The sequence below is a fragment of the Nipponia nippon genome, unplaced genomic scaffold, assembly GCF_047370975.1.
Source record: "Nipponia nippon isolate SJK-2023a ecotype South Korea unplaced genomic scaffold, ASM4737097v1 scaffold_2, whole genome shotgun sequence".
Taxonomy (NCBI): Eukaryota; Metazoa; Chordata; class Aves; order Pelecaniformes; family Threskiornithidae; genus Nipponia; species Nipponia nippon.
The window spans coordinates 7,845,252-7,987,785 of NW_028262336.1; the positions used below are offsets into that span (position 1 = coordinate 7,845,252).

General features: G+C 43.2%; 5 protein-coding genes across 10 annotated transcripts in view; 2 read left to right on the forward strand and 3 right to left on the reverse strand.

Annotated features, from left to right (window-relative positions):
- Nucleotides 1-61,867: 61,867 nt before the first annotated feature.
- On the reverse strand, nt 61,868-81,039 carry TBX19 (T-box transcription factor 19). Of its 3 annotated transcripts, XM_087757224.1 has the most exons (12): nt 81,017-81,037; nt 80,785-80,932; nt 78,605-78,826; nt 78,185-78,411; nt 72,094-72,358; nt 71,152-71,298; nt 70,078-70,212; nt 69,217-69,278; nt 68,100-68,161; nt 67,218-67,406; nt 66,218-66,350; nt 61,868-65,412 (listed from the first exon to the last, which is right to left on the reverse strand). In XM_087757224.1, exons 4-12 carry the CDS (start codon nt 78,379-78,381, stop codon nt 65,178-65,180), a joined length of 1,425 nt encoding a protein of 474 aa, XP_087613350.1. In that variant the 5' UTR covers nt 78,382-78,411; nt 78,605-78,826; nt 80,785-80,932; nt 81,017-81,037; the 3' UTR covers nt 61,868-65,177. The 3 variants fall into 3 exon arrangements, with proteins under 3 accessions (XP_087613350.1, XP_087613351.1, XP_087613352.1); XM_087757225.1 differs by lacking the exon at nt 71,152-71,298 and having other exon boundaries at nt 80,785-81,039; XM_087757226.1 differs by lacking the exons at nt 70,078-70,212; nt 71,152-71,298 and having other exon boundaries at nt 80,785-81,039.
- Nucleotides 81,040-84,835: 3,796 nt separating this feature from the next.
- SFT2D2 (SFT2 domain containing 2) lies at nt 84,836-95,776 on the reverse strand. Its single transcript, XM_087756637.1, has 8 exons — nt 95,353-95,776; nt 94,578-94,664; nt 94,175-94,260; nt 92,979-93,060; nt 90,883-90,918; nt 90,726-90,784; nt 89,935-89,964; nt 84,836-89,290 (listed from the first exon to the last, which is right to left on the reverse strand). Exons 1-8 carry the CDS (start codon nt 95,413-95,415, stop codon nt 89,251-89,253), a joined length of 483 nt encoding a protein of 160 aa, XP_087612763.1. The 5' UTR covers nt 95,416-95,776; the 3' UTR covers nt 84,836-89,250.
- A 589-nt stretch (nt 95,777-96,365) lies between these two features.
- TIPRL (TOR signaling pathway regulator) lies at nt 96,366-107,982 on the reverse strand. Its single transcript, XM_009466690.2, has 7 exons — nt 107,744-107,982; nt 104,672-104,851; nt 103,735-103,834; nt 102,424-102,555; nt 101,917-102,012; nt 101,087-101,149; nt 96,366-99,400 (listed from the first exon to the last, which is right to left on the reverse strand). The coding sequence occupies exons 1-7, from the start codon at nt 107,842-107,844 to the stop codon at nt 99,251-99,253; spliced, it is 822 nt and encodes a 273-aa protein (XP_009464965.2). The 5' UTR covers nt 107,845-107,982; the 3' UTR covers nt 96,366-99,250.
- A 1,378-nt stretch (nt 107,983-109,360) lies between these two features.
- GPR161 (G protein-coupled receptor 161) lies at nt 109,361-121,101 on the forward strand. Of its 4 annotated transcripts, none has more exons than XM_087756632.1 (9): nt 109,361-109,480; nt 110,108-110,198; nt 110,925-110,959; nt 111,062-111,174; nt 111,272-111,683; nt 112,209-112,933; nt 114,474-114,578; nt 117,865-117,996; nt 120,031-121,101. In XM_087756632.1, the coding sequence occupies exons 5-9, from the start codon at nt 111,316-111,318 to the stop codon at nt 120,276-120,278; spliced, it is 1,578 nt and encodes a 525-aa protein (XP_087612758.1). In that variant the 5' UTR covers nt 109,361-109,480; nt 110,108-110,198; nt 110,925-110,959; nt 111,062-111,174; nt 111,272-111,315; the 3' UTR covers nt 120,279-121,101. The 4 variants fall into 4 exon arrangements, with proteins under 4 accessions (XP_087612758.1, XP_087612760.1, XP_087612759.1 ...); XM_087756634.1 differs by having other exon boundaries at nt 111,083-111,174; XM_087756633.1 differs by lacking the exon at nt 110,925-110,959.
- Nucleotides 121,102-123,261: 2,160 nt separating this feature from the next.
- The window catches only part of TTF2 (transcription termination factor 2), a 20,465-nt gene continuing 1,192 nt past the window's right edge, over nt 123,262-142,534 (forward strand). Inside the window, exons 1-22 of the mRNA XM_087757069.1 lie at nt 123,262-123,354; nt 123,440-123,551; nt 123,803-123,889; nt 124,626-124,692; nt 125,171-126,145; nt 127,034-127,160; nt 128,282-128,476; nt 128,721-128,878; nt 129,955-130,036; nt 130,342-130,455; nt 131,394-131,544; nt 132,247-132,352; nt 133,381-133,571; nt 134,451-134,604; nt 135,390-135,481; nt 136,194-136,276; nt 136,723-136,862; nt 137,645-137,815; nt 138,420-138,478; nt 139,582-139,735; nt 141,370-141,452; nt 142,514-142,534. The exon at nt 142,514-142,534 is cut by the window's right edge and continues 54 nt beyond it. Coding sequence (XP_087613195.1) covers nt 123,327-123,354; nt 123,440-123,551; nt 123,803-123,889; nt 124,626-124,692; nt 125,171-126,145; nt 127,034-127,160; nt 128,282-128,476; nt 128,721-128,878; nt 129,955-130,036; nt 130,342-130,455; nt 131,394-131,544; nt 132,247-132,352; nt 133,381-133,571; nt 134,451-134,604; nt 135,390-135,481; nt 136,194-136,276; nt 136,723-136,862; nt 137,645-137,815; nt 138,420-138,478; nt 139,582-139,735; nt 141,370-141,452; nt 142,514-142,534 — 3,350 coding nt within the window. The 5' untranslated portion in view covers nt 123,262-123,326. The remainder of the gene's footprint in view (nt 123,355-123,439; nt 123,552-123,802; nt 123,890-124,625; nt 124,693-125,170; nt 126,146-127,033; nt 127,161-128,281; nt 128,477-128,720; nt 128,879-129,954; nt 130,037-130,341; nt 130,456-131,393; nt 131,545-132,246; nt 132,353-133,380; nt 133,572-134,450; nt 134,605-135,389; nt 135,482-136,193; nt 136,277-136,722; nt 136,863-137,644; nt 137,816-138,419; nt 138,479-139,581; nt 139,736-141,369; nt 141,453-142,513) is intronic.

The window sequence follows — 142,534 nt, forward strand, 5'->3', positions numbered from 1 at the left end:
CCACCCATTTCCCAGTGTCCTATCGGTGATGTTTGTATGGTGGTCCTTCTGCACCTCATTCATGCCTTCAAATTCAGCAGCAGAGAGACCCTGCAAGCCACAATTACCGTGCAAGCCACAATTACCCGAGAAGTGACTCATAAGCACATAGCACTGCAGCCATTCATTCCCAACAAAACACTATCTTCTTAACTGTCAATAAACATTGTATGTGCGTAAACAGTACTGTGCAACTGAGCAATAGTTAAAAATGAGCTGGAAAACGAGATGTTTTTTCCACTGATTAAATTCAAGTGAAAAAACCCTTTATTCACAACTATTAAGCCAAGAAATTGTGAACAGAAAAGAAAAATCCCATTTCACGCTTACGCTTGTGGTTTGATGTAAAACAATGACTTTTGTTCCATTTCAATTTAAACCAGAATTGTTTTCTATTTTTTATTCAAAAACAAGGAAAAGAGAAAAGCATTTCAAGACAAAGCAAAATGGAAACCATCACTTCTCTTCAAAATACTTATTTAACCTGAAATTTTTCCTCAAAGGAAACCCCAGTTTCTTATTCAAAGACAGCATTTCCCTGTGGAAATTTTCAGTAAAATCACTGTTGCCAGTAGCAGAACAAGCTACAGGACTCTGCAGCTCTTCATTCACCCTGTATGGGACTATCATACTACACACACACACGCTTCCTCCAAATCCTTCTCCACCACATAAGACTCCTGCTTGTCCTATTTGCGTTCCCATGTTGCTCAACATCCTCCCCAGCACTAATATTTATGCTGCTTTATGCATCCCATTTCTTTACTCTCTCCACACCAACTCGCTGGCTCCTCTCTTCTCCCTCCTTGCTGGTTCACAAGTCAAGGGTCAGTCTTGGCAAGAAAAACAAGTAGTCCCTTGTCAGGAGGGCAGGGTTAGGTGAGAAGGAGCTTTCTCCTGGCAAGGAGGAGACTTTGGGGATGCCTCTTTCACCTTTGCAGTGGCTAGCTCCCATTTGGGAATTAGCTGGGCATCTTTAAAGATTAAGCGGAGGAACACAAAGAAATTCTTAACAAGGTCTCTCCAAAACAGAGGCAAGACAAAAATCTCATTTCCTGTTACTGTTTACGGCTTGCATCTGAAGCCACAACTGCGATCTGGGTCCCCAGTGTCCTTGGCACTGAGGAAAAGGCAATTCGTGCACCATATGCTCCACAACCTACAGAGGCGAGACAAACAGCAAGTGAACGCATCTCTCATCCCATTTTATGGGTGGCATAAAGCCAAGGAGTGACTTGCTGAAGTTAACAGTCCGAGGGACTGAACGCAGCTCTCCTGGCTCTCAGCTCAGCTCCTAAATCACGCCTCCTCTCCTCATTCAGAGCCTTCCTAGCAGAACAAAGAAATTTATGCCTCAAAGAGCAATCCTGTCCCGGCTGGGAGACTGACAATAGAAAGCTTAGAAGTATTATTATATCATAGCTCAGGTAGAAAAATAACCTTCCCACCACGCAACTGCAGCATATTTCTTTCACAGTCCCTGTTGAACTCTTATTTCCCAGTGAAAGCTGTTTGGTTTTGTGTTGTTGGGTTTTTTTGGTTTTGTTTTGTTTTGTTTTTTTTTTCCCCCCCAGCTTTAGTAGAATTGAAAAGTGATGGAAAACTAAACAGCTGAGGAAAACTACTCCTCCATGGTATCCAGCCAGAGTTCCTGTCTCAAGAGGATGGGAAGGACCCTACAAGCTTCTCGGTTGGACCACTAATCATAGAAAAAATGTCCAGCTTCTCAACTGCACCTTATTAAAAAAAAAAAATCAGTTATAATGGCAATAAAAAGTCAAGCTTATCAGCCTTGGCAACTGATATATTCCCTGCTTTGTCACCATGCTTTAGCTGTATCTGAAGCAAATACCCTACCTTTTGCAATGACACCTGTCCTGGGCTTGCCTAATGAGACTGTTCATTGCATTCTAAGAGCTGCTGGTGTCTTCCCCCCTCCCTTCTTCCTTCTTTTTCCCTTCTCTTCAGTACTTACTTTCCCCAGAATTACAGTCTTCAAGACAAGCAATAATATTTGTGAAATCACACAACACATTTAGATGAAAATGGATTTTTTTTCTTTTAGTTCTCAGAAAACAGAATTATTTTATTTTGAAATTTGCAAAATTAAAGATCCAGGTTTTCATTTTAAAATTACAATTTGAGAGAAATATCTTTTAAACAAAGGCAATTTATTCCTTTAATTTAAAGAATTAGGCATCCTTCCAAACGAGCTATACTTTGAAGTTCCATTCATCACAAACCAGACCACTTTGGCCAGAGCCACCCAAAATTTTGTATGTATTTTATGTGTGCGTATATACATACATAGATATGAAACTGACCTTCACTAACAGCCTGCAAGGACCATTAAAAGCACTCCCTGTCAATCACTTCTGATGAAACAAAAAGTACTGAATACAAAACAGCAATATCTAAATACAAAGGTGTATCTCTGACAATTTTCTCACTATGAACTGCTTGCAAGCAAAACCACATTTTTACATGTTAGAAAGGAAGCAGGAAGCCTCTGCAAAATTTAGAAGTTATTAGCAGGTATATTGTGTCCATTCTCATGTAAGACTCTCTGAAGGTAGGAAGAGAGATGAAGATAAACGATCAGCAACGCAGGTCACAATAACTTGTGCCCTTTTAACTTAGCGTGAATGAAGATATCAGGGAAGAATACAGTCGTGTGAGATGCAGATTGGGAGCATTTTTATGCTTTTTACAATGTAACAGCTTCCAACTAAACTGTAATTGCAACCACTTTTGCTGGAAAAATTGAATATGGGAGCCCATCTGGATTTGTTGATTGAATCCTGAGCCTCATCCATCGCCAATGAAACTCAGAACTTTGCTATTAGTTTTGTCTGTGAGCTGAATCAAGCCCTAAGTCTCTCAGAAATACCTGTTTAAAGGTGAAGAACTACCTGAGAGGACATCGTCAGCTTGGTTTAGGTATCATAACAGACCCAAGTCTTACAAAACTAAACACTGCCTCCAAAACCCCATCTTTAAGCCCCCCCAAACCTTTGTACATTTTCATGAGTTAAAGCGAAAGCTGTCTGGAGAAGGAAGTAGGTGTGGAAATTACTCTAAGTCTCCCTCAGCTATAACCACAGAGCTGGAGCGTATGTGACGCTGATGAGACAGAATAAGCAACCTGCAGCACGCAGGAGCCCTGGCCACGTGGGATCCATGTGCTGTAGGCAAAGCAACTGTATTCCTCTGTGATTGCCCTGTTTTAAAGGAGACAGATGGTGAAAGAGAAACAAACAGGCTTCTCACGCACTTTTCAGATTTCCGAGGCAGATGAAGGCCCTTCCCTAATCTTTCAGTCTGGTAGACAGCAGTGCTTCCCCAGAAAGGGAAATTGTGAAAGGCAGCACCTCCAAGTAGTGAAGAAAAAAAGTGCAGGGCTTGCTTCACCCACTTTTTGACATCTACAGTGAAGATGTCTCCATCTCAGATGGAGACAGAGACCACTTAGTATCCCCTTTTAGTTCAGGACAGGGGAAAACAAGCACTTTTACAACGTCATTCAGCTGCCTATATATTTAGAGATCTACTTTAGGAAAAGAGAAAATGAACTGCTGATGTGGCTGTTGTTCTCTCTCTAAAGAGAGTCCAAGCGACCCGCTCAGACTGCGGGCATCCGCACTGGGTCAGATGAACTGTGCTTAAAAATGGCATGTAGGGTAAAGCAGCAGCATGTACAGTAAAGCTTCCTTGGTCTTCCTTTTAATAAGGGGGACTGTAAAGTACTGTCAAGATAACTATTTCCCTCCATCTAGTGGTGGGATTGCATTTAAAAAATGTCCCACCCATCCTAGCTGACTGCATTTTGGAACTGGTGAAGGTTGAAAATAGTACCACCGCTCTGCAAGACCCCAAAAACCTACAGCTGTGATTACTTTAAGTCCCATAAACCAGGTCTCAGAGACTGGGAACAGCGCTCACTTCCCAGTTCTTTGCTCTAACCTCCAGATCATGCTACCTCTCTTTCAAAAGTGCTTAAAATACATGAAAGAGATAAACCTACCATACTAGTCATTAGCTTACTTATTTATAGATCGGGTACTAGGGATTGCCTCTTCACAACTATAGCTTATGACTATTTTTAGCAGTCCTAAAGAGCTTTGTTATTCATCTGCAGAAACTGTCATTGATATGTCACATCTGCTTCACAGTCGACTCGCCTTTTAACTGTTTCATCAAATGCAAATTAAAGTTTTATTTCTGGACTTGGAACAGCTTTTGAGGCGATAACCCAGCTCTGGGTCAGATCCTCAGCAATGTTCAGCTGAGCATCCTGGTTAGATGTTTCTAACCTAGACCTTGTCCTTACTATACATGTTAAAGTTATACCATGTTCCTAAAGGACAAGTCTGAATTGTGTTTTATTACAGACTACAGACTGTCAAGCTGTTCAATGTAAGAGAGTGTATCCTGTTTAATTTTGCAGATGTTCTTCGGGATTTTTCAAACTTGGGCTTTCAAAACGATAGCATTGTTACCAAAAGTAGAAAGAGTTCCCAGTGCGCATTTCCTAAAAGAATGTACCTACCTTGTATACCTATTTTTATACTGGATCTATGTTCCATACTTATTTTCCTCCTGGTTATTAATGTCAATTGATTAAAACACAGTAAACCTTCTGTGGGCCTACATAATGTTCTCCAAAGTCATTAGTTTGAAGTGAAATAGGCTTGAAAGACGAAGCACAGCTGAGAATTTGCAGAGCACAAACAGGTACACAAAACACATCTCATGCAGACCATAAGCAATGTGTCAAAAAGCCTACAACAAGGCTGAATGTGGAAAAGTCTGTTACAAGGCTGACTAACTTAAGCAAGCATAGAATTCAGACAATTCATTGTGGGCTTAAACAGGGCTTAATGAGCCCCAAAGATATTTTTTAATTACCTGCCTTGCGCCTTTACCTCCCCACAGTGCATGGTATACTACTGTAAACAGAAACGCTTGTAGATAACCACTTATCTTCCCCAGTGGGTATGCACCAACAGTAAAGTCCCAATACACCGCACAGTTAAGCATTTCCAAGATGCAGTCCGATGAATAGACAACTACTTTAATAATACTTTAGCTGGTCAAAATTCAACTTGGGCCTTCTCCAGCAAAGCTGTAAAAAGCTTGCTGCTAGTTCTACAACCATTGCATATTCACTCTACTTTTTTCCCCCATTCCTGTTCCTCACCTAAAAAAGATCTTTGCAAACAAGTGACAGCACAATTGGTCCTAAATTTATCCTCTTTCACCGACTCCAGATCCAACCTAGACATGGGTTTTCTAGCTCTTGTCTTCACTTACTCTTTTGCTGTTCTCTTGCTTCCTGAGCAGGACCTTGGGACTAAGAGGAGAAAGGTTTTTCTCTAAGAATTAAATCGCATTTTTCTATCCAGCCTTAGCCTTAAGTGAGAGAAGATAACAATGCTTTATACAACAGAGAAACACAATCCATTTCTATGGCAGGGCAGGAAATATACTGTCGCATCATAATTGATGGGGGGTTTATTAAATCTGGTATCTAATTCATTTCATTCTCTTTGGTTTTTCAACCAATGGTACGACTCTATTCCTTCAACTTCTGTACTGCCAGACTTTTATTTATCTGGTTTTATAACAAATAGATGGAAAAGAAATAACTGATCCTGGGTACAAAATTGCCTTTGCCAAAAGTTAAATTCAAAATCAGCGCAAACAAAGCCTGCAGCTGCTCCTTTGCCTCCCATGCCAACAATAATAACCAGTTACAATAAAACTAAGCCTACCTGAAACAGAGCCAGAAGGTACCAGATCCTCAGCATAAATAAATCAGTGGAACTGAAAGCACTATATTAGCTGGCAAGTTTTGTTTCACCTTCACCTTGAATCACTGTCATTTATCCCCCAAACCTGGGAATGTGCTATAGAAATAAGGACTCTGAAGTGCCTGTACCAGTACCTCTCTGAAGTCTTGCTTTCACACAATTTACAGTCAGCAACCAAGTCGTCACACATTCCCTCTGTATGCCTCTAAGCTAGTGGGATGCGGTAAAGACAAAACTCTCACATATTCCTCCATGCATTCATCCTTTGGAAAGTTTATTGCTGTTTTGAAGAGGTCTGCATGCATGAACAGGTAAAAAGCGGGGGGGCCTGCCACAGACCTACTTGGAATCAGAGGCTAAAAAGTTAGTGAAAAAGAAGGCCACAGGTACAGAGAGAGGGGGCACCATGGCAGTCACCACACTGAAACTAGCAGGATCATATAAACCTGTCCTTAATTAGTATACCTGAATTTGCCTCCCCCTCCATGGATTTTCAATGCTCCTTTCAGTGCAAAGCCATTTCTTTTAGCCGAGCTATCAGCCTGAAATTCGAAGAAATTCAGCTTACGAGCTGGGTTTCACAGGATGCATTTTGAGGACCATCAAAGTATCTGCAACGTGGTAAATATCACAGAGCACCAGGCATCACAGATCTGCCACAGATGCCTATGAATACGTTGCCAGTTAAACATGTATGCCTACAGCTTTGTAAGAACAAGGCATTCCTTGGCAAGTAACTGGATTTAACCTGAACAGGCAAGGATTATTTGCTTATTTTTCAATTAAAAATAAAACCTCACAGGCATCCTCACTTAAGCTTGGAACTTCCTTCACAAAGGAATGGAAAGAAACATTAGGTTTTGCAGTTACCAAGCAATTAAATTTGCCATTTGCTTTGTAGCCTGCAGTTTCACTGATAGGATGACCTCAGGTAGCACTTCAAAATTGTCAGCACCAGACTTGGTTTTTGAACTGTACCTAGATACTACACAATTAGAGACATCTGTTTTGTGGTTAAATGAGGCACACATTCCAGCGTACAGAAAGAACCTCTGCAAGATGGAAGAATCAGAAGGTTTTTAGCCAAAAAGACTGCAGCGAGCCCAAGAATTACCACAGGATCCAGAAACTGGGATTAGTTAGGCATTCAAATACTGTTAAAACTCACTGCTTGAATTACTTGCTCTCTAATGCGCAAAACCACCACACAAGACGTATACCAGCCTCTCAGAAGTTGAATTGTAACCTTTGGAAACCCCCACGCTTCAGAGAGCATCCTCTATAGCCCAAATGCTAAGGAAAGAGTGTGTATGGTTTGGGGTCAGTGTTTCCAGTCTCTCCATGATCCTTCACCAGAAAGGTCTTACCCCAAGCCACTGCTTAAAAACTACAGACAGTAGTGAAAGGAAAGGAAACTGAACCAGTGTGCATATTCTCCACTCCAACCATTCAGATGGCCACCCATGGTTATATATGTCTCCTCAAACCACAGGTTACTTATTACCTCAGAAGAGCCCTACGCTACCACTCTTTTCTCCACATTTCTCCTCCTCTGCAAGCCAAAGCATTACTAAGCACACAAATCAGTCCACAGCAAAGCCCACTCTTTCCTTCACTAACTCGCAGCACTCTCACAAACCTCCTTACACACAAACCCTTTCCTACCCATGCACTTCACCCAGACCCTTCCCCACACACCCCATCCCTCCACTCAGCTAACATTTCCCCTCCAAGTATGTGGCATCACATACATATTTTCCCCCACCTTACCACGTATTTCACACCAAGAAGAAAGACTATTTCCTGGCCACAAGACCGCCGTGCTCTTTAGCAAGCCATGCTTTCACTTATGAGACAGACCCTCCTCATACAGTCATTTCTGTTACAGGAACAAACTCCTGCAAGCATTAATGGCCAGTCCACATGCAGCACTCGCCTTTGGGTCCCAGCTCTGCAATTTCAGAGAGCTGGTCATACTGTGAGTGAACCATAGCAACAATGACAAATTTCAGAAACTAAAATCTTCTGCTGATCAGCAGAAAAGGTACAAGGCAGAAGTAGCAATATAAACCAAGCTGAAACAGGACTTGGAGGATTTATTTCCTGAATAAAAAATACTGGTCTCTATGGAAAGATGAAGCCCACAAAAAGGTAGGAGTAACCAAGGTTCTTCTACCATCGTTATTGGCGGTGCCCTATGCCTGGGCCAAGGGCCACTGTTTCTGACCCTGCCTCTAGGGCTCGCACAACCTACGGCTCCCCACACTCTGCGGATGGGAAAGGTAACCATGAAACAGACAGGAGCGGCTCTGGGCTGAGGGTCTGTAACAGAGGGGGATCTTTACATCGGTGACAGCAGCTCACCTTGAACACCGGTGGTGGATGCCTACATGCCAGTCCATTCAGACCTGACTGATGACACCAACTCTTTTCATGTTGGCCACCATAAAACAATCTGCAATTATTGGGTATTGTTACCACACGTAAAATTCAGAGCAAGGACTAGGCAATGAAGGGTCTTGTTTGCCAATTCTAAGACAAGCAGTCTCCTCTAACACACCCTCTTGGTCCAGGTATCCAAATGACTCCATAAAACAATGTGAAACATGTTACTGCCCACACCATCATTGTATGGGTGCATAAATCGCTGAGGTATTGGATGCAAATTGTATTCCATGGCAGATAAAATTTCAATAGAAATTAATAAATAAGTCATTGGAACCTCAAAAAATCTGAAATGTCACACTAACTTTCTGCCTGAATGGCTATTTTATCCCTGACTGGTTGGCTTAAAAAAAAAAAAAAAGGCAAAAAAAAAAAGCTGAGTTTTTTCCCCTCAGAATTTTCCCAGTAAGACCAGAGATAAAGTCTCTTCTCTTCAAGATGCTCTTTGACTAAAAGGGTGATGGAAACACCATACAGGTCTGTAAAATATATGGGTATTGGCTGAAAAATCAATGTTAACCTTTCACGTCCTTTGTAAAGGAAGAGTCTAAATAGCCCTTACAATCAAATTTCAGACACGGAGAGGACATGGACAGCAGCAAATTTCCACTTAACTGCCTCAGAATAAACAACTCTGAATAATCAGACTTCTCACCAGACTCTGTGACAGCCAGCCCCAGAGTTAGGACGATTGCAGTGCACACCACCCAGCCGGGCTACATTCAAAACCCCAAGATGGGTGGCAGAGACATCATGATGGCAACTCCTTCCATCAGCCCTCTTTCATGAGATCTTGCAAGTTTCAGATCGCTCCGACTTCCCATTTAAACGTAAAACTTTTTGAAAATGCAAGGGGTCACTAGAGGCTTTAAGGTAAATCACATGCTCCTTGGACTTACTATGTCTTCCCCAGCAAATGTAGCCAAAGCCATTTCTACATGTCCGAGTAGATACTGGCTCCTGACTAACGAAACAAGCATTTGGATGCTAAAAGATACCAAGCGTTATCTGGTACAGTTAAAAGATAGTCCACAACTCCAGAGTTCATTTCTGTGCATAGCTCAGAACTTCAGCAGGTTGATCTCTGTACACAGCTTAACTCCTTCCTCTCATTTGTGATACTCATCTGAAAAAAAGTTTAGGCTTAATATTTGCTTTTGCTTTCTGTCAGGGGATGAATATCACTCAACAGCACCTGGACCTCATCTTCAGGAGACACCATATATATACGCAGTAAGATATCAGTTCCTGTTCAAAATTGGCCCATTGCAACAAAGCAAGCCTCCTGAATGCTGCCCCACTGATAGCCATTACGTGAGTTTTATCCTCCCTGAAGGAGAGGGAGAAGCTTCTGTAGACTGTACGCTAAGAAAATTTGGACCTGTGGATCCAACCAGGCTATAGAAGTAATAGGGAATGCTCTTCCGCAGACACACTTAGGCAGTGCATGCGGTAGAAATTCCTGGGTTTGCCTCTGTATCACTAGAGTAACAGCACCAGTGAAACAAACCCACTTTGAATTCTTCCTATTGCAGGATCAGACAGTTCCTTTCCTGTTTGCGTACGGTTAGCAGGACTTTCATCTGCGCCTGCCAATGGGACAGTAATTACACAGTACAAGCTGCAGGAGTTCTGGTGGAAGCACATACAGTTTTCAGCCAAACAGGAATTAGGCTAGCTGTTTTAAAAACATGCCTTCCTTTCCCCAAAACATATACTTAACAGAAAAAATACAATTCTAGCTAAAAAGAAATGACTGGGTTTGTTTTTTATTTAAAGAGAGAAAGAAAGAAAGAAAAGTCATTCATTTAGTCATAGAACATGAGGACAGCTTGTGAAGTACCAGCCCTGTGCAATACAAGTTGCACAATGAGAAAGAGAAAAGGAAATCCAGAGAATTACATTAGTATCTTGAAAATTGCTAGATAAGCCAGTGACCCATGGCAGCGCTAGGAAGATACACAACACTTCACCGACCAGCCCAGTTACTACAGAATCTGATCGTTCTAGCGCTGAAGTACAGCACAGGGCTGGGCTGCATCAACGTGCACGAGCAAATGGAGTGCCACGGGTGGTCTTACTGGCTCAGGGGCAATGATGTACAATTGCAAGATACCACCTGACTGCAGCCCATTAATCTTTACTGTAACTTCCAAGATCCTCAGCAGAAAATGTACGGTTAACTCCTTTGTATGCTCAGAGGCACAATTGTGGCTCTTTACCTCCATTCGCGTGGGTTAACCACACGGCTGGCTGTAAACATCAGTTTGCTGCAAGTGCAGAGCACAGACTACAAATCAGTAAAGGTTGATACTATTATATTTTTAAACAATTAAATGTTCCTTTCAAAAAGAACAGAAGCCACTCAGAATTCAATTGCATTGAGAGTCACTAAGGACTAGGCACTGCTCGTAGCGCAGCTTTGAACGCAGTGATGAGTATCCTGTACTCAGTGGCAGTCCTATGAACGCCTGACAAAATACCCAGAGCCTCACTCTACAGCAACGAGACTATAGCTGTTCCTGGCTAGAGGAGCAAAACTCCTTTCTGGCAGTAGCAGATTTCAAAGTCCTTGCTCCATTATAAGACAATAGCAAACAGCCAGTTGACAAAGCTTTATTGCTTCCCCATCCAAACACCATTTACGCCTCCTTCTTCTCACCCTTCAATTGTGTTTCGGAAGAGTCATACACGAAAACAGTTGGATGTCTTTTCTCTTTTTACTTCATAATTGTCTCCCATCACAAGAAATGCTAAAAAAGAAAAAAGAAAGAAGCAGGCTCTTAAAGAGCAAGAGTCACATCCTTAACTAGCAAAAACTGACTGGCTTCAAATCCCATTTTTCATCTGCTGAGGATGTAGTCACAGAGTCTTTGATTTGCTTCCTCAACAAATGATGACCTAGACTCAAGGAACATACCACACAGCTGCTTTATAGAAGGCATGCAATTTGCAAACTAAAGTGATAAACGCACATAACAAGCCTTTGGGAAAACCAAGTTTATTCATATTTTTCCTTCTCAAAGAAAACAACTAAATACATCACGCTAGTGTCTCAGGAATCGGATGGATACTAGGTTAGTACCATGAAGCACAGTCATTAGTGGTGCCCCTCGCTGACAGTGCTCACTAGCCAACAGCTCCCATTATCCCCTCTGGGAACAGCCAAGCATGAGATTCTTTTGCAAAATCTGGCCCTAGCATGTTTTGCACAAGCTCTGAGGTAAAGCCATCTGAACACCCAGCCAGACCACTAAATGCAAGCAAAACTTTGAAGAAATGACACAAAGCATTTCAAATTCCCAACCAGCACCAACTTGCACAACACTAGTAGTTCCAGGCTGAAAGCTAAAAGACCTGACATGTTCATCTTGGTACTCTTCAGGAACAGACCTCGAATCTGTGATGGGAAACCCTTGAGCCTCCAAGGGCCCTTGTGAAATGATTTGCCTCAGTTTCATGCATGCGAGTCCATACCACAAAATGGTCCTGCCAGCAGGCCGCACAATGCGCTTACCAGGACAAGGACCGACCAGGCCCTGTTGACTGAACTCTTCTCCCATGCCTGGGTCTTACAGGTAAGGTGCCAGGCGTGCTGACTGGGAATTTACCTTGGCTTTTCCTGTGCTGCTATAGCCTGCAAGGAGGAGGATCTCACCTTTAGACTGTCAGAACAACACTTTTTCCCAGCACAATAATGCTTGCAAAACAGAACAAATCCAGACTGGAAAATTGAGGAAAAAATAAAAACCAAAGTTGTGCCATCTGGTGTGATAATGGCTCCCAAATGATTACAGCTCCAGGAAAAAGTGTTTAGGTTGTAACCTGGCATTGAAAAGGCAAATCAAGTAAGGTACTTAAAACCCAGTGTCATCTGATCACCTTATGAAAAGACAGTATTGTCTACCCTGTGCATTTGTAAGGGGAGAACTATGTTTTGAAAATGTTTGTACTTCCTACTTTTATGGGTCTAAAACACTCGCTATAAACATTAAGCACATTATGCAACCTGTAAATGTAGTGTTTGCCCTTGGTTCTCCTTGTATTTTCTGGTACATCCTTATGCTCCTCACCTTAAGTCAAAATGCTTTTCACATACTCTGCTGTGCCCTGCTCCTGGGGAGGCCAATCTGGTAGCCAAAAACTTACTCTTGTCAGGAGTGCAGAGTTTTCCAGACACTAAAACCTCACCTCTTGCATTTGAGTTTCAGACTTTCTGAAGCTATCTCCTGTTGAATGAAATATTGTCCAACATAGCACAAAATTTCAAAGATCTAGCATTTAACAAGATTGCCAGTGCATTTCTTTAAAGGAGCGATGACCAAAACTAAGTACTATCCGAGAGCTTACTGATATGACAGAGCACTGTACTATGTATCACTGTAGTTTTGCCATGGAAATATAGTTTATTTCCTGGCTGGATCAGACCGGAAGTCCATTCTGATGTTCTGTCCCACTGGCAGCAGCCAATACTAACGCTTCAAAGGAAACATGTAAAAAAAAAAAAAAAAAAAACACACAACAACCTCTAAGAAACAATAACCATGTCCATAACACTTTCTTCCGTGCCTCAAAGACAAGTTAGCTTATGCCTCTGAAGAATGCAGATGGAATAGCCTTCTAAGTATTTATCTCATATCATTTAATCTGAGGCACTTTTAATATCCATGCAAGTAGATAATTCTTTTTGACCTGCTGAGCTCTTGTTCTCCACAGGAGGCAACTGCAGTGTTAATTTTGTGATGTGTTCTTTATTAACTTTCTACCAGAACATCCATGTATCAGAGTTCGCTCTGTGTCACTGTATTTTTTTTTTCCAAACATGCAAGCAGCTCAGTTCCCTTTTTAAAACTGCAGCTATACACTTCATTAAGCTGTCTGTGATAACCTCTATCCTAATGTTCTACCTTCAGAGCAGATTGCAAATTCAGAGCCCAGGGAGGTGAAGAGAAACTTGGATTACTTTTGCCAATGGGTATTATTGTAGCCTTATCCATGTCAAATTTCACCTCTCACTGCACTGCCAAGATGTTTAATTCCTCCTGGAGTGTCTAACAAACCTCAACAGCTTTCAGCAACTGAAACAACTTACCATGATCAGCTGAATTCCCCAGATCACTCTGTCTTTCCTTCTCCACACTGCTAACGAGGATACAGAGTACCACTGACCAGACCCACATCAGTCTGCAGACAATTAACCAACCAGACCCTCCGGAGCCAGCACACAATGAACTCAGCTTCATGTTGAAGCCTATTCAAGCAGCTCGCTGCAAGCACGTAGCATGATGCAGAAAGGATGCAAAACTGAAAAAAGGGAAGATTAGAAGCATCTCTCCCTGTTTTGTATCCTGCTGGCTTTGCTGTGGAGAGTTGCAAGACCAATGGATGACTAAATAGATTAACTGGATGGAAAGAAGTTAAGAAGAATTGATATCCACGAAGACATTTGGGGTTGTAGGTATCCAAATGATCTGGCCCTGTATCAGCTGGTCATTTCTCTGCAATTCCTAGGATCACCTTCTTCATCCATTTTCAGAGAGATACAGACACTACGTTAGTGAAAAGCTGTCATAACGTGATGCTGGATGAGGCTTTTCTTGCCAGCTATCACGTATCCGAACGGAGGCATCTCAAGAGACAAGCACCACAGGAAGCCATGATCTTCACAGACATACAACTGAAGTGAGGAATCCTCAGTTCTTTTTGTGCATTATTCTACTTTTTTGCCACGATGGGAGCAGGCTCAACACCACAATGGTCTTTAGATAGCAATGCTCATATTTAGACACAGAAGAGAAAGACAAGCTGTGGGAGACTTGCTGGATTAAATGAGCCATGCAGCAGAAGTGACAGAAGTGGCTTGGAGTCACTTTTCTTCCCTTCTTCTTCCAAGCCCTTTGTTCTCCTCTTCTGGTTCTCTCTCTCTCAATTTGGTGTCTCAGAGCAGTGGTCCAACAAGTACTCTTCTGTGTCTCTGGCACAGCTGTGATTTTACAATCCACTGCGTACCCTACTACTCACAGTGCCTTGCAAATTTAGGGCTGAGACCTCAGTACTGAGGCAAAGCACACTGCAGTGAAAGAAAAAACAGCCGCTTCCCTGAGCTAGTGAAAGCCTTGCTCTTGACAGAGGAGAGAAGATGAGCACACTCCTCGGTTTCCACAAGCTGTTTCCATTAAGGATTACATTCATCTCCCCTGGGTGACCCCATATCCTTGTATAAAGATGATCCACTCTACATGGACCCCATACACACACCCAGGAACAGGAGTCAACTTTCTGTTGCTCAGCGTGCCTCAGCTTTCAAGTTTGTGTTTCCCAGGTGAATGGTGCCTGGATGCAGAGCCTGGGTTGTGGGTCACATTTGAAACAGGACTTTCTCAGGCTGTGAAAACAAGTATATTGCCACTCTTCTCACATGAAACTTATCTCTTACCAAGTCCCCAAGCTCAGGAAGCCCTAAGCAGTCAGTAGTTGTCACCAGGAATCAAAAGCCTTCAAATCAGCCCTTTGCTAGATCTGATTAGCAAGTTGCATTTGTCACAGCCCTGTCATCACATAGGATACAGCAGGTAGTGTTATTTTAGCACTGCCCCTTATCTGATCCAAGGCCTCTGCTGTTTTACTATGTTGAAGGATGCCTTGTTGTTTCTTCAGCTGATCCATTTATCATGAGCAGCTTAAGCAAGAAAAAGCTCCAGAGTCCCACAGAGTGCTTTTCATGAATAGTCAAGCCATAGAGTAGCTTGTTCGTGACTCTAGTGGCTACCTTACCCTACATTACCCCATGATACTTCATAAGTATTTTGGAAACCTACCCACATAGAAAAACTACCTAGCACTGAGGTCCTATCATATCATGCTTGCCAGAGATGTCATTGCTCTCAGCATCAGGATGGCAGCCGGTACCCATCTTTTCAGTAAGCGTCCTCATCTCACTCAATGCCCAAAGCCATAGAGAAGCTCTTCAAAATCTGTACAGGGCCTTCAGTTATCCTGTCAAACAGGATAAGGCCCAGCACAAACAGCTGAGGCCAGACTTACCTTGACCACCCTAAATGGGCAACAACACGATCACTGCCTACCACCGTGGGCTACAAGACAGACGACAGGTCTGCAGAGCAAGTGGGAAGCTGCAGGTCACACTCAGGCATGCTGTCCTTGTGATGGACGCACTCCTCCCTGCTCTGCAACAACAGGCCACTCGCCCAGGGCTACAGGACAGTGAAACAAGAACGAGAAGCAGGATATTTCCTAGCAGTGAAGGCCAGTTAAAGGAAGTTAATAAAACCCCACAACCTGATGTGGTGTGATTGCCCTAGGATTTCCCTACTTTGATGTTTTTCAAACTGTTTTCAATCTTGGGACATACACTTCCCTTCAAAACAGTCATCTCCTGTCCTTAGTCGTACAAGATTCCCATTACCACAACATTCCTCCGAAATCATCACCCTCCCACTCTTTTTTCTGTCATGACCACAGACACAATTTGTCTTCCTAAAACCAATTAACTTCAATACACACAGGGCTATGCTACTCACTATTCCCTTCCAGCCTTCAGCGACAAACCTCCTCCAAATTATCCTTCTTTTCCCTCCCATGCCCGAAGAACAGATCCACTCTTATTCTGCCAGAAATTATCATCCCTACCCTCACGTCCACAACTTTTTTCTCCACCTCATTTTAAGATGGGGATAATCAGTAGGGAAATTACTTGCTTGGGTGGTATTCAACATTAGTTCTTTGTTACCTCTTTCAAGTCTTTTGTTCTCCCAAATCATTGAAAATAATGTGGAGATTGCGGTCATACACAGTAAGAATCAAAAGCACAAAAAAAAAAAAAATCAATTGAAGGTACCTGTTAAACAGCACAGATGCAGTAATTCGGTCTGCTCCCAGACCATTTTGTTTCACAGAACATCCTACAGACACTGATACTCTGTCAGAACGACAGGTACAAAGCACAGCATCAACCCAGAAAGGCAAGACTGAATGGCTGGTGTGGGAGAGGGGAGATGGCACAGGTGTTTACTTCTGTCCTATCTTAAGTATGAAGGGGTGCAAGACAGAAATTATGATGCTTCTCATCACAAAGCAACAAGGCAAGGCACTGCCTGGCCCTGGCCAATGGAAGACAGATAAAGTCAAGTTGCACGGTAACCACAAGAGCAGGCATCACTGAAAGACAAGAGGAAAAACCCAATCCTGCGACTGCGTTTGCATTTTATCGACATGAGGTAAAGGCAGAACCTGGCGCTTGGGATTTCCTACACCCTTTTTTCAGTACTCCTAGCACTGACCCTGCCAGCCCGGCTCCGCTGAGTCAGAGAGCTGAAGTCAGGTGGGTTTGACGGCGCTGCCCTCCCGTCACTGCCAGGACGGGCACCCCGAGCACAGCCCGCGGCCAGGAGAGGGAGCTCCCAGTTAACTCCTCTGCCGCGCTGAGCCCCGGCCTGAAAAGCCTCCTTTGCGGAGTTTCCAAGGGGGACTTGCTCAACAAGGAAGGACGCTAAACCCTGCGCAAGTTACCTGCTGTGGGTGGCAAGGAGCCTGAATGCTGGGCGCTTGCTTCCCTCTGAAACGAGACAGGGGCCAAAGGCAGCTCCTCAGCAGGGGCACCTCCGAAGGCAGGGGAAGAGGCAGCTCTTTGCTGAACGCTCTGTACCTCTGGTGGGGGCCCACCAGCCCGTAACGTGCTTTGGCTGTCCTGCACCATGCTCCTGTGTATCAGCTGTACCTTACTGGCCCACTGATTCCCCACATCTCATCAAGTCACTCAAAAAAAAGCCACCACAAAAATTTACTTGTGCCATGGTATGCACCGTCCTCTCTTTCGTTAGATAAGGTAGTCTCCTTTGTTTTCACACTCTTCTCTCTCACTCCTCCCTTGTTTGCCTGCTGGGACACACTGCTGGCTGCACATCTGAGGACTACCTTGTTTTTATTTGCCTGTGGAAAAAGAGACTGACGGAAGAAGAGCGTAGTGGAAGAAGTGACTTTTGCACTGATCCCTGAAAACGGGCCTGTGGTCAGAGAGGGAGGTGAACAACCTGTCTCCTGACCTCCAAATACCCCAACCCTCGGCCATCGCTGCTGTCATAGAAAAGAGCCGTGAGGAGAGGCTGCGAACAAGGGTGGGTGCTGCCTTGGTGTGAACGGAGGGGCAAAGCCCTTCACAATTGCATGGGGTCCCACAGCCTTGCAACAGCAGCAGCCTTGCTACAAGCGATGAGTAGCAATAGCAGCACATAGCTAACAAACGTGGTTATTTAATGTCTGTGTTTTTAATGTGGCAAAGGCTGGAAAAGTCAGCATAGGGGGAAAAAAAGACCTAAAAAAAAAATATCACTCTGCAATCACAGGGAAGTCAATATGGGAGCAAAGCTCTGATGTGATATCCTCTAATTAACCCAAAGGAGACACAGAACAGCAAAGAGAAAGAAGCCACTTCTCTTCTGGTTTGTTCATCATTAGTTGAACTACAAATCAACCAATTTCCAGCAGCCAAATATTTATTATAGGCTGTGACATAAGAGGCAAAAAAAGCCCAGAACAAATTAAGCTTGTAGTGCAACAATTCAGAAGAAGTGTCAGCTATTCTTGACTCATGAGACTTTGATCTGACTTCACATTTGGTCCGACTTTCAGTTCTTACTAGTTGCTAAGGATGCTATAAGTGAGCACTAAGACACTTACAGCTAGAAGGTACAAGGTCAGCTTTAAGAGTCTGGAAAAGCAGCCAAACTTCAACACTTGAATAAACTTCCTTGATTTGGACATCTCATGAAAAGTAGCTGTCTCCCTGGACTGCCAGAAATGTCTTTTATCAGCAGTGCTCAAAATACTCCAGTAGATTTTTATCTGGTATTTCACTTTGGCTTGAGAGTGAGAGGGAACAGAGTTTCTTACAAATGCTCAGTTTCCCCAGACCTGCGTACAGGACTACAGGCATCAGACGTGCTCTAGGAACAGCACAAGGAAAAAAATTATTCACAACTCAATTTCTGGACAACCGACAAGTATTACTACAGGAATTGACTGTAGTGAGCTGGTAACAAACAGTAATCACTCTAAACAAGCATGATCACCCCATAACCCGTGTTTGAAGGCATGCAGCATGCAGAGAACAGTCCTGTATCTCAGCTGAAGAATAATGTTTTAACACTCCTACTTTATGATTCAGTACAAACCTACCTTCAAGTTCATAAAGACTCAACAACAGGCAAATTTTCAAGCAAATGTATATCCAAAAGTAGGAAGCAATATGTGATTTACTTCTGAACTAAGATCCCCAAGAGTTATTCTTTCAGAAAATTCATATGTCACAAGTTTCATACTTTCAGCATGGAAGACTCCCTCTGTCCTCATTACTTTTTAATTTCTGATTATAAATACTATCAAAGGCTATATCATGTAGCTTTGGGATTAAAATGAGTGATCACTCTCCAAATGAGTGACAACCCTCCAAATGAGTGACAGCTGAAACAAATATCTGAAATAGGAAGACAGACAGAAACCATCTCTTCTCTCCCTCAATGCAAGCTCAAGAAAGTGCTCAGAAGAGAAGACAGCAAAGCAGTAACATAGACTGAAATATTTAGAAGCCACTGGGGAAGAAGCCTCATAGTAAAGCTGCCAAAGAGAGATAACCTGCCCAAGTGTAATATCGAGGGAAGGCACGCATTACTACTTTATAGAAAAAAGGGATCACCAGGTCTGAAAAAGAGGCAAATTTCAAAACAGGGAGCTTGCGTGCCAGCTCCACCACTGCTTTACACTGACAAAGCGCAAAGCAGCAGGCGCGTCTTGCAAAAAATGCTAAGAAGTTCCTGTGAGATCTCTAAAAGCACATACCAAGAGAGAAATCTCTGGGAGATTATAGTATATTATGGGTTAGCATCAAAAATAATCAATCCCCAAAGGACTGCGCACCACAGAACGTGTAGTTGGGGATAGGGACAACATGAGCCGGCTGTCTTCAATGACAGCTGGAGTTTAGCAAGAGCGTGTAACAATTCTACTGTTCTCTGTATGGACTGGTTCACAGTCCACGGAGGATGAGATTGCTACAGGCAAGTAAGAAATACAATGGAATATTCTAAAACCTATCTAGATAATATGGGGTTTCTTGATATTGCCAAGATCTGTTCAATATATTGTATAATGTCTTCAGTACAACAGAAGGAGTGGCTCCTGCCAGCACATGAAACCAAATAAAAGAGCTCATTTATCAATAACAGAAAAACAAAATATATAGCTAGCATTATCCCAAAGGCACCCATCAAACGCAAGTTAAGATGTAAATAGTTTTACCTGCCATGTAATAAGAGGAAAGACCGTATTAGGTGCTAGGCAGCAGGACAAATATAAAAAGCACAACAAACAAGCAGCATGGTCAGTGCTGGTACAAAAATATGAACTTTCAATACTGTCATCATGGACTAAAGTCACAAAAATTGGCCACAGTGATTGATAGGAAAATTAAATCACCCTCAGAGTCCATTGGAAAAGTTTCTCTAAAAAATTCTAAACTAATTTATCATTAAGAAAATTCCCTTCCCTAACTATAACATCAAGCAGTCTTTATAGTATGACAGTGTATTAACTTTGTTAATATATATTAGTTCACATTATACACTGCAATGCAATGAGGTAGTGGAATTTTACTGGAGACTTTGGTATTGTTCATGGTTAAGTAAAACAAACTGAAGCACAACCTGGCCCTGGAAATAAGGGCTTTGCTTCTTGGAAGCTTAGAGATGTCCATGAAGGATAAAAGATACCCTGGATAACCAAGATAACGCCAGCATCCTAGCCTCTCTAACACATCTTTGAAACCCTCCCAGCGTTGTCTGGCATCACAGATAAGTAACTACAGCAAAACCGACTCCAGGGACATCTGGATCAATAGACAAGCAGCAGGACATCTGGATCAATAGACAAGCAGCAAGAATGCTACCAGAAATATAGTTGCTTTGCAAAGTTTTACTATGATTAGTAATCAGTAGCATGGGTATTAGTGATTAGTCAAATCGTGTTGTACCTGAACACTTGAAGGGCATAAGAACCCTGTATAAAACCACATTTGGTGTGCCTCAGTTTGGCTGGGACACCTCACACACATAATTAAATATTTACTCATGTAATTTGCATCCCAGCCTCTCCCTCTCCTCAGCTGGCAAAGGCCAGTTGCAAATTTTTGTAACACTATCATGAGTAGCAGGGTAGACAGTCCCAGGACTTGTTACCTGTATGACTCCCTTTTCAACTGTTAGCATGCTCTGGAAAAGAGAGTAAGTGACCTAGAGAAACATTTTACAGAACAATGGAGGAAAAAGCCCAATTCACCAATGTGACATTCAAAGTCCTCCACAAAATTGTCTGGCTCCAAGTCCAGATTTAATGGCAGAAACTGGAGGAAACCTTATGCGTTAGATTCTGGGAAGACGAAAAGAGAAAAACAGAAAACCAAGTGGTATGGGATGTAACTGCAGTACAGTAACTTTGTAAAAGCTAGAAAAAGATTAGAGATCACCGAGTGATGAAGCACAGTATGTGTTGTTACACCAGTAACGATAAAGTCCTAATTTGGTCTCAGTTCTCTTACTTCAGACAATAAAGCTGCTCCCCACACAGGGTATGAAAGAAATGTTATTCACTGATCCAACTCGAGTCATTAAATAGAGAAGGGATTTTTATACCCACGTCTGAAGAACATGCATTAGCCCCTGTAGGAGACAGCTGTTCTGCTCTTCACAATGGACCAGTGCAGCAGCTCCTGCGTTTGCACACAGGACACGTGCAGAACATATGGTCTGCCTCTGTACCTGCACAATCAGAATTCAGTAATACTCATGGGCTTTGCTGATCCCCATGAAAACATGTTCTAAAACAAGAAGAGATCAGAAAATGCACTATAGTACCTCTAACCATAGATTTCTGCATGGATGCTGAATGCGAATGGTGTACTTTCTATGCAGGAATCAATAAGGAACAAAAAGGACATCTGGAAATGCGTCTGGGTTGCTCGTCTAGTGCACTAATTTGTTTAATCAAAAGCAAAAAGCCAAACTATCAAGAAGGCAACGTTATGTGAACCAGGATATGGCTACAGTAGGGGAAGGGGAAAAAACAAACCTGGAAGAAGTGTTTGAATGAGACTTTGAGAGAGATTGCCCTGTGTTGAGGGGAATTACACATCACTCTCCAAAATTCTATCTTTTTATTTTTGGCATTTTGTTATTTTTTGATCTATCATGTATTGCTCTAGGATGCTTCCCAGGAAGGAAAAAATACTTCAAAAATCATAAATGCTTCATTGTTAAATGGTTGCATCTCTTTCCACTTTCCTACTGCTTTGAAACTCAATAACCTTTTGACTTAATTGGCATTGCTGCTGATTTCCACCTGGGTGGTAAATTATCTGATATTCAAAGCCTATTTCACTCAGTGAATCAATATGACTGCACCGATTACCTTGTGGGAAGGAACAGAGCTGAAAGCTCTTCCAAGGAAAGTGGGGACCAAGAGATTTCCTAGCAGCGGGTGACCTAAAGGAGTATGACCTTCACCATCTCAGAGATGCAGGCATATGCGCACAGCATAACCCGACTTTAGATCCCTAGAATTTGTTCCCAAAGTGTGTATCATATGCCTTCCCTTCCACATCTCCAAGCTAATCTGTCATGTGAAGAAAGCCCGAGCACCTAGCTCCAGTTTAACATTACTCCCCTCAGAAGTCTCCAGGGTGAGGAAGAACCTGCAGCCTATACCAGCCAGAACTGGCTCAGGCTGTAAGGAAAGAAAACGGAGATTCACAAAAGAGCCAGAGGAGCTACTGTAATTCCCCAATTTCATCAAAAGCAGCAGAAAGAGAGGAAGATGCTTTAGGACGAAGAATTGCAGTGTCTACCTGCTGCTCTTCACACACCTGCTCCAAGGCAGAGAAGTACTTGCCTTTGCACAGCCAGATCTGAGGGCTGAACAGCCCACATTTCCTCCCTTGCTACGCCCCTGCACAGCCATCAAGTTCTAACACACAGCGTAGCCCTGTTTTATTCACTACAAAACCAGTTTATCCAGAGTGCTGGGGCTCCCTCCCACTCCCCTTCAGAAGCAGAAGAAAGGTCTCACTGCCCAGAACATTTCTGCAATGTTCAGCCAGCATTGTGTACGCTCGTTCCCTTGAATTTGGCTGTGCCCTTGTGCCCCACTTTAAATAGCAGCTTGCCTTCCTCATGGCCTAGCAGTTGTCATCACTTAACTGAGCTCTGCAGAATTCCTTCTTCTCTTGTTCTTCACAAATCAGTCTCCACAATTTTGCTGTTTATGTTCCACGCTGGGAACCAGTTACTTCTGCAGTGTAGCAATTTTTTCTGCACTTTACTTTTCATCCCCACATTAATCTTTTCACCAGGAAGAACACCATAAATATTTGAGTGACTCAGTCTGCTGCTTCCACCAAGGATACACGTCCTCTGCAGCTCCTAACACTGGAGCACCAAGCCCACTCCATCTGCTGAGATCAGAGCAGGCTGCTGGGAGGACTGGAACAACAGAGACACAGCCATCTCTGTGAATTGGAGTCACTTACAAGGTTACTCGCACCTAGGATGGAAGGAAATAGCAGGCAGGCGTAGTAGGATAATACACTTTAAGGCATTCATTGGAAAAGTGCATTACCTCTGCCACTCTGGACAGAGACCAAGTTGGATAATAACGTTGCCAGCGTAAAATCAGCCTGAAGTTTAATTTAGCTAATGATCTAGGCACAAACTGCTGAAGGAAAAGATCCAGCTGTGTGTGAATTCTGGTTCTAACTCTTTCACTGACCACTGGACAACTTTAGGCAAGTAACTTTAAAAAACCCAAATTGAAAAGAAAACTCCATACTAGCAGGACAGCAGTAATGAATCATTAGCACTAGTGACAAGCTTGGCACCAGCAGCACTTTGAACTGGTGCCAAAGACAAACTTATTTGCCACTTAACACAGAAAAGTTCACTGTGCTCACTCGTATACAACAACCAATAGAACAGCACATTAGTCCTTGACTGCAGTTTTTAGATACTACTGCAAGTCAGATCATTTAGACTGTAAGCATCCCTCCTTCAGGTTAAAACAGACAGCCACACCTGCTTCTAGAAGCGACGGCACGCAAGGGAGCACTGTAGCTGTCACGATATCTGGTCAGCTTTGACTTTCCTATTCAGAAATGGGGAGAAGCGGCTATGATACAAGCCTGATACTGCAACTCACACTCTGGGTCTGCAGCAAGAGATTAAGTTTTCCATGACTGTACGTGCCTTTCTTATGCACAGAGGAGGGTATGTTGGATAGGACTGCTGCCCTGCCAGGTGTAAGAGGCAGCTCAGATAGATTTCCAAGCATTACTGTAAAACAAAACGGCAATAAGATCACGCAATGCCAGTTGACATTATCATAGAAAGGCAGAATTTGGAAACAGAAGATGACAATGCACGGCATAGGCCTGACCTTAGCTTGCCTTGCCGTGGCATGGTTACACGATCTGCCAGGATGCCCCATCTCCACTGTCAGGAAGACGCGGCCTAGCCTCCTCAGAAAGCTGAGGCTTTAACGCATACAGTCTTCACATCAGCATGTAAAGACAGCAGGTGGATCCAGCAGTAGTGGCAGTGAAGCCAAAGGGGCTGACTCAATGAATATACCTAGCAGAGATGAGCAACTGTAACAGAAAAAGCAGGGCCAGATTGGCAGCATCAAATTGGCAACCACGTTTCGGGGGTTCAGACCCTGGCTTTTTAGTGATCTAGGTTCCTTCTGGCATTCAGCTTCCTCACCTCTAAACTGGGAATACTAATACTGACCTCATCAGTAAAACATTGAGGTGTGCCATACCCAAACATATTTTTAGAAAGTATAAAGCCAAGAATGAAAGCAAATAGGCAAGTGTCATGCAAGGGACCATTATTAAGAAAAACAAGGTGATAGCAGGAAGAAGAAAAAAAAGACTGAGGAAAAAAACGTTGCTGACCACTGAAATAGCAAGAAGTCCACTGCTTTGAGAATGTCAAAACTAAATCAGACATCTCACTAGGAAACAATTTGTCAATACTGGAAAAAAGGGATTAGATGATCTGGTCATACATCTTACCTCAATATTTATAACACATTGACATCACGACAGCTTTCAACTTGGAAGAGTGAAAGAGGTAACATGAAAACCAAAGCAAAAGAGAGAATAAAACAAGGATACCAGTAAATTCTTCTTCCAGGAGTATAAATTCACAATCAAGAGACAATACTGAAAACAGAAGAGAAGGGAATGGAACAAATCAAAAGCCTGGTGAGGAAGTGAAATTGGTAACATTATTTTTAATACTTGAAGACAAGGATAGTAGTCTCAAAGACGCCCAGAAAAGGAATGGCTCCCACTAAACTAGTAGCACAGCTTCCTGTAAGAATTTCACAGACTTGGAGACCGGTCATCCGAGGCTCAAAAAAGTAGGTGACCCAACGAGTGCCAGATCTGGTAGCAGGAGCCTAAATTGTTGCATAAACCATCAGCAGCTTGTGATGTGAGCCTGGGCATGTCACTGCCCCTCTTGGTGTCTGTCTTTCCTTCCATTTTACCTACGCATTCACCTAGGGGAATTCTTACTGGGAGTTTATACAGTGTCCAGAACAAGCAGACCATGATGTAGCCCTACAACAAACATTAGCTTCAGCCAACCCAGCTTCTTGAGAGCTGCTGCAGAACAGCAGCCTGGGATTCACCAGCAATGGGGCCCATCGAAGACTACAGTTTCCAAAGTATGAGACTGCTATCAGGTATTCAAGTGAATATTGAGGTCTTCATTGGAATATGCAGCCCTATTTATAAGTCCTTCCTGGTATCCAATGTAACTTTCCTTTTCCTTGCTTCAGTACTTTACCTCCCTTTTTCTGCCCTCAAAAGGGGCCCTAAATAATTCTTCTTTCTCAGTAGATCTACAAAATTGGATGCTTTGTCCCTTCTCAGCTATCACTTATTCTAGTCTGACATACCGAGCACGTCAACCAACGCTCTATATCAAAACTTCCAGACTCCTCATCACTTTTCTTTCTTCCCTGCGAGTTCCTTCCAGCTTGCCAGTAGCTCTCTGCACACCCGGCAAGCAGCAGACTACTGATCATCAGCATTCCTGCTGCGGCCTCGCTCAGCAAACAGCTCTGCAATAGCTTCTTCTCTGCTTACAACATTGGTAACATTCACCTTTTAAAAATACCATGAGACTGAAATGTACCAAGGTTCCCCTCATCATGTCACAGCAGTCACACATGTTCCAGTTAATGCTGTTGTTGGAAAGAGTTAGGAGCCCAGAAAGTATCCAACAGCAGCTCAAGCCTGCACTGCCTATAGGCTCTGAAAAGACTGGGGCACATCCAGCATCTCACTAGTAGCAGCATGCCCTTAGGCACTTTGGTTGCAGCTAACTGTTGCCCTGCCATCTGTATGTGACTGTCTTCCACCTGCTCTACTCTCCTGCAACAACAGAAAGAGCTGCCCAGCTTTGAATAGCCACCACTTCTCTTCAGTGCTGCATGTCTCTCCTTGAGCTGACCAGGAGCCTGCAGGTGTCCCCTCCCTACTTTTCCTTAAGCAGTGATTACGTGAGACCATGGAGAACATCTGGCAAGCATTTAATTTTGCAAGCCATTTCTCTGGATGGAAAGAGGAAGGAAAATGTTTGAAAATACAGATCAATCAACTGGTAAGATCCTTGTATTATTGGGGTATGCAGCATCCCTTCTGCTGGACAGTGCTCAAGTCAGGCATAGCTGAAGAACACATAATGCCCCTCAACCTTAATGCTCCCCCCATAAGATCAGGTACAAGTCAGAAAGCATTTCCCACTGTGAAATCAGAGGAAACCAAAGCAGAGAGAAACGAAGGCTGAGATAAGACAGATCTCTGCTTTCGCTGTGACAGGCTACACTGCGCCACAGGTCACACACCCAAGCTGCAAGCAGAGGTGCAGACAGCTGGCACTCTGCTATGGACAGCATGGCCTTTACCCAGGGCTCACAGGGGCTGCAAGAAGGCAACAGAAGCAGGAAAAAAAAAACCCTGCAGCTGTGCCTTCGATGTGCAGGCTCTCCGCATATACCATTAGCTCTTCATTACCTCACAAGCAGAAGAGCTGTAGCTTAATTAAAAGGAAAGGAACCAAGCAAGGTACAAAGCCTAATTGAGCAATTGCCCCAGCCAGTTCGAAACTGGTAAGCACAATCATTCCCAGCACCAACAGTCCCAATTATTTCTTCAGGTAATGCAGATGCAGAATGACAGCCTGTTCTGCCTGACACAGACGTTCCTGCTCTTTTAAGGGTTGCTACAACTTCAGTTTGTGTCAGTGTGGAACTGCATCAGCAAAATGACAGTTCTGTTTTCTGTGCCTGCTCTCAGCATGGACCCAGCACGGAAGCAGGGTCCAGACCACCTTAACCCTCACCAAAGCCTCTATCTGAACAAGCTGCCATATAACATTAATTTAATACAGAGCCCAGGTCCTTCTCAGAATACAGCAGGCTGCAATAGTTCCTTGGGTCTGGATACAATCAGCCTCAAGCACGATTCAAAGCAGAAGCAATTTTATTCAATTATTGTACAACCGTGCTTGGAAAACAGAAAGGTAATTTCTAATGTCCTCCATCATGAATGTTAGATGCATTTATTCTGCATTTATTCTATTAAAGGACTAACTTGGGACTAGAACATCCTCACAAAGAACAGCGCAACATGTGCACATGCACAAGGATTTATTAGCAGCATCCATAGCTGATGCCATACATCAACTGTAATGGAGAAAACTCCTTTGGGGGGGGGGGGGGGGGGGGGAACACAAAGGAGGAGACAGACAGAATTAGAAGGGAAAACTCTCTCCAGTGGCTATCCAGGACAAGGAGTGAGTGATAGGGGTCCCCAAGCAAACGTTTTTGCCAGGCAACCCTCCAGTGCAGCAGGTCATTCCTCCCATCCTTTTCACATAGCAACTGTATAGTTTCCATCAAGATCCCCTCAAATCCCCTGCTGCTTGTCCCTGCGTGTGACACCGCTAGTGCTGATCAGAGCGTGTGCTGAGCAGCGGCATGTGCTGCACACCAATTCCGTAAATGCATATTACTGGGTTCCCTAATGTAAAGCAAGAGCTACAGCCCAGTGGGTGACACTCAGAGGTGAATATCGCCTCAGGGCATGCAAGTGCAAGGCCATGAAAATAACACCAACAACCAGGGGAAAGAAAATACTGCTCCAGAGGCTCTAGCAACGGCAGCCACGGCAGCCTGGGTGCCAGGGCGCAGAGCTGCCTGCGCAAGGCAGGCTGCAGAGCCACAAAGAGAAGGCCCTGAGCAATACAAGGGGCTGAGGCACCTAACACACTGTGCAACAACTGTGCTGCACAATCAACTGTAAAACAAGAAGCAACAGTACCATCCAGCTTGGATCACAGCCTGGGATATAAGCAGGGCTGTCTGGTAAATATCTACTTGTTAAAACAACCTTCAGTGCACACTGAAGTGAAGGGAGGAGATGCATTTACAGAGACTACAGCTACCTCTGGCTTGATATCACATACTCTATGCTTATCATCAAGATCCCAGCTTACACCACACTGCATTACCAGATCATGCCATTGCGCGTGGTCAGCCATAAAATGATCACTAAAATAAGCCAGAAAAACAATAGCTGTAATTTCCTCAGTTTTCATACTGGGAAACTATCAGGTAATCTTTGCTTATCTGCTGTAACCATGCAATAGTTTTGTCAGAGGGAGCTACCACACACACATCCTCATCTACACACTGCATTTGAGAAAAGCTACCAGCCGCACGGCCTTGTTGCCAGCGTGCTGTGGGAATTGCCGGTGCTCAGGAGGCTCCACACGGCCAGCAGCTTCCCTGGAGACTCTGCATCAATGGCTGCACTGCTGGAGTAACTGTGTGGCGCATCATGCTCCAGCAAACCCTGAACTGGTTTGTTTAGAAGAGGCAGAGCTGCACTGTCTGCAGCACAGCTCTGTGCTCCTGGCTGCTTTTTATGAGGGTATGCCTTAATGAGAGGTAATGAGTTTTACTTAGAAAACTGGCACCGTGTCAAGCAGTAGGCAGGATGGGGTGGCCACTGCAAAAACACCACTGAAACAAAGCTGAGTTTCTTACCACTTCCTTCTCCTGCACTTACCACACTGCCTGGGCTGGAAAATGAAAATGCAGGAAGATGATCAGGTGGCAAAAATTCAGCTCTGTATTTTACTGTAATCAGGTTCAGTTCCCAAACTCTCTGTGTGACCTTTGAAAAATCTGTTCCCAAGAGATTTTTCTGCAATGTATTCAGATACCTAAAATTACAAAAAGGTTTTCATCAGGATTTCCAAAACACCCAGGTCTTCAACTGCAGTGATTTTAATGGAGGAAAGGATTCAAAGAACAGAACAAAACACACATACAAAACCATAAACTATCTTTCTGAATAGCTTTGAAAGTCTGACAGTCTATGTGCTTCAGGTTCCCAGCCATAAGATAGGGGACACAGCACATTCATACTTCACAGAGCTGTCATGAGTATAAATAAAATGTACTGCTATACTACCCAGGTGCCTTGCGGTATCTTGAATAGATTCCCTCCCTACCCCCAACCTGGAAGCAAGGCAGGCATGGGATATCATTAAAGTGGTTGAATTCCCTAGGGAGCCTAATCACTTATCTAAACTAAGCATGGGAAGTACTCAGCTCATTCACTACACACCCCAGTTAGTTAAAACCACAAGCAACATAGCGAAAGTAAACAAGAGAAGTAGCTGTAGCCTGCAAAGAATAGTATTCCTTGATGCAGCGTTCCAAGGAAAAATAGATAAATAAATAGCTGACATTTGGTCAGCTTCTTTCCCACAAAGCAGAACCTAATTAAGTCCACATTTATCAGCAAAAGCAAAACATGTATTAACTGCTAGCCAGAAAGATGAAGGCTCCCACTGCTTTCACAAACATCTCAAAAGGGAAAAATACCAATGGAACAGCAAACATAATTCAGAAGTTACTGACCAGTGGGGACCTTCAGCTACTGGTCTGTCAAATAGTGAAGCCATAGGTACTCCTGGATATCTGGGTAGCATATTCCACATTACCTTAAGACTGACACTTGTACATAAACAAGACAATTATACTGAGAAGTCCTTTAATATCTTTGGATTTTTCCTTTACATGTTGTAAACTCCTTGATGTTTGGGGAAAATAAGTGCACGTGAGTCCACGTGGCTTTCCAGGAACTGATCCAAGCCTGACGCTGCTCAGAAACAGATGCCTTTCCCCGTACCAAGAGGACATGAAGCCCCATTCATGCTTTGTGCCCACTTCAGACTAGGCAGCAATGCCACAAGAACTCATAGCAAACTTGTGATGCATCTAAAAACATGCCTATTGTAGAGACTGAGCATTCAGGGGGCACTGATGCATCCCACCCAAGCAACAGTGCCAACCCACAGAAAGGAGACTGAAAGTAAGCCATGTTTCAAGAAGCAGTGTGCCAGGTCCCTCTGACAGAGCCCTCACTTCCACACATGGACAGAGCTATTCCTCATGCCGATTAAAGCACCATTACCATCTATTCACTCTAAATGGGCTAGCAAATGCCCGGCCAGAAAGGCAGAGTTAAAAATTCCCTATGAGACCATTTTGTTGGGCTTTCGATGGCCTGTCAATCTGCTCCATGTGAAAACATACCTTAATAAGCAAGACAGCATTACTCAGAACCATTTGTCCAGGTGTGACAAACTGCATAAAAAGCAGGAAATTACATCCATTAAGGTATGCACGCAAGCAGCATTTTCATTGCTTAGTACAATTAGAGTGATGTGTAATATCCAGCTCCTGCTGCCCACAGAGAAGCATAGCCACTCTTTCAGGAGCTCAGATAAGCCAAAATATCAAGTGACACTTGTGGTCATTACAAACCCAATCCTGCTGCAAGGCCTGGTTATCTTACTGCACAGGCACCCCCGTTAATTCATTACGGCTACTGAAGGAGGAAACGAAGCAGGCATTTGATCTCAACAGCAGCTCCAAAGATTATACTCTCACCCCTCCATTATGGCTCTCCACTACGAGATGTGCTCTGCACCAGGAAAGACAAGCCTTCCCCTTGCTCCATGTCTTGCATCCAGACCTCTCCTACTGTCAGGACCCGGCACACATCGTTGTTCATCCTCACACACATTGCCATCCTATTGTGCTTGCTGTCATTTAAATATAACAAGAAATCATGCCTTTCTACTAGAAAACTTCCAGTCTTGTAGCTGGAAAACCTCATCTCTGTGTGAACATAAAGAAATGAGAAAGTCAGGAATACTCATAGTCCAGCACTGCCTTTCTGGGGATATGAATGGCAAGGCACATATAGGCTGAAGGATAACCGCATGCCGTTCTCTTATTTTTATAAAGAAAGAGTCAGTATAGGGCCATGCAGGTAGCTAAGTCCATACCGATTTAGACAGGGACCTACAGCAAGCTTGGAGAGCATTTTATTGCAGATACATTTTGGCTCTGACCTATTGAGAGCAAACAGGGAGCTGCAACTCAACCCTAGCCCCAGCGTCAGCTGGAGAGACGGGATAACCTGTAAGTGGAGCAGGCCCTTTTGCCAGCTGAGGGCTGTTCCTATGGCACCCCACCAACTCCCCTTCTCCCAGACCCAGACTGCTGTCAGTCCGTCCCTCCTTGCCTCTTTGGTACCAAGCAAGCAGCAGTGCCAGCACGAACACCTCCCACTAGCCTGGAGATCGCCTGCACGACGAGATCAGCCAGGCCAGGAAATAGTTGCATGCCACAGTATGAACAGGGAAGAGAGCCTGTCCCGGAGAATCCAGCCCATCTATTTAAACATGAGCCTCACTCAGCTGCTCCTCCACTAACAGCAAAGGCATCTGGACTGCACATCCCATCACAAAGAATAATAAGCAAGGAAACAGACAGTTAAAGTCTACAAATGAGTGACACTCCTCTGCTCAGCTTCTCTTCCCAACCCAAGCCACCTACCAAACCCCTGTATTCTTCTACCCACTTCTGTCCCTTCAAAAATGAGACTATTTTAGTCAGAAAGGAGACTGTCAAGGACTAAACCACTTAAAGACATTTCTTCTGCCTGCCAGATCTTTCAGAAAGATCTCTACTACAGTACACGAGAGATTACGTCTGTGAGACCAACACTAATACCTCCCAACAAATACTTGTGATCAGACTAAAGTACACACACTAAAAGAGAACAATTTCTTTGATTTCTTAAACAAGTACTGGAAAGTTTGTTTCCCAGGGAAGAAAATTAAGGACTCTACACTAGGAAGTACTAAAAAAAAAAAAATTATTACATGGAAAAAGCACATGGAAAGAAATTACAAGTCAAGTCAGAGAACCATAGCTGTCCTGCTTTCACAACACCAGGATCCATTTTCCTTTCATAACCAGTCTGTAAATGACTATTGCTTCTGGAGAATGGGTTTCACTTGCTGTGTGAATGATTTGCAGCTAAATGCGCTTACTTACATGAGCACATTAGGGCTTCACTGACCAAATGATGAAACACAACTGTTCATTTTCTTGAAAAATTCATAGAAATCAAAAAAAAGCTGACTACCTCGGTTTCCTGACTGTGGCTCTTCAAATGTACGTGTAGGTTTTGACACCTTTGATCTGGGTGTGGGAAGGGAGACAAAGCAGGGGAAGGTTATTTTAAGACACCTAGCCTATCTTCTCAGCACATAGCACTGACATTTACACTCACGCGGCCAGATGTATTAGGAACTTAAAATACAGGGCCACAAAGACTTCATTTCTTTACACTTTTCATTTCAGGCACAAATATCTTCTTGCAGCAATGACTATTTATTTCTCTGCCTCAAGCTACTTTTTAATTTTTCGCCCCCACTTGCGTTCTCTATTGCACAGCTACGCTGCTGATCCCGTCTCTCTCTATTTATTCATGCCTGCAGCAATACCATGATTGGCTTGGTCTCACTGAGCAGCGTTGCCCATTTATACCATCAGGAGGTAGGATCAAGAATTCAGGAAATGGCATTTTTCTTCTACAGCAGTGCTAAAACACAAGTACAAATCCAAATACTGAAGTGCTGTAAACAGAAGGGAAAAGCTGAGAAGTAAAACAGACAGTTTGGTGTTAGAAGGAACACAACTATAAGAACATGTACTTTTGGTTAAGCTTACACCTGTTCATTAAGAGCAGAGGAGAAAGCCCAGCCTGACATTATCCTCTTACCATTGCAGAGTCAGGCACAGGTTTCTACAGGGAAGACCAGCATCATCCAGCCTGCCTGCAGTGTCCTCCCCTCTCCCTTTCATTCCTCAGAGAGGACCTGAAATCTGTCAGCACTGCACACAGGCCCAAGGTGAGGCATATCCCAAAGGCAGGAGGGAAGTTTGCGGAATCCCAGTTTTCTGGGGTTGGGGATTTCACAGCGAGCATCAGGTAAGAATGAGGACTCAAACACAGAATTCACACCCATGCTTAATGACCAATGTTAAAAGCACACTGTGGAGTGTCAGAGCTTCACTAGAAATGGCAATTAAAAAAAAAAAAAAAAAAACAACCAACCACAACACCACACCAACTAAACAACACAACCTTTTCTTATTTCTTCTCTCACAAAAAAAAAAAATTGCTACTTGCAAACATAAACTCAGGACAGCCAAACCAGCACTTGTTTTCTATTCCTATTGATTATACAGAGGCAACCCAGCTCTGAAAAAGCACACATGGATCTGCTCCACATCAGCGGATTTGTTTACCACATCCCAGTCTTGATTTTTTTGACTATAAATCCCTCTCAGATCGAAGCTCTAGTTCCGTTATTTCTCTGATGACAAAGCTGGTCCCTGGCCTTCATCATCATTCTTTCCTTCTCTTCTCTCCATTTCCCATCTCTACCTCATGAGGTCTTCTCAGCTGTGCCAGATCTCAAATCTGATGTTTGTTTAAAGGGCAAAAGCCAAACCTCAGGACTTCAAGTTGTTCAAGTTGCACCACCACTGAATGAAGTATACATGTAACTGTACCTTAGAAAAGGCTACCTGCTTGTGTACATCTTAGAGGAAGGGCTTTTCAAACCCACTGTGGTTCTGTGGCCCTCAACAAGGGGAGCTGTGCACCACTGGATAGCCAGCAGGATAAATATGATCAGCATTAGGCACAGCTGCTCAGCTGCAGATTTATGTGATGCAGAACACATGATACTGTCAGGCAGCTTTATTCTTTTATCCCACCTGCAGAAGAAGTGATGAAACAATATGGCATAAAAGCTACGAGATGAAACCACCCCTTTGACATTTTTTGACCAAACTTACTGGCAGAGTTTGTACCAGCATTTGCATTTTTTGTTGTGCAGACTGAGCACAAATAATCTTGTCCCTTTCTGTCATGGGGCTTATTATCACACATCATCACAGCCTGAGTTTGCAGAGGAGGTAATTACAAAAAAGCTCCCAGGTTTCTACTCCCAGAATGACCTCACTTGGTACAGAAGCATCAGGTTGCTATTTTTGGTTTGGGTTTTTTTGTTGTGTGGTGGGTTTTTTTGTGTTTGTTCTTTTGTTTTGGGTTTTTTGGGGGGTTTTGGGGTTTTGTTTTTTTTTTTTTTTTTTTAGTAGAAAGACTGCATTTTTAAAGGCATTTATTTATCAACAATAGTACTTTTTTTGAAAGCCTTTTTCATTGAAGTGGTTGGTAGCTTCCATCCTGGGTACCAACAGAGGAGTCATTCCCTCTGTCTTTCACAGTTTCCAAACTCTGCTGCAGGGTCACAGAGGGAAAGAACTAACACCCAATTACCCAATAACACTGGCAATAACACCTCATTTCTCCAGCCAAGATCTCCCTGACAGATGACATGTCCCAGGAACCGTTCCATTATTTTAGATAGTTATTGGAGTTGGTGGACAGATGGCAATTGCAGGATAATAATAGTTGGCAAACTTGTATGTGTCTTCACTTCTTCCAAGGTAGAGAAAGATAGTTTCCAGAAATACTCAGAGTGTTAAAAATAGCAGGAATGAATATGAAAAGCCATTTTCTAATGGCTGCCTGCCTTTGCTATATTTTTGTCATAAAAATCAATGTAGGAGTCTTTGTCATACCTAAGTTGGCTGGTCCCACTCTGGCTGTGCTCTTTTAGCAATCACACTGAACATTTAATTTTATTTTTAAGCCTATATATATTTAATGAGCAACCAGAAATAGCTTTGGTCATTCTTACTGTTGAATTTTCCTTTACAGACATCATCTTGTGGTCTGCCTCACATCTGAGGCTTTATTAATTACTAGCCTCATTACTGCTAAGAGCAAAAGCGTTATCAGCTAGGTACTGTTACTGATAAATTAAGGGATGTCATCAATTGCATATAATAGAGATCTGTCATAAATTGCGCAGTTATACTGTCATTTGACTGAGGTTTCCATGCACTTCCTTGACTTTAAAAGGCATCTTCTTGTCCCATCCCATTTCTCGATCACATTCTGTCATCCCAATGATGCTAAATGCTAAAGAAGCTGCAGTTAAAGGTGGCCTTACAAGAAAATGCCAACATTGAATCAAACCACAGGTATCTACACTGAATATTTTCATCATCCAAGCCAGGGGGGGCATTCAATATTACAAGAGATATTTAAGTGACCTTCAAAAAAAGATTCACTTGTAGATCTCCGAATATTTCATTGATGCACCTCAGTTCTCAGAGACTCCATAGCACAATGTGTTTTAAAAGAAAATACTCTCTCTAAAAAGGAACTGTGACATTCACACTAAGAATAAAGATCTCTTAACTTTAGAACCAAGAAAACCCAGTAAGATTCCAGTTCAGAAATATACCATGTTTTCAGGACAGCACTTCAGCAAAAGCATGTTAGTATATGCTTACATTTATTTAATTATGCCTGTTTAGGGTATTTGACTTTATATGCAATTAGATATAAAGTAAAAAGCCAGGCAGAATGTTTAAGCAGAGCAACAAACAGCATCTCCTCCTTCCCCTGGGAAACAGCTTTCTCTCCCTATGTACTGCTCATACCCCAGTGTGGCCATAAGCAGAGAGCTGGGAGACAAAGCCATACCAAACATCTATGAGGGAGGACAGGCAAATGCTGGAGTACTTTAAGCCCTCTCCCAGCCAGGCCTTCAGCTTGCACCCTGCAGAAACAATGATTCCCATTGCTGGCCTGTATTCAGCCACCTGGTGCCATAAAGCTGAACCTACCTCCTTGGGAAACAGTGCTAATTAATCCCAGTTGTTCCCCTATAGAGATGTGAGGTATTTTCCTCCAGCCTCTGCAGTGACAGGCAGAACCAGGGAAACCTTTTTGATTTACCCCCTCCTTTGTACAGCACTTGCATTTCAGGACTGAAGCAAGGCCTGTACCAATGCAGCAGTACACACCTGAGAAAGACAAAGAAAACTAACAAGGGATTTAATGTCAGGCATTATGGTGACAAAATCAAAATAGTCATTGAACTGCTTCCTGCTGGCATATATTATAAAGTAGGAACTGCTGCTGAAATAAAAAACAAAAAACACTGAAATGCTAATTTTGTGGTGTGATTTCACACCATGTTCATAGCACCTGGAACACACTGCATGTATGTGCGCTCAGAGAGGCAAAGACACAAGAAATGCAAAGAACAAATAGTGGGCCTGTTTCAAGGAAGAGGGCTACGCTGTTCACATCTCCCTCCATGCTACCCAACCTGCTCATTGTGAGGAGCAAATGAGGAACACCGGGCAAAAGCACAGGGAGGGTAGGAAGCTCTACATTACTACCTTCCTCGCTAAACAAGTGTTAAAAGCAAAATTCAAAGTGATTGTTTCCCCTCTTAACTGAAAACAAAAATCCAGATATAGTCAGTAGGCTAGAGGAAAGGCACAAAAGACAAAACAAGCACAACTCAGGACCCAAACCCGCAGGCTGAATGCCAGCTAGTAACTTTAGAAACTCAAGTGTTTGGCTCTAGATCCTGATTACCTACTAACCATTTGCCAGCACTACAACATCCATCAGCCCCCACACGTGATGAATCAACTGGCAAATATATCCACTTTACAAGACCAATATTTGCCCTTCTTGCTGGCTCCACCTCTTCATGCAGGTCTGCTCTCAGAAGCAGTTCCCAATGTTTTAAAACATCCCCTGTTAATAACAGTGACCCAGCTTAATAAGAAAGAACACTTCAAGTGTTCACACTTCTGTCTTTTACGCTTCCCTCATCTGTAAATGAAATTAGAAATCAACATTATCATCATTTTGCAGCCCCAAGGAGGACTGGAGCTGTGCTGTGCTCAGTGCTCTGCAAACACACACTGAGAATCAGCCCTGCACCAATGAATCTACAATGAGAGAGACGAGACAGGGATAAGGTGTGGATGGTTTGCTTGGATAGCAAAAGGATTTGTCCACAGCCGTTTAGCAGAGCAGGAATAGAACCTAGGTCTCCCAGCTTCCTTTCCCTGGCTATTTAAAGCCATTTCTGTGCTTATCAGTTACTAGTGGTAGCTAACACACCATCACAGTCCGATTGATGTCAAAGGGAGACTGTCTATTCCTGAAATGCAGCTGAAGGAGAGCTCTCCAAGTCATCTAGTCCACCTGTTTCCTCTGAAACAAGATCAAGTTTACCCTGATAGTCCCCGACATGTTACTATGATCAGTTCTAAAGCATCTCCAATATCAAGCAATCTATGACTTCCTTACATTGCTTGGCCTCATACCAGACCATTTTTCCTGAAGGTCTATACTAAATCTCCCGCACTATAGAGTAATCCAAACCCTGCATCTGTGATCAAAGTAATAATACACCAAATAAAATACATACAAAGAATACCCTTTTCACTGAAGTTCCTGAGCTGATACTGCTTCTGGCACAATTTTCTTTTTTGTGGGCTACAGGAAACTGCAGTGGAATTAACTACTATTTGCATTTCCAACTGCAGCCTGGGAATTTTTTATCAAGGATTGTCCTTGAACACTTTGCTCCCAACAGAGTGAATTCATTCAGTTTTCATTCGAGAGAGACACTAATTAGTTTTTAACCATCAAAAAAGATAGGAATTGATGGTTCCCTCTGCTTTGTTAGCAGTGAGAATGTGATTAGGTGGCCTGCGTTCAGAAATTGTCTGCCCTTGATGACATCTGGCAGATTTATGAGCTCTGGCAGCTCATAATTAAAGGCACCTTTCCGAAGGGGAGTGAAAACAGTATCAGGGCCTTGCTTACTCTTTTAGGATAGAGCAGGAAAGCCTGACAGGTGAAATCAGTGGGCTGAACCAACACACTGAATGGTTAAAATGCTTCAGCACTCATTAGGAAGCCTCTAAGCCTTTCACTTTGGCTTAGATCATTACCTTTTCACAAGCAAGAGGCAGCTGTAAGGGGAGGCTGGAGCAGGGAAAGCCCAAAGCAAAACCTAGGCTTGTGACCATCGTGGTACAAGGACACATCTTCACATGAAAAGCTAGAGCTTCAAAGATACCCTGGGGAAAGTTATTTTTCTTGCCCCATCAAAACCCTTACAGTAGTCTTGGGTGCAGTCCTCTCAAGGAGGTAACTGTATGGGCTTTCCTCCACTACCAAGTATGGAGAATGGATCTTTCTGCATCCGAGTGCTATTCCTTAAGGTATGACTTGCATTTGTCCTCACCTACCCCGCAGAGGGCTCATTGAGCTCAGACATGCCCATATCCTGGGTATGGTCACACAATTTTACTTGACAGTGAAGAAACATTGGCTAGTACACTCTCTGTACATGATTTGCCATAATTGCAACACGTGCAGGAAAAAGAGGTTATCATTTAAAAAACAACCAACATTTTGCCATCCCTTACCATGCAGAATTAGGTCTAAATCCCCCCAGGTTAGGCTCTGTGCTCAAGGAAGAAGCCACCATGTTAACTTCGTGGTAACAGACATTGGTTAAATCCTGGCCAGCTCTACTAGATGCATATAAAATTTCCATGCAAGAGCAGAAAGCTCTGGAAGCTATACGATGCTGACTCTTCAAGTAAGAGTGATTTGACTTTATTGTTTTAAACTTCAATTATTTTTTTTATTATACTTACAGGTAACACGTCAGATAAAGGCATAAATTCTTATTAAAAAGACACTGCCACCCCAAAGTCATTATAAAAAAAAAAAAGTTTCAAGTGCCATAGACAGCAATCTCAAGAATGTTTAATAAAGCTGAAGAACTGTATTAGTAAAGCTAAATGAAAAAGTGAGCTCACACTTCATTATACCACTGCCTGTGTAATAATCTCAAACACTCCCAGCGAGCTGAAGGGTAGCGGCCTTCAGATAATAGCAAAATGATTATGTGCACAGGGAAGTTTTAGACTGAGCCCAGCTACTGGGCAAGAGAAGCTCCTGTGTGTTCAGACTCTGTTCATTCCCAGTTTGCCAAGGGGGTTGGAGAACTTGGAAGAACACAAGGTAAATGGGAATGCAGCCTCAGGCTGGGCTCCTCTAAACTGAAAACAAAGACTTCAAGGGCTGGTTTAACACCCTACTTCAGGGCAGCAAAGGCTCTCTAGCCCTCAGTTGACTTCCAAGTAAAATGGAAGCACTGAAGTATTTTGCAGGACAGTGTGGTGTATTTCTACAACATAGTATTGTAGAAACAAATTAATCGAGTATCCTTAGAAATATACATCCCCTTCATTAGACGAGCGCTGCAAAGTGCAAACCTACTTTTCAGAGCTTATTTCTACCTTTTTTTTTTCCTGAAATAAAAGGATTCAGATCCAGTGTCTTCAGATGGCACATTATAGGGAAAAAAAAAAGTAAAAAAAAAAAAAAAATCAGAAATTGGATTCCATGGGGGAAGAAAATTCTTTGTCTCTACTGATGCTCCCAGGAATCCCAAGGCGGTGATTGTCAGTCTGGGAAATGTAAGTGCTGCTTAAAATAAAGAAGGTATTGTGGAGAATATAGTGCCAGCAAAAGGTGCCGAATACTCTCTTTGGCAACAAAAGCCTCAGGCCAATGAATGACAAGGATACGACATGATGTTGTGACACAATGCACAAAAGATGTTATTATATACATAGGTGACCTGTTTCAGGGGAATTTATAAGAAAGGGCCGTTATTAAAATACAATGGTCTTCGCGCAACTTCTTTGCGATGACAGGTCATTCAAGTCACCTCTTGTGCTGTGCAAGAGATGCATAGCAGAGGACTTAAGGGTTCTTACCTGCAAAGCTGAAGCAGTCCCTGACACAAATGCAATAATAATGAAGAGAGTGGAAAAAAGAAAAGGCACGGGGGGAAAAATCAAGCAACCTCCAAGGAGTTTCTTTGCTGACTTTAAACCTGTGCTTAACAGCAAACCACCTAGCCACACTGGTATTAATTAAGCTTTAGAGCTGACACACTGCTGCAGAGCAGAGGAAATTCTGCAGTGCTCATGGGGAAAAATGTGTGAGTAGCCAGCACAGGAAGAAAGCTAAAGATAACTTGATGTTAAAAAGACAACTGCATTAACCACTGATAGTTCTTATCTAAGCAGAGCAGACTTGGCCCAAACTTCAGAGACAGATCTGCAAAGAAATCTCACCACACCTTAGAAAAAGGCACAGAAGACAGAAGATGGCACTCAATTCTGAATCACTGCCCAGGAATGACATGGATACATACCATTGGGACATACCATGGAGAGTGAAATGGAATTAACTACCTAGCACAGCAGGGGGGAGGGGAAAAAAAAGGAAGCCAGAGCTCTCCTAGACTGAATTGCAACTGCTTCATGACGTAAAGAAAGGAGACTTCTATCCTGTGTAAAGTGCAGGCAGGCCAGAGGTTTAAGTATTATGCTCAGCTTCACTTCCACAAAAATAAGACTAATTTAGAGTGCAAATAACAAACGATCAGAAGCATTGGATTCTTCTTTCTTAATGACTTCAGGAACTTTAGTATCACAGGACCTTGACTACCAGCAGCTGCTTCTGTGTCTCCTAACAGACAGCTCCATGCATCCTTAGACATGGGAAATGCAGGTAAGCGTCTTTAGAAGAGCACAAAGGAGAAAAATCCCATGAACCTAGGAATACAACAGGACTTTGATTTTTCTCTGCCTTCATCCAGTAACACTAGATCCATCTTCTCACTCATCAGCCTGGCATTAGAAGATACTGTGCAATTACAGCATAAAACTTTGTAGCGCTGTAATGAGTATCAGCACTATTCAGGGGTAATGCAGCAGCCATATCCACTAGGACCTTGCCATGCCAGACACTGTACACCACTTGAGGAGATCTAGCACCTCTCCCAAAAACTCTCCCTAGCTATAGCTGTTAAGGTTTCGGAAAGTAGTGTTTCTACCGCTTCCCCTGCAAAACTATCAAAGCAATACAACCTACTACCAGGAAATATTATGGAGAAAAACAAAGGTGAACAAGTCAATTTATAAATCTCCTTAGTGGGATGACTGCGCTCTCTCTTCAACAGCCTATGATATTGTTTTTAAAGGACAAAACTAAATTACTAGCAATTGGCTTCTGATTGGGAATTTCCATACAGAGGTGACAAGCACTGACCGATATGAGAACTGAGATCCTCTCTCCCTTGTTGGTATAGGGCAGCATCAAATATGATATACCTGGATTTTAAGCTTCCCCAAGGCCTCACATCCCAAAGACATAAGATTCCTATTTTCAGTAAACAATAGTTTGGATCAGACAGTTTTAAAGAGCATGTTATAAGGAGAACAGGCAGTTTCAAAATCCAAATGAAAAGCTATACTCAGCATTTAGAACCTGGAATTTAGTTCAAGCTGTTCTTACAGCTTGAATATTTCTTTCCTGTAAAAGAGATTTTGCTTTATGTTAGTTTAAGATAAGCAAAAATAAAACCTATTTGTGCAGCATTTCCAAGGAGATAAATGAGCCTGGAGCTTTGTGAAGTCAAGGGCAGCTACTGGTTTTGCTCCTTTCCCACAAAGATGCAATGCCAGCCCCTTTTCTAGCTGCAGAATTGACCAGCTCAGTGGGATGTCACCTTAGCTAACAGCCATGATGGATGGTGCTCCTGCTCCGGCAGCCTCCAGGCTGCCAGCTGGCTCAGAAATCACATCCATGCTGAACTGCACCATTCAGTGCATTTCCACTGAACACACCTTCTTCACACTTCTCTTACTGTAGCCCCACAAAGAGACTTTGGCAATCTGTAAGCTTGTTTTGATTTCCAAATCTATTCGTATTTGTTTCTGTAATATGCTGAAAGCATAGCAACTGCACAGCTGGTGACTAATGAGGTGGGAGTTAGTGAAGGAGGGGCAGATCTTGACATGCAGGTGGGATGGCTTACCTCATACACAGCATGGGTTACAGAGGGGGGGATGAGAGGTCTTTGCAGGCTTCAGCAGTGATCCTCTCTGGCTGATGTCAGCACTGCACTGAACAGCTTTGAAAGGGAGATGGGAACTACTCTTTCTACACTATAAGGAAATATCCAGAAGGAGAAAAACTTGAAATATGCAATTTTACATATTTTGAGAAGCAGCAAGGCTAATAGTGTATGATTTGTGCATCAACTCCAAGTGTCCCAAGGCCGCCCTGATTATTAAAGGTTTTATCCAGTCACATTTATTAGTAATCGTCTTCCAAAAGCAAAAAGGCATCTAGAAATACAGCGTTACTTTGAAAAGGAGTCAGACTTTTATCACTCCTTAAATCATTCGACAGGCCAAAGAGACCTTGGAGACTGAATACAGTAGACAGCCTCAGCCAGCTTCTGTCCAGAACATGCCTTCTGCAAACAAACTAACCAAAACACTAGCATGCATCTAATTACAAATACTGTTATCTACAGTCACCATAGCAGGTGCATTTCCATGAGGTTTCAGGCAACCCACTTAACTCTAATTGATCACAAAATGCATCAGCAAGTCAATACATCTTTATTAATAGCGAATATTATAGCATTAAACAGGTGGGTTTAAACTTTCTTTTTTGCTTTTCCAGAAAGACAGAGAGATCAGCATCTTTTCTAGGATCCATGAAATATATATGAGCTTAATGTAATTGATGATATTTGATGATTTCACATAAGGAGTTCACTATGACTGCAGAACTTTTGGTGCGAATTAGCCATATATGTTACAATAAATCGAGTACAACTATGCAGGCCTGCAATAATTGCTGCTGAAATTGCAGATTATCTGACTAGCAGCATTTTTATTATCACATATGTCATGCTACACAAGTAGCAAATGATTCCTGTATTAGGAAGCAGGACGAATGGATCAAAATCTCATATTTGGCTTTCATTTTGTTAGATTTCCAAAACTCTGTGCTTCTGGAAAGGACAACTTTCTAGCAAATTCCCCACATACCTCAACCTGTTGCATAGTAACATTAGTTCTTACGCAAGGATATGAGGGGAAATAGGGTTAGCACCCTAAGCCATGATTGGTCACAGAACGCTTCTCCCTTTGAATATACAAAACCTGGCCACAGTAAGGAACAGCAGCACACGAAGGAAGAGCTCGGGATCTCACAGTAAAAAGATAAGCCTGTACTTTTGCCTTTTAAAACTCGTTCCCCTGAAGAGCTGCCACAGCACATTCATTAAATGCTTACACATAGAATCATTTAGGTTGGAAATGACCTGTAAGATCATCAAGTCCAACCATTAACCCAGCACTGCCAAGTCCACCACTAAACCACGTCCCTAAGCACTCCCACCTACTGACAGGAAACAAAGATTCAAGGCAATACATATTCATGTAATATGGTTCATGTATTTATTAGCAGATGACTTGACCCAAACAAGAAGTGCAAAAACAAACATCACATACAGCTTCCTCATGCCCACACACTTGGTGGCTTTAATGGCTTTGGCTGTCAGCCAGTAACACGCTGCAGAGCCTGCCAGCAATGCAGCGGCTCATTTCAGCTGCATACCCTGCCAAAACTTTAATGAGGACTTGCAAGCAAGAGACTGCATTGTGGGAGAAGGAGCTGATGGTCTCACTTGATTCACCAGCAGAAAGCCATCTGCCTTCCAGGGATTGCACAAGACAGCAGCTGGCAATCAGTACTTTTTTCCCCTCTCCCAAAACAAACACAGGGCTCTGTCACTGTTTTTCCTGTTTTCCCCCAAGTTCTTCCTTCTCCCCATGCCACAGAGCAGGTTTGCGTCCCCCACAGCTGGATGAACTCACTTGAACAGGGAAACCAAATTCCACTCTCACCCTGTGCTAATTGCTCCTCCCACCCAACAGGGAAATGTTTACCTTCCTCATGTAAACAAGCTGAAGCTACCTTTCATCTAGTTACACTTGGCTTTTTCAGCATCATACTGCAATCACGAAGAACCCCGCATCGCCACCAGAGCAAGTAAATAACTACTTGGACTTTTATAACAGTGCCCCAAATGGGGTGATGCCTGTATTACAATGCAGTCATTGCAGGAAAACTGCAAGGTAGGCATCTCCTGAGTGACATGGAAGGTATCGCTTCTTTTCCTGCCCTTTTCCTGGATAGGCCTCTTAACCTCCTCTATTTCATCACATGCAGACTTAAATTCATGCACAAAAACTAGTAGGTCATAGAAAAGAGAAGCTAATTCATGGAAATGCACATGCTGAATGCAGTTCACTTTTCTCCTTTTAGCACATTCTGTGTGCAGCACAGGCACAGCCTCGTTACTGAGAAGGAACAAGATGAACTGATTTAATATATCAGAGCTGGAGTTACAGTAAACGTGATGCTAGTTGGTAGATAGGAATTGAGTGCAGTCAGTGACACACTGGGGTATTTTTGCAGATGGGCAGTTTACAGTTCTATTTTTACTGCCTTTGGGGGCTACAGTTCAATCCGTAGAGTAGCTCATCTGCATTACTCAGACGTCTCTGTGACACCATTCTGGGTAAGCACCACAAAGGACTACTCTGCATCACGTACGGCTGCAGGCTGCATGGCTCTCTGAGCGAAGAAAGGCAGAGGAGGATTTCTGCCTGTCAGCGAGAGAAATAAAGAATCCAGAGCTGGATTAAGCATCTGGAAAATTACTGCAGCCTCACAGCTTTTTGCTGCTGCTACCCGGGATGAGTCATCACCGGTTGCCATGGCAACGGCTATTTTCCTCCTCCTGCTGCCGATCAACTCTGTCTGCGTGAAGGTCCCCTGAAACCAGGGGCTGCACAGATAATGCAACAAAGTCACAGAAACTCCTGTCAAAGAGCATTTGCATTTTTAATGCACTAGTCTTGGGACTTAAAGAAGAAGGAAGAAAGCAGTTGGGACCGAAGGGCAGAGACAGCAAACACTTGGTTTTATTCAACCTGCATACCGCTTCCAGACAGGTGTGGTTAACAAAAAACCCTGCTACCATTACCACTAAGCAATACCTATAAATAAAACATAACATCCCATCCTAGACATTGATGTTGAACGTTGTAGGCTAATGTCAGATGCTCCATAATTTAAACGCACACTCTAAAGCAGGGGCTCGCACAGCCCAGTGCACGGATCCAGAGCTAGCCAAAGAGTTACGGTTTCTAGGCCCTACCCTTACCTCCAACCTTGACAGAATGACCCCAAACAAGTAATTTCATCTCGGAAATACTCTATTCACCACTTTTCAAGTGCAAAGATAGGGTTGAAGAGAGCTGAAACTCTCTTGTTGCTAAGCAATACTAGAGTCCTGAAACAACACCCATCAGAGTTAAGGCTTCTCCACCATCCTTCTGGGGTAAATCCAGTGGATGTTAGATTACCTCTGATGAGACAAGGAAGTCTGAGTCTTTGTCTACTCTGTATGTGGCTATCACAGATCCCACTAAATACTTTCAATAAAGTTTGTCCGATATCCTTTGTTTTCACCTCTTCTCCTTTTTACATCATGAATTAATTAACTTAGCCCCTGAAGGCAGCTTAAAATGGCTGCTGGTAGGAGCCTGACCCGGTTGGGTCAATGAAATGAATGGCCTCGACATCCACTCCTCTGAGATTAGCTACAGGAATGTGAAAGCTACAGATAAGGCAACAGTTCCAGTGAGACAAAAAAAGAAAGTCAGCCGGGGCAGCATTTGTGCTGCAAGCAAAGAGACAAGGCTCATGTTTGCCATGCTAATTTATGATGTTGATCCCCATCAGCTGTGTGCTCAGATAGCAGATACATATGAACCAAGAGCATTAGACCTTAGACCTCTCACACAGCTCTCATTTCTGTTATCTATTTACATCAGCCGGAGCCTTTAACACACTTGAGGTGCTACTCAGGGGCCATTCAGGGACTGAACAGAGAACACTGGTGTAGCAGGCTCTCTGTCTTGAAGCTCCTCTTTTGACTCAGTTTCCCTAGACGGGAAGAAGAGAAGAAGTCACATGGGCATATAAAGGCCTGAATGGCTTACAAATCCCTTACCTACCAGGTTTTCCTCCAAATCTATCATCTGAAGCAAGGACAATTACCTTGCATCCAAGTGCAAGTCCTCTCCAACAGGAACTTCTGCACTGGCACAACAGGCTAACTTAAGAGCACAACAGCAACCTGATAGCAACTTGACGCTAAGACATAAAAGGCTTCCACACACACCCCTTTTTTTGAAGTCTTTGAAGCAATCCAGTAGGCGTGCCTGCCTTTTCAGCAGGAGGCAGTTTGCCTTACAGTTTACCTCCCAGACTGGCCTTGATCTTCAAGCATCAGCATAGGCACAACATTTAGGCATTTGTTTGTGAAAGGGTGGAGGGGAAAAAAAGCTGTTCTTTTTTCCTATGCGTTTGTTTTTGGGAATGGTAGGATGTTCTTTTCATTTCTCTTCTTTACCTATAGATATCATACCACCGTGTAAGAACAAGACCATGACTCATTATATTTAAAATTGGTTTTGTGCAGAGAAGCCATACCTTCAAAAACAATCTTTGCTATCATCTTTCAAAAAGTTTTTGGTTTTGACCATGTAGATTGTGGCTTGCTTGCTGACCATCTCCCAACTGTTGCAACTCTAATAGGAACAGTGTTCTCTTTCTTTCCTTCTCCAGCATCGTGCAGTAATCAAATTATGAAAACAAGCCACGCAGAGCAGCAAGGCAAGAAACAGCAACAGGAAGGATTAAAATTTCTGCGTTCCCACCATGAGAATGCTTTCAGCAAAGCATTCCACCCCATCTTGTACACAAGCTCAGTGACACTTTCAGAACAAAAACCAATCAACCTGCTCTGAGGTTGCATACCAGCAGAGCATAAGGAATACACTGCTGGAAGTCAAGGAATGCAGCTACTTTTGTAAAGGGCCACGGCCTAAGCCTCATTGTAGCTGCCTGTCCCACAGGCAGAGCAGAGAAGCCACAAAGGTGAAAAAGTGTCCCCTGAGGGTCCTGTAAGCAAAAGGCAGATAGTACCTGCAGGTCTGGAGGGGTGAACATGTGAAAAGATGGCTGTGATACAGGAAAGGCTGAGGATCCCTGAGCTAGAGCAGTCATCAGAGGGCAGGGATGGCAGCAGACCCTTCAGCCACCCAGCAAGGGGGTCAGAGCAAGAAGAAAGCAGAAGTGACTGGGAAAGACTTGCAAAACACAAAACATAATTTGGGCTTTCATGTCCAGCACATCAGCATGAATAGCTAAAGAGACAACATGAGCTTCTGAGCTTTTTGGATCTCATCTGAAGGTGCTGGACTATTTTGCTGACCATGGATAGCTTAAGCCTAATGGGCTCTTTCAGATCAAACTCAGGAGTACGATAGTCATCAGGCTCCCCTACAAAGGAGAGTTTTCCAGCAGAAGTACACTGGTATGGTTTTAATATTATTGCTGATCTTAGCTCCTTTTGCACACAAACTTAGTCATCAGTACATGCACCTTTTTGTAATGTCATTTATGTTGCTTTGAATATCACACAGGGAATTACAGTAAGACTGCTACAAATTCTAACACTCTAATTAGACTGCTACTGTTCTGCTAGGAAGTAGACAAAAACTGAAAGTCTGTCAGAGGCAAGAAGTTACCAGTGAGGATCAGGAAAACACACTGAGAATAGTTCATTCTAGACCAAGTGCATGCTGATGCACTCCAGCTATTCCCATGGGATTTAAAAAAAAAAAACACACAAAAAAAAAAACCCCACAACACCCTGCAATACCTTTATTACCTTACAATAGTAAGACTACATCCCAGGAGGAGATCATCTAAAACCTTCACTGAACCTGTATGGGTGGGCAACGCTAAGAATTTGGGACCTTGTTTGTCCATACAGGCTTGCACCAAACATGACTGCACTGCCTAGGGCTTAGGGGAGATTTGTGCTCATAGGATTATGCAGGTTGGAAGAGACCTTAGGAGGTTCCTAGTCCAATCTACTGCTCAAGGCACAATCTGCTTTGAGGCCCAACAAGGATGCTCAGGGCTTTATCCAGTCAGGTCATCAAAACTTCCAAGGATGAGAGCCACCACAACCCTGCTGGGAAACCTCTTCTTCTGCCTGACTGTTCTCCCAGGAAAAAGGTTCTTCCTTATATCCACTCTGAGTCCCCCTTGTTTCAGTCTACCTGGGCAGAAAAAAAACTCAAACAGCTAAATGAAATGGAAGTTATTTACCCAAGTCCCTGGGTGAAATCTTCCCTGCAAGGAACAGTAATTCACATGGCCCTGTAGGCTCCTTACCCCAGGCCTCCCAACAGGTGCCAAATGAGGAGTAGGGAACTAGTTAGCTATCTGCAAATTCAGTGTGTTCTGCAATATTCTCTTCCACAGCTGGGAGGGAGAGGAGGGTGGAGTATGGGACTTTATACTCACACTGGAGCAATCTCTAGCTGTCAACAGTACTTTCTTGTTTGTGATAAGAGATCAGGGAAGGACAAAGTGAATGCTGGCTCCCTTCCTGAATTCATCAGGCATTTTGCCATTCACTGAAATTTCATTTCATGGTTTAAATTCCTTTAACATGTTGCCAGATAACTCCAAGCCTGAGGGCAGAACTGAAGGAACACTGCAGAGCTTAAGTCTCAAAGGCTAAACCTTACACACCCTTGCCACAGGGACATGATTTCAGTGGTGAGAAGCCTTCCTTCTGTTAGCTGCCTTTCTGATTTCTAGAACGAAGCTGCATCCTTTTGCCTCAGATGAGGGACGGGGGAAGAAATACTTCAGCTTTCTGTAGCATTGGTAAAAATGGTTATTAGCACTTTTCTCCTCATCCTGTTGACGACCGGGTGAAGATCCGTTAGCTGATGCTAACATTTGAAGGTAGCCACAAGCAAATTATCACAACAACAGGTTTTCTGACCTGGTCAAAGTTCAGAAAGTTTTGCAGAACAGGCAGACTGCATCATAGACTTGCAGGAAAGGTAATCCCCACCTACTCCAATCTTTCCAGATCAGACTTTGGCTCAAATATGGAGCCAATAAACAATTCAAGAACTATATTGTGAGACCACAGCTTGACCTAAATACACCTTCAAAATTAATGTACTTTTCAGTAATGGTCATACGGGAGCTCTGCAGTGTTACACTGCCAGTGTTTGCAAACAACCACCAGTCGTCAGTTCTCAGACACCAAACCACTATGAAGCTACTGAGGTATTGCAGTTATTTTACACCTTTGGCAGACAAGCAGTTTCCTTCATCCCTGAAAACAGATAGGAACACTGCTTTACTATAGAAAATAAGAGGTTATATTAAGTTCAAGACATGTACCATAAGGAGATACAGGAAAAAGAGTAAAATTCTTCAAGTGAAAGCTGCTGGTGCCAGAAGTTCACAGATCAACAGCTCATAAAAACAGAATAGGATCCAATGTCATATAGCAATTGCCATATCTGGAACTTCTGAAAGCCCCGTACTGAGTCACCAGGAAAAATCTGGTCATTTGAGGTGCACTGATGTGATATTGCATGCACACTACAAGAGGAGTAAATATTTTAAGACATCATCAAGAAGTCCAGAAGAAATAATTGTATTTTATATTAACAAAAAATATTTTATGTGAGAAAGGATGGAGTAGCAGTGAGAAGAGAGATTATTTAAAAAAAGGTTTTTTTTCTTAAATCCAAGCTTATAACCCATGAAATCTACAGCTATCACCAAGAAAAAAAAGATACTTCATATAGTAACAGAAGGTTATATTACTTCATTCATTCTGAAAATAGGAAACCTTTTAGAAAAAGAAGGGACCTCTCAAGCTCCAGAGCTGCATTATGAATAGAAGTAACAAACATCTTTTCATATGGAGAGAGAAAAAAAAACCAAACAACAAAACAAACAAACAAGAAAAACAACCCACACAGGAAAAATTTGGTGGGGAAAAAAAAAACACCTTTCTTCATGCCGGGAAGATGACATAAGGGCAGGGAATTAGTGAATGTGCACCAGAATTAAAACTGAATGTAAATACAATGAAGTTAGTCTAACTCAGTTTTATTTGAGAATGAATACCAAAACACAAACAAACAGAGCATACAGGCCAGCTGAATAATGCATGCTGTTCTTCCAGTCCAGAGAGAATATTTATACATGAAATAATGTTTTTAATCTTCCTCGATAGCCTCTAAATATAGAGCAAATCGTTTTTAAGAAGCATAACTGGAAGAAGAAGATATTTAGATTCCTGAGCAACACTTCCATTCGCAGTCCTTAGCACAAGTTCAGTGTTACTGAAAACCACCCCAAAGATTTTGACGACTTTGCCTCAGAATGCATGGTACCAGCCTAGATTCCCAACACTGCCTGGTTAGTGGTCATTGGCAAGGAAAGGAGGATTTTAAACATATCTGAAGCATGCCAATTTCTTATATCAGTCCTTGGACTTTTTGCTAAGACTGTCAATAAGAAGGCGAAGGAGAGCCTGTGGGCTTTGTCCACTACTGCACTCACATACCCACACTTTCTGTGTGGGCCACTGAAGAGCCAAAACCCCCTAAATGCTGTATTATTCCTTCCAACAACCTTCAGAGCCATCTAGGGAAGTACTGGATATCTTTGCTTAACACACCTCAAGTGGTTAATCCCATTTTGCCATTCTCTGCCACCAACACAGCTCCCAGTCCAGGTTAATAATTTCAAATATTAGCACCTACCAGTGAAAACTCAGCCCAGGGACAGCACTGATATGTTACCACAGCAACAGTTATTTATGAACTTGCACCTTCTTGGCTGCCAAGGACCATTTTGAAAGCCTCTGCCCCCCTTCAGCCCACATAGGATGGGGACACATACAGCTGCCTCAGAAGCTGATAAGCTAAACTGACACTAGCAGAATAAAGAAAAAAAAAAACCACACAAAACAAAAAACAGTATCTTAAGAGAATTACAGTATTGCAAATGCAAGGATGAGTCCATTTCCACCAGGGACTGCATCTATGGACATGAACCAGAAGGGATGAAAGCAATGAAGAGATTTTTAAAAAGTAACTGAGAGCTAAGCAAGCCTAAGGACGCAGCTTTAATGCCCAAGCACAGTATATTACATACTCAGCCAGCTCATCTACATCAGATCTGCAATGCAGAATTGCATGTATATCAGACTTCAAAGCAGTATTACTAGCCACAACATCCCCCTTCAAACCAGCAAGGGCTTTGAGATGCACTAGCCAGAAGCCTTTCCTTACATGCTCTTTTTCTTTACTGTTTCTTGAGCAAACCAACAAAAGAAAAGATATGGCCTTTCTTAGGGAAAGCCATCCCCCCTGAAAACTCAGGGCATGAGGCAAGATCACAGCCCTCCCTCTTATAAAGGATACTACAAGCTGGCCAGGAATACCAGGAAATAGGGCTTCTGGGGGGGCAGGGAGGGGGTGAAGGCATTTGTTTTGGAGGTTGTGGGTTTGTTTTTTTCCCCCCGCTCCACAGGCCAGAACAGACACATGATTTCCAGTTAGCATCCTACGGAAGGGCTAGTCACACTTAAGGATGACTCAGCTTCCCAGATCAGATATTGATAAGGCTCCCTTTGTGGTTAGTCATCTGTAAACTGCTTTGGGATGCTCTAAGATTAAATATCATAGTATATATTATTCTCATTACTGGGTGTGGATTTATGCACTATTTCTCATGGACTACAGGACAGAAACCAGCTCCCATCCTGTCAGAGGGATAACTCTTAAAAAAAAAAACCCACACCAGAAAAAAACCTTCCCAAAAAACTTCAGTCCTGCAGTCTATTAACAGAAAAGTCATACTGCTCTACCTTTCACTCATTTTCTGTGCCTCTACCCAGGACATTTGTATACCCTAGTGCTTGCTATTTTTAGTGACTGCTCAGGAACAAGTCTACCAAGTAGAATACATTATCCCATCACTAAAAGCTGTCACTTTATAAAACAAATTTCCTGGGACTGTATAAATTATGCCCTTGACTGGCATGTCAAGGCTGTTCTGCTCATGATTTCCCATGTCAGTCTGTTAACTGTTTGATGTTAAGGTCAATCTTACCAGCATACTTGAACCCAGCCCTGGGATCCAGAATGAAAGCTGCTTAAAAGGCAGAAGCAGATTTAGACCGAGTTTTAGAAGCAGCTCTCTGAACGACAGGGTACCTTAGCCTACCTGTAGGCCTACAGTAGCATACCTATAGACCTCCACCACTGAAATCCATCACTTGAATATGCATCATCTCCTCACAGGAAAGGAAGACTTTTACAAGTCTGTAATCCCGTTTCCAGTAGCCACCTGGAGTAACTACTGGACAGATCTATTGGTGACCTACCAGGAACTGCCAGCAAAGAACTAAGCTTGGCAAAAGACTGAAAAGGTAATGTTTAGGCTGACCTTTCTCATGGTATATTGCCAGAGCCTGCATTCATACGGTCATGTGTTACAGCCAACAACAGGTCTTCTAAATTTGTCCAACCTATTCTGGATTAATTTATTTCTCCAACTTCCACAAAAAAAGTAAAAAAAAAAAAAAGAAAGTCAGGTAAGAACAAGCTCCACAGTTTTATTATGCACTACAGGAACCAGCAGGTTTAAAAAAAAACAAAACAAAACAAAAACAAACTTTTAGGGCATTGCTCCAATTGCTTTCAATAAACAGCAATAGTCTTTCCCCGCTGATCTTTACCATATAATTTATAGCGCTCTCCCATATCCTGCCCCAGCCACTTCTCTTCCAGGGTAGAGTCAAACTACTTATGTCCTCTCCATGTAGTAGTGAGTCCATGCCTTTGACTATTCTTGTTGCCTATTTCCATATTTTTTTCTAGCTCTTCTATAAACTCTTTGAGATAGAGTTATTAGAACAGGCTACAGTAGCGAAGAGGTGGGTTATTCCATTGACTTACACGGTAATAGAATGGATCTTTGAGTATTTATCTTTCCCTACAATTCCTACCTTTCTATCTGCCGTGCACTAACCAGACACTCTATGAAATATCCACAATGACCCCACGATCTTTCCTAAACAGTAATAAGTTATAGCCAGAGAGACAGACACACCCCCCCCCAAGACACCCACACCCCACACACACCCACTGCAAGCTGATTTTCCCCACCCACTTGATTTTCCCCACTAGTATTAACCACTTCACACCCAGCTAACAGAAAGCAGTCAGAGATAGATGTCATATTTTAGCCTGACTGGACAGCATACAGCCTGCTGAGCTCACATTTTATTCATTCCATCTCACTTGTTTCCTTTGTGTGGACAGTGTGATTTAGGAGACACTTTTGTCACAGCAGTGCACAGCAGAGAATTGTACTGCTTCACTCTCCCTTTCAGGTGCACGCAAAGAGGAAATGCAATTAAAAACAAGTAGCAAAAAATAAGTTATACGCCTCCCAACCCCAAAGTGTTCAGTGCGGGTCGGTGGTTATATTCATTCTTCTCCATTGGACTCAAACACACCTAAACCCTTGGAGGAAGAAGTATGTAGATGTCACAGAAGTCTCAATTTAAATCGAGTACTACAGCTGTGAAGCTCCCCACCCCCTACTAGTAGTAAGCTGAAAGCATACGCACAGATGCTTAAAACAGGAGCCTATCGCAACTTTCAGATTCACTGAACATCCCTGCAAAACTGTTCTTTCTTGCATCCTTTTAGCTTTATCACCAACAAGATCTTTTAGTCCCATGCGAGTCATTAAATAGCCATCTAACACCATCTGCTGGATTGTGAAGAAAAAAAATTATACCAGCAACTTACTGCGAGGCAGAAAGGACGAAAAACATTAAGGTGTCTGTGGCTTGGCTTTGGCGGGGTCCTCCCCCCTCATACACACCTTACTTCTGTTCTCTATCCTCTTTTTGAAAGGCAAATTTGGGCTGCTGGCACTAACAGGCAATCACAAAGGCAAAAAGTCTTCTGCTCTGGATTGTGCAAATTGTACAAGGGGCTGTAACATACAATTATGCTTCAAGATCACCACTGATCTGTAGACCAGCTTTACTGCTTCCCGATTAAATAAAAAGAAAATAACATCACAAAAAGAAGCTACCCTGAAAACAAGCCTTCTGCAAAGTCAGGATATAATTCTGAAGAAGTGCAGAAAGGAGCTGGCTTTCTGTTGAAAATCCAGGACCTCGGCATGAGTCAGAAGCTGGGGATGCGGAGCCTGTGCAGCAAGAGGAAGCAGCCATTATACATTCAGACATTAGCTCAGACAGTAGTCCCTGGTTTCTTGTATCCTGTACAAAGGCCAAAGTACCAGTTATCTCACCACCATGAAAACATGTACTTTTCAAAGGCTGTCAGGGATATTTTTAACATCCGATTAGGCAGCTGTCACTCCTGTCAGATGCAAGATTATAGCCTTTAATTAGTTATTTATGGCAGGAGCCTGCATCCCCTTTCTTGTTTCTTCAGGTCAGATTTATTTCACACATCACCTAGCTCCTTACAACACGGGATGCAGTGGTTAAGCTTTTTCTTTCACCAAGGTGAAACACAGGCCTGACTGAAATTAAATCATGTATAAGATGCACTGTGGAGGTTGTGCGTTTCCTACTTCCCACTCCTTTTCTCTCCCCACTGTTTTCCTATTTTCATACTGAAATTAGGGATGAATCACATGTTCAACAGTTATTAGACATCAGATTTTATGTAAGGTCCCGATTTAGTCAGCCAGACATTGTGTGAAAGGACAAATTATCTTTATTGACTCCTTACCCTATTAAGTCAGTGAAAGTACTGCCAGGATTTTACCCTCTGTAGATTAACAATTCATCTGCTCCCTTACTCAAGGTTTTCCTCTGCTCTAGCTTTTCTGGAAGCACCAATATTTTAGCAAAGCAAATCTTGCAGCAGTAAGCAGGCTGGTTCACGTAATGCTGTAAAAGCTCCAAGGAGCCCTGAATCATAGGATCCCCTGAGCAGTAAGGGGAAATAAAGGTCATGCCTCATGCATCGGTGCTGCCCAAAGCGGAAGGTTACCTTCTGTGACAGAGGCAAGTATGATCATAGGATGAATTTGTTGAAGCATTCCCAGGAGAAAGAGGGTAGTTTTTGTGGCACTGTACAAGACACTGGTAAGACTGCCTCTGAAACACTGCAGACAGCTCTGCTCACCAAGTTCAGGATGGATGAATTTCAACTGAGTCAGCACAAAGAAGGGCTCTGGGATGAACACAACAACAAAAAAACCAAATACCTGAAAGGCAGGTGAAATAAAACCAAGCCTTTGCTTGGTTAGCCAGCAAAATTACAGCCGAGACTGCAGTTTCAAAATATGATCTAAGAACAGCTTGCTATCATAAGGGCAGTCCCACTTGCCCCAGTCCCACTGTCTCCCTTGTGTTGCATGAGCAAGGTCACGAGCTGATACAGCTCACTCTGCTGCTGCAGTGTGGCTAGACTGGACAAAGGAAGCAGCAGGAATGTGCATCCGAGGTAAAAGCAAGCATCTCCTCTTTCAGCAGAAGCAAGATCAAGTAAGGCATAATGTAAAACTGTTTTACAAGGGCAATTTATGAAGTGCTGCTAAGTACAGCAGTTCAAAGAAAAAAAACACAAAAAAAACCCAAAATCACACAACCAAACACACACAAAAAAAGAGAGAAAGAAGAAATTAATAATTTCAGCTAAGGGACAATGCCAGCCCAAGAACTAATGTTTATAAATTAATCATAAACACATTTAGGCTGGAAATAAGCTTTCTAAATGTCAGCCTTCCATTGGGCTACTGGGCCCTAAGCCTCAATTTTCCAAGAAACCTTGATCAGTTTATAAAATGGATGATGTTTTCCTTCCAATGGCAGGGGAATAGAACATGCCCCTGGAGCTTCCTGCCAATCCTACACTCCTAGGTTGATTGTCTATTTATATCAACCCTTCTAACAGAGGAATTATTGAAAACATTTTAAAGGCTCCAGAAACTAGATTTCTTGCTATAAGCAATGTTAAAAAAAAAAAAAAAATCTGCTCTAGGCAACTCAAAATATTCAAATAAATCTGGACAAAGCATTTTATTGCATGCTGACAGAATAGATCAAAAACAATGTGTCCCTTTCGGACATTTGACTTTTCAGGGCAAAATTAGTTCAATTGACCAGCATATGTTACAAAAATTGGTTTTTTTTGTCTGCGTATTTACTTGTGCAGAGAGGAACTTTCACAGCAGGCGACAGCAAGGAGCTGAGGATATTGAAACACATCAGACAGAACACAGCAAGCTTCCTGTCTGCCAGCTACTGTTATTGGAAGGGTTACAAATACAGATTATCCAGGGGCACACGCAAACCCACGCACACAGCTTGTCCTGAGTCTAAAATTGATTAGTCTAGAGACTTTAGGGTTTGAAAGGAAGATGCTCAGCTAGTGAAACCCATTCCACTGGCACAGTGGAATTTCACAGTTGCTGAAAGCCTACCCCAGGACAATGTGGTTCCCAGTAGAGTCAGCTCAGCCCTTCGGTCCGCCAAGTTACACAGTTACGTCATATAAAAAGACACGTAGAGATAAAGCATCTAAAAAGCAAAGTCATAACTGTCGCGCACATAGAAACAGGAGGAGAAAGGCAGAGCTTTTGAAAGAAGGTTTTTTGGTGTTTGTTGTTGTTGTTTGGTTTTTGTTGTTGTTTTTTTTTTTTTTTTAAACCAAGCATAAGTATGTGCTTTGGGTTTATAGGAAGTGACTTGCTGAAGAATTTATACAATAAGTTTTATTCTGTTCTTACTGACTTTGCTGGAAGAAAGAGTAAGCTTCATGCATAAGTACTTTCAAACATGCATACACACCCAAGTCTTTCAAATTTGCCCACCTTGGGTTTCTAGAACCTAATTCTTCTAAAACCTCTTAAAATTCACAAAATTTTGTCCTTCATAATTATAGCGTATCATTAGTTGGAAAAATAACACACTCTTTAGAAGTACAGTCCTACTTTATTCTTACCAGATCATACAGTTCCAGCAGATCCAGCATTTATGTCTTTCCTGCCCAAAAAAGAATTATCTAGAAGTTTCCATATTCCAAATTGAGAGAGAGCACAAAACATGAAACTGGAGAGAAATCAGAGTCAACAACTCAAGAGTTCAGTATCCTCAAAATAAGTTTCTATTAATGTTTTAAGCCATAACGATTCTGAATTTCAAAGTGAAAGTCAGTTTAAGCTGAAATACTGCCATTCAACCACCCTTCTGAACGTTTTAAGCAGCACTTTGACCTCTCCAAAACAATTTTAAAATATCAACGAAGATAGGTGTTCCCTGAAAAGAAAAATCTGGTTTTTACAAAACTAGCATATTATAGTAGTAGCAGCAATAAATATGGGTCCTGAAAACTCTCACACTTTGCATACATACACACCTAATTTGTCATACTATCAGTAAACGCAATTTTTAGGCCACTGCAGTCACTTATCATTACATTTGTGACTAAGAGCCCTAACTGTTTTCCCCAAAAAGCAGCCAGGAGCAACAGAAAAAACCCAGGGAGAGACTGGTCCCGATTCAGAAAAGTTCACAGCCTGAACAGACAGGCCAAACAAGCAGAGGTAAGACACAGGTGTCAAATAGGTTTGTCCCCATTTCTCCTGTGCTGGCCTGGAGACCTGCCTCCCAGAGAACACCAACATTCAACAGATGCCACTGTGCAAATGAGGGACAACCCCTCTTCACCAAGCAGAATACAGATTTGGACAGTAAAACAGCTCTTGTTTAGGGATAACCCTCTCTCTTCAAAGTTTCAGCTGCATATATTGCATGAACCTGACCTCTAACCAACACCCCACAATCAGGGACACTTTAAGCGTCACCCCTCTGAAGGTTCAAGTATCACACCCATAACAAAGACAAAGCCACACACGTTTGAAGCTGGTCAGGACAGCATCAAGACTGCCCTGTTGAGCTCCTCATTCACCAAAAGGGATCACATAAAGGCAGACAGAAGTTAGATAGCTACAAACCTGCCAGGGACAGCAAAAGCAGAGCTGTTCCCCAAGGGATGGGAAGCGAGGGCTGCCACAAAGCAGACAGGGCTCTCATCTGCAGGGCACAAACCCACCACGTCCAAGCCCCGCAAGCAGAGCAGGGCTGTGATGGAAACACGTCCCAGCAACTGCCCCGCGAGCATCAGGCAAGCCAAGAAGCCAGGTCCAGGAAAGCCAAACATCACCTTCGGAAGGGAGTCAGAGCATGCACTCCCCAATGCAGCCCAGACAGAGACTGAGGCCCTCAGGCTGCGCTTAAATGAGGCACCTGGGCCCAAGGGCAGATGTGTGGGTGGAGCCCCCAGGTGAGGCTGGTCAGGGCAATTAAGGCTCATTAGTGCATCCAGGGCTCTGACAAAACCAAGGGTTACAGTATATTTTTGTGGTTTAAATGAGGTACCTTGTTAATGTCTCACCACCAGGAAGTTACGTTTTTATATTTTGTTTTTACTACATCCTCTCTGAAAAGCAATCTAGCTCTTGGAATATAAGATACAGGAGGAATAGGCTATAGCAGCCAGCAAGCACCCTGTGCCTGGGTAATTTGCTTCTTTGTTCCTTTGCTAGGAGTGATGTGCCAGCTACAGCTGCAGAGATCGCAGTGACGTGGGGACACAGGCCTCAGTCCTGCCCATCCTCCCAGTGTTTGGGGCTCCTGGATGAGATCTTGTGCAATCCGCAAAGCCCACAAGTCTGGCCTCGTCCTGCCAGTAGGTCTGAACCTGTCCTGAGTTTCAAGTTTGTCACAAAAGTAAAAGTGAGGTGAATTACATAGGAGTTTTGCCAATTTCTCACAGAGCAACCTAGAAAGACAGAATACAGCTTTACCTCAATTTCACTGCAAATGTACAGCCTGGCAAGCAGATTTCTAAAACATTTAAAAATATTTTTCTCTAGCAGCATCCAGCACTGCAGATTACTTAAACGGACTGCTTCCTTCTAGGAGTCAGGTTGTGTTTCGGGAACACCAACAGTGTCTTATTCAGAGCTTGGCTCACAGATTTTAGAGTGCTAGGACCACAGTGCTACTGACTGCTGCCTCCACTGGTGATACACTTACAAACACTCAAGGCTCTGTAATTTTTATGCATAAGAGTCCGCTAAAAGGCCCCAGCGAGACAAGGCCTCATTTTGCTGGTGCGGTACATACATGCAGTAAGAGGAACTCCTGCCCCACAGAACTCCTGCTACAGAGGTTGAGAGAAAGACAAAATGCCCAGTTTTCAGATGAGAAACTGAGATGTCTGATGCAACACTGTCCCAGAGACAAAAAAGATGCTCAGGCATTTGACCTACCAGGCTGTAAGTCATTTATGCGAAGTCCTACAGAAAGCCTGTAAAAACCGTAGGCATTCCGTCCGGATAATTCACATCCTCTCCTAGTTCACTCTTTCCCCATCAATTCTTCATTTAAAAACTGAGCGTATCCTTCAACCCAACATAAAAATCACTCATACTTTATGTTTCAATAACATCTTACATGAGAGACTTTCAACCCATATAGTAAGCATTAGCATCTCCATGGTAAGGACTGTTATTTATTGTTGCTGTAGGCCTAGCTATGACACACAATATCTACAGCCATTAGGTGGAAACAGTGGTTTTATACCAGTGTAAGTGTTCTATTTAGAAGGATTATTTTTAACCTCCGTACTTGTATAACCAGTATATACGGCTAAAATATAAAAAAGGTTAAATATTGTCAGTTGTTACCGTGCTCATTTTAAGAGCAAAGAGAAAAACAGAACCCAGATGAGCTGCGCAGAGGATCTGTCCGAGGACGAGAACCCAGAACCAGGTTCAGGACAAAACTACACCCGAGCGCTGAACCGAGCACCCAGTGTCGCACCTCAGTGTAGACAAACTGTAGCAGTTAAGTTTAAACTGACAGAAATATTTTCTAATAGCACAAAATTCCAGCTTCTTCTAAGTTTTAAAGTGTCGTTAACTTTACTACCAGCCGTTCTTTCCCTGTTTCTGCATTTGCTAAATTCCAGCCAACAAAGGGTCAGAGAATTGACATTTCATGGCAGAAGAGGTCAAAAAAACAGGAGAAAATGGAAATATTGGCAGCTAGGCCTAGTTTTCTGGATACCACCAAGTCTTTGTTACAGATTCAGAAGATGTGACACAACTTTCTTAAACAGCTAAGACTGTGGAAACTGACTTAGCACTCAGAAAATTGCTGTCTCCTAAGAAAATTTGTGATTGCTCCAGTGGTTGATTGAATCTAAATACAGAAGCCACTTTCTTCTGCTTACCCTGCAAACTGCATGGCATTTCAGACTCAAACAATGATCCATAGTTTACGAAAATAGTTCACATCTGTATTGAACACAAAGTGGTAGATAATCCAAAAATGTGGGATGCAAAAAAATCAAATCTCAGTCCCGGGTGCCTTAACGGGACTGTTACACTCCTGAGGAGAGCCCACACTGGGAAAGCAGGAGGAGCATAAGGAGGAGCACAAGGAGGAACAAACAGAGATTATAGCAAAGTATCTCTCAACTGCAATATACAACTGTCCTCCTAGAGGACAGAATGTACTAACACGAGCGGATTTTTAAAAAGACGCCTTGAAAAACAAAAGATCAAGGCCAGAACCAGAACTTACAAAGAGTATGGCATAGAGCGCGCCCTTCATGAGCTGTCCCTCTGACAGGAAGAGCAGACCGATGGATGGTTCAGCAGCAGTACTGCTGACCTCCTGAGCTTCCTCAGCGTTATGGCTGAGGTAATAGGTGTGAATGTAACAGACTGAGGCAAGCAAAACAGTTCAGAGTGAGTCACAGAGAGGAGGAGAAAGTAAGACCCTCCCAGCGGTCATGGTAGAGATTCACTACGGAGCACCCTTCTGCCTCAGTCAGTGCTGAGCTGATGCCCAGGCACTGCAGAGGTTTGTTGGGAAAAGTGGCCTTTACAAACAGATGCACCCTTGCCTAGGAAGTGTTTTGGGAACCAGGCCGTGGCATTTTGATTTGTTCTGTTCACTACAAACCTGCTGAACTGTGCCACACAGCAGGGGGTTTATCCTGTGCCTAGTCAAATGCCCAGCCTTCTCACAACGCCTGTGTTTCTTCCATCAGTACATACTAGGAAAAAACAGGTGGTCATCCTAAAGCATTTCCACAGCTGGCAGGACATCCTCACTCAACAGTCCCCAAAACACCTGAAAATATGTAAGCCTGAGAGCTCTCGATGACCTGAGAACTCAGAAATACCTCAGTCAAATCTGCTCTGAGAGGTGAAGCGGGCAGACGTGCAGGGGCGGTGACCGGCAACATGGGGTCCAGTCCAAGCAGAGAGGCAGGATTTCTTGGGGAGGGCAGGTTACAGCCCGCTCGAGGGGGAACAGGGCAGGACACGGGTGCTAAGGGGGAAAGTTCGCTTCTGAAGAGGTTACCTGCTGCTTGTTCTCCATCAGCGACACGGCGCACCTGCCATGCCACGCGGAGGTCGACAGGCTTAAAATGGGAGCTACCCAGGGAGCTGTGGGCCACCCTCTGAGGGGAAAGCTTCTCCACAAGCACCTCCTTGCCTCCCTGGGAGGACACCTGCCTCAGTGACAGGAAAATAAACCCCAAGGGAAAAGCCTGAGACAAAAGATACTTGCCTCAGACTGGGCCTAGGGCTCGTAGCGACTGCTGGGGCTTTGTGTGTTCCCGCTGGAGCCTGCTGCCGCCCCAGGGAAGGGCTGCTGCCTGCTCCACAGAGGCAACCCGGCCGCCGGCCCCGAATGCCGGGCAGCGCGCACGGTACCACAGGAGGGGGCTGCTGCCGCCCGGCCCCAGCGGGCCGACACACCGCCTGCTCAAAATGGCGCCTCCCGGGCGGGAGAGGCGCCACGCCCGTGCGGTGTCGGGAGGGAGCGGGAAAGCTGAGGAGAAGCCCCGATTCAACAGCGCTGAAGCCCGCAGATGGCATTAAAGGGCAGCTGCCGCCAAGGACAGCGTCCCTCCCTCCCCGCCCGGCCCTGCGAGGCTGCCCGGGGCCGATCCCTGGAGCAGGGACGACGAGATGGCCCTGTTACAGCTGCAGACCACGGAGCAGAAACTGCGGCATCGGAGGCAAAGCAGCTTGTCTTGAAGTTTTATTTTTTACCCTTTAGATCTTCTGCTTTTACTAACCCCTTCCCCCTCCTTTTTTTTTTTTTTTAATACAGTTAAATGAGGCGTTGCACAAACCACCTTGCAACCTCACATTTAGGAGCTGCGTACAGTGCTAAAGCCCTGCAGAAACTGAAAATAAAAGCTTCCTCCCTCTAATTAGATGAAGATCTGTATGGAGATGTGCCCCCGAGTCCCTGCCCTCCGGCTGTCCAGGTGAGGGGCCTGACAGGTACGGGTACAGCACAGCCGCCTTGCAGCCTGTGCACCCAGCGTTGCTTCTCGGGCAGGACAAAACCTGCTCTGTTTCATGGCCCAAGAGACTCCACCATCTAGTTAAGTTAAAAAATATGAACTGTCATTAATACCAGGGAGTATATTTACCCTGGAGACATCAAAAGAGCTCTTCCAGTCTCTTGATGTATTGCTCTTCCACAAAATCAAGCGGTGACTTTGTAAAAATATATAAAAAGTGAGGGTGGGTGCTTTCTCTTTCTGCAATTTCAGTTACTGCTTATAGCAACCAGTGAAATAGTCAGTCAGAAGTTATTATTGTATGGTTTTTAATGGCACACAGAAATCTCCTGGGGAACAAGGGCACTATAGGTGCAAAACCAGATCCGCAATAATGGTTTATCGGGAGGGGAATGGTTTATATACAGTTTAAGGGAATCTGCCTCCCACGGGAGAACGGTGCAGCCAGCATCCCGGCCTGTTACTGCGCTGTGGGGAACTCCACTGTGCTGGAAAGATCTGCAAAGTTAAAACAGCAGCTTTTCTTGTGAACAAGTGGCAGAAGCTTTCTCCAGTGCTCCCACTGCTCCTTAGAAGTGATCTGTCCAAGTCAGATACCAATTCTCAAAGCCTTTACCAAAGTAGCAAAATGTCAAGGTAGTGAGCAAGCCTGGGGTATTTTTATCCCTCCATGTCATTTCTCAGGCTTTGGCTAAATCAGATTAGAATGACAAAAACTTAGCTTGTTTCTGAGATCTGAGAACTTTTTGCCTCCTGTGACATGAGTCATGGCAGCTCTTACAGTGGTAAGACAGAAAAATGACTCTGCCTGTTCATTTTGATCCTTTTTTTATCATTTCAATCCTATGGGACTATCAGGAAGGCTAATTGGATTTTCTCCTAGATTGTTGATTTGTGAAATAAAAACGCAGTTTGTGTAACACCTTATAATCACTCTCCTGTTACTGTAATGCAGTATGTGGGGAAAACTAAGAAATTATCCAACTCATTAACTGCAAAGGAGCGTAGCAAGTCCCGGAACATAGAGAAGTCACCACTTGCCTTTTTTCAGCATCTATAGCCATCTTATATAGACTTGGCGTGTGGTGTGTGTGTGGGGAGCTGAACAGCCAGAAGAGGGTAGCATAAGTTAGTTAATAAACCTCATCTGTAAAGCAGAGCTATTTTTCAGAGAAACGCCTCATTGTATTTCTGGCTGCAAGGCAGAGAAACATAACGTTGAGAAACTCATCAGTAAGCTTTTGACAGAATGTGGAAAGGCAGATTTACAGTCAGAATTGACAAGGATTAGACTGATAGCAGGCCACAGAGCTTTTTGCACTCTATTAGCTCCTGTTTGACCAACACCTCTATTAATAAAAATGCACGTCCAAAGCAATTTCATAACTTTGCTTTTAGGGGATAGCAGCACAAGTCAGTAAAACTAACAATGTTACTGAGTGCATCCTGGCACATTGTCTTGCCTGCAGCAAATCTGAAAGGCCAGATGGGGAAGTCATGAAAATGCATAACACGGAAAGGACCTTAAGGGGGTGGTTCAGGGATGAGGTAATAGAATACGAAACAGGAGCTTGCTGAGTTCACCAGAGAGATGCACATTTGATGGCCTGAATGAAAATGTTCTCCTTGTGGCTGCCCCTAATATCTACCCAAAATAAAATGCTGCTCCCAGAGCCTGTGTGCAATAAATGAATATTCACAAAGTGAATGTTGCCATATCTGGCAGAAGCAGAAACACCTCTGTAGAGACACCAGCTCGCAGGAGTTTTGGAGAATCCTCTTCTATACCTATGCTGAGGATTTCCTCTTCGAGGGCTACCTATCCAGCCCCTATCAATGCTCATGACTGTAAACAGAACTGAATTGCTGCTGGGCATTTCATTATAGAGAGACATATCTACATGAGTAGCTTGCAATTTTTTTTTACCCCTACAAGAGATCAAATGGCAGCACTCTTCTCTGAGAAGCTGATATGGCTTGCCTGAGGAGGTAGATGAGAGGACAAGGAAGATTGGGGGATGACTGTTATTATCTGCATCAACTAGTGGTTAGAAATCCCAGACAGGATCAGGCCTCCACTATGCTAGATTTTGTACACTCACACAGAATAGGAAAAGCTGTAGCCTGAAAAGGATGCTGAAACAGAAAAAAGGTGAGAGGGGAAATGAAAAAAAAGACATGAAATACCATGCCCAAGAGCATACAGCCAGTCACTGGCCAAGGAATAGAAAATTTCTGTCCTGGCAGAGCTGCTTTAAATTGCTCAGAGGCTTAGGTGAAAAAAGACACTGTGTGTTTACGCCTTGGAAAGGCACTGAGGAGCTAATACACCATTTATTCATATTTTATTTGTACTCTATACCTGAAGCGAAGTGGAAATGCAAGCTCAATCTTTTTTCTATAATTCTTTTCCCTCCACCCTTTCAAAAATAGCACATATAGAAAACATTGGAACTTTTCATTTCAAAGACTGTCACATTAGACTATAAATGCTAAACTAGATGCCCTTCACCCTGCTGCTACAATGCAGCCACTTTCTCAGCGTGTGTGTGTCCATTATCCCTATAACACACCAACAGCGAACAGGAGCTGGGGAAGGGAAGGGGACAGAGAATGCTGTATGCAGGTGGCATTAGGCTGTCAGACTAATTTCATGCCCTGAAGGGTTTAGTTTCAGGTATTGTGAAAACCTTCATGTGACAGATTCAGAAAGACTTTAAAGCAGCACTGTACCTTCAAATTACCAGTTGTGAACTTGCTCACTATTTCCCCTGGACTCGGCCGTTAGTTACAGAAAGGAGTTTTAAAATGACATGTGAATATCCAGCTGCCATGTCTGTTTCACTCAGTCTCATGTCTGACCATTTTTTATGTGATACAGAAGGAAAACTAACTATAAAGATTCTTTCTGGACATCATCCTGAACGACACATAAAGGTTACAGGAATAAGCCGGTTCCCATAACATTTCCTGCCTTTGCATTACGCATTTTGGCTTCTCTGGCACACAAGAGGTACGTTATGGAAGGTGATGTTTGATGAAGTCGGTTTTTTGCATACACATCCCTGCTCTGAGCTGCAATTCTAGGGGATTGTTTGCCATTTGTGTCAGTCCTGTTTGGCTGAGCTTCCCTCATGAACTGCCTGTCCATTAAAAGGAGTGCGAGGATGTCCACGCGGAGTCGGCTAGTCTGGCTAGAGCCGCTTCCCCTTGCGTTTCCATGCTGCCAGATGCCGTTCCTTGCAGAGGGATTTGGACTGGTGATGCGGTGGGTAAGGGGACATTACCCCTTAGAAACATGCTTGAAGAGCTGCTGTTCACCTCGCTTCCTGGGTTGGCAACATTTACAGCACTGTTGCTCACTGTCCATAGGCAAGGGTAGTGGCTGGAAAAAAAAAAAAAGCAGTACAGATTGAATGACTTATTTCAAAGCATATTCCCCTGCACAAGACTTACTACAGTAAAGTCACGTGCGTTATCTGCTAAAAGGCAGCTCTCCGAATCGAGTTACTAAACTAGATCAGCCTTGCAGATCTTAAGTGAAAAACCACCAGCAACCATCAGACCCGGTGACCTTGGAGAGAGGCACAGACAGAAATGTACAAATACATGTCAGGTTTCAATATTTAAAGATCTTTTTTGTGAATGCTTAGGAATTATAAAGAATTGCAGCTGATTTTCCCGGCACCTAAATTAGAGAAGAAATGTATGCATTTATTTGGGGAAAAAAAGGGGAAATACTTGGTAATTAATTGTCTCTCTAGGTCTGAATTCCAGCCATTCCTTGTTTACTACCCTATTAACAATATTTTTAGAATAGAACATGAATTGGATTGTTACATTCCTGCATGGGAGTAGGATTCTCATTTCATGCGGGAGAGTAGTAGAGGAATATATAGAGAAAAATAATTTGGCTTTAAAATGCTCACAGATTGTAGATACCAGAGTTCTCTGTGGCTGTTCCAAGATCCTGATTTTCAGCAGTGCTGAGGAAAAACGAAGCTCCCATTGATTTCAGAGCAGGGGATAATTAGCTTGTCGGAAAGATCTGTCCATGAAGCTCAAGTTGGGCATTTAGGACATGTTTCAAATCCTGGACGCCGATTAGAGCTTGGAACAAAGGGTGAATCACCATGGCAGTCCTACAAGCCTTACTGCTCCTAATACCAGCAGTCTTCCTGTAACCTTACCTGGGTCCAGAGCTGGCAGCTCCCTTCGTGTGTGGCACTGAGAGCAAATTAGCATGTGGAGAGGATGGCAAAGTCCAGCCGTCATGTCCTGAGAATACCTGAAGATTATTGCTGGAGCTCTCCAACAAATTAACTTTGTGGGGGGGGAAAAAAAAGCAACAAACAAATCCTCAGTGACTATTGCAGAGACATTGTCTTAAGGCAGCAGAACATGGGTGGGCCTGAGGAAGCAATCTGATCATGAGGTTGCTAACCAAAGAACAAAATTCACGCGTTCATTAAGAGAGTAGCAAGGTGCCATTGTAATTCCAGGTGTGATATGTGAGAAGGTACAGCCTGATAGACATAGGATATGCATTTTTGTAAGTCTGACTAATAGTCTTTTCATTAATGATAATTGCTATATGACTGGCAATGTTTTGATGCAGATTTCCTTATAACTTGAGCTTAAATATTTCCGTTAAACAGGATGCCTTGCTAAATTATGATTAGCAAGCAGATTACTTTATCCTTACTCTTGTCTCTGGCCAATTTCCTCTGATGGAAGTATAATCAATTTCTGGAACTCTGCACTGAGATTTAGAGAGTGAAGGGGACTCAAAAGACATTCTGGCAATACCAAAATGCCCTCATCGCAAGTCAGCTCCTACCATGTTCCTGAGGGCTGCTTCGACTTGAGAGCACAGCTACTTCATGGCATGACATTGAAAGAAGGCTTGCAATGCTCTTTTTGTATAATTGGGAGCTGTACTTTAAGCAAGATCATTCACTCTTATTTATAATAAACAGTTACAGTGCTCCCAGCTCTTCGTACCTCTTGTTTTGCTGTCTTAAACGTACTCTCTGCATGCAGGGCTCAGCGCAGATTGTTACAGAGACTCGTCATGCTCTTTCCTAGCCTCAGCTCCTGCTCGTTTTAATGTTTATGCTAACCTAAAGCAAGGGGCAGGCAGGCAGAGAGCGTCTGTTCCCTGGAAGCAAAGCAGCATTACAGTTGTACCTGTAGGCGAATGATTTCTCTGCATGTAGGAAGGTGGGTACGGAGCAGCCCGATGCCCTCGCAGTGCTGAGTATCGCTCACAGCTGTGGGGAGTGTGTGGAGCTGGCAGAGGCAAAGGTCCGGTGTACTGATAATTCGAGCTTCCTGATGCACACATCGTATCTGGGTTGGAAATCAACCAGCCACCCACTTTGAGGGGAAAGAGAGAAGAAAACTATTATTGCACTAAAACACTGCAATACAATTAAGGAAGTAACCAGCCTTCTTGCAGAATCAGCTGTGCCTCAGAAATACCAAGCTGATTCCAAGATACTGGTTTATGGAACAACTGACAATAAAAAAAAAAAACCCAAATAAAAAAAAAAAAACGAAACAAAAAAAACCCAAACAACCAATCCCCCCCCCCCAAAACCACCAACCCTAAAAACAAGATCTAAAAACAACTACCAGAAAATGTCACAAACATCAAAGAACAAATTAAAGAAAAACTGGCCATCGTTAAAACAAACACAACTTCTGCTCCCCCCATTTTTCACCTGTTCACCAATGAAAGGTAATTTTAGAGGTGACAAAAATATTGTTACAAATATAGAAAAAAGGGGGAGAAAGCCCTAAAAATGTCATTAAAATGTCATCTTGATTCTAGATTCTTTTTAATACTGAAACACTGGATCATAAGGAAAATGGTCCCTCTGCAGAAACTGTTGTATTTTTTCCTACTGTGAGGTTTCTTCAATTTTCTTTTTTTTTTAAAGGGTCCCTTTCTATGAACACAATTCAGGACTCGGGGCATGACTGGTACGATCCAGTTAAGCAAGTCCCAGGTTCCCAGCACCTATGATACCACACAAAACTTCCAGCTGACATGAATAAAAACCTTACAGTGAGAATATGTCATATGTTGACCTTCAGAGACTGTTTCTGGAGCATCCTTGGGATGGTTTCTGCAAAGCAAAATACTTAGTGGTAAAACTTCTCGTTGAGAAATTACAAAAGAAAGTTAAAACCAGACGCATTCACTAAAAAAATTGAAAAGTTAAAAAGGAGGGAAATCCATCTTCTTTAATTACTTGCTAGACAGCAGTAGACTTTTCTGCTGGCTGCCATAAAGGAAGCAGAACTTCTGTTTCATGGCATGCATGAAAATGTTCCTAAATTTGTGCCAAATTTGAGGGCTGAGCCTGGAATTCCAAATCTACCTGTGGGCACCATTCCTGCTTGTGCCAACAGCTTCAGCCTGGCTTCCCACCCAGACCAAGGCAGGGCTCTGAGACACAGAGCTGAGACACAGCAGCTTCTCAAGTGGCGAGAGGAATGGAAAGAAATACAGATTTCCCTGCAGGCATGCGGGACACTTCGCATGTCAGAAGACATAGCAGGTCCAAACAAAATTTATTAGCAATTATGGACTGGAACGCATCACTTGGATGCCCCACTGCATTAGCATGGATGATGCAAGTAAAACTTTGAAAGATAAACCACAATTTGTTTCTGATGGAAGCATCTCTAATATCTTACATAGTGAGCCCCTACAGGTTACTTTAAATAAACACATCATATATTATCACACAGGGTTAATGATAGCAGCGTAGTTATATTACAGTTAAGTGCAATTTCACTTTAGTTACACTTTTTACATCTGCAGTTAACTTTTATTTTCCCCAACCTATCAAATTATGGGATTCATTGGAGTGTAAGTACAACGCAGTGAACATATGCGGTGTATAACATTACTGGGGAAATTCACACCATCTCATTTCAGGCTTCTTCTGTAGACAGTGCTAAGTCCTAGGATCCCCAAGAGGATACTCTGGCACTTCAGACCCTATTGTGGTAAGAATTATATTGAGAGTCTCCCCACTAATTTCAGTGGAGTGACTCTGGATTTCAGACAGCAGAAACAAGATTAAGTTATATAATTTATCTTTCACATTGTGATGCCACAGTTTTAACCATATCAGCAGCAAAATGCTACTGGAGCAAAAAAAGATGAACTCACCTTTCTTTTGCATCCAGGAAGGCTTTGGCAAAGGGATTATACTTGATTTTGAGAGCTGTTATCTTGAGTTTACAGAAAACAAGGCATGTTAGTGAAGGCAATTTGGAAAAGAGACTTGACAAAACATCTTCCAGAGTAATCTAAGTGGAACTGCCTTGGTTACCCCAATAAAATATATCCCCACGCATGGTGTTTTCCAGGGCTCGCTATGAGAGAGCCTTGCTCATTGCAGCATGCTGTGTACTGATCAGTGCCATCAGTCAGGGCAGCCTAATGGTGTGGTCTAGTCTGGGAAATCCTATGGGATGGTGAGCCCTTTCAAGGGAGTTTAAACATGGAATTCCTACCAAGTAGGAATCAAATCTGCACACTAGCTAAGGGACATGGCACATGAGTTAGCCATTGTCACAATCCAAAGCATCCCTCAATTACAATTTTAGGGTTGGGAAGAAATTTTCCCATGGAATGTTGTGCTGTTCTGGAATTGTGTGTATTATAAGGAGGGGGAAGAAGATAGGGTTATCATTATAACTATCTGTCATTGCTGGAGAAAGATATTGGACTTGAATGTAGGTTTTTTTTCCAGTAAGGGATTGGGGTGCCAGGACAGATGGACTGGCCTGGAATAGCCATGGCGGTATATTAAGCTAAACCTGGCTTAGTACTGCAGCCAGACGCTGGATTAGACAATGTTCTGCTGCAGAGAGAAGGCAAAGCATTAGACTGGATGGAGCATTACACTGCATGGGAGCGGTGGGGAAACAAGAAAAGGACCTGTCTGTCCATGCTGATCTTGTAGTCAGTAAGCTTTTAATATATCTCATCAGTGATGACCAAGAGCACAGCGTGGCATCCGCCTACCTCTTCATTTTGATAGGCAGTCACGGCTATGAACTGCGTCTCAGGGAAGGAACAGTTCATCACCATCCGGTGGGGGCCTCCTACGCGTACTATGTGTACCTGGGGCTCATATTTATGCAGGGAGTTCAACATTATCTGCAGAAAACAAAACGAGACAGACAGACCCCAGTGCCACTCTGGTATCCCACAGCTGCTCTTTCGCTCTGGCTCTATAATAGACCAGATGTCACTGCTAAACCTCCCCAGTCAGTGGTTTGAGAACAGAAAGGCAGGTGCCTTCCTCCCTTCTATGAACCACAGGGCTGAACAGAGCGGGACTTCACTGGACTTGGATTTAAAGCTTTTGATACAGCAGCATTAGTGAATATTTGCGTTAGCAGCTATGGCCTTCAAACCATTGGGCTTCCACTGCACTGGAGGCTGTTGAAACAGTTAAGGGGCAATCCCTGTCCTGCTTCTACTACCTGAAAGACTCAGAATCACCATCACAGAAATCAGGGCCGGGGGGAGCTGAGGCAGTCACCTGGTCATCTTTCTGGGCAAGATGAAGCGTATCTAAATGAGCCCTGGTAGATGTCTCTAACCTGGCATGAAAAGGGGTGAACAGCGTTGATTCCACAATACACCTTCCTCAGGAAGTCTATTTTATTGCTTAATTCTCTCTACTGCAAGAAAAAGATATTTTTTTTAAAAATCTGTACTTTGGAAAGTTCTGTGTGCATCCATATATATATGTATATATATGGAAGAACACATCCATTAGCATAAAGCACTGCTAGTCAGCTATTACTTTCTAATAACACCACAAGAGGAGAAGCTGAAGCACAGAGTGGGGATGTGATTTACCTTAACGCTGTTGTCAAGATTTCGAAAGAAAACAAGGGGAGCTTCAGTTGTTTGTTATTTAGTGACTTTTGTTTGGGCTCTGTTTCTCATATGGCTTTTCCTCTCCTGCTTTCTACTTTTTTGCTCTCCACATCACCACATATAAATATCGTGTTCCCATGTTTTTTCCCCAGGGTCTCTTTGACCCTCCAGGTTGGTTTCCTGAACCTTTTTTGCCCCCATGCATACTTTTCTGAGGCCTTTGACTTTTCTGAGGTCCTGGATGCAGGACGAGAATTTGCGAATTCCAATCCCATTCTGTGCTCCACAATAAATCTTGTGTGCTGATTCCATGTGTGACTTAGGAAAAGTCAGGTCATCTTTCTGTTCTCCAGTCTGTAAAAATTGAGATAATTTCCTACCTAATTAGGGTACTAGGCTTATGGAGCTACCTCACAAACCTAATGGAAATAGCAGATAGAGAACGTATAATATTTACATGAAAGAAATTGATTCTGGGCTGACAAGTATCATCCAATGTAGGAGTTTTGTACAAAACAAACAAGCAAACAAAAGGTCTTGTGCAACATTTTACCTTTAGATGCATCATCAAAAATAAAATACGAAACAAAACTAATTTTCCTGTTTGCATTTTTAAGGGGTTCAAAGAGAAAGTCACTTATTTCTGGTACATGTGGTTTCTTTCCAAAGGCCAAAGCTGATTCAATAGAATATTGATAATTATCATGATGCAGAAGCAGACATAGTAATTATTTCATTTAGGAGCAGCCTTTTATTCTGCTATCTGACTCCTGCCAACATTCCACTTACACCAAACAACATGGGGGAACACAACAAAAACCTAATACCCATGACCATTTTTTCCCCCTTCTCTGAAGTCCTGTGTAAAAATCCCCAGCACACAAGACCAACTCTGAAAAGCCCCCTGATGATTAAGTAAACCACAGCACTCTGTCTCTCTTAACATCAAGAAGTCCATTAAAATCTGAAAGCGCCAATTAAGGCCTGTTTATTCCTGTTTACATTTGGCCTCCAGAGAATAATTGGCATCTGTGGGTGAAGAGGCCTGTAAGGGCCTCTATAATTACATAAATGCACCCTTGATATTTCTTGATTAGTAGGTGCTTGCAATTGAAGCCAAGAGGTGTATGGGGAAACATCAGGCCATACCTGCCCACTCCCATTGAGCTTGTTGGTAAGTTTGACTTTGCTGAAGGAAATGGCAGCTTTCATCCAATGGGCCCCAAAGTTGGGAGAGTCTGGGTGGATGTAGACGCAGCTGTGGTTTGATGGCTCAGGTTTCCCAGCCGGCACCCATTCTCCATTGACGTACTTCCAGCGGTGGCCATCAGTCGGGGCGAAGTCCAAGAGGAAGGAATACATGGCGTTCGGGTCCAAGCCTGACACGCTGATCTTCAAAACAGGGAACATCCGCCTGGCCAGGAAACAAAAGAAGGAGACACTGCTGGAAACTGGTTTTGAAAGACTCTCCTCAGTATGTTTGTGACCAGATGCTCACAAATTAAGTCAATGTCAAAAACATCCTCCCTCCCTCCATCTAGCTGAAGAAGTCTCTTGGAGGTTAATCCTTCATTTTATTTTTAATTTATTTCAATCATTTGATCGTGTTATCTCTAAAGTAGGGCACTAAGGTCTTGATCATGCCAAGAATTACGAACATAATGAACCCTGTATAGCATCAGCAGAGTCCATGGGATCTGGACACGCTAAATACATCCTTAGGCGTGGGACAAGAAGGCATGAACAGGATTGAACAGAGTTGAAAACGGCTGAGAAGGTGGAGCTGAACCACAGATTCACTGCATTAACTGCAGGATACTGTTATAAAGTGCACTTCTTTGGTGCTTGGATTCCCCTGACACATGCTCCCTTACTCTGTCCAGTGGCCGAGTCCCACCTTGTCTGACTCTGGATATATCTTCTGAAATCATCCTGCCATCTCCAGCACTCAGGACAGAATCCTAGCCAGGTACTCATCAGATTCCAGCTTAGATTTATTGACCACTACTCTATACTAAAGGTTTTTCTCTCTTCCTTTGAGGGGACCGTCATATTCTGTAATCTCTGTGAGCAAAGTCAATCACTTCTCTCTGTTGTTTCCCACAGTTCTTGTGTTAATGCTCAACATCTCTCGCTTGAGTAATGGTTTCCAGGTAGCGCTATTCTAAATGCCCTAATAATCTTCTACATTTTCCTCGTCTAAAAATACTTCTTTACTTTATCAGGGTTGTGTCAGGTTAGTTTGGCATGACTTAAATTTAATAAAATGCCTTTTCATCTCATTTTCTGTTGTCTTCCACGTATTTCATTACCCTTTTCTTCAAAATATATCCTGAATTCTTATTACAGGGATATATTACAGGTTTATAGTTTGCTGAAATACGTTTTCTCCCTTTCTTAAGTGCAAGTATTCACGTATGGTCTCACTACCATTACATAAATCTCTGGTTTGAGAAGTCTGGTTAAAATCCTTGCTGTTAGACCTTGTACTTGGCAGTTCTTCTAGTAATTTGGTCCTGCTCTTCCATATTCCCTGACCTCATCAGCTTGATCAAGACAGGTTCTGCTGCTTTTAGCTGCACCTTAGATGCAGTGTTGTCTAGTACTAAGCTCTAAACATCTATCATCCAGCCTTCCCATCATCTTGTGCACTTAAAACTGAAATCCTGCCTTTGTGTAGTTTTGGGAAAATATTGAAAACATCCTTTTCCTTGAGCGGCTCCTTCTGGGCTTAAAGGTCCAATGCCACCTTTTCTCAATACCTTTTTAATTATTATTTTTTCTTTTACAAAGGAGATATGCAGCAGCTCACAGCTAGGCGTTCAGAAGTTTTCTGTCTGTCCCAGTACTTGTGATTCATACCATACAGCTTTGAATTGGCATCTCCGCGCCTGAAAGTCTGCAGCAATCGAGTTAGCAGGGCTCCAGCCGTTTCAGGAACTGGGAAGAATTTGTGGTCAGCAGAACAGAGGAGTCTCCCAACAAAAGTGTCCTACTCATTACGTTTCTTAGCTTGTCAAGGAATACGCATCATTACTGTGGAGGATTATTATAGCTGCTATGTATCACCTCCTACATTCTTCTTATATGAGTAAGAGGCCTCCCTGCCCCAGACGCCTCCGTACTGACCTCTTCTGGCCACTGCCATTTTGCCATGCCACATTTTTATGCACAGGCCAATGAATCTTCAAGCTCCTTTTCTCTACGGGTACAAAGAGACTGGTTACAGCAAGCAACCGCAGCAATTGCCCAAGGTCCGTGGCCATGGGGCTAGGGTAGGGTAGCTCTCTAGGCTTAGTTAGCAGTGCAAGACGTCCAAAATACAGAAGAAGGGAACTGAAACTCCAGGCTGTCTCAAGGGACACACAAAGTCTCTGCCCCCGCAGCCGTACTCTCTCCAGTGGCCCCCAACTGCTGGCAATCTCCTATGTTCCTGTAACATCCCGCTCGCCACCTACCTTTCTGGACACCTTTATATAGTTCTTGCTGTATACAGTCAGCACCTTCTGCTCACAGGAAAAGACAGGATTTGAGAAATGTGAGTTTCTTCATCTAATATAAATACTTGGCGATGTAGGGCCAGGGCAACATTGAGAAAGATATATCAAGCTGTGATCTTTCTAACTAAATAGAAGCTTAGCCAAGAATTTATACGCTACATTTAATGTGTCTTTCTGACCAGGATGCACCAGCTCTCAAACTGGGATGTGATAAAAAGTATGGATGCATTGCTCCCTGCACCCCCCAGGCCCCCTACAGTCAGTCTTCAAAGTATCACTCTTACCTGAAATTGAAGTGGAGGGGAAAATTCATCCACCTGAAAATTTAATTTCACTGGATTTCTCAGAACTATTTGTGTTACACACAGATTGTTAATTCCTCTGCCTTTGCAGTCTTCTCTGCCTTTCTACTTGAGAGGCTTGGGTTTATCCCCAAAAGACCTATAGCCTAATGCCAGAAGAGAATACAGCCATCATCAACTCTAACCCCTGTATCACAGAGATTATAGCGCTTCCCTGCGTTAACCTCTGCCTCACACCCGGTTAATCCTCACCTCACTTGAACCAGCGTGTCTCGTCTGTACAGATTCTAACGATGGAAAACCTACCACCTCACTTGTTCTGCTGATTAAGTGACTTTACTGTAACAGTCACATTTGTCTTTCTTTTAGCATGGCAAACGATGATTTCTCAAAATTTGTTTCAGTCAGCGTGTTTGTTACTGCAATAGCTGAGCACTTCAGCCTCTTCAGTTTTTTTAGAGCAGATCTGCTACAATTACTCCACCGTGAACTTGAGTGGGAAGATGTTTGATATCAAACTTGAACGTGTAGTAACCAGTAGAGTTGCTTTAGTATTTAAGCCTGGAAAGGGCTTCTCCCCTGCCACATCTGCCTGCATTGATCCGCTGTAGATTCTCCCCATACAGAGAGGGGAACAGTGGCACCTTTCTGCCACCAGGCAATAACGTGGATTGCAAAGTCTCAGGGTACTGCATAGCTAATACGGTATAAGCACAGAGAGAAGGCCTTCTCAATCAGAAAACAGAGCATTTGATATTGAAATACCAATTGAATACAATATATCTGAGTGAAATCGGAGACTGGTTCCCACCATATCAGCCGCACCCATTGGGATGTATTTTGTGGTATAGCACGTGGTTTAATTTCACCGGTGCCTGTCCTGTTCAGAATATATCCATCTTCCATCTGTACCTAGGCACGTTGCTACGGCAGGTGGTTATTACAATAAAGTACAATACAGCAACGCTGACATATCTATGTATTAACACTGAAGTTGCTTGATCTACTTATAACATTATAGTTAGTTAACATTATAGTTAGTTGATCTAATTATAACATTTTGGGACCCTCTGTACCAAGTAGAGATGACTCAATCACAGCGGGTAGAATTGTGCATGGTAGAATTTTACCTTTGAGGTAATTACGCATGCTAGAATTGTACCCTATTGATCAGTAATCAATCAGCCTTTCATTGTCTGGGATGCTCCTGTATCAGGTTTCAGTTTAATTTTTGAATTTTGCTAGCAATGTGTCCACACAAGCTGCCTTAGTTTTCACACGCAGCAGTTCAGACTGGCTTTTCTCGTTAATCGTAGAACACAGTTTTCAAAAGCGGTCATATATATCCTTCGGCAAGAAGGACTGAGTTAGTTCTACTGATTTAAGCAGCAGCAGAATTAGATCAATATTTTTTCTATTGAGAATCCCTCTGGAGACAATCACTGAAGAATCTTGAACCTGAAAAAAACTCAGCACTCAGAGGAAACCATCTCAAGTTTGTCTCCTTTTGAATTGCATGGAGTTGTTCAGAGACCGGTGCTGCAGGCCACCGTCTGTATTTCCTTTTTTCGGTGCGCTGATGCGTTTGTTATGGGAGATACTTTCAGAAATGCAAGAGATCCTTTTTCAGAGTCCCTAATGCTACACTAACTTTGTTAAAAGGATTTACGCAGATGACAGGGTAACATACTTTTATAATTTTTTATTTTGAAATTGCTGTAGTTTGATCATAAAGAACCTGTTCCTGCCCTCAGTGACATTACTAGAGCTGTCACTGGCTTTAGGAAAAATAGGATCAAGCTGATAAGGAGTGTATAAGTTAGAGTAAAGAAAAATAAGGCAGCTTACGCAATGAAATAAAAAGTAACCAGGCATATTCAAATAACGACAGATTCCCTTATCATCATCGTTAAAAGATTTTATCTATGCACTCACCTAGACATTTTAGAGAGAGCTAGTATCACCATGCAATCATGATTTACATTAGCTGAGAGGAAAGAAACGGAGAAATCCCTGTTGGTAAGGTGCGATTCTTTGTACCAATTTAATTAATTTGCAGCAAACCTGTCTTACCTCATTTTTGGTCACATATGCTGCTAAGGAGTCAGTTTAAGCTACCGTACACTAAGGGAAAGTCCACTCAGAAGTCTGCTGTAGTTTAACAGCAGTTTTAAAAGTAATTTAAATGAAGGAAAAGCAGCTTCTGGGTGTAAAGCAAACCTCGGCAGAAGATTTCTATCCCTATAGGTTATTAGGGGGAATCAGGATGGCAATAGGTGGTGTTATACCAGGAGCTGATATTTTGGGAAGGTAGCTGTTTTCTCAACAGAATAACCTTGCTGCCAACAGGCTAGTTTTTCCCTTTTAACTGCTTTCACCTATGTCCCTTGTCAAGCTACAGTCAACAGCAATATCGTCCACAAATTCTGCTAAATCAAAGTCTGCAACACTAGTAAAAGTCACACCACATGAGTAAATCTTTCTCTCCATCTCTTAATTCCTCTCTCCTATGCAGATCTCCTGAGAGGTCTTGCAAAAGAAACGTGTACATGTTGAGGGGGGGGGACAGGGGACAGCAGAGGGGTGACGAGGGTAGATTAAATAACACCCTTAGTACCACTGTACCAGCGAAGCTCATTCGAGTAGCTGCCTGTCTGTTATGGGCTGGACTCTGTTGTCAGTCCAGTTCAGAGCAGAACCTCTCTGGAGAGCCTCCTTCAAGCCAGCGTCTGATTCAGAATTCGTATCCTTCCCGCCAGGTTTTGCACTCTTTTCCTGTGCCTTTCTGCGCTCCCCAAATAGTAAGATATGCGATCCATTTACAGCACATGTGTTAACCAATATTCCGCACTTGTTTCTAAGAGTACCAGCAACAACTACGGAGCAATACCGTTGTGGGACTGCACAATCCGGACTGCACGTACATGCCACAGAGGGCACAGTTTTATTGCACCCCATTTTAGTACAGACTGCTTGTACAAGCTGTTAATACCCAAGGCCAGAGAGACAGGAACTGCAGCTGGGGACAACACCACCAACCTGCTTCTGTACAATAATTTGAGGTCTACAGGTAAAGACTTGCTAATAAAGGCTGATGATTATTAGTGCAAGAAGTCATTCAAAAGGTTTCGAGAGGCACCATCTATTCCCTTGCAAAAGTTTGCTTTTTGTGCAACCTCAAGTCAGTCAATATATTTCTCCAGCACCTTTCACAAGCAGGAATAAAGGGTGAGGAATGGTTTAGCAGTGACCAAAAAGGAGCAGGGACACCCCATTCTGTTCCTATGCTGGTTTTAGGGGACTGCGAGGCTGCAGGGATAAAACTGTTATGTGCTCATTGCAGTTCTTTAGTGTCTGCACACACAGTTTATTATTATAGCACTGAACCCCCCTGGCTGTCATCTACACTTAGCCCACAGTGCTGAGCAGATCACTCACCTGCCGTTCTTGGTCACGATCATCTCATTAGTGACTTCCCTGAATCTCTGCCAGAGCGTCGCATCCTCTAAGACAACCTGGAGCTGTTTCTCAGTGGGGTCGCCTTTGTCTCTCCCAGCCCGGAGTTCGCTCTCCACCACGCTGAGTAGCCTGGAGACGGTGCAGTCACTGGGTTTTTTGCAGCCCAGGTCTGCCATGACGACTTCACTGCTAGAAACTTCAGGTAGCTGTTAAAAGACAAAAATAATTTGCTAAATCAAAAAAGAAGTCAGTTCATTGGGCACCGTCTGACAAACGTGCTCTCCTCACTCTTTTGCCACTGACTAGCTCTTTCCCCTGGAAGTCCCAATGGGCAGTGACACCAGCGTGCGGAGGTTTACGCACACACTCCACACAAAAAGAGGACTATCTCCTAATTACCTGTCAGACGGTCAGGTGGGTGGCAGGCTGATGACTCAATTGGCTGCCTTGAAAGAAGAGTCCTCCATCCAAATTAGCATGCTTTTATCTTTTTTCAATCTGAAGTGGGTCTAATTGTTCTGCTTGAGAACCAGGTTTCCATTAATGAAAATTGTTTCATTTCCAGACTGAAACAATGCATGGAAATTGCGTTCACGCTGATGCGGACTCTAACTGAAGGAGCTGGTAACAGTCAAGATAGTTACACAGAGAAGGTAAGTCTTAAAATATTTTCACCAGGCATGTTGAATAAACGCATTAACCTTGTTCCTCTGTGTTCCTAAATCAAAACGTAATAGTAAGAGACCCTTCTGCACTGAAGTTTCAACACACAAGGAGAAGGTAGCATCCCTACGCTCCACCGCTGATGCCTACTGTGTCCATCCCTTGGTCTCGCTGTCCTTCACAAAACCCCTGCTGCATCTTACAAGCAGCTGAACTCCCCTCTGGCTGCATTTCCAGGGATAGACCCCGCGCTTCTGGGGCTGGGTATGAGCCTACCTGCCTGAGGCCTGGCATTGCTGAGCCGCTCAAGGTCCATCTCATACAAAAGCTCCGTCAGCATCCCTAAAATAGGCATTCCCTCTCGCCTCAGGCTGAGACCTTGTCTGACAAGCCTAATCCAACCGCACGTACCCTCCACAAAGAAGCTACCGTTTTACTGAGAAGTCCAACAATTTCGGCACTCAGCCAAGGATATGAGAGACCTGGGTTCAGTTCCATGCTAAAGGGTTAAGTCGAGCCCATGTGAATACCGGTGACCCGTAAATGCTGGACTTTGGCACATAACAAGGCATTTGAGTGCCTAATTTCTCCTGATGCATCTAGCTCTGATAATGTCTCTGAAATTTCTGATCTGTTGGACATGACCTAGTCAGGGACTTGATTATGAAAACATACTGTTGGAAGTCATTTTTAGAGAAATATATTTTCTGGCTTCTTATTGAGAACTTTACATTCATATAATTCAATAGCCCCTGTTGAATTCCTGCACTTCCAGTTCTTTCTAAAAGATGAAATGACTTGGTGGATCACTGATGGGATTTATAAAGACAAGAAAGAGTCTGGCAAACTTTGTAAAACAAGTTAAAGCCATCATTTGACAAGGCTCAACAGATCTTGTAGTTAAAAAACCCGAGAGATCCCATCTACCTAAGCAGCAAGGGCCAGAGCTCGTTGATCTCAGTTCAACAACTTCAGTTTTTCAGACAGCTCTAAGCCAAATACGTCTGTGTTATTTTGGGATTATTATTTTTCTAGTCAAAGCCCTATTTCCACACAGCTTTTTTTAGAATTAGTTGCTCAGAAATCAGGAGATTCAAAGTTGAGGCAAGTAAACGGCCAATAGCTCATAAAAGAAGTAATATTTCAGTAGTTACACACAGTTCTTTCTATAGACAAATAATAAGGGAAGCAGCTTGGTTTTCAGAAGTACTGACTGCCCATCTCTCCCACAGGGCTTCAAGTGGAGTGATACCAGATTAGAGCCTCCGAAAAATCAGATCCAATCTGCCTTCCTCAAGATGCTTGGAGCTTAAAGGAAATCAAAAGCGACAACAGTTCACGTTGGTGGAAGGGTTTCAGAATGAGGAGGTGAAACACTCTCGCCAGCAGACGCTGGTAAATTGCTAAAGGTAAAGCATACGCTCAGCAAAGATGGATTGGAAATGGAGGCATCCACAAAGCAAAAGATAGGGGGGTCCTGCCCTGAGTGCATTGCTTGCCCAAAGCACTCCTGGGACAGAGCTGTGGAGAAGGAAGGAATGGATAATGGACCCATTCCAGTAATGGTCTGGGAAGCAAATTTTTCATCAATAAGACTGGATTTTTTACAGCAAGCATCCCTAAGGGAGAAGCACACAGGCATTTGCTTTGGAGTATCATACCAGAATTTGCATCCTGCACAATAATAAAATGCACTTTGAGATACTAAAAGTAAGTTACATTTGGGCACTTACGGTTACCACTCCCACAAGGTGCCTGATGCTTGAAAGTCTTGTCTCCCAGAGGAAAAAAAAAACCACGAATCTAACCTCTTAAAATACCTGACTTTCATACAGTTTGAATTTTAATTTTGTAACTGTGTTACCGTAGCTCAGGATGCCTGCAACCACACCATTTTCCAAAATGAGAGTAGTTACCTGTGGTTGGCTAGTGGGAGTACTCCAATTGCCATTTTCAGCATGGGGAAGGGTGTTTCAGCTGTAAGAGGTCAGACTAAGAGCAATTTGTGATGTATGTAGCAATATATCCAGAAGGTGCAGCTCACCACTGACACGTCTTTCCAACCTAGAAGAATTAGCCAAAGAAATAACGAGTTTGCATGCATGCAAGCAAATGATCAGCTGAATGCGCTTGGGCCTGAGATTTTACTTTAAAATACACATCCAGACCCAGATGAATCCCATCGCAGACATCAGGCTTCCTCACATCGTACATTGTCTCTGCCTCACACAGCTGCCATGGGAGAAGGCTGCAGAAGAGAAACGGAACAGATAGATGCATAATCAAAGTTATTTCCTTATTGTTGGCTTTTCATTTAAAAAAAAAACAAACAATTAAGGGTGGAAATCTTTACTTTGAATATTTAGCCTGGATTAGGAGAAGTAAGAGATGTCTGCTAATCTTATGTCCCTCTGTTCACCTAAATAATGACTTTGCTTTCCAAACATCCCTTCTCTCCTACTTTCTTGCAAGATTAATTTTTCCAAGTGTACAGATGCTGAAACTGAGGCACAAACAGATTAATGTCACTGGATGGAGGTATTGCCGGGGCACAGAGAATAACCCGGCCTCAGATGTCAGGTGGGTTATTTCTTGGGCTGGAAGTTAAATCTCCCCAAACCCAACATTTGAAGGAAAAGTAGCTGCACTAACACAGTAACACAGCAGGGCCCACGGACAGAAGACCCCTCTTGCACTTGTCTCCTGTTTAATTGAGCAAGCAAATCAGTGGGGGTGTGGGAGGGAGCAGAAAACGCTCATACAAAACTTGCAATGTTGTAAACTTTGCCTGAAACCCAGCTAGGAGAGCTGGGTGCTTGCTTCCAGGCAGGGATCAGGCACCTCGTGGCTCACGCTCAGTCAGAACTAAGCCCTGCTACGTTAAAAACACAAGTACAACACTCAAAATCATCTCCAGCCATGTCCAGGATTTACTAATAAGAATTCAGTGACTCATATTTTTAAATGAAGCAACGAGGACTGGGGAGAGCAGTGAAAGAACAATCCTGCAACGCTTACTGGAGTTTATTCACCAAGTTACAGCAGGAAAAAGCAAGGTGTTATTTCTGACTTTCTAATTAAACTCGTTCTAAAACCCTCCTGGCCACCAGCTGGTGAGATACAGCAGAAAGAAAAAAACAACAAAAAAGAAAAAAATAAAAAAGGAAAAAGGTAATTACAGAGGCCTTCCTTGCCTTGACATTGGATAGCTGTTTTTTGGCCTCTGGGTGCATGTTTCCAAATAAAAGGCCGCCCTTCGCACTCAGATGAAATCACAGAGAGCAAGACTCACTCTTTCCATCTCCAAAGCTCCCGCTGAACCATTCGAGCAGCTAACCCCCCTCTGAACATCTAGTCCCAGCAACACAGGGAAACGTAACCTCCATCCCCGTGTCACTCCCAGGAAATCAACACCTATCAACTACCAAGGCGTAATTAAGAGAGGATAAAAAGACAGCTGCTTTCCCTCTGTTTTTTAATCACGGATCCAGCCCCTTAAGAGATTGCTAGGTTAGTAGAGACTTAGAGAAGATTAGCCTTTTCATTCACGGCAGGGGGTGAGGGGACAGTTTCAATTGCTTCCACCAGGTCTGTTTTTAGCAGAGAGGCAGGCAGCTTGTTCAAGCGGTACCTCCCTGGCTGGTGTTATAATTGAGATTATAACCGAGATTAATTCTGAGCCCAGAAAGCAAGGGAGGCTTTCCAGAGCAACCTTTCTTCTTCTTAAAAAAGAAGAAAGTAGAAAAAAAAAAAAAGAGAAAAAAAATCTTGATGTAGTCAGGCTAGTGATAAATGTAAGTTAGTTTGTTTTAAACAATAATTACACTTTTTCCTAATTTGTTTTTCCTGCTTGAAGATCTTCAGTGCTGTCTCCAGACATGGATTAGCACCTAGAGCAAGAAACTATTACTGTCCCCGTTTTTAAGATGAGAAAATAATAAAGAATTTAAGAGATTCTAAACGAACTTTTAAATTCTATTTACAGCATCTCAGAACAAAAGTAGTAGGCTCAGTGTTTATATTAGGGAAATCAAACACGCACTTTTGACTTGGATGGGTAAGTTAAAGCCTTTTGTTAACTATGAGAGTTAAGAAGTTGCAAGTATAACTCGGTTGAAGCATTTGATTCTCTCCGAAGCGGTGAGCCTGACACATCTTGTTACACACAACTAGAAAACGCAGGAGTACATGCCCATGATAAAATCATTTGTTTTCACACTTTTTGGAAGTGACACCCCTTCAGAGCTGCAATGAAATCACGTTGGCCAGCCGGTACTGTCAATGCACCATTTTTCTACTATGCCAGTGGTACTCCACGCTTGCTTCTGCAGAGATTTTAAAGCACAAACTCTCAGGAATAACCTTTCTTAGAGATGCCAGAAGGGAACCCAAGAAAAAACTTACAAGGGTTTCAAATAGGCTGACTTAAAATATCAATCCCAAAGACTGGCAGCTTAGATACACTATTCCATCTCTAATTCATCAGAAGCTTGCTTCAGAAAAGTGAGAAAACAGAAGATTTTGTTCCTTTCAGGCACCTCCAGCTCTTCATGGCCGGGCTGTTACAAGGCCGTACCCCCACTGACACCGCAACCAAGACTGAACTCAACAGGAAAGGTACAAATAAACATCAACCCCCAGCTTTGAACATCCTCAATCCACAAAATACCCTCTCTTGCAAATCAGACCTTGTGGAAGGAGAAGCGAAAGGGGCAGACCCGAGTACGGCAGCCTTCCAAGAGTCTTGTCTCTCAGTTTGAATGTGGTGCTGACCACTCTGCCCCAGGATTTATAAATGGGATTCAGGGGACTAGATGCTGTAGCACAACTGATGAACCCTTTCAGAGTATTTCTAAGGAGCAAAGTCATCTACAGAATACACTTTCCCCAGAGGGCAGCTGATCATTCATTGTTTAGAGTTCAAATGAAGACTTAATTTTATTTATTTATTTTTTTAATTATCCAAGTATTAAGACCTCAGCATGAGAACGATGTGGCAAAGTTCAACAACGTTGTCGTTATGTAGGAGGTTGAGCCAGGCAAACAAAACGGCTCTAAGCTATTAAATAGGGAAAAGATTTATTGCCCTTTAGGGCTCAGATTCATAGCTGTCTTGATATGAAATAGATATAGCAAGCTCTCCTGACAGTCCTTGGAAGCTCTAACCTTTTCAAAAAGATAAAATACAACTGTTTAGGTTTCTATATTACAGGAAGACAGGCTGCTGCTTCCATTTCAAACAAAACCTTGGAGTTTCCTGTAGGACAGAAATTTCAGTTTAGTCAGCTTAGAACAACACTCAAAAAACAACAAAAAAAAAGAGAAAAGAAAAAAACCTGCAAACTTAACACAGTCTCCCAGAGCACACAAGTCTCACCACCACCCTTGCAAAAAAAATGCAACTGCTTTGGGTTGCCCTGTCAATCAGAAGAAAGTTTAATATGCTCTGAACAGCCCAACGCAGAGCTGTACACTGCCAAGGAACAGTAAACCACAGCAAGTGTCTGGATGGGTATTAGGCACAGACTTAAATGGACATGCTTTCTGAAACTTTAAAAAAATAAAACCACAAAAAAATGAAAATCATTCCTCTAACTCTACTTTTAACACACATTCATAAATCGTTGGCTTTTTACTTCCAGTGTACGTCGGTATTCAGAGTGTATTTATTCCACAAAGAAGAGCCAGAGGCATGCCGTTTCACAACTCCAGTCTTTGCTGACAAGAATAGCATCTTGCTCTGTAGCATGGACGAAGCCAATGGTTTGTTGGGCACATCTAGGTTGACTCTTGAGGTAAATAAATAAGTAAGAAGTAATAAAAATATCATCCCCACCTTCACAACTCTAGTTGTACCAACCGGTTGTCTAGGTGCATGCAGAAAACAAAACAAAAAAACCTCACACCAACTCCAGTATCATCTGGAGAACAGCATCATTAAAAATTCCATATTAACCATAAGAGCAATTCATTTAATGCAATGACAACTTTATTGAAGGAAAAAACCAGCACTTGTAAGTAAAGATTTCACTTTATTACAGAGAAAGTTGTAAGTTAGGAAAAAAGACGTTTATCAAAGTAGAAATAAAACAGTGTAAATACACAGAAAAAGCACAACAGCAAACAGAATCAGTAACAGTATAAAACATTGTGGAGAATTTCTGAGAGTTTGGTTTTTACTTTACAAAACAATTCCACAGCTGTTAGAAAAATTTAGTGTCGTCACATTACAGTGAGGCACGTGGTTTTAAGAAAACATACCATTTCTGTGCTTTCTGTCCTAGGTGGCCAGTATTTGCTATGGTTGTAAACATCAGTATTTAAGACAAATGTGTGCTTAAACGTCATCCTCCTCCTCAGTTTTGAGAGTCTACAACAGCAAGAGTGATCTTACTTTCATTAATGTGATTAAATACCAAAACTAAGCGAGAACCGTCCTCCTGCACCAAGCTGGAAGCTGTCCCATAGCAGAGTCTCTGCCCTCCCCCAGATTTGCACAGTAAATATTCACACTAAAGCCACACACTTTCTTTTTTAAAACATGATTTCTTAAAAGCATCTCACCTCGGTGCAGAAATTTCTTCCTTGGTTTTTGTAACAGCTCATGAACAATCTTATTACTGTAAATACTAAACAAGATTAAATCGTTCACATCACTGTACAACCATCTCAGATAGTACCAGTATTCACAATGGACTTCAAACCTTTAAAATGTGAGATTTTTTTCGTTACTTCAATGTGTAGAATCTCAATACTTTGGGAACAGATGACGACCACCCTCCCCATTTCCATTTCTACTCTCTCTGGGAAGGCAGCTGGTCCCAGATATGCACATTTCGTACTAAAACCGTATGCTAAGGCTGCTTGGTTAAAGTTATGTTACCTGTGCTGCAAAAAATAAAAGAAAGCGGATAGGCAAGTTGACCAACAGTGAGGCTGGGCAAAAAGCACTTTCTGGTAGAACACCAAATCCTACCGAGATGGGCATCCAACATCATAAAAAGTTTCTTTAGGAAAGTCAGCCTTGAGTTAAGCGCTGTAGGCAACTGAGCAAGGACTTTGGGAAGGACAGAGCTTTGCGATTTAAAACACAAACATCTCTATTTGCAGGAGTGCGCACACGACACACATTCCTGCCTTGAAGGAAATTAAGATAGAAAGCTTCAGAAATGCCCACCATGCTTCCTGCCAAGCGGATAACCAGAGCTGATGATATCAAAACTTAACACAAAATAGTTTTAATGACAAAAAACGGTATAATGGTATAATCTAATTCAGATTGAAACTGGTCAAGAGGAAACATTCATATACTAGTTTACTCCCTGATGATGTAAAATCATATAAAATAAAGTATTCTAAGAAAGTGGCAAAATCTTGTGCTGTTAAACTTGGCAATAGCCGGAACACAGCTACTTGTAAGTGAGTAAGAATCTGAAGAGTTTTGTTCTGATAGAGAAGAGTTATTTGAAATCAAAACTGCTTGTAGATGAAGTGACAAACCCCGAGTATGTTTCACATATTGGCAAGAATACGGTGAGTCTCTCCTACTGCCTGACCTTTACAGGAACAGGCTACAACAGCAAAGGGCAACAGAAACCCTAGTGGCACCCTGGCGATCCTTGTGTCTTTGCCATCTCCCTCTGGGTTCCCTTCCTTTAAGGGCACGACGGTTTAGCCTCGTGTGCTATGCAGTCAAATGAACATTTGTTCGTCTCTCTTACCGAATAAAAGGCTGTGGAGCTGGAATTACAGCTTTAATAAGGATAGGAGGGAGGGAAAGAAAAAAAATCCTTTCAAGTTTACCTGCTATCTGTTGGTAGTTCCCTAAATTTCCTACTTCTAAGTGGTTGTGTGCACAACAGTCAGCTAAGAGGTTCCAGTTAGCTGGTACGCAAGTTGAAAAACTAATATTCAGCATGCCCAATTCTAGTGTTCTACAGGAACTGCTAGAGAGTCAGGGTACCACAATCCTGCACACGCTAGTCAAGGAATAAGCAAAAGGCTTTTACTCCTTCTAATCTGAAGTCTTCAAAAAAAGAACCCCAGAAGTCAAATTCCATTATGTTGACTGCTGATGAGCCTGGAATGATGATCCGAGTTAACATAACTTCCCCGGAGAGGGGAAGGAGAAATAATGCATGCTATACTTGTAGCGTTTTCCAGGAGCACCCAGAGATGTTAAATCTAAAGAAATATTGGAATGTAAAAGGCATTAAGGTTGCATTTCAATTGCCCTTATACAAAGGAATGCTGTAAACATTATCAAAGTCCTAGTAAAAGACTAACACAGGTCCTTTGACAGATCTAAATTGGGTTTTGATCCTACTCCCTGATAAAAAAAAAAAAAAAAAAGAGATATACATCAGTTTAGATACTTGTCTTCGATCAGTCAGGGAAAAGAAGTATCAGTATTCTTTAATTCCCAGTCTCCCTTGGGCATTTAACTAATTCTTCCTTTTAAGAAAAGTAATACTCAACCTAGTTATTTCACCACTAACTTCCAAATCCTAGGGGGAAAAAAAAAGCACCAGGACATAGCACTTCAACACCATCCTGTATAATTGATTCATCCCAACATCAGTGCCATGTTTTCAAGGTGGTAATTTCCATTCAAATGCTTTTGTAACAGTAACTCTAGCCAGCTGGGATCCACAGAAAGCCTGTTAAAATGTCCCTTTCATACCATCCTCAAAAGGGAATTTTATTTTTTTTCTTTTAGAGGATCCTAACAGCAGGATGGTACTGTGCTTCATAAATTACCAGAAGGACACTTAATTTTAATATTTTGAATTAACTCTGTTTCTAGTAACTTTCTGGAAGCCATAGAATTATTTGGCTTCACTGTGAGCTTCTACTTTATTGCCAAGTAGATCTATTTTTTTCCTACATTAAAATCTTTGTGGTACAAGTCAGGGATAGCCTTGCCATGCAAACACAACGCTGTTAAATGACTAAACTCTTGGTAGATGGAGGAAGGGAGGGTTCAGTTCATACTAAAGTCCACTGAATATCTTCTAGACACTGACTCCAGCAAGACAGCTGGGTAAGAGGAAAGGTGAAAGCAGTTAAACAGTATCTCACACAGCAGAAGTGGGAATCTGTGCTCAGATATTAAACAACTGACCACTGCAATGGTTTGGGAGTAAATGATTATACATAGCTCGGAAGATAAAGAGAGTGTAGGCTGGCCTTGGAATTTGGATACCGACTGTTGAGCATTGGTTTGGAGCTGGCAGCAAGATTGTTACACGCTTTCTTTGCTAAGACGGGCAGTAGAAAATTGTACATTCTCCTCAAAGCAGAAGTTCACTAGGGTATGCAAGAGCCTGAGGAGAAACGGAACTGATCCCACTTACAAAAAAAATAAAGTTAGAATTTTAACCTATTTACAAGTTCAGAAGAAAATGTCTTCTCCCTGGCCCAGACTGCTTAAACAATAGCCTGCTTCCACCTTATCAGAGTTTGTCCTTTGAGAAAGGACATACACAAATTCTCTCTTTGCTTACCTATCATGCCCTCAGCTTCACACTGCTCCTATGCTACAGCTGGGGGAGAAGAGAAGCACCTTGCTTCATGTGAAAAATTCCAGTTTCCTACCTTGTCTGTATTCCCATTAGCTGTAGGCAAGGCAAAGAACTCAGGTTCCTGGCAGCTGAAAAATTCTATTAACCTTATTTTGCAAGTGCTTTTTCTACAGGAACGTGTTTTTACAGATGAAAATGTCCCTTTCATGTATTTTAAGGAAATGCCATCAGTCTAAACTGAAAATTAAACACTTCATTGAAGATGCAAACATTTCATACTTACTCCAAAACAGTCTTTTCATTTAGAATTAAATCTTTTAGAAGCCTCATAAACCTAAGATTTTGTAAGAGAGGCAGGAAAAGAAAGAATAGCAATATTCCATCATCCAAGGCAAACAGTGCAAAGATTAAGTGACATAAGGCTATTAAAAAAACCCCAAGTTGTCAGTAAGAAATCAGTTGCCAACTGATTTCTTTTTTCTTGAAAAAGAAATCCTGTAGACTGGCATAGTCCCATCAGAGTAGAGGTCTCCATTTGACAGACTTCACGTATTAACTTTGTTACTCTTGCAAAACCAAACAAATACATGATTTTACATAAGAATTATCATAACAAATTCTGGACCTCTGCCCAGTTCTTCTGCCAGACTGAACTTCATTTGATCACGAGCACCCTGTCCTACAGACACCATTGCTTACAAAACCCAGCAATTGCATACACTGGATTTAACACAAGGAGCTTCTAACAACAAGCTGAAAGGCACATGTTTAAGACAGAAGTAGGAAAATACATACACAGTGATCTCAACATAGCTCTGCTATACTTCCTAGAACTTAGTGAAGCATCCAGTATTCCTGTTAAGTCAGACAGACCGAAACACATTTCTTCACAGCATCCCTACAGGCGGGAGAGAAAAAAAAAAACAACAAACCACAAACAAAGTCACCTCAGTTATGCTGCTCGATGAGACTCATTCCATGCTGCTATCACGACTTTAAAGATCAGCTGACCGTGTATTAATTGCACTTACACAATTTGCACGACTACACGAATGCATTTGAGACAAGGGGGCCTGCTCACCGTCCACCTGCCCGCTGCAATGGCGGTGACACCGGTGAGCCTGAATCGAGGCGGCGCACCGAAGCAGCGTGGGGCTGACGGAGCAGGATAGGGAACTGTGTGCTCCAACACAGAACAGTGCTCGTGAGGGAGAACGGGGAAAAAAGGTACACAGAAGAATACACTGGTCTAGTGGCATTTTGCACCAACATTTAGGCATTCCAAAGGCAAGCCTTAAGCTTAGCATGTAGTCAGCACACTTAAGTATTTTTACAGGAAGCCACCTCATTTTGTTACATTTGTGTTCTCCCATTAGAGAAGATGCTTAGCTTCATTTTCAGGTTTAACTACACGTATTTCCTCCCCCTAAAACACCACCATGGGAAAACTTCCAAAGCCATACATTACAATGCTTCTATAAACTAATCTTCTCTATCATTAAACCTCAAGATGACAAACAGGGAGGGAGTAGGGAAGCTTACCTTGCAAATGGTATGAAGGAAATGCTGTACCTAAGAAGAAAGATTTTTAAAGTTACTCTTTATGTCAGAGTTTATTAGAGTCACAAACAAGAACAACCCCTCTGACGCTATAAATAGGGAACCACAAGACACACAACCAAAATGAAGCTTTGAGTTTGTGAGCAACAGGAATGAGTATCCTTGCAAGTCATCTTAGCCCAGCCAGGTTGTAAAACACTATAGCAAAATCAGGGGGCATACTGTAGAAGCATTTTAAACGCAGTTCTCCTGCACCAGTATTCTTCATGCTCCAATGCCTACAGGCAGGTAAGATTTGTCTCGAGGGCTGGCTAGATGTTCATAGCAGTTTCTGTACTACTTCTGTGACATTACACAGAGCATATGTTAACTTAAAGGACACTGACAATTTGATAAGCGTATTTGGGTCTTTTAACAAGACAAATTCAGGAGAGCGTAAAAGAGGAGCACCAGACAATAAGCAACAAATTGATTTAAAAGGGAAAGAAAAAAAGCAGTTTTACTTCAAGCTCACAGAAATTAAACACATTCAAAAGAACTTCCCCGAGAAACGGAGCCCTGAGCTCCACCTCCAAAGCTTCTGAAAGTGGTGCAAGAGACCAAGAAGCGGGAACAAGTCAGCTCCCCACTGATGCCTTGTTTTGCATCTAGGGGAACGATGAGGTAAAAATTCTCCTTCCCTCTAACTCATGCGAGCTCAAAATCCATTCACAACTCAGCTACTGACGTTAGGTGCAATAGAAAATGGAGCGCGTGGGGAGGAAATCACTTACCATGCCAAGGCAAAAAACTGTAAGATGCAGAACAGGAGCGCAAGCCCTTCCTTACGCCACTGGAGGAAGAGAGAAGGGGACAATGAGACAACAACGTAAGCATCTTATTTTTAAAATATACTCCGGTTATATATACATATAGGACTCCAGTACTCACCCAGAAAGCAGAACACAGTGTTAGTATGAGACACAACTAGAAGAAAACAAACAAATTCTATTAAACATAGAAACAACTCTTTATAGATATTGTAATACTGTAATGGGTTCCTTCACAGAGACAGAAACAGATCACATCATTTCATAGTTTTAGCCAACCCTGCATAAGAGTTCCCCTTATTAAAATGCTCTCGCTGTTACATTTCTGAAGTGAATTAAAGCAATGAGGAAATATCAGCCCGATATCTCCAGAAAATAATTTAATGGCTGCAAAGGAACAAGAGGAAGAGGTTCCTACAGCTCTTTTGCAACATCAGCGGGTTCCTACTTCATCCCACACTTCTTGGTGTTACAGGTATATACCACACTTCTTCACTTTGCATAAGTAAGGCTTTTCAGTTACAACTCTAGTCTTTCTGCTGCTGTACATACCACATTTCCTGTTGATTCTCAAGGTTACCATAGGGTTGAAGTTATGTCGTTACTTAATTCTTACCAATTAAAACTACAATACACTTTCAAGAACTCTCAACTATTGCTTAGTAGCTCTCCCGTTTAATATAAAGTCCAGCACAGCCATTCAAACCAGCACTTTTTCTTTTTTCAGTTGCACTGTGTCTTTACTACAGTTAAAATCTTGGGGGGGTGGTAGGCCATTTTGGATTATTTTCTGTCTTAACCCTCAGTTTTAACAGGAGCCTCCTTTTAGTTCAAGTTTTCCTTTTCAATTTAAGACACGACAGCTCATTTAGCTATGACAGATGTGATATTTGATTTTCCTTCATCAACACCTAAGAGCCTTTTGATACACGTACCACTGTGCTACTAGAGATTATAACGTGCATTTTTCTGCTTGAGTTAAAAAAAAATATATATATATTTAGTACTGCATATTCAAGACAGCAACACCTGCATTGCTAAAGAAACCATACACTTCACCTCAACAATGATTATGGACATTAAATGTAGTTTTTCCATTAGTTTTAAGGTGGCGATTTGTATATTGGTCTAAGTACTACATCATACATCGAACAACTGGCTTTATTCCAGCGAACGACATTCCAGGCATTCTCCTGAGGCCAGGCATCCTAAATGCATACAGGACAAACACACCAGGCAGTGGGCTTCTGGCGGGCTGCCGATCTACGAGCATACACCATCAGTTTCTCAAGCTCTATCAGTCGCCTGCGGCCTCTCTGGATGTTTAAAGAGAAAATAGGAAGCGCTGATGCCAAGCGAACGCTCCGAAGACATTCACACCGAAAACGGGAGGACGGTTTCATGCAAGTTAAACCACCTTCCAGATTTTAGACTCTCCAAGAAAAAGCGGGAAAGTTGAAGAGAAAAAAAACCACGTGCACTTTAAACAAGAGAGAGTCTGAAACTTAGCAGCAATTTTCACACGCCCCCCAGTAGAAGGTTGGCCACAATTCCCACCTTCTGAAGATAAAAATAATTCCAAAGGCTGACTTCAGTTGAATGTTGAATCTGCAATATAGTTGTGTCATATGAGTTTCAAAACCTGAAGCTATCAGCCAGCTGGGATGATTTCTGTATTTTTAAGGCGAGATGACCAAGGTACAGAGATTCCCCAATTGCTTTGTCAGGAAATTATGTTTTTATCAAGGCAGAAATACCTACGCGGCTCTTTAAAGCAAATCACATAGCATATAAAAAGACAAAATTATGCAAAATAGAATATGTAACAACTTCCATAGCACAATTTTTTAGAAACTAGTTTCCCATCTTTCATCTTTTAAGCAACACGAAAATACAAAGTTGTGACCTCAAGCACGCTAAAAAAGCATGTGCGTGGTTCAGACACGCCAGCCACAGACCCTTAGTGCTCATTTAGCACAACAACCTGGCTCCAGCTCAGTCTTTCATAATAGGAAGGTGGTTTGCTGGTGCTACACATGCCTTTCCACTACAGCAGATGTGCAGGATGTCTGATGCTTTAAGGAAAAAGAAACCAAACCAAACACACACCCACAAACACATCTTGAGGCGTAGTTAGATCAACATATATGAAAGGACTTTACACTGGAAATTGTTTACAAGTTAGCATCAGTTAAAACCGATCCCTTTGATACTTACTAGCATAACAACAGTAGCAATCAAACGCGTAGGCTCAAACATCCTTTTCAGCTGTTTCATTGGTCCCATAAGAAAAAGAGTGCTGTGAAAAACAAAACAAGATGAACACAGGGGTAGAAAGGCAAAAGTGAAACTCGGTAAGATTCCTCACTAAGGGGGGTTATTTTGTTAAATCGTCTGCCGTCATATGGGGCATCAGTACACTATGTTGTTATGGTAATCGGTGCTACGTAACAAAAGAAACAGGATATACAATGAGATAAAAATCCATTCCTGCTTTTCTTTGTGCAAGGTATTTATTCTGTAATTTTCTTCACACTTGTTCAGTTACAATTAACATAAACAGAGTAGAACTATCAAGCTAGAAGCACAGGCCAGCTTCAATTAGACCATTCTTGACACATGCTTTTTTAACCCGCTCTTCAAAAACACAAAAACACCAGCCGCAGAGGCTCTGCGTGGATTGCCAGGTAATCCAGCTCAATTCCTCTACATAAAGGGCTGTTTACAGGCCTGGACCCATACTCTGATCCCTTACCAGATCTGCAGCCCTCATTTAGAGCCCCAGTAATTGATACTGCCTGAATTATACAAGGTGAAACTTTTATTTAAGGTGATATTTCTGCCTCATATACCATAATTATTCCGCCTCATTACTATATTATTTCCAATACCATTCCTTGTGCTTTCTAACATCTTGTTAAGTTTCCTCAATTCCAGAAGGTTGCATCTGTCGCAAAGTCAGCGGGGCTATGCTTCAGGAACCTCAATGGCCATGAAGGCTTACCAAACAGGCCTACCCCGACAGATGGACTGCCCCAAATATGTTCACCAAAACACACAGAACATTACCAAATACAAAATGGCAAAGAATTATTTTTATCTTGAGGAGGGAAAAAACCAACAAAATCAAAAAACCACAATGCTCAAAGCACGAGTTTGATTCTTCTTTACTGATGAGAAACTTTTACCTTGAATGCATTGCTAATAACAATAAACAAAATAAAAATTTTCTTTACCATTTCAGGGCGCTACTGGGGAAACACTGTTCTTTAAAATTCAGCAACAAGAGAATGGTCTCCTTAAGCACATCTTCTCACACAAATGCCACAGTTTCTGCCACTTATGGACCTTCACCTATCATTCTGCTTTAGTTTCTCATCTTTATTAGGGAACTAATATATAAAGATTGTTACCTCCCAATAGATGCAATATTCCCCAGTGTATAAAAGACTGCAAAGAGCATCAGCCCTTTCTTTGGTACCCATAGCAGACAACTACCCTAAAAAGGAACATTTAGAGAGAAAGGGGGAAAAAATTAATATTGTTGTTAAATCGCAAAAGAAATATATCCAAGAAATGTCACAACACAAAAGAAGTCTTCGGAAAACTTAAAGCCAAACTGCAGAATCGCACACAGACAAAAATAAATTGCATTTATTGGCCTTCTTGTTAAGAGTTCGTGCATTGCACCTAACTGGAACTGAGTCAGACGCCTTCCCAGAGACTCAAACAAACCAAGCAACAGCATACAGCAAGGCTGTAATTACTGGGCTGCTGAAACTCAAATATCAGGGAGGTCTGGCAAAAAGTCCTTACCAAGAGCGAGCACAGACATCCTATTGCAAAGCAAGCAACGAAGCCTTTCACTCTGGTGCCCCAACCTAAGGAAGTCGCATCGATAACCTAGAAACGAGGAGAAAAAGAAGGGTGCGAGTTACTATTTGCTAATAGACCTTGCCACGTACCAAAGCGCGCCAGTTCCCTCCGAGCCGCTGCGCCGTGCCCCGGCGCAAACGCAGCCCGGGCGCTGAAGCCCCCCGGCCCCGCGGCGGGGGCAGCTCCCGCGGGCGGCCGCGCTGCCTCGCCCCGCCGCCGCTGCAGGCGAACGGGCGGGGGCTCGGCGGGGCGAGCGGGGCTTTACCCCCCTGCCCGCACCGAGCGCGTTCCCGTTCCCCCCGCTTTACTTTCGGGCTCGCTGCAGCCGTGCCCGGCCGGCGCGGGTTCCCTCGGGACCCGAGCCGTCCTCTCTCGCAAGCAGCAGAAGCCGGGGCCCCGCTCCCAGGCAGCGGCACCCCGGTAGCGCCCGCTCGCGGGGGGTCTCGGTGCAGAAGCCCAGAGGCCGGCTCCAGGCGAGCCGCCGGCCCCGGCAGCCCCCGGCCGGCTCCGTCCGGGGCAGCCGGAGGCCCAGCGGCGGGCTGAGGCGGCGCAGGCTGGTCCCGGCGACGGCCGGCCCGCGCCGAGGGGCGGCTCTGAGGGGCGGCCCAGGGTCGCGCCCCGCCGCTGCGCTCCCACCAGCCGCCGCTCGCCGCCCGGGCCGCGGCAGGCAGCCCGCCCCGGAGGGGAGGCGGGTGCGGGGGGAGCGGAGCGTTACCTCGGCCAGGCCGCTCGGCTCCTCCGCGTCGCGGCCGCTCAGCACCCGCTTCAGCTTGTCCATGCCGCCCGCCTCGGCCCGCGCCCGAGCGGCTCTGCCCCACGCACGGCCCGGCTGCCCCTGCCCTTCCCCTCCTCAGGGACTACCAGCTCCGGCGTGCACCGCGCCGCCGCCGGCTACCTGCGCTCGGCAGGTAAGTGAAGGCCGGCGGCGACGGCGCGGAGGCTGCCGGGGGATGTAGTCCGCCGGCGGTGAGGGGGGGAGAAAGCAGCCGCCTCCAGGGCCTGAGGAGCGGCGAGGCGCCGGTGAGCGCCCCCCCCCCCAGCAGCGCCGGGCCGGAGGGGGTGCTCCGCCTGCGGAGGGGGCGCCCGCCGCCACGGGGGCCGGGCGGGAGGCGCTGAAGGGAAGAACCGTCCTGGAAATGGCGTCCGGGCCCCGCGCTCCCGCCGCCCGGGGAACCGCTCCTCCGGAGCAGGCGCACCGACCGCAGGGCTGCGACCCTCCCGCATCGGCGAGGGGGAGGAAGCCCAGCCGAGCGCCGAGTCCCGGCTCCACATGGCAGAGGTACTGTCTTCCCAGGAAGCTACAGGTTTGGTGGGGTTTTGTGTTGGTTTTTTCTTTTTTTAAGAGACTCCCACCTTCCCTAAGAGTCAGGCACTTCTTACTCTTCCAGGCGTACGACACCTAAACCACCCTGCTGTTTTCCGGACTTCAGAAACTGATTCCGCACCCTCCGCCAGTTTTCCTTCTCCAGCTGTATCCGACCTCCTCACACCACTGTTAAATCTGGTACTTGGTAACAGTGAAACTTCCAGAAATAGCAATACAGATTTCATTTCACTCCCATAACTGGGGCTCTTCCCCTGTTCTGAAAAAGTCTCACCTCATTTTCGTAACTAGCCAGAGTGGTCCGATGACAGGCAAAGGCACACGGATGCGACGTCTTACTAGCATGCAAAATTCAGCAGCACGAGCAGTTATTTCAGTTTATTTCGCTCAGATGAAAACAGAACTGTAAAACGTTTGGTACATTTTATTTAGCAACATACAAGAAAGAATATAAACTGCCACATGTTAAACTTGCCACAAAACAGCTGGAGAATCACCCCGCTCCCTCCCCCTAAAATTGCGTATCCAAACTGGTACTTTTCTGTGGAAAATGTGTACTGGAGATCTTGCAGTGCACCAGTTTATACTGCTGCTTCTCGATAATCTGTGGGGTAGGAGAGAGTCACAAAGTGCTCCAAGTTTTACTCTGTAGTAATGGTTAACTTCCCAAACGTGTTCCTGTGATTTCCCCAACACGTGTGTTCCACCGAAACGCACAGCACCCGAAGGAGATGGATATCACGCATCTATATAGTCAGGATTCAAGCCCAATCAAGACAACTGTATCAACAGGTCACAACTTAGTATGTGCGATGGACGAGATAAAATACACAGCATAAGCGAAACATGCAGAGCACCCGTTTCAACTCTAGGTGTCGATCCTGGGGGTTCCCCCCCATTATACTTCAGCGCAATGGAGCTTAACGTTAGCATCACTGACCAAACCCAAACCACAATTTTAATTAACGAACGCAGATAGAGCTTCCTTCATGCTAGCACTACATTAGCTCTCCTCTCAGTCACTACCAGCTTTAAAGTGGGTTTTTATAAGCCTTTACGGCAGGTAAAGTAATATATGCTTAGAGTAAAAGAAGTGCCATGATTTACTTCTACCAGCAAAATCTCTCTTCACCCCCATTTGATGTTCCCTTCCTTTTCACTCTTTCCCCATATCCCTCCGCCACTGGAGTGGACCTAAATAATCTTCTATTACCAAATGAATTTTGATCGCTTCCATGCTGCATTCATTTGCATCCCCTTCTTCATCCTGACACTAAAATTGTTAGGAAACAACTGCAGGAAGATGAAAAAAGCCAACAGAATTTAGGACTCTAATGGGGAATATAGAGGACCTCACCTCTATTTCACAGTGGCCATAAATTCACTCACCCAGATCATGTCCGGCTGATGATAATTTCTTTCAGAGACTGTTTAATTTCAGTTCTCTTCACTCATTTTATCCTACGGACCATAACATTTTTTGCAGTAATCCTTTCCAAAGGATTCCAAAGATAAGGCTGAAGGTGTACTCAAGAAAAAAAAAATACTCTGATCAATAACTCTTTACAAAATAATCCTCACACACCCTCAGTGAGGTAGGCATGTGTTATCTCTCATTTTTACGTACAGGGAACTGAGGCACAGAGAAGTGACTTCCCCGTGGTTACAGTAAATCAGGGACACAGGAAAAACTGCAGTTAGTTCCTGCCTTTTGACCTTCTGATCAATTATTTGAGGCAGCCTGGCCTAATGAAAAGTGAAACAAAGTGTGGTGTTTGTTTTTATTAAGAAAACAGTCACTTAGATGGCAGTAGACTTTTTTCTAAAAATCTCAGGGTCTTCTCTAAGTGAAAACCATTTCTCAAAGGACCTGATTAAATGCCAGGCTTTGAGGTGGGTTGTTTCTATTAAGCCATGCAGTGCAGAATATGAAGATTTTTAAACAAAAACTCCCAGACATCAGAACGTGTTCACATTCTTATCTGCCATCACCTTAAACCACAAGGCCTGCTTTTCGCTACAGTCACTTGCTTCTTGCACTTCATTCCATGTGAGCAGTCAACCTAGACAAGTCTGTTCAGCTCCCCCATTCTTAGGCCAAACCATTAACATAATTTAGGATTTCCAAAATCAATACAAATATTTAAAGTTTAACCTACAAAGTGTTGAGTTAAAACCATGACTATACATGTGATCACACTTCTATTAATATCAGAACTTAAACAGTTTTAAAAATAAACCAAAATGACGTATCTGGAATACATGTTAGCATCCTTTTAAGGCTATATAGGATCTTGGTTTCTCAACCTGCAAATACCAGCATCCTTCAGGGATCGGAGGGTAAACACCCCTCTCTTCCCCAGCCTTAAGCCACTCTGCAATTTAGCAATTTGACTGTCAGGGCAGTATAACCATCGTACGTGGGCACCATCCGATATGTCCGACAGAAGGTCAATACAGTACAATGCGTTTCCGATATAGTGCATGACCGTAGCAGCGTACAGACCCCACGTAACAGTCTCCAGAACTGCCCAGAGAAATCCGGCTAACATCAGATTAAACTGGTATTTGTGAAAAGACTTACCAGTGTGTGTCTCTGCTAACCTCCAGCTTTTCTCCAGCTCTGGAGTTAATGCCTCACAAATAAGGTAATTTTACCTTTATATAGTGTCAAACAAATGCAATTGTTTTTTCTCCCTAAACCTATCCTCAGATGAAATGAATATTCTTTAATTTGAGCCTGGGTCAGAGACTCCAAAATGTAACTTAGCTGGTTATCAGCTCACAGTAGGGGAAGCCAAGCAAAATGTGTAGTTTAGGACTGACAGCTCAAAATAAATGCAGAGGAATTTTTTTTTTTTACTGTGGATGATTTCTCAATAAAAATAAAATCATGCCAATTTTACAACTCCAGTAATCTCTTAGTATCTGAAGCAGCAATAACAAAATCTTCATAGAAGCATTTGTGGTGGAGGGTCCAGACAACACTCCTGCCTAACCGGTGAACTAAACAGAACCCAGACTCTTAATCGCGACAGTCTTTCTCCAATGTTGTTGAAGACTAACTCACCACCAGTCTATCATTAACTCCAGATACAGGTTAAAAAAAAAATAAAACAAAAAACAACCAAAAAACACCATTAGGAAAACCTGCTTGAAATGTTTTTTCTCAGGGCTACAGAAAAATTAGCCAAATTCTTTATTCCACTAGTAGTGAAACTGCCCCCCATGGCAATGGTTACATGATCACATTATCTCCAGTCTACTTCAAGTCCGTATAAAGTCATATTTATTTAGACTTAACACACATGGTTTCCAGTGATGCTTCTGGTTTAGGCTCCAGCTTCTCTGGGAATTCTAGTTTTTCACAGATTGTCTCCTTTACGGGTAGATACTGGGAGATCTCGTTAGGTTCCGTGAACAGGGAAGGTGGAACGTGCTAAGAAGCAAAAATTTTACATGAAACAAGTGAATGAACGGGGTGGGGGGGAGGTATTCCAAACCCAAACTTTTACAGACAATTAGTGTATAATTTACCTGATTTAAACACCTGAAGTCAGGTATGATTATTAAAATTTACCTTACAACTTCAAATGTACATACAGTCTTTCACTCCTTGTGTGGATCAATAGGCTAAAGAAGGGTATTTAATGTTTCTAAGCAGCACGTTTGAAGAGCGCAAGAAAGTCAGAGACATTCATGAACAGCTACAACGTTTTGAAAAAACATATTTATCATTTGAATGTAACAAACAGTCCTTTTGAGGTTCTAGTCCTAGATAAGACTAGGATGGCCAGAAGGGATCCTGTGCTTAATGTCTTTAGCCATTGCAATACATTCACTGGAGTTGCTCAGATTTAGCTATTGATAACTGATATACCTCAACATGTATCTTAGTTTTATGAAGTCCACCACAGACATTTATATGAAATACTAAAACTCCATGGATTTTAATTTCGTATTTGAAGAAATTAGGTGGTTTCATTAAGTTAATCAATATCTTTCCCTGGAGATTCCTGTGGACAACTTAACTTCACCACATACAAGACATTGGATGGAAAACAAACAAACAAACGAACAAACTATACTGAGCAACCCACCTTCAAACTTTCTAACAACATTCTTTAAGAAGGGTATCCAGAGCTATTCAAATGCAACCTGTATTTTGGCTACCCCTAACACGCAAGGAGTCACACTGCTGTTTCAATTATCTCAAACCTAAGTGAAGCAAGAATCTTTTTCGCTTCACCCGTGCGAGATGATCTAGGGAACTGAAAAGCCGTATGCATTTCCTCTCTATAACAACAGGCGGCAAATTATTTATTATGTTAAATTTATTATTATGTTATTTAACAGATGATAATTTTTAAACGCGAGGTGAAATAAAACCTAGATCACTGATTTATATTTCAAAACCCATGAAACTATCAAAAAGGTCGTGTCTGGATTTAGTCCTGTTTATAGGGATCACATATCGTTAAGAAATGATACAGTGCCCCTTTCCTCAAAAAGAAAAGCATTTCGCAAAAATATTCCCTCAGAAGATGAGTAATATATTAGTCACTTTGTACAGGTGAAGGAAAAACAAGGGAGAAGGAAAATAACAAGAATACCCAAGATCAGGTGTTAGGTCAAGAATAAAAATCAACAGCTCCAAACGTGCCACAAATTATCCTGAGCCATTACTAGAGTTTTAAGGTGGGCTATTAAACTGATTTGAGAAAAACTGAATGAGCCTATTACCTAACATATCTTAACCCCTAATATACTACTTGCAAGCATGCAACCAGCCTTGAAATTTAGCATCACGGGAGATGGACTACCTGATTTTGTGGCTGAACAGTTCTATGAAAAAATAAAATAATAAAAAAATCTTGTTAACTCAAAAGTAGAAAAAGTAACCCAATCCCATATCTTGTCATGTGATCTGAGCATTTACAAATGCAAATCTGCCCTGAAATCACCGAAACAAATGTTGCGTAAGCAGAAAGGTTCTTCTTCTGCACCAATTCCAAACCTAACAAAGAATGACTTACAGACACAGTATTTTCTATGCTGACCATAAAACAATTTTAAAAAGCAGACGGGGGGGGAAAAAAAAAACAACATTAAAAAAATGTAATACCTTTAAACTTGATATTTTGCTTTCTCGGGATGTATATTCTCGCAACATGTAGGCCTTGTCAGCCTAATGAGAAAAAAAAATGGCAAAAATTAATTACAGAATTATCATCTAGTATCAGTGCAAAATGAGCATTTGACATATATTGACTTTAGCAAGCATTTGAATTTGGTTGACCACAAATTTCTACCTGGGAGCAGAAATGTACGTTCAAATTCATGAAGACAGAGAAAGGTGTTTAGCAATGTTCTCTTTCCCAAAAATCACCCTTCTGCGTGCATGTATGAAAAAAAAAATTATATGACTGAATATGCTTGTCAATCTTTACTCAGCTAGAACTCCTACATCAATACGAATAAAACTAGACAGAATAAGCAAAGCACAACTGTTATGCTCTGTATTATTTATGAGATACTAGAACTCAATGTAGTACGGACAGTTATTTGCAAGTTAAAACTTGCAGTCGTATATTAGACAAGCCAAGAAACATTTACTTGGAGACGCAGATAAGAACAATATCACACCATTTACTGTTGCCTGTTTTTCCTCTTGTACTTCCTCTCTAATCTGCATCTGCCAAATATATTTAAATGATTACTTCACATGAGAGGTAGCCTACTCTGCTCATACAACACCTGGCCCCATGGCATCCAGCACTTGGTTGCTACTTCAGCACCACCGCAATAACAAAATGCACTTGAAAGTTCAGTTCAGGTAACCTCTGTGCCCCCAAGCATCGGTATTAAATCACAGGAGTATCAGTAAGTCTTCTCTGAAAGTAACATGGCAAGGGAGCATCTGTAAAGTATTCATGATGGCGAATAAGGGTTTACCTCATGATGAAGCCTTGTATCATTCATCCTGATAAGTACCCCATCAACTCTCAAGAAAAACCTCAACAGCACAAAAAAGCTGGAAGGCATAACTCTCTGCAAAATAAAGATGTTCCGTTCAGCATATTACGGAGTTTTACTCTAAGCACGCACTTATTTACATCAGATATTCACAACAAAAGATAGTGTAGGAGCTTTCAGCAGTAAAGTCAAAATTCGGGCTGTTGATATGCTACAGCTACCATTGGACAGCAGGGCAGACAGTGCCTCAAAAGATTCTTAGGCAGGATGAAGAATGAGGGAGAAGATCGTTCCCTGAAGCAACTGACAGAAAGATTTCGAGACAACATAGTTTCCAGTAAGATTATATTTCTAAGAGCGAGGATAAAGAACTTTGCATTTTAAACTTGAAATCCCAGAAGGAACAACATGCAAAAAGTGACTGCATTTTGCATACATTAGCCAACTGAGTCACCAAGCGTCTTGTATATGCCTCTTAGTACTCACTATTTTTACACTCAAACTTGATACTCCATGATCGTGAAGTTCGTCTTCAAACAGAAGTACTTCTTCAAAAAACATAATTTGTTCCCTGGCTTTCAATTTCTCTGTATTTATGTGTTCTGTTGTAGGAACAACCTAAAGAAAAACATTAAGAACAGTTAGCATATTAATTTGTTGCCAAGCTATATAAAGTTTGCCCTGATCATTTAAATCCCGCAATTACTAGTTTTAAAAAGGAAAAAGCTTTTAGGGCACTGAGCTTAAAACATCCCAAATTTCTAAGAGAAAAAGTTAAAATTAAAACCAAAAATTTGCAAGAGGAAACATCACTCAAAGCAAAAACCAAGAGCGGAAAATTCTGAATAAACTTCCCTCTGGTTACAGGCTCAGTGGGGTTTCAGCGGCAAACAATTCTGCTCACTTTCTGTATTTCAAAACATTTGAAGATGCCTCAACAAACATACAAATGAGACATTCTGGGCTATAAACAAGATTCCATGCATTTAGTATCTCTAGCCCACTACAAACCCTGAACAGGATTCTAATAAAGCCTTTCCATGGAAATCAAGTACCTGTACGTTTTCCATCTGACGGTCTCCATACACTCATACACCTCCGCTACCTAAAGACTACGGGCCAACAAGACATCGTTTATTTCTACGCTGCACTTTTAATTCCAGAGTAACTCAAGTGATCTATAGCTAACGCAATCCTAGTGAATGAATGTAGATTATCTGCTTAGTAGCAAACAATCTGTATACAGTAAAGAGAAGCTGGGAACTTCAGTCTTAGTTTAAAGTAAATAAAGAGGAGGGAGGGCCTGTGAGTTTAAATATGAGGAGTTACTGTTGCAGAAAAACATAAAGCCACTGAGAGCAGCTAGATCTACATATCTGCTTAGACAAATGGGCAAGCAACAGAGAGTAAAGGTACTAGAGAATTACACAGTTGATAGTTCTGTTGTGTGTGAGGAGCTCAGGGCTTCAGAGGAGCACCCAGCAAGCGCTGAAGATTCCTACGTGCTTTACTCTCTGAGTAAGTCCTCACTAAGGGAGACAATGGCACCCTTTTATATAATCCTAAAATGCCTTAAAAACCAAAAAGTAGTTATTAAAATAAGCCATGATTTGATTTGGATAACATGCTGAGAGACATGAAAAGCCCAAACTATACTTTGAAGTCAGAAACTATGAGGCATGAAAGATTTTACAGAAGCCTACTGGAAGGTAAATGACAGCTTTAAAAAAAAAAAAAAGTGTTTGTGTCTGACTGAAACAATATGCAATCAGCATTTAGCAAGGAGAAAATGGTTACCTTTAATGTCGCAGTATCTCCCAGCAACGTTCCTTTGTAGTCTGTTGTGTAAGTCCAATCATATGGCTTGACAACTTCCTTAGTGTGCTCAGTCTCACTCCTCAAGAAGGGAAAGAGAAAACAGCATGCTTTGTAAAAAAGTTACCACCTCACATAAGATTATGTATTATGATTCCCACACTCTTGAAGAAGAAAAACAGCAGCATTGTCTGTGCTGCAACAACGATGTCAAGATTTAACCATACAGTATTGCTTCTTTCACAACATCTGTTTCCATAATAAATTAGAAAACCGTTACCAGAATTCCTGTGCTAACACTACCTCGGTCCTGTGAGGCAAAATAAAGATTTTAGTTCAATGTTGTTGAAATACATTTGCATTTCAAGATCACTTTTTCTTTAAGTAGGCAGAAAGCAATCTGCTGATAACACACAGCAATCATTAACACTGCTATTTGCCTCGCTTTTCATAACAGCTTTGACTTCTCTCTGTGCTTTATTTCTAGGTGCTCTGCAACTCATTTGGTAAATACTAAGCAGCACAATTAGTTCTCATGCATGGTAATTGTTCTGCTATATTCCTAAGGCTAAGATTTTTAACACGTACAGCATTTTGCACTCTGAAATGCCACACAATACACTCTTGTAATGCTCGAGGCCCTACGAGTTTGAATAAACAGAAACAGCATTAAGCTGTGCTAAACTTGTAGTTTATTTTAAGAAAGCCAAGACACAACTGAAAAATGTAGTTGACCCAATTTAACAGAGAGGATGATCACAGCAAAGAAAAGCCAAGTGACTTCTGTGATCACACGCTGTATCTACGGTAGAACCAAATGCAACACGGTCTTCAAGAGTTCCGTCTGTTTTTTAACTACTTTACAACAGTTTCACATACAACACCCCAGTACTTGCCCACTGGTGATAAAATACTGTACCTGCTCTCCTGCCACTCCTCTGCACAAGCCACTTTGATCATACCTTGACAATTATTGACACATTTTAAAGCATCTGTTGCATTGAACTCAATTCCGAAACCATGATCATGCTGTATTCTTAGGATATTGTCGCCAAACATCATCTCTGGCAGGGAAGGCATGTGTAATTCATCAGCCAATCTGCACAGAAAAATAAAAGTCCCATGAAGAGAGATCAGTCGGCTACAGTTCAGTGAAAGCAGTCCTTGGTTTGGAATAAGTATTCTTTAGACCATGGTAATTGAGAAGACACATCATCAATATGTTCTGCCAAACTGTGTTGTTTTCCCAGTTTAATCATTTGACATGAATTGCAGAGTCATTGATCCGAAGTGACTTTTCCACCACAAAAGTATTCCTAAAACATTCCTTCTCCAGTCTCCTACAAAAGTCTCATAAGTGAGGAATCGAAAAAATATCTGATAAGCATGAAGTAGCAACTTTCAACCTGTTGTAGCAAATCCCTGGATGGTCCATGAACCACTTCGGCAGGTGCCCAAAAAGAAGTTTTAGGAACAAGCACTTGTTGTCAGCAAGTTTAAATTCACGACACAGTGGTCCATAGCGCCAAACTTAGAAGCCTACAAAAAGGGGCTGAAAATAACCCTGGCAGAGAATGTGAAAAGTGCAGAAGAGACTACTGTGCTCTACCGCTTTCCCGAGCTGGTAGAGGATACATACCGGTATTTCTAACCTGAAACATGAAAGCCACAGCCATAGCCACAGACCCAACCGAACAAAGTACTGCATGAACCAAATAAGCACGGTCCCTGCAGAAAATCTAAAACCAAACTATTTCACATTTTGTTTTACATCAATCTTTATACTTATTTATAAAGATGTACATATATACATACACTATATATAAATACACACACACACAATACCACTTTACATACATACTGACCTTATTTACCAAAAGGCTTCATATACTTCTTTTCCTCCCTACCACTACCTACTTATCAAGATCAAAAAGAAATACATGACATCTGGAGAAAAGAAAACTTTAGGAAATACACTACTTATAAGGACGGGAAAAACAAAAATGTCCCCATTGCAACTTTCACATTGATAATAAGGCATTCCAGAACAAAAGTGGTTATTTCTGTAACCCTGCATACAGAAGAACATTATGCTAACCAAACTGAAACAAAAATAGTGAATTCATAGACCTGGAGAATAAGATCCTATATCTTTTCCAGAGAAGCAGAATAACGTTATGAACTTTTCCGTTTCATCAAGTGTAGGCCCCTTGACCGGCAAAGACCAACTCCAGCACAGCAAGGAGTTCTTGGCTATGGCACATTGAATCCTTCACCTATCAACAGAGGCTGCCGAGGGATTTTTGTGATACGTTTGCCAGAAATAAAACTCCGTCAGAGACTAATCATGTTCCCCATGCAATAAAAAAAGGCAAAATGCCAAGAGAAATACATTATAAAAGGAAGCCAACTAAAAGCATTGCAACTTGGCTCTTCAAATTTTAAGTGGAGGAATTGTTTTGGGGATCTCATGCTAGGTACCAAGACCTCCAGGTACACGGCCCATTTTGGACTTCTCTTCTCTACCCTGCAAAATCCTCTGTGTTCTTTCAAGCTTGCATTGCGGCTCTTGCAACTTCACTGTTCAGCATTTTTCAGCATGTTCTGAAAAACTGTGCCTCCCTCAAAAACATCTAAACAGACAAAGGTAACTTCTGAAAGTTACAGAGGTGACTTTTAAAATAGCTACAGTTAAAGAAACTGAGTAAATCAGAAAATGAGTACAGCATGCAATTTGGCTTCTAGACTGGCAGTTCCAAGTCTCTCTCTTGTTTACAGATAATGAAGAGAGTTGACAGCCTCCTGATCTTAAGAAGAAACATCTCCATTTTTAAGAGGCAGCATCCTACAAAATAAGTCCTCACAAACACGCCATAAAAATGGGATACTCTGACAACAGCCCTCCCTCCCCTGCAGGACACAGACACAGCTTAGCTGGATCTTGAATCCCCATCACAGAAAAACGACTAAATCACAGGATTCTAATTTTTCTACCCGCAACTGCAAAAACTAATGGACTGTTAGTCAGAAGCAGTTGATGAAGATTATTTTAGGCATTGAACATAGGATAAAGATGGAGGAAGGAAAATAGTTTTTACCTGTTTTAAGGCACAGATCCAGTTTTAAAAAAAATCAGTATAACACTGTTATGTTAAAAAATTTAGTATTTACATAGTTTACTATAATAAGAAAAAAAAAGCATAACTTTTCAAGACATGGGACTTTATCAAGCAAATTACCCTCAGAAAAGTTAAAGGCAACATGAATGAAGATACATTTAGCAAGGCTAACAAGATTTCCATGTATGTATTCCAGAAACTGAAACCAAGACGTATCTGTCAAATTCAGCGGCCACTAAGGCCAGCTATGGCACTACGCAGCCGAACTGCTCAGTTGTTCCACGTTAGCAAATCTGACGTAAGTACTTGATGCTGACACAGGAGCATTTTCTCCAACAGTCTGACAGCAGTGGAAATTACTACTACAAGGAGAGAGCAAGTAATAAATTTTTAATGAAATCCACTATCTTAAAACAACCATTATCATGAAATAGCTTATGACAGTCTGTGGACCACATTTAAAAGAGCCTTAATCACCATTAAAAAGCGATTAAGAAAAAGAGGCTTCTAATTAGCAGGCTTCACTTCACAGAGGTCCAGATCTCCCAAACCGTTAGCAATCATGAAAAACAAAATCCCGGAAACCATCTGTAACCCAAATCACCTCAGTTTCTCAAGCCAAAGAATCGAGCTTACCCTCGCAAAAACAGAGGGAACGAAAATCCCCTGAGCAGTACTGGATATACTGGAATAATATACTGGAATAAGCAGCGTCTCCGCCGCCCAGGGGACGTTATTTCCTTCTTGCGCAAGGCGCCCCAAGCCCCTCGCTGTCAGGGAGCGAGGTCCCAGCCCCGCCGAGGTTCCTCCCCGCGCCCTGGTACCGCTGAGGTACCGTCGGCCCGGCCAAGCCGCCCCCCGGCCCGCCTCACCTCTCAGCCTGCGCCGACTTCATGATGTGCGTCCGGGCGGCGCTCAGCTTCCACGGCCCGAAGGTGAAGTCGCGCCGGCTGCTCTGGAAAACGGGGTGCATGGCGGAGGCGAGGGGGAAGGCCTGAGGGGCCGGAAGGGGCGGCGGCGGAGCCGAGCCGAGCCGAGCCGAGCCGAGCCTGCCCTGCCCTGCCCTGCCTCGCCGCTCCGCCGCAGCCCGCGCACCCCTCACGGAGCAGCGCCGCCGCCGGAAGCACGGCTTCAAGGCACTTCCGCTTCCTTTCCACGCCCGGAAGCCGAGCGGCGGTAGGAAGTGAGGTCCGGCGCGGCGGGCGGGAGCGATGGCGGCAGCCCCCGGAGCCTTCGTGCTGCGGGGTGAGAGGGCGGGCAGCTGGGCGCGAAGAGCTCACCGGAGCCCCTCTTCCCGGGGAACCGGGCTGCAGCCGATGCCTCCAGCCGCATCCCCGGTGGTACCGAGCCCAGCCCGGCCCGAGAGCGGTAGGGCGGCTCTGGCCTGATCCATCGGATGGATGGGCGAGAGCGGCCGTGGGGAGCTCAAAAGCCCCGAGGGTCCCGGGCCGTTCTCCCTGGCCATGCTCAAAGGTTCAGCAAGCACAGCCTAGCTCAGACAGACAGACAGATGCGTGGTGCTGTTTTAGATGTTACGTACAGAGATGCACACATACAGGTGGAATCTCCTGTGGTGGCTGGATGTCTTGGATGCTGTCCAAAGATGGTCTTTTAAAAATGTCAAAATGCGATGGCGTCGTAAGCTTAAAATCCTGTAGAAAAGCATCAGTAGAACCGGTTGAGAATGACACATAATTCACTATTCCAGCACCGACGGCGGGGCGCTCCTGTTGCCTTTTTACATCATCGAGAGGACAGACCGGCTCCCCGGGAGCTTCCCTTAGCGGGGGGCACGGCGCGTGGTCCGGCTCCTTCTGCTGGACCCGGGCGAGCGGAGACGGTGGCCACGGGAGCGCGATGGCCCCATCACGGAAACACCGCGTCTCTTCCACGTCCCAGAGCAACCCAAGGCCGCAAAGCTCGAGCCAGAGCAGTTGTCCTCTGGGCTCGGGGGCCCTGCCAGGAGACGGGGAAGCCAGGAACTGGCGATGCACAGGCGTGGTGGTGAATTATCCTTCACCCTTTATGCTCTGCCCACCTGTGCTTTGCTTCAGGTGTGTGGGGGGGAAGGACCCCTCCCCAAATCCGCTCTGTATTACTTTTAACTGCGTTTCTGGGGCTCGGAAGTTGAGCGATGGGGATCTGCCCCTCTCCGTGCCTGACTCGCACTGTGTGCTGTGGCTAAGGCACCTCACCTCACCTGTGTAAAATGGATGCCCCCCCCCCCCCCGCTTTTGACTGGATTTTCAGCGAAGGAGGGCTGCGAGGAGCCCTGCGGTGCCGGGGAGCAGCGGCTGTGCCTCGGGGCGGGCCCGCCGTGCCCCGCTTCGGCCGGGTGACGGCGGGGCTCTCCCGGCGGAGCGGAGCGGCCCGGCCCGGCCCGGCCGCGGAGCCCTCTGCCCGGGGCGGCGGCCGCAGAGAAAATGGCGGGCGGCGGGGCCGGGGAGGGGGCGCGGTGGGATGAGGCGGCGGGGCGGGGGCGGGGGCATGGCCGTGGCCATGGCGCGGGAGGGTCGGGCCGCGGCTCGGGGCCTCTCTGCCGGCGGCGGCCGCGGGGGGTCCGGGGCGTTGTAACCCGAAACCTCCCGCCCTGGCGGCGGCGGCGGGCGGTGAGTACGGTGCCGGCAGCGGCGGCCGTGGCGGGGCGGGGGGTGGCGGCGGCGGGAGCGGGGAGGGTGAGGGATGCCTGGGGCGGAGGACCCCGCTCCCGCCCTTTGTTCGCTGCCGGAGGGAGCGCGGGGGTAAAATGGCGACCCCCTCCCTCCTCAGCCTGTCTCCAGCTCGACACCGCTGGCTTTGTGCCGGCACGCCTGGCCGGGCTGCCCGCGGCCGGGACGGGACGGGACGGGACGGGACGGGACGGGATGGGACGGGACGGGATGGGATGGGATGGGATGCTCCCCCTGCCCTGCCCTGCCCTGCCCTGCCCTGCCCTGCCACCTCTCCCGGCGGCCGCCTTCTCCGCACCCCCCGGGTGGAGCGGGGCCGTGAGGGGACGGGGAGCGCCAGCCGCCCCGGGCGCCGGCAGTGCGGGGAGCGGCCGCGGCCCTCGGGGGCAGCCGCCTCCCCAAAACCTGAACCGGTCAAAAAGTACTGGGAAGGCTCGCAGAGGCGTGTTTAGAGGGAAGCTTGAGGAGAAGCACTTTTGTAAACAGTCGGCAGACGGCTTCGCTAGAGAAGAGCTAAGTTATGTTTTACAAGGCACAGCCCAGTAACGTCTTTAATTATGCTCTTAGGAAAGCGCAGATAAAAATGGAAAAATCGCGGCTCTCCAGCCTGACGTTGCTGCCCAAGGCCGCGGCAGCCTTGGAAGACGGAAGCGTTTCTGTGAGTACTGCTGGCTGTTTGGGAGCGATGGGTGGGCACAGCCACAGCGTTAGCCGAGGTCACTTTCCCCAAGTCCCTAATTTCCAAGAAATGCTAATAGCAACTTTATATTAATTGGTGGACTCTACTTTTCTGGTTTGCATTTTTGGTGGTGTTATTCCTTCAGCATGCTGGCCTGCAGATGAGTGAAGGATTGAATGAAGTAGCTAAGAGTGCCTGTTGGAGACAGTAGGGAAAAGGCTGCTAGGGAATTGGGAGAAATACTGAGGTTTCACACAGCCAGGTTGTGAGTCAGTGGGATGATGCTAATTCTGAGAAGTGGGGGGTTAAAGGTTCTCAAACGTTTCTGTAGGGTGAACCATGGCTTAATGCAAGGAAAGGTCTTTCAAACCTCATGTACAGAAAGCCAGTTCCCCCAGTCCTTTGGTATTGGCAGTAAAAGGAAATCACCGCTGTAGCTAAGGTGATTATGAACATGGAGAAGTGATGTTCAGAGAGTACGTGCAATGATCCCTGAGTCTTTGAACGTTACTTAGCAACTGTTAAAAAAGAGTCAGCGGGGGTATGACTAGCCAGGCATCCACAGACCACCTGCAGATGCTGCATAGGCAGAATATAAGGTAACAATCAGGATAAACAGGCAGAATTAAAAAAAAAAACAAACAAACCAAACTTAAAGTGAGAGAAACAAAGACTGATAGTGACATTCTTGTTGCTTCTTCACAGCCTAGATGAAGGGACTGAGTGAGATGGCACAGCTGGTAAGTATGGGTTAGAAACAAGTAAGATCCTTGGAAAATTTTAAAGTAAAATGTGCTAATTTTCTTCCTTGTTTCCCCCCTCCACCTCTTTTTGTCTTTTAGACAGTTTTTTCCCTGTTCTAGGCTTGGCTCTGTCATTGACCTCTTTGGTGTACCCATGGGCAATTTCCTGCCCCTTCATTCTCCCATCTAAAATGGTTTCCTGCATCCTACAGGTAAATTTTAATTAACGCAGGCAAAAGGACCTCCAGTCTTTGGAGAGAGTTTGAAGAAGTCTTGCCTGAATGTTTCTGAGCATTGTTCTGCTTCTAGCTGCTCAGCATGTCTTGGCTGCTCCAGTTCTGCCCGCTCTGACCATGAGCAGCAATTCCTCCCTCAGCAATGTGAAGGCCCTGAGGAACCTCACCGCGCAGGAAGACGGGGCAGTCAGAGTAACAGAGTCCATTGCTATAATCGTCATTGCTATTTTCATCTGTTTGGGCAACCTGGTGATTGTCGTCACCCTCTATCGGAAGTCTTACCTTCTCACGTTGAGCAACAAGTTTGTGTTCAGCCTGACCCTCTCCAACTTCCTACTCTCTGTACTGGTGCTACCTTTTGTTGTCACCAGCTCCATCAGGCGGGAATGGATCTTCGGAGTCGTTTGGTGCAATTTCTCAGCCCTGCTCTACATGCTGATCAGCTCGGCCAGCATGCTTACTCTTGGACTCATAGCTATAGACAGGTAAGCAGCTCTTTTCTAATGAATCATAACGAATTGCGTAGTCATTCCATCGAGCGACTCGTTGGCTGCTCACAGAGTTGAGAAGCATTGCAGTGGATAACGTTGTGTGCTGTTGTAGTGTCGTTTTGCCTTCAGCCCCTTGTGAAATTTTGATACGGAACAGAAGAAAGTGATGTCATCAATAATGCAAAATGTGGATGTGCATCGAGAGTTTTTTAAAGCTATTGATGGTATAATAGCATACTACTTGAGAAACAAGAAATAATGACGAAAAATTCCGGATTATGCCCTAAGCGTGCACTCGCACGTAGGGACAGATTTAATAGCTGCATGTGAGCCTTCAGCCAAGTTTTAGAATATTGCCTGCAATGATATGTATTTTAATGTCATTATTTTTATAAACAGGGACCCCGAGCCCGCTTTGAGGTTAGGAGAAAAGAGAACTAGATATCAACATCGTTCAAATATGTTCTTTTTTAATTTTCTTTTGTGCTCCTGTTAACTCTTTCTTTTCTTGTCCACCAGGTACTATGCTGTCCTGTACCCAATGGTTTACCCAATGAAGATAACAGGCAACAGAGCAGTGGTAGCTCTTGTGTATGTGTGGCTACATTCCCTTATCGGCTGCCTCCCTCCCCTTTTCGGCTGGTCATCTTTGGAGTTTGACCAATTCAAGTGGATGTGTGTGGCGGCCTGGCACAAAGAGGCTGGCTACACTGCCTTCTGGCAGATCTGGTGCGCATTGCTGCCTTTCGTGGTCATGATGATCTGCTATGGATTCATATTCCGCGTGGCAAGGATTAAGGCCCGCAAAATCCACTGTGGTAGCGTCGTCATTGTGGAGGAGGACTCGCAGAGGAACGGGAGGAAGAACTCCAGCACCTCCACATCCTCTTCTGGCAGCCGAAGGAACGCTTTCCAAGGGGTTGTCTACTCAGCTAACCAGTGCAAAGCTTTCATAACCATCTTGGTTGTCATCGGTGCTTTCGTGATTACATGGGGGCCTTACATGGTAGTAATTACATCAGAGGCACTTTGGGGAAAAAATAGCATTTCCCCTGCCTTGGAGACATTAGCTACATGGTTGTCCTTTTCCAGTGCCATTTGCCATCCACTAATTTATGGACTGTGGAACAAGACGGTGCGCAAGGAACTACTAGGAATGTGCTTTGGGGATCGGTATTATCGCGAGTCCTTTGTTCAGCGGCATAGGACATCGAGGTTATTCAGCATTTCCAATAGGATCACAGGTAAGACGCGTGGCCGCAAAAGATGCTCTTCCTTAATACCAGTAAGAGCAAGGCTTAATGTCTGCGTGTGCTTGGCATGTTTCAGGGCTCTGTAAACAAAGTAGGATGTTTCCAGAGGTTTCAGCAGTCTTTTGTTCAGGTTATCACAGACACTTGAAAGGAGAATTTTTTTTTGTGGGACTTAACCCTTTCTCCCACTCTAGTAAAATTTTTTTCTGCCAGAGAAGACACAGTGATGAGGTTAGTAAAAAATAATTTGTTTTCTTCTCTCCCTTTCACGTGTCTACTCTTTTGTGTTAGATTTGAGCACTACCAGTAGTACATTTTGCAGCACTCGTACTTTGATTCCTGGCTTTATGCTACAACTCTTTGAGATTCACTAAAGTTACAGTGGTGTTACTATTTCTGTAAATTCAGTTTTTAGGCTTAATGGTTGTGAAGAAAAGATCATAAACAAAGTAAAACTATGTAAAGGAGTAAAACTATTTGATGTCTCCCCAAGTTGCAGGCTGAGAGCTTCAGTTGCTCAAAGTGTGTTGTTTTTTCTTTTTTTAAAGTAACAATGTAATGAAATTCTGATTTCTTTTTTTTTTTTTTTTTTAAATCATTTCCCTGGTCCTGTTCAGAAGCTTACAAAAATAGGACATCTTCATGGGGTCCCTTGGAATATTTCATGCAGAGGCAGGAACTGAAGTTATTTAATTGGGAGGGAAGATCTAAAATGCAGAAGGAAGGAGAGAACAGCAAGGCATCCTTTATTTTTTTCTGCAACCTGGGATTGCTGGGAGAGACTCCCATCTAAATGAAAGAGTTCTGCAGCCGCAGCCACGTTACAAGCTGCGGGAGCTTTGGCAAACCTGTATCCAGGAGATGCTATGGATGAATACATTTGGAACTGAGGTGGGAGGGAGAAGGCAGGAAATCTCTTTCTCTTTCCAAGCGGTAAGAAGCTGACAGCTTCAAATTTATTAGGTGTATTAGCCGGAGGCTGATAGGGAGGGGAAAAAAAAACCCAACCAAACCCACAACAAAATCTTGAAGTGGGATCCAAAGACAGCACCTTTGTAAGAATCCTAGAATCTCCTCCTGGTTTTGGGCATTTGAAAGAAGCCAGGCATCTCTGTGCCCCAGCCTTGCTCATCAGCTTCCTGCCACGCTAATGGCCTGTCACAGCTGCTGGTGGCTACCAGGTTATTCTCTATGTAGAGGGTGGCTGGCAAATATCCCCATCTCTCTGAGTGCGTATGCTCCATGCTCAGCCTCTCTGGCTGATAAAACACATGCAATTGCAAAAAGAGCGGTAGGGAGACGGTGCAGGTGGAAAGGAGACTTGCCATATGGAAAGACTCCAAGGACACCTGAAAGGTGCTGACTGGATTTTTAAGATGGGAAGCCCAGATGCTGTGCACTCTGGATCAGCAAGGTAAGTTTTACACATAGAATAATAAATAAGGCAGTAGAGTGGGTATTACTGGAAGAGATTTTTACTATTGCAAACCCCTTAAACATTCATTGTGTAACAAGAACAAAACTCTTGCAGATTTGGGACTATCTCCTCATCTCACTGCCCTCATGGCAGGTGGGCGGCCATTAGGAAACAGCAGCAGCACAGGAGACACCGGGTTCAGCTGTTCACAGGATTCAGGTAACTAAAAGTCTCTTGCCCTCTTTTCTTGGGCAGAAGATTGCATGTGTAACTTGGCAGAACTCTCGAGTGTCGTGGTTTAACCCCAGCCAACAACTAAGCAGCACTCCACCCGGTGGGATGGGGGAGAGAATTGAAAGAGTAAAAGTGAGAAAACTCATGGGTTGAGATAAAGACAGCTCAATAGGTAAAGCAAAAGCCGCGCACGCAAGCAAAGCAAACCAAGGAATTCATTCACTGCTTCCCATGGCAGGCAGGTGTTCAGCCATCCCCAGGAAAGCAGGGCTCCATCACGCGTAACGGTGACTTGGGAAGACAAAACGCCATCGCTCCGAATGTCCCCCCTTCCTTCTTCTTCCCCCAGCTTTCTGTGCTGAGCACGATGTCATATGGTGTGGGATATCCCTGCGGTCAGCTGGGGTCAGCTGTCCTGGCTGTGCCCCCTCCCAACTCCTTGTGCACCCCCAGCCTCCTCGCTGGTGGGGTGGGGTGAGAGGCAGAAAAGGCCTTGACTCTGTGTAAGCCCTGCTCAGCAGTAATGAAACCGTCCCTGTGTTATCAACACTGCTTCCAGCACAAATCCAAAACATAGCCCCATACCAGCTGCCATGAAGAAAATTAACTCTATCGCAGCCCAAACCAGCCCACAGGGATAGCCTGTATTTACTCACACAGATGTCTCTTGGTGGGTGGATGACAGGAAGCATCTGTTCCAGCTGTTACAACAAAACTGCTGCAGTTGCTTTTTTCTGTTCTTTCTCTCAATATACTTACTTGCAAAATACTGTTTACTCCAAGGAGCGATGACCCTCCCTTGATAATGTGTCCTGGGAACAGGACTTGCTGCTTTTGTGCCCTTCTCCTTTAGTTTCTGTCATTCTTCAGGGACTTTCCCTGTATCCACAAGGAACAGAGCAACAATGTGCTTCTCTGTTTCCTAGTTTGTAAGAGACCTTGTCTTGTTCATCCTGCAGTGTAAACATAAACACTTAGGACAGTTTCAGCTTATGATTGTGTCACTACTTAAGATCTCTCAATTGAAGATGGTTTGGAAAAGGGAAAAAGAGTTCTGCCGGTAATATTCTATCCAGAACTGTAGCAAGATTTTTCTGGCAGTTAATTCAGCTACCACTCCTTAACCACACTACAGTTATTTTAAGGAGTATTTCTGCTCTAGAGACACCAGAGTGATCTTCTAACGTTTGCTTGGTGTTAGAGGTTTGTTTCTTACTTTTGTAAAGGAAGTCCGTGGAGCTAGGATTGATTTTGGTAGTTGTTTTACGCTGGTAGTTTTATGCCTGTTGTGGGTATTCGGCAGATGTATGTGATAAAGAACAGCATCCCACTAAACCTGGCTCGGTTAAGAGGATATTGTGTTACCATCTTTTGAGGAATGGTACTGAGCGGTTTAAAACAAATGAACAAACTAAGTACATACCGAATGCTATTACAAGTGCCACTGTTATGGAGAGGGTACAGTCCATAGCCCGGGAATAGATATACAGTGATCTACTGTGAAGTACATTTTCACTGAAAGCCTTTACTGTGAGGAACTAAAGAGCAGAAAGAAGTCTTAGTCCCTCTTCAATGCTGCCTGCTGCAGTACATCCCATGGCCTGCGATGCAGTTATGCCTTTATCTGCCCTGGTAAACAGAAGCTGGGCTTTTCATGTTGTGAAAAACAGATGAAGTAGTAGGAGAGGAAAAAAAATCCAAGTGGTGCCAGCTGCACACAAAATATGAAGTGAGACCTGAGTCCCAGTTGCTAGAGATGCTGCCTTAAGATCAGTTATTCCAAGGACAAAGATCCGCCCTGTAAGAATAAGAGGCTAGTCTCTTCACTAGCTTCATTTGAAAAAAATGCATTGAACTAGTGCATTTGAAAAAACGTGCTAAAATTCTGCTCCATGGAATAAAGTATTTCTTTCTTCCTAGTGCCACCCTTCCACTGCACACTACCTTTCTGAGGAAGATCCGGTACCCTTGGAGGTCAGTCAGAGTCTGCTGTTTTCAGTAGACAGCCTCGAACCCAGCTGATCCACAGAACAGCACAGAGAGTCGTTAGCTTATTTGGGACTGTGTATTAGGGCAGCAGCTCGTTCTCTTTCTTGTGTGCTGGAGGGAGATGTATGACATAACACACAAGTTTCACCTTAAAAAGTTTTATCACTTTGCTGTAACACAATGAATTGTCAGCAGAGACTAGACCTACGGAGCAGTATGTTGTCTAGAGGTACACCCCCAGTGATGTCTTTTACTTTCTGAAAAATGGGTGCTGGAACACCTCCTTATTGCAAAAAGGATAAATCTGGGGATCAAAAGCAGTCAAGTGGGTGAAGAGGGATGTGAAGCCACCATCTAGAGGAGTTATGGAACCTGCAAAGGCTCTTTGTCCTAAGCCTGTTGTCACATCGCAGAAGTAAATGGACTGATAAAGTGTCACGCATCGAGTGTGTGCAAGCTGGGTCTTCCAACAGCACCTTCCCTGAGGACTGCTCGCTCAGCACTGTCCTAGCGTCTCCTCAGAATGCTTGCTCTGCTTCTCCCTTACGTAGCAGAGACCAGTGTTGCAAGGGAGGTCTAGGCTGCAGTCTTGCCTGTTGTGTGAAAGCATTGCAGAGATGCCAAGATAAATTTCCTTGTGCTTGTAAACTCTATTTTACATTGGAAAGGTGCAAAGCAAATGCAGGGAGGTGAAATAAAAAAATTGCTGCCAAACTGAAAAAATGATTCATCGGACGAAAATCATTCCTAACCAGCAAGGGATTTTTCCCCATTAAAATACACTTCAAGAAAGTCAAAACAGGTTATTAGAGACAAACTAAATTGAACAGAAAAATTCTCCAGTTCAAATTTCCAGCCAGGTTTGATTACAGGCATGATATTTGGCAGCTATGGTTGTCTGCCTCTCGGGTAGCCATTGTTAGCGTCTTGTCTTCATCAGGAGATGGGGGAAGTTGCTCTCAACTTCACTGTTTATTTATCAAAGGTAAGGTTTCACCTTTGTCTGCTGTCCTATTGACATTATAAGCTCTGCAGCTGAGCTTTTCGGAGCTGCTTGAGGTTTTAGATGGCTAATGAGAAAAGATTTCCAAATCCTTTCAATGAAAACTCTGACCTCGTTCTTTTTACGTGCAGTGTTTAATGCAAGCTGAAATTTACTCGCAAAAGCTGAGTTTAGACATCTTTTGAAGGAACTGCTATAGAATGAAAAGTTTTTACCATCACTTAAATATCGTACCCCAGCGTTAGTCTGTTTTGCTTGAGAACTCTTGCTCTGTTTCAGGAACAGATGCAATGCTTCTTGAAGATTATAGCTCAGATGGCCCTCATGCCCCACACTGCATCTGTCCCCCTCGAAGGAGGAGTTCGGTGACGTTTGAAGATGAAGTAGAGCAAATTAAAGGTGGGCTTAGGGGTAAGTATGGAAGTGCTCAGAACCAACTACGTTGCCTGCTCAGGAAGCCTCCCAGAACCTTCAGAATTGCCTTAAAACATATCTGACCACTGTTCACCTTGACATGCCTGACTCTTCAGGCAGGTACAACAGAAAGTAAGATCAGGTCTTTCTGCCAGTTCTCAAGTAGCAGCAGACAAGGACAAGAGTCAGAAGCTGGGATTCCCTGCATACGCATCATTTATGTTGCACAGCAGCATCTTCTCTGCAACTCCACTCATCTGGTGGCTGTTGCAGTCCGTTTTCTGTTTCGCAAGGAATACATTTTCCTGCCCTCATACTTTGATTCCATTATCCCAGTGTTTCTCATTTGCTGCCTCCTCTCAACTTTGTCATTCACAGACTTGAAATTCTTCCATTTACAGACTTTAATGGTTTGAATAGAATTTCATTCTGTTTCACTTCCTTTTTTTTACTTAACTTTTACTTCATTTACTTTACTGAGTATGTTTCTGAGCAGATCTGGGTGATAATAGATGAACCACGTGCACTTTTTTCCAGTCAACTCACTTGCTGATTCTGTGCTAGCAAAGCATTGCTGTGATCATCTGTAAAATATGGCACAGTTAGTTTAATTTAAGCTGATATTTACAATAATATGGACTAGAAGACTTGACAACAATTGAATTTTCTAAACAATACATGATTGTGGACAGTACAAAAATGAGCAGAATCCCTTTAAGAGTCAAGTAATAATAAAACCTGACTGGTTTTTATGATTCTGAAATAATGAGAAGATTCTCTCTGTGGAATTTTCTCTTCAAACATCTTGGCAAAATTCACTCTTGCCCTCTTCCGAGCATGAGCTGATTATTTCCTTGGACAAATACATTACCATACGTTTCCCATTATCTTTCTGACTGATTATGTAGGAGCAGGCATCTTTCTTTTTTCTCTCTCTTTTTTTTTTTTTTTTTTTTGTGCAGTTCAGTGAAAGAGGGAGGTTTTAGTGCGAAAGTTCTCTACAGGTTTAGCAGTTCTCCCTGGTATGTCTCAAGGTTTTCAGGATCTCCCAGATTTTAACTTATTTTAGCAGCCTCACTGAAGGATTACATTTAGGATGAACACGTTTGTTGCCCAACACATTGGTGGGTAGAGAGGTATATAGATGCTACAAAAGCAACTACATCAACACTGAAGAGCAGGTGTAGCTACGGTAATAAAGTTAGGAAGAAGTATACTACTGTCTGCAACTGCAGTCTTCAGCCTCTCCTGGCACGGAGAGCTCTACAACTTCCCCACTGGAAGTGGAAGTGGGTCCCACAGTGTGGCTGGAACCAATTTAAGCCTAAGGACAGCAGACTGCTGATTTTAATCACTACATGGAAGAAGCCCTTGGAATTTAGGGACTGTTAATCCATAAACACAAAGTCTGGTGTTTGCTGGGCTTAAAACATGTTATAAAATAGCTCTTGAACTCCACTGTTCATGTCAGTGAAGTGCGAGATCTTAGTCCAAATGCGCTGAGAATCCCTGTAAAGCTGTAAGTTGTGCTTGCAGCGGAGGAAGTACAAATTGAGGGTTCTGTTCCTGTCTTCTGCATGAATTCTTGCCTGATGCCAGACAATTCCCATTGCCCCTAATCCTGGACTCTAGGTAGTAAGCAGAAACCAGGCTGTTGACTTCAGTTGGGTACAAACTCAGACCAATAAAATCCTGTGTGGATAGGTTCAGATTCAGAAAATCATTCAACATACACTTAATTCAAAGTCAAACGTGTATAAGCACTTTGCTTCATTAGATCTTATTTTTTTCACTTGAATTGGAGGTAATCTTTCTCTGCTTGACCTATCGAGGTCACTGAAGTTTTGTGTTCATAGAATGGTTTAGGAACCCTGGGTATCGTTGGTAAATGCACTCTGTGAGGTACTTATTTTGCAGAGGGCATGATTGTACCTTTACAAAAGGATCAATAGTAGTCTTCAAGCATTTGTGCAGCCATGCTGATCAACTGTTAATTTTCTGATACGTTGCCTTTTTTTTTTCCTGCCCCAGAAGCTGCAAAGAATTCTGTTCTTCATGTAAAAGCTGAAGTCCATAAATCTCTGGACAGTTACGCATCCAGTTTAGCAAGAGCTATTGAAGCTGATGTGAAAATCAGTTTGTTTGGGGAAGATGCTTTACCAGGAGCTCTGTTCCCTGTGCGGACTGTTCCAGGAAGCAGTATGAACACACGGCGTGGTATCAGGCCCCATGCTAGCCAAAGACTTCAGTTGCAGAGCATCGATGAAGGGAGTATTTGACAGGAGCACTGGAGTAAGAAAACAGAATGAAACCACTAAGCGGGACCTACTACAGCTGTTACTGTTTTCACAGAATCGGGATACCTTGCCAGGATGTTTTCAGTGTTTTTTCAACGCTTGAAAACCAGCTGAATTCTGGTGCTTACATCAAGCATTTTACAGCAGTATTTGTTTACTGGTTAGGGTGCTATTGACTCTTTTGTGCCATGTCTTAAATCTGTCGCACAGTGCATAGGAATGCAGGGTTTGGTTTCATCAACCAGATCATTAGTCTGTTGAATCTTGGGTTCAGTATTGGCCAAAGCCAGTACAGGAATGAAAAAGGAAAAGTATGTGCAGTGTTTAATTCATGATTGCATTCATCCTTTTCTGACCACCAGAATAATCAGTTTATACTTGATAGCTGGAGTGCTCTGATAGGAGCTTGTGCATTGGGTACCACATACAGCCTTACTATCACAGACTGCCAAATGACGGAGCATGGACTTCACTAAGGGACAAAACCTGAACTTTTCAGAGAGCTCATGCAGATTGTGGTCCTGCTTACCCTTGCTAGTGGATACTTCTGACTGTTCAGCCATCGGAATGCTAGATCTGAAACTGGATTGTGCGTTGCTTCTGCGTTATGGCACACCAGCTTCTCTAGGTGTAATGGGTGGAAGCAGACCTGTGCTGGAAGTATCACAGAGATGGTATTTGAGGAAATCATCGATGCAGAGTTCTTAGTTTCTCCAAGAACTTCAGTTTACTTCCCCGGTTTTGCTTTTACTGAAAGGGCACTCTATGGCTGTGGTAATTTTGACAGAATATAAATAACATATTACCACTTTATATTCAGGATTCATCTTTTCTAGAGAGAAAGGTTCTGAGTTTTGGGTTTGTTGTTTGGTTTTTTTTTTTTTTTTTATTGTGAGGGAATGTATTTAAGCAATAGTTACCTCAGTGCGTCTATTTCTTGGGAGTATTAATTCATTAATCTCTAAAATAAGAACATTTGGCACTTACATTGCACTTTGCATGTTCTTAAGCACTGTACAGTCATTACCTTGTTAGGCCTTTGTGAAAGGGTTGATCAGCCCTGCTTGCCAAAGAAGGGGAACTCAGTAACAGTCAAGCTGCTGGCAATGAAACAAGCTGCGAAGGTGGAAAGGTTTGTTACAAAAACGAGGGATGAAGCGGATCATAGGAGAATGCCCGGCTTGAGGAACCTTTCTGTGTGTTCCCGGGCTCGCCCCTTCCTTACTTTGTGGTGGTTACAGCCCTGCCTTACTGCTTATTTCAAAGAGAGGGAGATGCGAGTACATAATTTCTTGGGGTGTCAGTAGCAAATTGACTTAAGGACCAAGGATTTGCATTTGTTTACTCTGTGTCTGCTCCCCGCCCCATGCCTCCACCTTTCCCCAGAAGTGGTTTGTGTGAGGTTTTGCTGCAAATTATTTGGAAATCAGGGGCAGGATGTTTCCACCTGGGCAAAAACTGGGTGTACACTTGTTAAATTATGGCTGCGTGTGACTTATTTGGAGGCACAAAAGCAAACTTTCTGAGGCAGTGCCTCACTCCAGTATTGTATTTAGACATCCTATTTGTCTGTGTTCCCAACTCAGAATCTGCACAAGCTTGTGTCCATCTCTGGACAAAGCAGCTTGACTTTATGAACTAGCCTGAATCCAGTTATATTCCCATGTAAGATTTAACTGCATGCTTAAAATTCAGTACGTGGCTTGCTGATTAAGAACAAGCTGTTAAAGCAAGAACACTTAAGCACCAGTAAAATGGCTCTTTGCATAACACAGGAATGAAACTACTAGTAATAGTGAGGTCCTCACTCCTGTATTTTTGGCTTCTAGTGTGTTAGATAAATTGGCACCTGTGGGCACTCGTTTAAAAAAAAAAAAAAATTAAAAATCCCAGTATTTGCCAGGAAATGCCCTGCACTGAGGTCATTATTGCTATCCTTAACATTACAATCATTGCTCATAGTACTCGGCACTCCTTAAGGTACACACTTGCCTCGGATGGCTTGAAGTATTTTATCTGCATCCCTTTTATTTCATATTCCTGCTTCAAAACAAGCTGAGCGAAATTGCCGCTGAATGTGAAAAGGGCACAGCGAGTATGAATGCATTGTGGTGAAGTCGGTACTAGCCAAAAAGGGTGTGTGTGTAGGAGGAAAAACTCCAAGGCACATGTGAAAGCAAAAAATTGTTAGTATTGTGTAAAAAAGCACGTTTTTCACGTAGGTACTGAGCCAAATTCAGCCTTCACGCAGGTCAGTGGAGTTGCATCAGTTTACACCGTGACTGAATTTGGCTGTCAGTGTTAATTTCACTAATCTGTTATTTAGTGTAAATGTTGTTAATATTTTTGCTAAACACATTATAACCTTTCCATAATTCTTACCAGAGTGATTATCTCACCTGAATTGTCATTAACAAAAGCAGTAATTAAGAAATGCACATTTTGTAAAACTGTATTCCCCATCTTAAATACAAAAGAAAAAAAAACACCTCTATTTCCAGCTTCTAATGGTCCATAGTCTTTGTTTATACTACTGTTATTTCAACTTAAATTTATTTTTAAATATTTTACTTTTAAAAGTATATTGAACTTAATGAGTGGACCTGGCAGCAGTGGCACCTGGACCTGTTTCCACGGTGGAGGGATGCATCCTGGGTGGAACACTGGTCTCTCAGCGCACGGCTGTACCTGGATACACAACCGCAGGCGCACCTCCATGCGAACAGGCGTTCGAGGTGGTAAAAATCAACCAAAACGACCTTTAGGTGCGACCGCCTGAGCCCAGGCAGGAGCCGGCGGCGGTACTTCCGCGGCGCGCGCCCTCCTCTTCCCGCCCTTTTCCCCGGCGTTCGACAACAGAACCTGGGCGGGGCCGGGGGTGGGAGAACGAAGGGGGGCGGGGAACAGTGAAGTCACGGTGCGACGGCGATTGGCTCCACCGCCCCCTCTCCCGGCTCTGATTGGACAGTCGGCAGACGCTGGGTGGGATTGGCTGATTCCAAGAGCGGGTGTGGCGGTTGTCGCCCGGCGATGGAGGCTGTGCCGTGCGCCGAGCACGGTGAGGGGCGGCGGGGAGGGGGTGTCCCGCCTGTGGGGGGGTCCCGGCCCCGGTCTGACTGGTTCCCCCCTTCTCCGCCCTGCAGGGTCCCTCTGCTTCCTGAAGACGGGCGTCCGCGATGGCCCCAACAAGGGGAAGAGCTTCTACGTGTGCGGAGCGCAGGGCCCGGCGGCCTGCGGCTTCGTCCTCCCGGCGCCGTAGGTGCAGGGCGGGGGGGCGGGAGCGCTGCCCGCGGGTGTGCGGCTGGGCGGGGTGGACACACGCGACTGTTCTGAGGGAAATTCAGTGCTGTGTCAACGGTAACAAGCTTTTGTTTTCTTAGTCTTAGTAGGCTTTGAGTAGACTCGCCAAGTATTTTGTCCCAAATAATTGTTTTTGCCGTTGCTGTTACCTGAGCAGCTTGTCTTGTCTTTATTCTTCCTCTTTTCTTTTCCTTTCCTCTTTTCAGTGTTCCTGCTTCTCACTGCTTGATCCACGAGGACTGCACGGTGGAGCTGCAAGTCCTGGTTCAGCAGCAGGACAGAGATGAATACCGGTGAGTTCCTCAAAGTGGACACCACGGTTTGTTGTGGAGGTTTGAACGTTTGGAATTGTGTGATGGCGGCTGACTTGCAGTTTCCTTCTGGAATTGAAAAGGCTCATCCAGCCTTGAGACCGTTACTTAGCGTGTTTCAAAATGTTTGCTATTTTTATTAGCAATCATATTCAACAGTATGAATCTAAGTGATCAGATAATGTTTGTTTTTAACAGAATTGAACGTGGCTCTGTGGTTGGGTTCATCCAAGACTCGTGATAGTTGCATCAAATTCACTGATTTTAATTCTGATAAAGGTCTTGCAGCAGTCCTGGTTGGCTACCAGTTTAAAAAAAATCACATCCAAAGTTTGTCTGTTCCTGAGGTGCTTTAAAGATGAGGTGGCCCGTGCAGTTTAACTAAAAGAATAGCTGTTTTCTTACACCTTGAAATCATAGGATACTTCTGAGGCTCTGAACATAGACAATATTTTTGCCTGAGCGGTTACTTTTTTTATTTATTGTTAAAATTAAAAACAAACAACCCAAAGCCCTAGGAATCTTTATCCAGAGAACAACGCTTTTGTAAAAGCTTTGTGGCCAGTGTTCATGGCCTTTTGCTATGCAGGAGTCTGGATGTAAAGTGCAGATCAAGAGACCTTGTCTGTGATGCTTTTGGTGCAAAGTACTTTTTAAAGAACGCTTAGAGTTCTTTTACTGGCTCCTGCAGTTCAGCTCTTGTTTTATTCTTTGGTAGGTTGTTTTACCGGTGCCTTAAAAGTAAGTTGAATGGGAAGAAATGGTGTGGAAGCATCCCATGGCAGGTATGTATGTTTCATTTATGTTATAGCATCAGCTTATTCCAGCATGACTTTTTGTTCTGTATACTTCAATCACTTCTGAGACTGCATAGTGGGAGAGTTTGTATTTTCTAGCTGAAAAGCATATCAGCCTGCTGTCCACCAGATGAGGCTTCTCTTACTCTGAAATTATGTGAAGTAATCGCTGTTCTCCAGTCTAAAAGGAAACTTGGGTTTGATCTCTGGCTGTCCTCTTTTCTTGCGGATGATGCTGTTGGGACTCAATCCCCAAAAAACATGGGAATGGCAAAGAAAGCAGAAAACCAGCAGTTTTGTTTTTGTTTTCCTTGTAAAATGTTTATCCTGATCCTGTTAAAATTATAGGAAAGATGATGTTCATAGAGAATGAAGTCTTTCTTAAGATGATCAGGTTGTGTGTATAGTTAGATAGCAGATTTTAATAATTTGTACGTTAGCATTTACTCACTTGTATATATTGCAGGATCCAAAAGCTACCACAGTGTCAAAAGCCTTAGAATCTCAGCCCAACACAGCACCTCTCTTCAGTCGCAGCGGCCAAAGAAATCCTTTCAAAGTGATAGACAAAAATTGTGAACGATCATCCTGGAAACAAATTAAGCAAGGAGACAGAGAGGAAAGTAAAGCAAAAGGAGTAAAAGCAGAGAAAGAGAGCGCGTTGGTGTCATATAAAGAAAAGAAATTAACCTCTGATTCCTCTGTAGAGAAGGAACCTCTAGAAGGGCTGAAAACTAAAAAGAAGCAGTCCACGGGAAATAGGAGTGATCCAGAACTTAAGGAAAGCACTGCGTCTGAATCTAAACTTGGTCTTTCTGAGACTTGGAAAGCAAAAAACACCCTTTGGGAGGAAGAGAAATATAATGACAGTGGCAGGGAATCCAAGAAGTCTTCTGAGTGTTTGGAGAAAGAGCCAGGTGGGAGATCAAAGCTCTTTCCACTAAGTCTTGGAAAGCAAAGTACAAGTACCAAGCCTCCAGAGGAGGAGCAGCTTGGAGAGAAAAGCTTAAAAAGCTGTGGGGATAAAGAAACCAGAGAGAAAGAATACGTTGGTGGGAAGAATGGAGAGACAAAACCGATGTCTAAAGAAGATGTGATTTCCCCAGCAGTACCACAGTGGGCATTGCAACATGCTGCCCTGAAGGGAGGCGCAGAGGCAGCGCCACCCAAGACACAAATCAGGCCAGGGCTGGGACAGCCTGCTGATGAAGTCTCTGGCAGTGACAGTGATGAAGTAGGATTTGTTTATTCCTCATCAGGTAAAAGTAAACCTGAGAAATCAGTTGAGGGTTTGCAGTCAAGAGAGATTCCTTCTGGAAAATCAGGAAAGAGTACGCAGGAGACATCTTTGCCAGGAGCTGCAGCATCACATCACGTGGAAGGATTCCAGGACCCTAAAGCTCTTCACAACCATCTTGTAGTCCAGCTGAAGCAGAAGAAGGTCATTTATTGCACCTATTATTCCTTTTTTTTGGTTCTGTGTTCAGGGCGACTTCCCTTACTCATGACAGGCATCAGAATATGGTAACCCCCCACAGTAGAAACTCAAAATATTTGGATGGTTTAGGAAAACGGGGCAAGGGAGGGAATTCAGCCTAGGCACAGCCTAGTTGTTTTAAGCCACATATGAGACAATTACCCCTAAGGTAATACCACCTGCTGCATTTGGGGGTGCTCAGTTTTGACCTGCCTGAGATTGTGTCTGTCTTTTACCCAGAAAGTAATTTGTATAAGATGGAAGAGTGCACAGCCAGCTTAACCTTTTTAAATAACGTGGCTGTTTCTGGTGGTCTCTCTTGGCCTTGTGGAGTAAAAGTGACCTAGCCATGAAAGCTCACACAAAGAGGAAATAAACTACCTGCCTGTTCGCTTTTTTTAATAATTGCTAATAACCACGTTCCATAGTTTTTATTATAAAAACCTCTGTTTGCCTAGAGCTGAGGACAGAACCTTGAAATAAACAGTCAGAAGTGTCGTTCCTGCTACTATAGAAAGAAATGTGCAAGTAGGTTGAATGTTGGGTGCTTTGAGAGATATTAAGATTGTCCAAGTCGCTTTACTACCTGTTCCTCCTGTTTCATAAAAAGGTAGAGGCCCTGCGCCCTTCCGTCTCTTCTAAAGTACAGTGATGGATAGTTTATTTTCTGCGAAACGACTATTTAATCCCACTGAATGGCACTTAAATGCTTTTGGAGATTGTAGAACAGTATCAAAGTACAAATTACTATGGCATAAGATTAGTGGTTTGAAACTTCTGACCTGATTGTTCTCGGTTGACAGAGAGCTTGGCAAGCATGCTCAGGTTTTGGATTCTTTTTTTGTTTTGCAGAGTACATTGGCTACAGTGAACATTCAGCTGCTGCCAGATAAAGGGGAGCGGTTATTAAAGCAAGTGCAGAATTTGGAAGCTGCACTCAGTGCTCTTAACATTTCGACAGCAGATACTACTGAAAAAGGTAGGGCTAAATTTTTTTGCCTCAGAACCTTGCAAACCAGTTTGTCTTACTATATTTGTTAATACTGAGGAAAAATAGCATAAACTTATATATGGCATGTGGTCTATATAAAGTTTGTTGAGATTCACTGAAGATTAAAAGTGTTAATTGTAAAGTGCGTGTCTGGGAAAGGATGAATAGAACAACTCAAACATTTCCTCTGAAGTGTGTTGGCTTCGCAAGAGAGTTTCCTCCCATGGCTAGGAGCCAGGGCTTGTTCTGTTTCCAGTTTTGGCTACGTGATCAAGGCAGGTGTCTCTCTGAGAACTTGCCAGTGAAGTGTTAACTTCCTCTTTGTTGCAGTATGGAGCCATGCTGCTTGTGCACGTTTTGGTTGCTGTGTCTGAATGTTTCAGTTACCAGATACAAGATAAGCAGCTTCCAGTGTGCTGTTCCTCTAAAGTGATTTCCTAATTCTATTAGCTAGTATTAATCACCTGTGGAAGAGAGGCATTTTCTTGAGTTACCTGTACGATCACCTCAACAGGAGAGTTACTATGTGATCATAATATCATGTGTGTTGATGAAAAGATCCAGTTTGACAACTCTGGAAACTGAAGAACTCTAGCAAGGAAGCAGTAACTCACAAGCCACCACACAACGAGCAGTCCCAATGTCTTATACCATATCTGGTTTTAAGCCAGACAGACTTTCCCAGGAAGGAGATGAAAGCTCATGAGTTCTTGGGCCATTTGTTCTTGGATGTTTCGATAGTTTTTGTGACCAAAACATTGACAAGAAAGATGTCTTTAAAAGGAATAAATCCTCTGGTGTGTTCAGAAATGACCTTGTGTTTCCACTGATCTGATCACAGTTGCGAAGTTCACTGTGTTGGTATAAAGCACACATTGAGGCTTGAGCTGAACTGCATTGTCTGTCATGTAGGAGCAGGCTACGAGCATGCGTGTTAGTAGTTGCAGTGGCTCGGTAACCTGCTACCCTGATATTAAATCCGTGTGACCACTTAATAATATTTTGCAAGCAGACTATTGGGCAAAACGAAGGCCCTTCTCTGGGCTGTAACGCAAGGCTCCGAGGTCCGATGTGCAACCTTTTTAACCTGTGATTCCTTTCTTCTTAAGGGGAGGATAGCGCAAGCAGCAGCTGCCGTGAGGAATCTTTGCCTAACCCCTTTGGCAGGCCAGGTGGTACACAGTTGATAACACCACTACCGCTCCAGGATCCCACAGCAAGGACCTTTTCAGGCTCACACCGTCACCCATCTGCTGCTGCTGCTGCTGTGGGTTCCAGTGAATATTACAGCCATGGTTTTGGAAGTAAGTACAGAAAGACTTTTTGGGTTTTTTTTTTTCATTAAAGAGAACACGGGTGAGGACTATTTTTGAAATAATCCTGCAACTGGTGGATATACGTGAGAGTACTGAACCTTTTTTATTACTGTGAGCTGCATACTTCCCCAAAGGCATCTGTAGCCACTGAGATCAATCTCTGAGATGAAAGATCTGCTTGGGAAAGTTAGCTGTGTAAACACACCTCATGTATAATACTGTATCTTTCCAGTGAACTCTGGTGTGCAGAATCTATATGGAGGAAGAATGACAGAAGACCGAATCAGAGCTGTACACAGTGCCACAAGTGAGGCTATTAATCATCTTCACAAATCTCTAGAATCCTGTCCAACAGAGCAAACAGTAGCTGAAGATCCCTCTGGACTGAAGGTGAGTTGGCAAGGATGGAGGATGTCATGCTGATGAACTTAGAGGTTTCTTGTTACCTCCATCATCAAGTGTAACGTCTGGGTGATACCCTAGAGCATCCTGTGCTTTCACGCTTCAAAGTATTTTGCAGTTTTTGTCCTGCTGGAAGGAGACAGTCTAATTACTTTCCATCCATGAGAGTTGCTTCAGATTGCAAATACTGATGTTCTACCATCTGGCTGTGGTGTCTTCAGAGTATTTAGTGCTTGAATGAAGTAGTAGTGCCTCAGACAAAGCAACCAACCCGCAACCATTTGTTTGTACGTGACTGGCAGAGCAGAAGCAGGTTTCTAGGGAGGAACACACTGAGAAACTTCTTTTTGCTCTTTTCTCCCAGTTAGGTCTCCCAGTGAGCTATAAGAAGTAGTCTTTTAAAAGTGTTGCAGGTGATTGAGTTCATGCAACCCAACAGACTCCAGAGTAGTCCGTTCTGATCTGCCAAAGAGCAGCTCAGATCAGCATCTATCAGGTGGTGCAGAACCCATAGTTGAGGTTATGTGCAAGGTATTGGAAGGCACGTGCCTCTGCAGGATGGTGTGTTGATGTATATATGTTGTCTCACTTGTCAGATCCTCTTGGGACCTTTTCAGTGCTGGGGAAGGCCATTTCATGACTTACGATGATAGTATGTAGTCCCTCTTCCTGTCGTTTAAGTCTGTAGGGGTCTTAGACTTGGTGAGAAAAGGGGAAGTGTTCTCAGTCCCTCTCCTTGACAGTGATGCCTGTTGTGAGCAAGGTAGGCTTGGGTGGATTTTCCACCTGAACGAGCTGCGTTTGCATGCCCTCAGAGCACTGTGAGGTGCTAGGTTGGCTTGTGAATCAAGCATTAGAAAGCCTGATCTATGGTACTGCTGAGCTCCTGTCTGCAGGAGTTGCTTATCTTTGGTACTCCCGTCCATGTGGGAGAAGAACAGGTAGGCAAACTCCTTTTAGTAAGATTGTAGTAGGACAGTTCACCTGGATAATTCGGTGTAGGAAGCAGAAGTGTCTGCACTTTGCAAGATGTTTCCTTCAAATCCTCTGTCTCGCCCTCTCAGGTTCCACTGCTGCTGCACCAAAAACAGGCGCTTGCATGGCTACTCTGGAGAGAGAGTCAGAGGCCGTGTGGAGGAATTCTGGGTAAGCAACAGAACAGGAGAGTGGATTTGGGGAGGCAGATTTATGGCAGCAACAGTTTGGCACATAACTCGGAGGCCAATAAGTGGTTATTTTGTAGGTGTGTTGAAGGGGCTTGTTTTTCTGTGCCCTTTGACCAATTACAGCTATTAACCCATTACTAAATCATACCCTGAAATGGTCATATGTGTATTTTTATTTCCAGGGTTCCCCAGGGCAATTCTGTTGCAGTATCTACCTCGGTGTAGATCTGAGCTAGGGGGGCTCATTTCTGCAGGTTGTCACAACTTCTGTGTGTCTTTTTCCAGCGGATGACATGGGCTTGGGGAAGACACTAACGATGATTGCTCTCATTCTGGCCCAGAAGCAGCTGAAGACAGAGAAAAGAAAGGAGAAGTTAGAAATATGGCTATCCAAAAATGGTACAGAATTGTTTCCATCATACAGTACATATATTATGATGCGGTGCCATTTGAAATTCCTAAAGCATTATAGGTTAATGGCTCATAAACCAAGACTCTATCTGTGCTCACTTTGCTTCTGTAGGAAAATTCCATTGGGCTTAATGTTTACTGCACTCCCTTGCAAGGCCTTGATCAGTATCATTTGTTCTGCCATTGGATGTGTAGGATTGCCCAACTCATTACTTGATATTGTTTGGGGATTTATTTTTTTTTTATGGATTAGTTTCCTGAACCAGTTGAAGCCAGCATATGCCGTTTTGAAAAAAGTTTCATAGTTTTTTCAACATATGCAAACATATGCATAGTTTTCACAGCATAAGGACTTAAATTAGTTACTATTCACTTGTGACTGATTTTTTTTTTCCTTTTTTTTTCCCCCCATAAGATTACTTTTATCTTGTCCATAGAGATAAGGGATGTTAGAGTTTTTAGAGAGTATTGTTTCTGTGTCCACAACCTGTTACTGTCTCCATCCTCGTGGAACTGGTGGGACTACTTCTTCCTGTCTTGCCAAGTTTACTGACTGTGTGTTTGTTTTTCCTGTGTGGTTCAAAATGGTAACATTTCAGTCTTCTAGAACAGGAAAGAAGAATTTATTTGGTACTGTATTCTCAGCAGAGATCGGGGTTAATTCCTTTCAGCTTATCCAAAGGAAGTGCACAGATGTATAGCATAACTCTGAGCAGACAGGAAGTAATGCGTTAGTGTTTAAGTAGAGTTTTTTCCACCCAAAACTAACAGTCTCCAAGAATGCAAGGTAGAGATGTCCGCTTCACAAACTGTGCTCACAGGAAAAGTGGACCAATCTTCTTAATTGTTGTGAATTTCTAAAACTTCTGTCTTTGTTGTAGTTTAACATGAAGACATTGAAACCTGTCTGCAATATTTCCCTGCAGATTCCACTGTTATCCCTTCCCACAGCACTTTAATCATTTGTCCTGCATCCTTGATCCATCACTGGAAGAAAGAGATTGACAGACGCGTGGGCTTTGGCAAACTGAGGGTCTATTTGTACCATGGGCCAAACAGAAATAAACATGCAGAGGTGTAAGTGTGCTAAACCATAAATATGACCAAGAAAAGTAAAATACTACTTAGCAAGAGATTGTGTATATCAGAGTTGAAATTCAGTGGTGTAGAATGATGGAAGAACCTGAAGTATGGAAATGTGGAGGATCCAGAAGGTCAGGCTGATGTCTGCTGTCAGGGTGTATATAGCAAAGCCTTTATGGCCTGTATCCATGCTCTGGGTCAGTCTGAACTGAGACCGAGGCAGCTTACATGCTGATAACAAACAAACAAAAAAAAAGTGTATGTTCTTTAAAACATCTCTTGCTTGCAGAGGTTGTCAGTGGCAGTTTCTTCCATGCTTGTGCTTTGTGGTTGTATTTTTTTTTTTAATCAGGTGTATGTATAAATCAGAAAATTTTCTACACCGCTTTAGGCCATGCTGAGCAGTATTTCTAGATGCCAGATTCTAAGTAGGGTTCGTCTCATGTGGTGTGCATTCTGTACCATTGGCTTTTACTGTTGTCTTGAGCATGCTGTGTCTGCTTCCAGTGTCCATAAAATGGGGACAACGTGTCCTTCCTGTTTGACTGCTATGAAGCTCAGTTTTCTGTAAAACTCTGTGTTTCAGCTCTTGTAGAACCGTGGTGTTCTTAAAACCTTCAGCATACATTTTTTCTGTCCTGCAAAATGAATTCCTCATTTGTTCTTGCTCCTGATTACTACTTTCCCTTTATGCAGGCTCTCTGAATATGACGTTGTTGTCACAACCTACAGCCTTCTCTCCAAGGAGGTTCCCACGAGCAAAGAGGAGGGGGAAGTTCCTGCTGAGGACCATGATGTGGGGGTGAGAAGCCATATTGTTGATAGATGTTTTGTTCTGAGGTGTTGCAAGCCATTATTGTTTCAAGTAGCATCTTATGTATGCTGCAGTGAGCAGCAAGCCAAGTATTTTTTTTTCCGTAAGTCACCTGTTGAGTTTGCACAATAAAAATAAAGTGATGAGAGAAAGTGCTGTGAAGTTTAGAGAGACAATAGGGAAAACTATTCATAATAAATCTGTTCTGTAGTAATATAGAATGTTACTATTGAATACAGTTGAAATATCTTAAAAAGTAATTTTAAGATGAATCTCATACTCCTCCTTTTGAGGTGAGACTGTGAAGGAACACTAGAATCTCCTGTTTGGTGTTCTTTGCTGCTTGAAGCACCAACGTCACTTTAAACTACTAGAAACTTGTCATGCTCAGGCTCTGGGTCAGTCTGAACTGAGATTGAGGCAGCTTGCATGCTCCACTCTTGAAGAAACAGCAGTGTGTTTGCTAGGCTTTGAAAATAATAAAGCGGTTGCTGAATGCTAACACAGTAATGGCTACACAGTAGAGAGGAAGTCCCTTGCTGGTGGATATTGTTGTCTCCTACCTCTGTGTACAGATCTGGATGCAGCTCTTAAAGCAAACAGGCCTTTGAATTTCCTGAAATGTCAAGGTGGCATCTCTAAAACTGTAGAGAGATCAGAATAATTATATGTGGTCCTTGGTCCCAGCCTAGCAAAATTTTACTGATATGAAATGCCTCTTTTGAAGAAAGAGGTGATGAAATGCTAAAAGCAAGAAAAACAGCAAAATATTAGAAATTGTTATTAAGAACAGACAAACATGTTATATTCTTTGGCTTAAAAACTTTCATGGAAGCTTTGAAGAGATGATTTTTTTTTTTTTTTTAGAGCATCTCTTACATGACAGTAAGAGCTTAAATTACTGCCAGCTAACATCAGGAAAAGGCTTCTTGCTCGAAAAATGTTTGCTTGTGACTCTTTAGAGAGCCTAGCAAGGTTATTGCTCTGGGTTATAAATAGTCTGCTTTTTCTTTCAGACTGGGTCATCTCCCTGTTCCCCTCTGCTCAGGGTGGCTTGGGCTCGAGTTATATTGGATGAAGCTCACAATATTAAAAACCCAAAGGTTCAAACCTCTATAGCTGTGTGCAAACTGAGAGCCAGTGCCAGATGGGCTGTCACCGGGACGCCGATACAGAACAACCTACTGGACATGTACTCTCTCCTGAGGTGAGCTGGCTGCACGTGAATACATGGACAGGGCTCCAATTCCAGTAATTCTTCACTGATGAAGTGCTGAAGTTGTTTCTAAGTTTGAAAGGTTTCTAAGATATGTGGGGTAGCGAGACTAGTTATAGTAACGCTTCAGGCACTGGATTGCAAAGGCTGTGGCTGAGGCATTGTGCAAGGCTGACCATGTGTCTACTGTTGCGTGTAGCTATTCTGCTTCCATAGAGGACAAAGGGGAAATTACTTCAGCTCTCCTATGTCTCCAGGATGAATATCCACAAACCCAATTTTAATGAACGGAAGTTTTGTGCGATAATCGTTGTTCCTACCAGGGCAGCCTGGGAGGATCTTATTAAAGAGTGTTGTGCTACAAGGGCATTGAAGGAAAGGGTGAAAACTTTGGCTTCTCTGAACAAATGATAAACAGGTTAAACTGTGCTCCTCATTGCTGAGAGGGAAAAGATTGTGAAGGGTGTTGGAGAACCAGAGAGAACTTGCATTTGAAATGAATTTGGGATAATTGAAATTAATTTTCAAGTAAGAGGTATGGGATTTTGAAATAACAAATGAACACGCTTTTTGGCAAGTGCCTCTGGATCGTGATGCCCTTCATTTGCTGGTGATGCTTGAGACCTAATGAGCTAAGAGGAAGTGATGGGTACAGAATCAGAAAGATGCTTTCACAGTGTGAGTGATGGTAAGACTTTTGAGCAAACAAGTTATCGATGCTGTTACGCTAGAAGTGTTTTACTGCTCCTAGCAGTTATGGCCTTTGGAAATGGTTTGTTTTGGATAGCAAGGAGTTTGGTCCTGGTCATTCAAGAGTAACTGAAGAACTCTTCTTCCCTTGGTATGTAGTCTCCTTCCTTCCTGTTGTAGGTTTCTACGTTGCTCTCCTTTTGATGAATACAAAGTGTGGAAATACCAAGTAGATAACAACACAAAGAAGGGAGGAGAGAGGCTAAGCCTCTTAACGAGGAGCCTCTTATTACGGAGAACTAAGGACCAGCTGGATTCAGCTGGCAAGCCCTTGGTAAGGACTTCACCCTCCACACCTAGACAACCATTCTGTTGTTTTCCTTGCAGCAGCCAGTTAGTATTTACACGCATAAATTTATTAATGGGTGGGTTTTCCTGTCTGCTGCAGTCTCTTGAGCAAGGGGAGCGAATGCCTGTGGGATGCTTTGATTGCTTATCCAGAAAGAAGAAATATACAGAATAATTAAACCTTTTAGTTATAAATCACGTGCAGACAAGAATATGTCAAGTAATTGCAAGTAGATGTCCACTTAGTGGAAAGTTAGCCTAGGTCTCGTGAGCTAGCCTTGATCTCTGAGAATCAAAGCTGCTGCATGTCAAATGGATCTGGTGTGTGCTGGGGCATTGGCTTTCTGCATTACTCTTTACAAATAGTCTGCTAAACTGAGTATTAGGTCATTGGTGTGTTTGTAAGCCTTTAAAAGGTGTCGTTTTGGTGTAGTGTCTGATTCTGAATGGGGAATTGAGAAGCTACTGATACAATGCAATAAATGGATCCCTCCATGGTAGTTATGTGGCAGTCCCTACTTAGTTGCTCATGCCTTTTGTTATCGGGTGATTTGGAATAAAGATTTTTATCTTGAGTGTTAACCAGGCTACTTGGAGTTCCGTGAGTATCTATGTTGTGTCATAGTTGCATTAATACAAATAACTTCAATGAAGAAACAGCTATCTTCTGAGACTTAGAATACTGTGTTAAATCTTGGAACACTGGTGTTTGTGAATGCTGTATAGGATTTTTGCACTGTATACATCTGATCCTGTATATTTTTACTTCAGGTATCTCTGCCCCAGCGTAGCACGCAGTTGCATCAGTTAAAACTTTCAGCAGAGGAGCAGTCTGTGTACAATGTGCTCTTTGCAAGATCCAGGTATGAATGTGGGTAGAGATAGGGTATTCTGTGGTTTTGTTTCTTATTGGTATGAAAAATCAGAAAGAGAAATCCACTTTAGATGAGAACAGCTTTTGGACAAATTCCTGTTAATTTTTTCCCTTTCTGACTATCTGTCAAGCATGATTGAAAATACATTGCTTGTTCTGGTAATAGTTGAAACTGATTCATTTCTTTTCTCCCATATGTTCATGCCTTGTATGAGCTTTGTATTCTAGCCTTACACTTAATCTCATTGATTTCAAGACTCCAAAGACTTGGAATTACAACAGTAGTTCTTAAAAGATGATGTGCCAGCACCTGTAAAGGAAAGAATTTATCTTCTTTGCCCTATGATAGTTATACAATCGGAAATTATGCTGGCCTCTCCAGATGGCTGTAATGCAACCCAGCGTCCCTTTGTGTTCTCCTAGGGTCTCTTTCAACAGTGTTGCTGTAAAGAGTCTTCCTTCCTTTTAAATATAAATTTAAACATGTCCTTTTGTTATGAAAAATGTTATCCATTGGGCCCTGGCTCCTATTATATTCAAGATATTCCAAAAAGCAGACTTGCTTCCTCTTGTGTTTTCCAAAATGGATCTAGGTTTTTTTCTTCCTTACCTTGATGTGTCATCAGCTTGCTTCTTAAGCTCAAGTCCCTCTTGCTCTTTTTCCTGCTGTAAGTCCCACAGTCTTCGTCTTGTTTTTCCAGGTCAACACTACAATCCTACCTAAAGAGACAAGAGCATAAAAACGAAGACAGAGAGTATGCTGGTGGTAACCCGTTTGAGAAAGGTTTGAGCACACTCTCCCCTGAAAACATTTGCAGAAGTGCCTCTTAAGTGTACAGTTAAGGAGGGCTAACACACCTGGCCACGTAGGGTCAGGACTTAGAAATTCTTTGGAAAATGCTCCTCTGATGTTACGAGGAATCCTATCATAGTATTCCAAAAATCTGTTCTCACTATTGTGGCTCTGGGCAAATCTCGTAACCACCCTGGGTCTCAAATTCCCTTCTGAAATAAAGGTCTAATTGCTCAGAGAAGAGATGTCAGTATAAGGTGTGTGGTACTCTGCTTTGTGTTGTCTTTTTTTTTGGAGTTTGATGGGTTCCTATGTTAAATCAGGTATTTGCTTGCCTGTTGGTTCTTGTCTCTTATTGATGAAACTCTTGCTGGAGGTGTCTGGGCAGTGCTTGGAAATGCCTCCAAGAGCTCTTGGTGTTTTGTCTTCCTTGGCAGTTGCACAAGAGTTCGGGGTCAGTCAAAAGGAATTTCTAGCAGGCTCCCAAAGCGCCTCCCAGGTCTCAAGTACTGTCCATGTCTTGTCCATGCTGTTGAGGCTCCGTCAGTGCTGCTGCCATCTCTCCTTACTGAAAGTGGTAATTGCATTGTATTGTAGTGGTGTGGGCTTTTTTGTGGGGATATTTTTAAGTGTTTGTGTAAGTTAACAGACTTTGTAACACCCTTGCATCTCTTAGCTAGGGATGTATGAACGGAGCCATTTCTAGGATTGTGTGTTTTACAGCCGGAGAGGTTTTAGATGGGCATACTTCCTACTGAAGAGTTCCCCAGCATGACCTATATGGGCAGCTGTGTCTCTGGAAATACTTTTATTCAGATTAAAAAAAAAAAAAATTAATGGCAAAGAAGTCGTCTTGATCTTAACCTAGTCTTGAAAAGTGCACAAGTCCACAAGTGCATCCTGTTTCAAAGGCTTGTCTGTTGGAGAGCTCTGTAAGTGCCTTTACTGAAGGTGCCTTGCATATGAAGTAGACTAGTCTTTCAGAAGTTCTTTGCTCTGTCATATAAAGCAGCTGTAGAATAAGTCCAGATGCGAAGGGAACAGGCAGGGATTTATCCTCTAACAGCTTTAATCCTGCAATTGTTAAATGCTATGGGAGGGGGAATCTGAGGAGACTGGACCACAGAAAATGGCTGAGCTCATGTGCTTTCCCTACGCGGCGCCTTCTTGGGGCAGAATAAAGGGCCAAAGGGACTGTTGGTCTGATCCAGCAGTGTTTCTTAATCATTCTGTCTTCGTATTGCATAGCTTCCTTCAAAACTAGTGTCCTCAGCAGACATCGTGCAGACTGTCGATCAGTACTGAATTTGGTCTCAGGCTTGACTGTGATCCCTTATCCTATTGCTTGCTTTCCCACAGGCTCTGGACCAAGTTAACTTGAACAGTGAAGGCCTTTCCCTCTCCATTGAGGAACAACTTAGTGCTTTGACCCTCTCCGAGCTCCAGACTCCTGATGCCAAGTCAACAGTCTACCTCAATGGCACAGCTTTTAAAACAGATATCTTTGAAATCACCAGGGAGAGCACCAAGGTATTCTGGCTGTGGCTTTCTTACTTCCCTTGAGAAACTTGGATTTCAGCACTTTGCCTTTTTAAATTGTTAATGACTTGTCACACCTTGGTAACTGCACATCAGGCTAAGTTGGCAATTTAGATGAAATCAGGTGAGTAGATTGATAGTCTGCTGAACCTCTTCTGGGAAGGCTCTGACTTACCAGGTGTTAGTGGCTACTTCTAATAAAGCTGTGAGAATCTGACTGTGCTGAAAAACTCTGAGTGAAAATCTTGAGCACTGGATTCACAGAAGTTTAGAAAAGCGTGCATGTGAGAGCATGGTGCTTGTGAAGAGCTAGGAAAAGTGGGATGGCAGCAAGAGGAGAGGTGGCAATAACTTGGCTTCTCACAGGAAGGCTGGAATCTATAAAACATGCTTGCATGATTTGATTTCTTAACCCTATTTTCCATGGTGGGAGTGTTCTTATTAATGACTATTAAAATATCTTGAAAGTCTGAGGACAGAAGAAATTCCAGTTGAAGAGTTATTTTGATCACTTGTTATTTTAATGAAGAATAGTCAAGTATGATCTGGGTTATGACAGCAAGCAGACTAACTTTTGGGGTTTTTTTTCCTGCAGATAGCTCACCTTTTGGCTGAACTGAAAACTATTCAGAGTCACTCAGAGTCTCAGAAAAGGTTAGTAAGCGTGTCCTTTTCTTTAGTCATAGTGATTGAGGGAAGCATGTCTCTTGACAGCAGCAGAAATAGTTTAAAACCATTGAATACAAAACTCCTGGTATGATAAAATGGTGGCAGTACCGTAGTAGTTGAAAGCAGATTTGGGGGGGGGGGGGGGGGGGAAATCTAAGACAAAAGAGGGTAGTTTAAGATGTAGGTAAGTGTAAACATAAGGGAACGTGTGAGGAATCTCAGGCCTTGCGGCCCAGGAGGACTCTTCTCCAAAACCAGAATTGGGAATAATTTGGTTGTGCTGAAAAATATTTGCCCTCAGCTCTGCAACCCACAGCATCACCCAAAAAAAGTGGGGGAATAAAGTAGTTGTTAAAACTGAACCTGTTTGAGCTAAAGGAATGCATTGATCAGAGGACCTAAGTGTTGCTGAAGTCCTGCAGCTCTCGCCGTGCAAGTTCTGTCTTTGCTCCGCACCAGACTGCAGTGTTACAGGGTTTCCTGCTTGTTTTTGTTAAACAATGTAGAATGCACTTCCAGGTGTGTGGCTGCAAAGTAGTTACACCTGTGGTGTTGTGTTGGGGGTGGGTTGGAAGGGGAAGTCTTGTTCTTGAGCAACTTCACAGTTGCACCATATGTAGAAAGCTTTTTTCCAAAAAGCATTCCCACCGTAAGAATGGGAACACCAACATTACTTTTGTTCCATACCAAAAAGCTATCAAACAAATTTTTGCCCCCCAAACTGTTTAATCCAAAAAGTGTGGGGAGTGAGATGCCCAGGGGAATCCAAGTTTGGTGTTGCTATTGATTCATTTTGCAGAAAAAGCTCAGAATTGTGATTGGTAGATGGCAATGTAAAATCCAAAAATAGAGGTGAAAGTTATAGACTTAATTTGTCTGAAGTTTATTGGGTATTAGCCTTCCACAGCAGATTCTACCACTACAGCTACAGGTGAATCTGTTTCTGAATTGGGAAGGGGGACTTGGCTCCAGTTTGCAGTGGGGAAAAGTGCCTGAATCATTGTCTCCTCTTGCGTGAGACACTGTGCTGTAACCTAACTGTTACAGTACACACAGAACATGTTCTAAACTCTGTTTTCTCTCTCCAGTGTTGTTGTCTCTCAGTGGACGAGTATGTTGAAAGTTGTGGCTGTACACCTCCAGCGACTAGGGCTGAAGTACGCAACAGTGGATGGCTCTGTCAATCCTAAACAGAGAATGGATGTGGTAGAAGAGTTCAATAACAATCCCAAAGGGCCCCAGGTATGCAATCAGGGCAGGGAAACAGTTACTAGTGCTGCTATGAGCAGCTGTAATAGCTGACTTCACGATTCCATTTACTGGAATCCCTGGATTTCCACTTTCATTTGGACCTCTAGGTGCCAAGATCAGCAGGGAAAGAGGTAGCTGTAAAAACAAATGTAAATCTTAAAATGGGCAGGAGCAGCTGCTAAAAAGCTCCTTTTGATGTTAACTTCTGTACTGAGATCATCTGACGCCAAAGCTAGTTCAAAGGTTGTCCAAATCTTTGGTGCGTTCAAAGATGTTTTTGCCCCAGAGTAATGTGGAAGATGTGGGGCCAATTAACTCTACTTAGAGCAGGTTGGTTGTTTCTAGCTCATGCTTCTGCATTGAAAGATGTTTCTTTCTGTATATCACCTGCTTGCCAAGGAGCCTGTAAGACTTAATTGCTGTTTTCTAACACATCAGATACTTTTTACCAGACTAATCTTTTTGAGAAGAGAGGACGATAGTTGAATCTGTGAATGAGGCTAAAATTAACAACAGCATATCTCACCCCAATATAAAGATAAGACGACTGGGACTGGGGTAAGAGAAGTCGTAGTTTTGCACACATCCAAAATAAGGTGACCTCATGTGAATTCTTTCACTTATGAGCTGTTAGGATTTGAGGGGAGGGGGTGTGTGTGTTTAAATACTGACGAACTACAGCATATTGGCTCTTCTTGAAAATAGCTTCTAGTATGAAATTTTGGCCAAGAGAAGGAAGCTTGCCAGGTGACTAAAGACATCTGAATCCAAATTAATTGTTCATAGTGATTACACTTTCATTTGGACACTGACGTTCCTGTGATTGAGGCAGGACAGGCTGTCTCCTCTGAGGATGGATCTGTGACTGGGAGGAGAGAATGTGGTGCATTAGCTTTTCTTCTTTGCTGGATTTCTTGAACGAGCTGCTATCTACAAAATAGATATTTCTCCTTCTAGCTTTGAACTTAAACAAAGGAAGATTTCTGCCAGCTATATGAATAGCTGATTTCTTTAAACAAGATCAGGGTTTTAAGGTGCCATACCGTGAAATTGAGTAATAAATATATATATAGCAAGTGTCTCTGTCCTTGATCGAGTTCTTTTCTTGCTGTACAAGAAATCTTCTCTAAATTGACCATCTGCTATATCCCTGTTCCTCCCCAGCTACTTCATCTTTTTCTAAATACTAGGTTATGTGGAAACAGAGTGAAAGGAGCAGCGGCCATTTCAGTCCAGTTGCCTGTGTTTAAGTAATCATTACTGTTAATTCAAAGTTGGTGCTGATTGGTCCTGTTGTTGGCAACAGGCTGGCGCCAGAGAGGCTGTCATTTGAGTGGGACACGGCGAGAGTCTGGGCTTTTCAGTGCTTTCTCTAGTCTTTAAAAATGTATCGGGGTAATATACATGGAATTACCATGCTGGCCTCTCTGAGCCATGACTCTCATGTCCAGGCTTCTGTGCCTCATCAAGTAACATCTGGCAAGCTCCCAAATACATAATAAATATACACATGCAATATAAATATGATAAACAGATCCTTTGGTTCAAATTAATATGTGGAGTATATGAAGCATTAATTTTCTGGAAACAGGCTCTTTAACTTAACTCTCTTTTGGCCTTTGAAGGTGATGTTGGTCTCGTTGCTGGCTGGAGGCATTGGCCTGAACTTGACGGGAGGAAACCACCTCTTTCTCCTTGACATGCACTGGTAAAGAGAAATAAAAGTTCCGTCTCCAAGGATATATGTAGGGCACGCTGCTTGCTTTCTCACCACGTGTATTGTGATGTCTGGTACAACTGGGTTAGGAGGGAATTGTTTAGTTGAGAGTAAGGGCTAGTGATTAGTTGTGGAAAAGGGTTTTTACTACAGCCTTTTTTCAAGACACTCTGATTTGTCAGTCTAGTGCTCACCACCATGAAATACAGTTCTGCAGGGGTAAAAAAAAAAAATAGAGGAGGAGAACAGCAATCCAAAGAACCAGGTATGCAGTCTGTATCACAAAAGGATACTGGGGACTTGGCAGTCCCTGGCTTAATTTCTTACAGTAATGAAAATGGTACTGTAATGCCTACAGGGAATTTGTCTTGAAACAAATCAACTGTTGAGCATAGTCAGTAATCAGCGTACCTTGGGATTTTACAGGGCTATGAAAATAGTGCATATGAGCTCCTAACATTTATGTTGTCTCTCATCAAAGTCAGAATCATCTTTTTTTTTTTTTTTTTTTTGACTAAATGTTGCTCATGGGAACTTACAAAACAAACTAGTGTGCTTCAGTACAAAACCAGCTGCTGAGTAGCAGCATTAAGGAGATGTTTCTACCATATGGAAGTTATGCCAACAAGTATTCCCTGTAACCGTGTGTCAAACAGAACCATTTCTTACGTAAATGTTCTGGAGTGAAGGCCTCTTCCAATGGAGTTTGCCTTCCTGCTTCACTCTCCTCTTTCCTCAGCAGCTACTCAGCTTTCTCTGATTGCTAACTATTGGCTAGAAATATGGGGCTATGTGGAACAGCGGTCTAATTCATACAGCTGACTTTGTGTGGGGTTGTTGCATACTTCTACCAAGGGCCAAGGGAAATACAGTCGGGGTGAATATTGGCGATCAAGCTAGTAAACCTAAGGTAACCTGGGAGCAGTTTTAGTTCTACAGAGGAAGAAAACGGGATGCTCTGGAGGCAGGCAAATGAGGCAAGCACAGAGGCTTCAATATCTCAATTGCTCATGACCATAAGCCCTGAAGCTATTTTTTTTTTTACCTTGCAGGAATCCTGCTCTTGAGGACCA

What these genes read in the sequence shown, in the direction of transcription:
- TBX19 (XM_087757224.1), bottom strand. Translation starts at nt 78,381, where the DNA reads ATGGCAGACCTGGGCTGCAAAAAACCCAGTGACTGCACCGTCTCCAGG. An exon ending in CTGCCTATCAAAATGAAGAG is followed by an intron (nt 69,279 to 70,077) that starts GTAGGCGGATGC and finishes TGTAAACTCAAG; the next exon opens with ATAACAGCTCTCAAAATCAA. An exon ending in ACATATGACATATTCTCACT is followed by an intron (nt 67,407 to 68,099) that starts GTAAGGTTTTTA and finishes TTCCCCTCAAAG; the next exon opens with TGGGTGGCTGGTTGATTTCC.
- SFT2D2 (XM_087756637.1), bottom strand. Translation starts at nt 95,415, where the DNA reads ATGGACAAGCTGAAGCGGGTGCTGAGCGGCCGCGACGCGGAGGAGCCG. An exon ending in AATATTGCATCTATTGGGAG is followed by an intron (nt 93,061 to 94,174) that starts GTAACAATCTTT and finishes TGTTTTTCACAG; the next exon opens with CACTCTTTTTCTTATGGGAC. An exon ending in CAGTTTTTTGCCTTGGCATG is followed by an intron (nt 89,965 to 90,725) that starts GTAAGTGATTTC and finishes CTTTCTTCTTAG; the next exon opens with GTACAGCATTTCCTTCATAC.
- TIPRL (XM_009466690.2), bottom strand. Translation starts at nt 107,844, where the DNA reads ATGCACCCCGTTTTCCAGAGCAGCCGGCGCGACTTCACCTTCGGGCCG. An exon ending in AAGTCGGCGCAGGCTGAGAG is followed by an intron (nt 104,852 to 107,743) that starts GTGAGGCGGGCC and finishes TTTTCTGTGCAG; the next exon opens with ATTGGCTGATGAATTACACA. An exon ending in ATACAAGGCTTCATCATGAG is followed by an intron (nt 101,150 to 101,916) that starts GTAAACCCTTAT and finishes TTTTCTCATTAG; the next exon opens with GCTGACAAGGCCTACATGTT.
- GPR161 (XM_087756632.1), top strand. Translation starts at nt 111,316, where the DNA reads ATGAGCAGCAATTCCTCCCTCAGCAATGTGAAGGCCCTGAGGAACCTC. An exon ending in CAGCTGTTCACAGGATTCAG is followed by an intron (nt 114,579 to 117,864) that starts GTAACTAAAAGT and finishes GCTCTGTTTCAG; the next exon opens with GAACAGATGCAATGCTTCTT. An exon ending in AATTAAAGGTGGGCTTAGGG is followed by an intron (nt 117,997 to 120,030) that starts GTAAGTATGGAA and finishes TTCCTGCCCCAG; the next exon opens with AAGCTGCAAAGAATTCTGTT.